The 129,737-nt window shown below is 36.5% G+C and overlaps 1 long non-coding RNA gene across 1 annotated transcript; it reads right to left on the bottom strand.

The window, feature by feature from the left end:
• Window positions 1–38,010: 38,010 nt before the first annotated feature.
• LOC129137841 (uncharacterized) lies at window positions 38,011–102,306 on the bottom strand. Its single transcript, XR_008540662.1, has 3 exons — window positions 102,165–102,306; window positions 49,083–49,159; window positions 38,011–38,331 (listed from the first exon to the last, which is right to left on the bottom strand). It is a non-coding gene; the product is annotated as an uncharacterized LOC129137841 (long non-coding RNA).
• Window positions 102,307–129,737: the final 27,431 nt, after the last annotated feature.

Here is a 129,737-nt window from a genome sequence, read left to right as displayed (position 1 = left end):
ATTTGTAGAGATGAGGTCTCACTGTGTTGCCCAGGCTGGTTTCAAACTCCTGTGCTCAAGCAATCCTCTGACCTCGGCCTCCCAAAGTGCTGAGTTTACAGGTGTGAGCCACTGTGCCCAGCCTATCTCAAGTTCTATCTCAAGTGTAGGCTGGTCGCGGTGGCTCATGCCTGCAATCCCAGCACTTTGGGAGGCTGAAGCAGGTGGATCATCTGAGGTCGAGACCAGCCTGGCCAACGTGGAGAAACCTTGTCTCTACTGAAAATACAAAAATTAGCCGGGCGTGGTGGTGGGCGCCTGTAATCCCAGCTACTCTGGACGCTGAGGCGGAAGAATCGCTTGAACCCGGGAGTCGGAAGTTGCGGTGAGTCAAGATGGCACCATTGCACTCCAGACTGGGAGAGAGAGTGAAAAAAAAAAAAAGGCTGGGCGCGGTGGCTCACGCCTGTAATCCCAGCACTTTGGAAGGCTGAGGCGGGCGGATCACGAGGTCAGGAGATCGAGAACATCCTGGCTAACATGGAGAAACCCTGTCTCTGCTAAAAATACAAAAAATTGGCCGGTCATGGTGGCGGGCGCCTGTAGTCCCAGCTACTCGGGAGGCTGAGGCAGGAGAATGGCGTGAACCCAGGAGGCGGATGCTGCAGCGAGCCGAGATCGCGCCACTGCACTCCAGCCTGGGCGACAGAGTGAGACTCAGTCTCAAAAAAAAAAAAAAAAAAAAAAAAAAGTCCAAAAACGAAGTGTAGTAATTCCATTACACTTACCAGTAATTGGTTTAAGGGTGAGCATATAACCCAAAAGGTAGCTGTGTTGAAGAGCTTCTGAAAAACAAGAAAAAAACAAATATATACATTAGATATTACTCACTCTGAAGAAAAGCGACAAGAAAGTTACTTCTACTTCTGCTACATGTTGGTTTGTTGCCATCAGATGTATGTAACTTCAGCAGTCCTTTCAAAGTGAGAGGGAGGTAGGGGTTTCACTTAGAGGAAAACCTGAAGGGCAAGCCCCCAGCCCTACATGGAAAGTGTCTGTCCTACTGGGGAATGAGCCTAAAGTGTGGGAAAACTCAGAGGAAGATAAAACTAACTCTCCCTTGGAGAGTTGTAAAATGTCTCGGAGAAAGTTAATTTTTCAAATGCAAATTAAATATTCGTTCATCAAGGACAAGTATGGCAGGAAAAAGTGAATCAAGTAGAAGGAATAGAATATGCAGAGGTGAAGAGGCTTAAAAGAGCATGTCAGAGTAGAGAAAATTTTTCAGTGGATTATTTAGGGGAGAATGAGTCAGAAATAAAGCTAGAAAAGTTGATCAAGACCAGATACTGGGCGTCATATTAGGAATGGCTTTAAAGGGTGTGAAATTCGAATGTAACTGTTGAGGAGCAGTTGAAAGTGCTTCAAGATTATACATATTCAGATTCACTGTTAGAAAATTTCTTGAAAGAATGAATAGGACAATGTAGACTTAGGAAGCAGGGAAAACCATGAGCAGGCAGTTAGAATAGTAAAATAGGAGAAAAGTGAGGGAACTAACAGAAGAAATTTGTTTCACTTAATTAACTCTTGCCTTTGAGAAAATTTTATGCCCTGCAGCTGATAAAATACCATGTAGATTTGAAACCTGGTTTCATTTCTGCCAATTTCTATGGCAAGTCTTTTTATAAAATGCTCACAAATATTTAATCTTTTCAACCTAGGATAACTAACAACTCTAATTTTTGATGTTCTTTCTCTCTTCTTAAAGAATAGCATCAATTGTCTTTATGTTGTTTTTCCTCTTTCCTAAATTACATTGAAAACTTCTGCCAAAGGCATAAAATCATCATTTGAAAAAAAAATTCAGTCAGCCCATCTGTTGCAGAAGTGCCACCTTCCCTGAAGACTGCTAACACAATTTTTTCCCTCTCTGGCAGTAAGTGTTCTTCTAAATTGCCCAGTAGAGTCTTTGAGAGAATCTCAAACTCTTCCCCCAAACTTTTGGTCTCACTCTCTGAAACATAGGTAAGACTTAGGCTAGGTAGATGGAAAATATTTTTTCATCACATAAATATTTCTTTCAAGTTGGGAATAACTCAGTCTTTTACACTCTCAAAATGTTCATTATATCTTCACTCTCCTGAGTCTTGCATGAACTTTGCTCTCTACATAGCCTATACTAGTAGGCTTTGATTAGTCATAGCACATTAGGCTCAGGCAAGAGGAGCCCTGGTCCTGGACCCTGACTTTAGAGAGCCCCTTTGCAACCCTCCTGTGGCATGGCAAGTGGTAGGTGTCCATGAGGCTGTACAGATGTGCTCAGTTGGAGCCTGTAGCCCTCATTTGGACAATGCTCCAGGTATCCGGGACCTTGAGATTTTTGGTCAAAACAATCCCAGCCTCATTTCCAAACTGTACAGATCTCTTCACTAAGTCTTGCTTCTGAGGAAATGGCCACTGTACTCACCCTTGGGGAAGGGATGACCATAGGGTAACTGTTTACAACAGACAGAGATTGAGTTTGATGTTCAGACTCTCAGTCTGATTTTCAGACTGCCATGCTCCTAGCACAGAAAACTGAAGAGTTAAGTAATTCTAAATTCAAATGTATTCTTCCAGGTTTTTATGAAGGAATATTCTTTAAAGTAGGAGGATCAAATATAATTTGATAGTTTATTATCTTGGTTTTTTAAAAAAGTAAATATTTAACATATGTTATGTAGGTATCCATTTGTACTATTGCTCCAGGAATCACATGTGGTAGGAAGTAGCAAATGACGAAGTATGATTTTGTGGGTTGTAGACAACTTTCTTGTTCTAAGATGTTCCTCTATAGCTAGTTGCTACAGCTAAAATCCTACCATCATTGTTCCTTGTTCAAACGTAAATTCACCTGAGGTTATCACTTCTGTGGGATTGGCATATCTAAATTCTTTCCAGATGGTAGTTTTAGAGAATATGTTTTAATATGTGGAAGATAGAAAAGCTATGAAAACAGAGATGGCTGTGTAGGTCTGAGAAAGACTCAGGGAAAACCACAGAGAAGAAGGAATGATAAAGGGAACCCACAGAGTAACTAAGAACAATGTGGTGGACTTGCAGAGATGATGGCTCCCAAAGGTGCGTCAAGTTCAGTTACATCAGATCATCATTTCTGACCTTCAGATCCCAAGTGCATTTTGCTTATGTCTTCTGTGGGTCTGGTCCAGGGCTAGTGTTTTTCTCAAATTCATAGCAAAGTGAAACAGATGGGACAGGACTACTGTACCCAATGCCATCTCTGGCACTGGCAGGTTTCACAGCCTTATGAAAACAACTCTCTGCCATGATTTTCTCCTCTCTAAGATAGACAGAATATTTCCTGACAAATCTTATTCTTGAGGCATTTTTTGTTGGTTTTACCTGTCTTTTTGTTTCTCCCTTTTCTTTAGTTTTTTATTTTTTATTCTTTTTTTAACTCAGATAATAATGACTTTGAAGGGGATCCTATAAAATAAAGTGTTTTGTACATAAATATATGAATAGGCTGCTAACGTTGTGTGTGTGGGTAGGAGGATGAGTTTGTGTTGGACTTCTAATCATGGTAAAGGCATTGTGCAACAGGAAACACCGCACCAACGGGTTGAGGTTGCTGTAACTGCTGTGGTTTAATACAAGAAGGGGGCCACCTCCACCATTTGTAAGAGAATAGTACACAGAAACAGAATTCAAATAGTTCACCAAAAGCCAAGTCCCTGAAAGTCCTCTGCCAACAAGCTGGAGGTTGGATAGAACTCTGAGGTAATGGATGGTTCCAGGACCACTGGAAAATCAGAGTAGACTTTTGGGGTGAAATTTTCTTTAGTGGTTAGATACAGAATGTTACCTAGAAAGTGCAAAAACACCTCAAAGTGTGTCTTATCAAATTCAAAATTATTCTAAAATCAGATATTAATTCAAATGATTATTATAATAAAAATTATGATTGAATGTTTGCTGTATACATAATGTGAGATGGCACATATTGAGGGCTTACCATATGCCAGGCTTGTATTACATAAAACATTACCTCTTTTTAGTTCCACAGCAATTCCCCAAGAGTTAGGTAAAATTTTTATTCTCGTGTATCAGTAAGGATCAGGCAGGAAAACAGATTCCATGACAGAGATCTTGAAATGCTTCGAGGAATTGGAGTTAGTGGTAGTGCCCGAATGAGTGATAAGTGGCTGGGAAGCTGTTTGGAAAGGTGCCAGCAAAGCAAACTGTTACAGGAAAGGATCCCGATCCAGACCCCTAGAGGGTTCTTGGATCTCATGCAAGAAATAATTCAGGGCAAGTCCATAGAGTAAAGTGAAACCAAGTTTATTAAGAAATAAAGGAATAAAAGAATGGCTACTCCATAGACAGAACAGCCCTGAGAGCTGCTGGGTGCCCATTTTTATGGTTATTTCTTGATTATATGCTAAACAAGGATAGATTATTTATGCTTTTCCTTTTTAGACCCTATAGGGTAACTACCTGGTGTTGCCGTGGCATTTATAAAATGTCATGGTGCTAATGGAAGGGTAGTAGTGAGGAGGGCCAGATGTCACTCTCGTCACCATCTTGGTTTTGGCGGGTTGTGGCCAGCTTCTTTACTGTAAACTGTTTTATCAGCAAGGTCTTTAGGACCTGTATTTTGTGCTTACTTTCTATTTCATCCTGTGACTTAGAATGCCTTAACCATCTGGGAATGCAGCCAAGTGAGTTTCAGCCTCATTTTACCCAGCTCCTATTCAAGATGGAGTTGCTCTGGTTCACATGCCTCTGACAATACTACCAAAGACAAAGTTTGTTGTTTCAGTTCCAACCATGAGTTATATATTCAGTGAAAATAAAAACAAAAACATTGAGCACCTTATATGTATCAGAGCCTCTACAGAAGGTCAGTGCGTTAGTCTGTTCTCATGCTACTAATAAAGACATACCCAAGACTGGGTAATTTATAAAGAAAAAGAGGTTTAATGGACTCACAGTTCCACATGGTTGGGAGGCCTCACAATCACTGCAGAAGGCAAAGGAGGAGCAAAATCATGCCTTACATGGTGGCAGACAAGACAAAGCTTGTGTAGGGGAACTCCCCTTTATAAAATCATCAGCTCTCATGAAACTTATTCACTACTATGAGAACAGTATGGGGGAGACCACCCCCATGATTCAATTATCTCCACCTGGTCCTGCCCTTGACAGGTGGGAATTATTACTTTTTAAGGTGAGATTTGGATGGGGTCACAACCAAACGATATCAGTCAAAATATGAATAAACACAATTCACATTTCTTATGAGAGAGGCAGATATTAAAATATAAATTCAAATTTGGTGTGATAGTTGTTCAATAGCAGCATGTGCAATATCAAGGGAAGGTCTAAGTAACTCAGCACATGGGGATAGGGAATAACTTTACTGCAGAGGCAACGATGTGTCTACATTTTAAGGGGCATAGGATAATAGCCACATATCTTAAAAGAAATTTAACAGAAATGATTGGCAGAGTAAGCCATACAAAACAACAAGCTTTTATAATTCCTAACTAAAACAGAAAAGAGTAACTTACATTAGGAAATGATTAGATACAAATTAAACTGTTGTACGTATCTAATTGGCAAACTAACTTTTTAGCAGAATAAGATATTATTTTTGAGTCTATCAGATACAATGTTTTATGAGCCAAACTATCTCAAACTTAAAAAGAAAAAAAATTAAGACTTAGATGCAAAGAAAGCTTGATTGCTTTCCTCCAACTACCCCTTGAATGTCCTTCTTCTTGTCTTCACAACCCACTTCTCTCATATTACACAACCCCAAGCAAGGTGATACAATTCCAAGACAAATACATTCTCCCAAGCACTGAATAATACTTAATATTTCTCCTCAGGTGATAGGGAAAAAATGGGGTGCTTCTTGTCACCATTCAGATCTTAATAGTCAGGGAAGCTATATATACTCTGAAAAGACAAATGAGTTCAAAATAACATCTGAAAATAGCCAGAAGTTAAGAAGTTCCATAATAGGAAGCTGTAAAGTGCTACCCAAACAGATGAACAAGAGAAATCAAGCAGAGAGAAGCAGAAAGGCTGCTGATTACTTTGCTCTAATATAAATCATTCTGTTTGGGGCTTTGTTGGTATTACAGTCCCTAGAGTGTGTGCTGTGCTGGGAACCTCTGGTAGCATCTGATTAGAAAGGTGCAGTTGTCAGTGCATTTCTACTCTTTGGAAATGTGAAGTGATGAAATATCAAAGTCAATATTTTTGCCAATCTTCCCTGCCCTTTGCAAATCTCGCATCTCTCCAGGGGCCTGAAATCTGCTGGTCCTGGAGCGGATCCATGTGTGACTGCCAACAAAGCCTCTCCAAGGAGAGGCTGAGTGTTTGATTCCACATTGGGCAGACAAACACACTCCCCTGTGTTCTCCCCAGTGAGTGGAGAAAACTCCAAAGGCAGACACAGTGATGGAGTAAAAGATTCTGCAGCAATGAACCAAAAGGCTCTGTTGTGATTTTATTTCCCTATTTTGTTTTTTTCTCTCTGTTTTTTAATAAAAATATTTAATATAAAATGGCTATGCTTTGAAGAAAATGATAAAAAATTAATATGGAGCTTGGAGCAATGTGGTAGAGGAAATTCTGCAAAATCCAGTGGAGTACAATTTGCTCCTGCTAATACCACTTTTAGTGGAGTCTTGTTCCTTTCATTTCTTTCTAAATAATTATGATAAAGCCTGGCTATCCTACCAGTACCTTTGACTAGATACACCCTCAGACAATATTGAGTTGTCTTTTACTGATTTATTTCTCTTTTTATTTTTCTACCATCACTATCTCTTCAATGTTTACTTGTTTCCTATATATTTTAAATATTAACCATTTGTAGAAATGTCAAGGTGATTACCATTTTCTGCACTATAAGGCTTCTCACATGACCTGGAAAGAGGTTGTACCTATGCTCTAGAAATCTAGCTGTCTAGAGTAGTTCAGATCTACTTTGAGTCCAGGCATGACAACGAGGAGTAAACTGCACGATTATCACTCAAGAATTTTGTCAAGTGTACATGTTCTCAGGACAAAGCCCTGGGATTCTGATTCTGTATGAGTGTTTTGGAGCTCAGGAATCTGATTTTTGACATGTACTCTTAAGTGATACTGATATAAGTGATCACTAGATCATAAATCAAGATGTTGGTCTAGAGTATCATGCCCAAATTCCTTAGTGAGTCATCCAAGCTTCCTCACCATTGGCTGTCGAATGCATGGTTAGTTCTCACAATTTCAAAGTACTCCAAAGGGTATTCAGAATCATTTTCCCACTCTCTCTTTCTTCCCTATGCCCTCTTTACTTTCCTCAATTTACATTATATTACATGGTATAGAGTTTAGAACTCAGCTTTATTATCAGGCATTCTTTAGAGTCAGAAAATCTTCCCTCTGCAGCTTCACAACCTTAGTTTCATAATCACATGCAAGCCAATTTACACTTCTGTTCTCAGTTTCTTCATTTACAAAATGGAGATCATTCAGGTTGTCATATGAATTTAGGGCTAACTTCATGGGTGTGCAAGCTGTGCAGTCACATAGAACCCCAAACTTACAAGGGCTGACACCTAATTTAATGGTTTACTCTTGGTGTCTTCAGGCTCACAGTAATTTTTAAGACAGGAATCTTGCATTTTAATTTTGCTCTGCTCCTTGCAAAAAAATGGATTTGGTCTTGTTTGTGTTAAAAAAAGATAATTCGGTAACACTGAATTTTCATGGATGCATAGATGTTATTCTTTTTATTATTCTTGCACATCTTCCTATTCTAACTTAAAACAGTTGGAGTCAGCTCTGCTTTGAAATGTTGGTTTATGAATGGTAGAGGAAATATTCAAACCAAGATCTCCAATATAACCAAGGGGCAGATTTAGCTTTTCTGAGGAGAGCATCCCCATTTATCTGTGGTTCAAGTCCTCAGGCCTAGAGGCAAGGTTTCTGACTAGTCCCTGCCTTCAGAATGAGTTTCTTATATCAGCCATTGAACTAATAATTATTTATATCTGCTTTGAAACTGTCAGTAAAATTTATTTCCATAACTTCTAAAATCAAAATAAATGTAAAGTCTTTAACCCAAATTAGCAAATACAGGATTATACAAATACAGAAACCAGACATTAAAAAAAATTTCCAACTTTCCCTTTTGAAAAATCAATTATCCACATTTATAGGAACACCTAGTATTATTGTCTAAAATGTTGAACCTGAATTCAATAAGTATTCCATGTATAACTGTTAGTTTACTGGAAACGTTTGGGATAGAGGAACAAATTCAACAAGAGAAAGGTTTTATAAAATAGATTTTAAAAATGTAACAACTCAATGTAATTACTGATCTAGGTTGGAGCTTGATAAGCAAACCATCAGGACATTGTGATTGACAGAATAGTATTCATATAGGGCTTAAAAAGGTAGACATATAGGCCAGGTGCGATGGCTCACACCTGTAATCCCAGCACTTTCGGAGGCCAAGGCAGGCAGATCATGAGGTCAGGAGACTGAGACCATCCTGGCTAACATGGTGAAATCCCGTCTCTACTAAAAATACAAAAAATTAGCTGGGCGTGGTGGCAGGCACCTGTAGTCCCAGCTACTCGGGAGGCTGAGGCAGGAGAATGGCGTGAACCCGGAGGCAGAGCTTGCAGTGAGCTGAGATTGTGCCACTGCACTCCAGCATGGGTGACAGAGTGAGATTCCATCTCAAAAAAAAAAAAAAGATGGACATACAGATCAACAAGAACCAAACTGGGAGTCCAGAAGTAGACCAACATATATATGGTAAGATGTATTTGTGACAGAACTGACAGAGTAATTCCGTAGGAAAATGATATATTTTTCAACAAATGGTGCTAGAACATTGGATATCAGTAAGAAAGAAAGTAAACCTTAACTCCTACCTCATATGGTATACAACTTCTCTTAAAATGTATAAAAGTTATAAAGGTAAAAGTTAAAGGTATAAAATTTATCAAATTAAACATAAGATAAAATTATATAACCATTTGAATAGGCAAAGATATCTTAGAAAACAAAACCAGGACCATTTAAAAAATGAATAAATTGGACTTCATTCAAATTAAATACTTCTGTTTTTTGAATAATTCAATTATTTAAAATGAAACAACAAGCTGTAGAATCAGTAACACTCTTGAACCTCAAAATCAGAAGACAAACCCATAAAAATTTGGGCAAAAGATGTGTGAACACATACTTTACAAGGGAAGATGTATGGATGGCAAATAAGCACTGATCTCATCATCATTAGTCATTAGAGAAGGGTGCAAATTAAAACAACCATGGGATGCCACTAGACAGCCACTAGAATTGCTAAAATTAAAAAGATTGGCTATAGGATGGCCAGAGTGTGGACCAAATAGATCTTCCGTATTTGTTGGTGGGAATGTAAAACAGCACAACCAATTAGAAAATTAAGCAATTTTCCAGAAAGTCAAATATACACACAGTATATGACCTAGAAATTTCCCTCTTAGGTATCTACCTAAAAGAAATTTTAAAAAATCTCCAAACAAAATTTGTTCTCAAATGTTTCTAACAATTTTTATTTATAATTAACTCCCAACACAAATGTTCTTCAACAGGTAAACAGATAAACAAAATGTTGTCATCCATATAATAGAATACTACACAACAAACCACTGATATATGAAACGGTATGGCTGTATTTTTAAAACATCAAACTGGCTGGACACGGTGGCTCATGCCTGTAATCCCAGCACTTTGGGAGGCTGAGGAGGGTGGATCATGAGGTCAGGTCACCAGCCTGACCAACATAGTGACACCCCGTCTCTACTAAAAATAAAAAAATACAAAAAATTAGCTGGTTGTGGTGGGGTGTGCCTATAATCAATCCCAGCTAATTAGGAGGCTGAGGCAGGAGAATCACTTGAACTGGGTGTGCAGAGGTTGCAGTGAGCCAAGATTGTACCATTGCACTCCAGCCTGGGCAACAGAGTGACTCTGTCTTAAAAAAAAAATCATACTGACTTAATGCAGATATAAAAATGTATGTACTATTTGATTATAGTATATAAAATTATAGAAAATGCAAACAGACTACAATTAGATCAGTATTTGCCTGATGCCAGGTGTCCAGGAAGAAAGATTGAATGAATTTTAAGGTGTGCAAGACAAATTTGGGGTTAATGGAAATGCTCTAAAATTTAATTGTGATGGTAGGTTGTGTACAGTTGTCAAAATTCACCAAAATGTACATTTAAAATGGGTGCATTTTATTGTATCTACATTTTGGTTTAATTAATTTAACATGGATTTCACGTAGTTGAGAAGTGTAATTCAAATTAACTGAATTAGCTGTCTATTACTACAAATCAAATTTTTAATGTAAAGCATATATTGTGCCAATTCAATATTTTACTCAGGCATGACTTTGTGATAGTGACATTAAGGGAAGTTTGAAGCCATTTATAAATATAATCAACAACAAGGATTTGGTAAGGTTTAAGGCTAGGACATTGTACAATAATTTTTTCTTTGGAAGTCAGAGGTGTGTGTGTTTGCATATCTGTGTGTGCATGTGTGTGTCTTTATACATGTTTTTGTGTGTATAGATTTCTCTACTAAGTGTTTTTAGAGTTGGGTAATGGAAGGCGGATGTGAGATTTACAAAATAGAACAGGCCTAGTGTTAAGAAATACAGTGACAAAAAATGCACATATGCTCCACCAATTGAAGATTAATTTGAATTAAGGAGCACAATTTGAAGATACCAATTGTACCCATCTGCAACCATTCAGACTGTATTATCAAATACAACTAATGGAATTAAAGCTTGGATGTTATATGACTTAGCAAATGAAAATTCCCATCAGGAAAGTGGTTAATTCTATAACCTTGGTTTTTGATGGGGAGTGCAGATATGAATAAAATGATACCAACTTTAAAACTGAGAATTTCTTGTTAGTGAAGGAGAAAAAGACCCATAGACAGTAGCAGAGGAAACTGGAGCATAAACTTGTGGGTGTTTAGCTTTGCTGATTAATAATTTCTCTTACATACTCATACCTTTCTATTTAATTGATCTCTAACTAATTTTTCTTAAAGTGTGCTTTGCACAGCACCTGCAGAGAATCACATGCATGTTAAAATTGGGATTTAAGAGATGCCTCCAAACACACCGAACTAAAATATTTGTGAGTTTTCTATTGGAGGGACAACAAACACCTAGGTTAATTAATCTGTGGGTACCCTGAAGTTTGAAAACTTCAGTTAAGTTTGCATCTATTTAAATACCGATTGGATTTTGTAAAGTTCTGTAGCCTACATTATAAAAGTAAGCTCCTAGTTTTGGTTATTTAATTCATCCCATTTTCTATAAAAGAAGTGTGAAAAAGAGCTGAAGGAACCCCGTGAAGAACACCTGAGGAGCCCATAGAGTTAGAGAATGATATTATAATTGTTTAATCTTGAGGCATGAAGTGGCCCCAGAAAAGCGGTCACAAGAAGAATTATGGTTCTTAAAACTGCAAAACAATATGAATGAGAAATGAGGTTTATAACATGCATATAACATATACATATATGTCTACATGTTCATTAAAATTTTTTTAAAGTGTCCAACTATTACTTACTGAACACTATTATTGGTTTATTGGTTAATTCATTCCTCGCTTCAGCAATTCCTCATATATTTACTGCCTACTCTGAGATTAGCATTCTGAGGGATTAAAAAATGCTATAGCCAATGGAGGTTATTTTCCACTGAATGAGAACAGACAAATATACATCTCTTAAAAACAATATAAGTTATACCTAAAACTCTATGGAACGCTATATAAATATTACACAAATAGAGAAGAGATGAGTGGAGGTCAAAATACTGGATAAGAAAGTTTCATAGGGATGATAAGAAGATAAGAGATGACCTGTTCTTTAAGTTGATTTAAGGTTGAATAGAATTCAAACCAGGCTGTTTGTCATGGCTGTCACTTGGGAAGGGATGATATGAGCAAGTCATAGACTGCAGGATAGGGTACTTCCTCAGTGAGCTTAGAGGGATGAAGGTGGCATATCTCAAAGAGTCAGCATATTGGGGTGAAAATAGGACATGAAGCTTAACTGCCAAACATTTGAATTTACTGGGGACATAGGTCATATACATCCCCAACATTGGTGAATAGTCAGTGGTCGTTTAAAGAAGGAAGAAAATCATGTTGGGGGATAATCCTGAAATTAACAAGAGTGGGACTGAGCCTAGAAGAATGAGTAACTTATGTGAGTGGGAGGGGGGTATCCTACCAAAAAACTAGTGGATTAAAAAAGAGATATTTAAATATTTAAATAAACCAATTATTGAAGATTAATACGTTAAATAAAACAATTCTTCAATATATTGGCAGGACCCCTACCATAAGGTATCCTGGTGGTCATATTGAGGAATTTTTATTGATCTGGAAAGCCTAAAGAATTCCTGAAGTTTTTTTATCAGAGAACAAATGCAACAGATTATGGGGAAAAAAAAATTCTTGCTGCATGGTGAGAAGCAAATCAAAGAAGCACAAGGGTGGGTAACTGGGCCAGTTACAAAACTAATGTGGCATCCTGATTCATTTCGGAAATGGCAGCGAATTCTCTAGAGTGGGAATGAATATGGGGTGGGGGCTGAGATGTAGGAATGCAGACAAGTAACAGGAAGCAGCAGCAGGAATGAGCAGCATTTGCTATCGGACCCTCACCACTCACCCATCCCCAGACTCACAGAATCCCCATTCCTTCCTTTCTCTTTTGATAGGGGAATACCAGAATATAAAAAAGCAAATATTCTCCTTTGTTTCTTAATTTGTTGTATTCTTAATTCCCTGGTGCCCATGTGTATGCTTAAGAGTGTGTGTGTGTGTGTGCATGCGTGTGTGTGTGTGTGTGTGGTGTGGGGTGTGTGTGTGTGTGTGTGCCTGTGACTCTGTGTCTATGAAAGAGAGAGAGAGAGAGAGGTGGGTTGGGGTATGGGATAAGGATGCTTGTTCCAAATACAGGGGCGTTTTCTTGGACCAGTGTAATATCTTGTTGGCTAAATGGAGATGCCTGTCATCCTTCATTAATAAAAATTAACTGTAAATCTCCCTGCTTCCCACAGGAGGGCCTTTTAAACATTCCATCAGGGGCCTGTGGAGGACGTCTGGCGGCGAGTCAATCAAGAAGCAGCATGAACTGGCAGTAGAATCTACGAGGAATTTTAAAATATACATTTATATATACATGCATATACTCTTTTATTTTCGATCTGCCATTCCTAGGCAGCCTTCCTCTGAATTAGCTTCCGTGGTCTCTCCACAGACAGTTGTTTTTCCCACTCTCCCACCCCAGCCCCTTATGCTTCCCTCACCACCCTAGCACCCCCACCCTCCACCGCCCCCCTAGTGCTGGAGACCTGTGCAATATCATTTTCCGCATAATGAAATCCGGAGTGACATTAATATAAGTGTAATTTTATAGAAGGGAATGGCCCTGGCTGATGGTTTCTACCTGCTGTGTTTTGATGATAGACATCGGGATGTCACCATCTGTGTAATGAAATTTCACCTCCGTAATGGTTCAGATTATCAACCGTTCTTCCAAGCTGGCTCTGGGAATCTATTTATTTATTTATTTACGTATTTATTTATCTGCAAACGGGTGCTGTAGGCCTGTTTATCATAGAAAGTATGGGTGAAGAGAGGATTAAGTGCATTAAGGAAAGTAAAGGAGAAGTGGATGTAAACATTGGCTATTGCCCCATAAATACATTGATCGTGAGGTGAAGTTACAATGCCCAGTCCTGCAAATGAGTTTTTTCTTCTACATTAACCTACATAGTTCTCTAATTGGGACAGATACTGATGAGTTAATTTCAGATGAGTGTAAAATTAAGGTAAGTAACATATATGGAAAGCCTATTATGTGAATGTGTAGAAATTATCTCATTTAACTTCCAAATAATCTTGTCAGGATGCAATGACTTAGCAGGTACAAATTTCCAGAAGACAAATACAAGACAAATATGTAATACTCAGCAAAAGGTAGGCACTCTTACTCACTTAAGCAAAAAGTGAGACTCAGAGAGGATAATTACCTCAGAGATGAAACACAATTTAACCCAGAACCGTCTTCCTCATAAATTCATGCTCTTTTCATTACCCCAAGCTGCCTCCTAGGCACTGAGGCCAAATTGGGGTTGGTGAATTGGATTCAGCAGAGAAAATTTCAGATATGTCCAAATGCCCAAATATGGCTGTATAATTTCAAGTTGCAATATCAACTATTTGTGTCTCCAGTTGCCAGCAATGACCTAGATTTTGTTTGTTTTCTATTTCTCTAATGCTTAGCTGTGACAATGGCATTAAAAAGATAAAGGAGACAGGAGAGAGGATAAATATTGATATGTAATTATTTCAGTTAGATTGCAAACTGCTTATTCCATTACATAACAAGTCCATTTGTTTATGAATAGTTAGAACTACACTTCATATGATATCCAGGAACAAAATACACGTTTTTGATAATTTTTGAATATTATGGCTGATTATATCTCCTACCCATTTTTTAAATAAAACTGCTAGTAGTATTATTTCATAACTATTCAGTGTTTTACTCTTTTCAATTCTGATTTTTTATTTTTAAACTAAAAAAAAAAACCTAGGTTTCAAATTTCTGTCTCAAATCTTTTCATTAGTGAGATTATTTAACTTTGAGGTATGCCACAAGTAATAGATAATAATAATAGCTATATCATCAAATTTTTAAATTATTTATCTTTGTTGTAAATATGTTTGAGCAGATTCAAGATTACAATGTAATTTTTGATAATTGGAAACTCTCATATGATTTCTTCATATCAGTAGAAAAGAAAGGAATAGAATTACTATTGTTTGCCACATAAAATTCGAAGTCTCTGTACTTGTATCACGGCTTGCAGAACCCACCTGAAATTTACATGAGTTCTCGGCCAAGTGTGATGGCTCACACCTGTATTCCTAGCACTTTGAGTGGCTGAGGCGGGAGGATCACTTGAGGTTAGGAGTTTGAAACCCATCTGGCCAACATGGCGAAACCCCGTCTCTACTAAAAATACAAACAAATTAGCTGGGTGTGGTGGCGCATGCCTGTAGTCCCAGCTACTTGGGAGGCTGAGGCAAGAGAATTGCTTGAACCCAGGAGGTGGAGGTTGCAGTGAGCCAAGATCGTGCCACTGCACTCCAGCCTAGGCAACAAAATGAGACTCTCTCAAAAAAACAAACAAAAAAAAAGAATGAAAAAGTAGAAGAAATTTACATGAGTCCTGACAAAAGCTTGAGAATTCAGGATCTACTTGGGTAAGTGTAGCTGGCATTCCAGCCTCTTCTGAATAATGTGTGATTTTCCCATCCTCTTTCTCTCACCCCTTCTGCGTAGTCACTCTTTGTGTTAACTTGGTTTATATCTCATTCTGTGTATTTGTCTCATATCTCCCAGTTCTATTAGAACCTCCCCAAAATGAGGAGCTAATTTTACTCATCTTTATTTCTTACAACACCTAGCATAATGCACTGAAATATTAGGGACTCAATTTACATGTGTTCAATCACCCTCCTTTAACCAGCATTAAAGCTTGAACATCATTCCTGGTTCTTCAGTTCTCCTGCATGGAGTCTTGAGCCTTTCTTCATCATCTCAGTCAGAAGACTCTGTGATTGGAGATTCCAAGAGATCATCCTCGATCACCACTTTATGTGGGCAGAGCAAAGAATAAAAATGCTTAATACCTGGACAGATGGCCCAAGAGTCATTGGAGTGTGAAGCTGGCAATGTTTCCTTCGTAGTGAGCACATGCTTATCTACTTTAGAATAAACAAACCCAGTGGTATAGGTTTGTTTATCAACAGGAGGTAAGGATAGAGGTTGGGGACAAGTTTATTTTCTTGACAACTTCCATCTGCATCTTGGGCAAAAACCCCTGCTAACTAAAGATTAGAATACTTCCCTTAGAAATGTGTTTACAGTGACCCGAAACCTTTGCATTGATGAGAGACCAGAGCTGGGGATACCTATCCCAGTTAATGCAGCCCCCTAATAATTTCACCTATATCTAGGAGCATCTGCAGCCTCTAAAATCCCACCTTACACTTTACCTTATTCCATGCAATCTCCTCTCCAATTAAACCGAACTTCACCCAGTTTGATCTAACCATTAAAACAGGGATGACAATCCTTTGCATTGAATGAGATGAGCTTATCCTAGTCAATGTTTGTTGAGAGAAGCCCAAATCTCACTCACCACCTTTTGTCTGTTTTCAATTTCTGCCAAACCCCTCACTTTTCCCTTTTGGGAAGATGCCATTATCTAAGACTCATTAAGAGAAATTATTCACCATAATGACTACAATTTTTACATGTACTGAGCTTCTAACCCTGAAAATTCAAGTTCAAACGTTCCTACATACACATACTGAAACACACACCACCCACACATACAAAATCTATTCTTTATTTCTGGTCACATTTTGTTGAATGCCCCTCCAGGGTATTAAAGCTTCTTCTGTTGCATTGACACTTACTCTCTCTTTCCAGATTAGAGGTGGAACATGAACAGTTCAAATGCAGTCCAATCTCCACACATTGGGTCTGGAGTAACATCAGCAAGATAATTCCATATAAAAGTTGAGCTTCAATTAATTGGGAGTTCTAGGCCTATAAACTAAGGTTTAGGAAATTTGCCTTTGCTAGAGCTTTTGAAGAGCAAGAGGAAGAAATCAAGGTAACTCAGGAAAACTTAGGAGAAGCAGGAAGAGCCAGTGGCCATAAACGGTATGAACAGATGGGCTTCTAAGGGGCAAGAGGTCTTGTGTTTCAGTGTAAGTGAGAGGCCAGTAATCAAGGTCCTATCCTACAACAGTGAAAGTGAGGAAAAGAGATCAGAGCTGGGATCTCATTAATTTTCTGTGAAGTTTGTAACAAGGGCATGTTGTCGCAGGTCTCAAATCTGTGATAGTTTTCCAGGTTTATGCAAACTGTGTTAGCTATAGGAATGATCTAGTCCCTTTTCCTACTGCTCTAAGTCTATAATTCAGGCAGAAGGATGCAGTCATGTGCAGCATGTTCTTCTGTTCTCATCGCTTTATTCTGTATGGAATCTGCTCAGTGGGCCCCTTTGGTGATGTTTCTTCTATTTTACAGAGGAAAGCCAGGAACCTAGTTATAACCTGACGGCATGACTTCTATATACCGGGACAGGGGTGGGGAGGGGAAGAAAAAATCTCACATTCAACTGTAAAATGAAATAAAAAGGTAATAGCACATATATTGTTGAAATTGCATCCTATATTTAAAATTTTGATTAAAAAACTTAAAGATTTAAAACTCTACTGTATCTAGCCTGTATTCAAGGGAAGTTGTCTGACATTAGCAAGGTTGTAGACAATGTAAGTGTCTCAATAGACGTTACTCAGATCTTCAAAATCATCCTTCCAAACTTTTAGAACTGCAGAGCTTCTCATGCTGAAATTGCCTAGGGATCTCAAAGGCCTTCTCTGGCAACCCAGAACACAGAAATAAATGGATGAGATTTAGAGGAGTTAGCAAATCATAGCCTGTAGGCCCAATCTAGCCCATCGCCTGCTTTTGTTAATGAAATATTACTGTTATGTATTGTCTATGGCTCTTTTTGTGCTATGTTTGCAGAGTTGAGGAGTTGTGATGTGGCCTGCAGTGCTTAAATTATTTGCTATTTGGCCCTCAACAAAAAAAAAAAGTTTGTTAACCCCCACATTAGAGAATATGAACATTAGAAAGTGTCATATAAGCATCCTTTAAGTGACTATACAAATAGGGACAAACAACTAACAAAACAAATAAAATGCCATGTATATTATTTTATAAGTAGCTGATAAAAATCTTAACTCATATGACAAATAACCTGACATTTATCCTGAAGAAGAGAGAAAGAAGGGGACACTAAAGTCTTATTTTCAAGATAGTCCATCATAATAGAATTTTTGATACCATTTGTCCCAGTTTATAGAAGTAAAAGAAAATGCAACTTAATTCAAAAACAGAAATTGGAGCTTTCTTTTAAAGGAATGAGTAAGTGTTAAAATAAAGACACGCCTCATTCCCTAGTTAGAAATTACTTCCAAATCAGGTAATTTTCTTTATGAGGCATCCCAAACCCATTCACTTTTCTCCATCCCCAATGCCCACCTTGGCTCCCAAATGAATTATTACTATCTCCCAAATGAATTATTAGATTCATAACTGGTTTTGTCTATTCACATCAATTCTCTACAATGCTGTCAGAGTGTTTCTTCTACAGACAGACTTGATTATGCTTAAAACTGTTAAAAGCCTTCATACTGCGGGGAGGACAGAGCTTAGACCTCTTACTCTGGCCTATAAGGATGTCTCTCATCTTTCCTTCTCCATTTCAAATCATTGGTCTCAACTCTTGACCTCTTGTGCTTCCCACCATAAAAGTAATTAATTGCTCTTTCATCAATGGCTAAACTCTCAACATCCTCCCAGCTTTTGCCTTTACCTGTTCCTCTTCCTAGACTGTCTTTCCCCACCCCTGTCCCAGTCTTCAAATAGCAAGACTGAGCTAGATAGGTATCTTCCCTTAAATCTTACCAATGGAAGCACACTCCATTTACTATCCTACTGTATTAATTGGTTACTTTTCTCTGTCCCCAAATAAGTAGAATCAGCTTCAGAACAGAGGTCATGGTTTCTTTATTTTTCTATCATTAGAGTTTAACATGCCTGGTACAATTTTGAAGCTCAATAAACTGTCTCCAATAACACAGTAAATGAATAAATAAATGGATGAAAAGAAGGATGACAGAAAAAGACGAAGAAAGAGAGAAAGAAAAAATTTATGCCCTCTTGCCCAAGAAGAATATAAAAATACAGTTGGTTTGGGGGGCATGAGGACGGGATCAGAGGCACATGCTACTGTAAGATGCAAGTGTATTTTCAGAGAAAATAAATTATAGTGTGTTTCTTGTATAGCAAACTGTAAACCTATCACCTCCTGCTATAAATCTGACCCTCCATGGAATAAATCTGTCCTGTAATCTCAGTGTTTTTCATAAAATAGCATTCCATTCTTTAAAAGAGTAAAATGATCTAATCTGCCGTTCCAAAACTTCACTTTTCAAAAAAAAAGAAAGGATTATTGAAATTTATAGATTTGGCCATGGCAAAATGGCATTTATATTTTTCAGAGTTAAAATGAAATAAAATATATAACTTGTTGGGTTTTGCTTTCATGACAAATAGGCACTGACAAATACATACCACATTACCATCCTTGATTGCTCTGATGGAACTCATTTTCATCTTGTGTTCCTCTAATTACATGAAAATTGCATACTTTTTATGCATGACACATTTTTCACAGCTTTAGCAAAAGGTTGTGAAGAAAAGGAGAAAAAAAAAAAAACATTTATCAGTTTTTCCCCTTTCACAGCAGCAATTGATCATCTTCCCAGCAATCAGTCTTGCTTTATGGGCCTACTTTTCTCCACTATTGTTGTAACCAAGTGGCAGCAGAAGGGCCTGTATACAAGAAAATATGGTGGGGGCTTTTAGATCCTTTTCTCTACTCTTAATAGATGAGATTTAGGATGCCCTTGCTTTCCGATGGTTGTTGCTGAGTTTTCTTTGCTTTCTACATCCCTGTCTGCCTGGATTTGAAGCTTTCACCTTAGAAAGACTGATAGGACTCCTGTATAAGAATCTCATCTCACCCCTTATTTCTCATTCATTCAAACTACTTTACATTTATAGCAAATATTTAAAATTGTAAAGCACTTTCCCACATTTTTTTTTTTTACATTTTAGCTCCACAATTAAATGTAATATATTTAGGGAAGGCAATTTTAATCTACCTTTTTAAAATGAAGAATGATTACATGACTTGTGGTTTACCTAAGTTGATGTGATTTATTTATTTTAAATCTTGAAGCTGACTCAGAAGTCCTGGCCTCCTGTTCCAGCTTTTCCCAGTGTTTGACTTCTCTTTACTGAAGACCTCAGAAAAGAGTTTTTCTGCTACCTATCCCTAAAATGCATACAAAGAATACATCAATAACAAATACCCGAGCAAATTACAGGCAATCACTTGGGTGTTTCTTTTCTCATTCTTTATTTCTATTCTTTCTGAGAAAGAAGGCATTGGCATTCAGAGGAAGCTCAGCGTCATTGTATTTAACTCGAAAGGGATTGTAGAAGGCACATCTCATTCCTTGAAAATAATGACAAATTATGCAATTTTTGTTTTACCCAACTAGATTGAAAATGCCTGGGGAATAGCCAAGCTGCCTGGCAAAGGGAGGCATTTGATGTTCAGGCTTTGGAGCTCAGGGAACGACATTGCTTTTTAAACAGGTGCGGGCTCCTAACGCTGCGCTTGCTTCCCTTTTTTGGACAGGCACAGCACCTGACCAACTTCGGGAGAACAAAGCCTCCATCTGGACCAAAGGGAAAGAGAGCTGGTCGCCTGTGGAGCAGCAAAGAACAAGGCTTTGCTTCCCTTTGAAGCGCTGGCGTTCTTGTTAATCACCTGGCAAAGTCTTAATTTAAAGAGGGACTCTTAGAGAAGGGGAGAATCCCAAGTATATTTGACTTTCATATCAAATCTACCTACCTTTCATCAGCTTTATTAAAATTGGTGATGTCTCATGTATTAATTGTGAACCCCATTTGTATCTGAATATGAAGTATTGCCTTGAGGTCCTCTGTCATTGCTCTCTGGTCCTGGGATGTACTCACATTGCTGCCTTCTCCGTGGAGTAATTATTTCTGGGGATAAATACTGTAGTGTCAGGCACACTGGATTACAACTGTTGCAGGGTAAACACAAGGGGACTTCAGGTTTTTAGAATGCCTAATTAGACGACAGTAAATGCACTGTGCAATGACTGAAAAATACAAGCCTGGGAAGTATTGCATTTTCACCATTGCAGGCTACATGCATTGACACATTTCATATATTTATTCTTACGAAATAAATATCATAAAGGAATTATCTTGTCCTGTTAGAAAGACATCTGAAATATTCACTTTGGATAAATATATGAATCCACAAAGCCATAGTCTTGGGAGGGGAGGTCAGCCCCATCTCATGTGTAGAATATGTCAATGATTCCTCTGTATGTATCTCACCCAGCTTCCACAGTGGAGTGCTATTTACAATCAGAGGGTAAGGGATTTCTTGATGTTATACTTGATACTTGGTGTTGGATGCAGCCAAATGCAGGAAATACAAAAAAACTAGGGTACTTCTGGCCATAAAAGGGTTTGTAATCTATGCGAGAAAAATAAAATCATCTGTGAACGTTATTGCAAAAAATAGAATTAATCATTAAAACAAAGTCAATGAGAAATAAGAGTAAGAGAGTTTTAGTCAAAGAAATAAGTAACAGGGTCCATGGAATGGCAGTTTAAGATAAACCTTACAGCTTGTATGGAGTTAGAAAAGGAAGGATACAGATGATGTGTTTTTAGTTTTGATTACTTCAAAGAGAAAAGACATATAGTATGCAAGAATAAACCAGCAGAAATTCTAGTGGGGATGTTCACCATGTGATAGTCGAGTTTTGAAATGATCCCTGGATAAATGGAGACTTGACTTTAGTCAGTTATCAGATTAGAAATTAAAGATGAAGTTTGGCTTTTGATGAGAGGAGTGTGTGTATGCGTACACACCCATGCACGCATGTGTGCATACATTCAGAAAACCCCGTGCTGTCTCCTTGTCTCATGCTACAGATTTCCATGAGGTGCCACACCCAGATACAACCCATTGACATGTGATCTATACTCCAAAATATCCCTCTCTTTCTTCATCATGGCAAGCTTTCACTTTCTAGCCTGTTTCTAGCTGTCAGGCTACGGGAGTGACCAACAAAATGATCTGACACCAAGTTGTATATGTGTGACTGCTGTAACACATGCTACTTCTTCCAAACTGCATATATTTGCAAAGGATATGCCTAACCCGAGGAGCCAGGGGAATACCTCTCCAAGGGGCAGATAACTGAGGAGTTTGAGAACAGGAGGACATCTGAGTGTCCCTCAGTTTCCTCCAGATAAGTTGCTGCCTACTCACTGAAATGTATCCTAGGACAGGAAAGGGCTTGCTCTGTAGGCCTGCAGACAGTCCCAGGCCTATAAACAATGGAGCTTGTCATATTGGGGGTTGGAAGTGAAAAGATAGAGAGGTGGTGCTAGCAAAATCCCATTTAGAGAATTATTTATTATTCTAGTTTGTAGTTTATGCTTACAGTATCTGTAATAAATAAACATGCTCCAGAAGAAGCACAACATAACAAGGAGTAGATGAGACTGAATGTGACAACTCCAGCCCTGTACAAGAGGCAGTGGCCCATTAAATGAATGTTCACAGCTACTTCTTAATGCTCTCCCTCAGTAATCAATTTCTGAAAATACCAAATAATTTTGAAACAGCCCTTTCTGACCTCATTCTCCAGTGATGCTGGACCAGCCCTTGCTGATTTGCCTACCTAGTTTTTAATCAATCAGATTTGACATTTGTGTTGTTGTGTTTCTCTCCTTTGCCTACCCCTACACCTTTTCTCTTTCCCTGGCAATATTAAATGGTAGCTGCCCTTTCTCAAGGTTAGGGTCCAAAATGTAGCTTAATATTTATAGATTTGGGCATCTTTGGAAATAGCAGCAGACGAATCTAAATGCCATTGCAAGGGGCTAGAACATTCTGATGCTGCACTAGGATTTGCTTTCTGTTCAGATAAAAAGACCCAAGATGCCCAGAGCCTGAACACAGATAGAACTTGAGAAAGAAATGCTGTCAGCCTGAAATATCTCCTATCAGACTTTTAAACAGGGTCTGATTCAGACAAAAGGGTTAAAAAAATCCAATTTGAGTCTTCTTTCTCTTTTTTGACTGATTAGATTATCCAGGTCATCCATTAAAAAAGTCTCCAATTTCCCAGTGTATAAGAGATAATATTTGTGAAAGGGTTTTTAGAGAATCGATTTTTTAAATATACACTGTATAAAATAACCCTCCTATTTATTTGTTCATTTTTTCTTTGAAATCTCAATTCCCTCTTCTTGTTTTTCCCCTCCTCTCGCATCCTTTTAGTTTCTTTCCTGCTCTTCCTTTCTCTTGTCATCATTCTTATTTTGAATATAATTATAGTTGTTAAGATGTATCTTAGTAAGGGTGGAATATTGGGGATGTGAGAAAGGGAGTCACCATAGAAGGTCATTGGAGTTCACGATTTTATATAGGGGGAAAGGACAAAGAAAGGTTAGGAAGATCAAATGAAGATTAGTGAGATTAGAAGCGAAGCTCCATTAAAAAAAATTAAAAAGCTTTAGATAAGAGAAGAAATTGCTTTGACAGATGAGAAGATCACAATCCATACAAAAAAAAGTTTAGATTCTCAGGAAGCAAGTTGATAGTTACTGAAAAATTAACTGTGATGATGGGGAATATACTCAAGAAGTAGATGGTTGTCAAACTATGGATCACACAAAAGTTTAAAATTTTAATTTTAAATTTTTTAGAAAAACATGGGCCAGGATCTTTGCCTATAAGATACACAATCTTAACAAGTTTTAGAGGTCAATAGTTTAACAAACTAATAGCAAAAGATATAGGTGTAAATCAGTGACCTGGAAGACTTTCTGGTAAGGGTATGTCTAAAATGACGGCTAGAATAAGACAATGCTATTAATATGAATTATGTCAAATAACAAATACGCTAGGCAGTTAGTAGAAGGGAAGAAATCAAATGTGGTCCATATAAAGAATTGACTTTATAAGGAACTAAAACTGTAACTATGCTGTAGCATAGATCAACAAGTATAGTCAATATGGGAAAAGTCCAGCTGCCTGTATGTTATTGCATAGTTCTTGAGCTAATTGTTTCAACATTTTTAAATGGTTACAAAATAATCAAAAGAAGAATACTATTCTATGACACTTATAATGTATATAAAATTCAAATTTCAGTGTCCATTAAAAAAGTTTAATTGGAACACAGCCAAGCTTACTTTTTTTGTCTGTAGCTGCTTTCATGCTATATAAAAGGGTTTAATTGTTGCAACAGAGACCATATGGCCTGTACAGCCTAAAATATTTACTATCTAGCTCTTTACAGAAAAGCTTTCAATTCTTGATCTGTAGGCTCTGATTTTGGGAAAATTGGGTTCTTGTCCATATATTTAATTCAATTAAACAGATATTAATGGAATGTCTACTACTTTCAGTGATGTGTTCTGTAATACGTGAAATTACATTGTAAATGTCTGTTCCTTTGGGATTTCTTTGATAAGCAAAATTGGTATGAGAATCTACCATAAGCCCGGTATAAAGATTGAAATAAAGAGGTCATTTTAGTCAATTAAGACTCTGTGTGAGTTTTTCTGGCTCAAAAAAATACTAATAAAAAGGAAAGGTTATTCTAAAAGGAGATCACACCATGAGTTTTGGACAACAGGTATCAGAAAACACATGTCCTAGAAACAAGTATCTGTTTAATATTCCCAGAACATGGCTGTGTGCAAGTAAGAAGTAGCAGAATCAAGGTTAAAAAGAAACATTAATTTGGCTGAATTATTAAGTCCCTTCCTGTGATGCTAAGAATTTAGATTTTTCCCCTGATAAGAGATCATGAATTTTTGACCTCAGATTGATTGTAAAGAAGAGTGAGTTTGAGATATATTTCAGATATAGAATCAGTGAACCAACTAAATATTGGAGTGAGGAGACAGAAATGGGGAGGTTTCTGGATGTGTTGCCTGCATGAACAAGGGCCTTCCTAAGGTGATGATGAAGGAGGTAGTAAGAGAATGGGGAGGCTGAGGTCTGAAAGTAGGTTTGAGTGGCCTGTGGGAAATTCATGGGCACAGATTTAAGCACAGGGAAAAGATATCTCCGAGTGGATAAGAAGAGTTCAAAACGATCATTATAAGCCAGGAGCCGAAGGCCTGGGATAAGTGGGATATCCAGGGAGGGCAAATCAAACAGAAAGCAAGGGGGACGGGGAGCATGATTAGAACGATAATACTCTTTAAGAGTTATCAAATGGATATAATATCAAATCCTCCTAAGCCTCCTTCAGACTTAAGACCTTATAGAACTGAGAGCTAGATTGCACACTGAGTGCATGAGGAAAAGGGAAAAGAGCTTATAAAGGGCTGCATGGATCTCAACAAACACGACTCCGATCACAGTCATGGTTTTTGAGAGAGTCCTCCCTGTGCCCTTGATTCCTAATTACGAGCCTAATTTCCTATGGTTAAAAAGGAAATAGAAATAATTTTTAAAACTTTCAAAAAGCAGGGTGACTTTGTGGCCCTCTGCTTCTGGGACAGCAACCTCTCCTCCATCCCCAATTAGTTACATTGTCATTTCTTGATTTCTCACCCTTTTCAGAGGCTGATCATATTTTGTTTTCTACCATCTCCCTTTATTTCTTCCTTTGCCAGTTGCTAAGCACTCCCTTGTTGCTAAGTGGGATATGAGCACTTAATTTACTCCATTCTTTTTTCTCATACCAGATTTTAGAAATTGCAGATCCTGTTTAATCAATGTGTAAATGCAATGCTTTTGATGTATTTTTCCTAAGAGCAATATTTTGATCATTCTTAATGATACTTAATGAAGTCACCGCATGATTTCTGATTGTACCTAATTGAAGCTTGTGACTTGCATTTAAATATTATCATCTTACAGCTTTAGGTCTATGAGATGAAAATTTTCCAGGGCCCAAAAATATTAGAAAACATAAAGAATTGATGTTTTACTTTAAATTAAAAATTATTCTAAAATATTTTTATTTGTATGCTAATGCACATATATGAAATTAAGTGAAAACTGAAGCAAATTTTCCAAAATGTGTTTTGTATGTTGATGATAATGGGAGAAACCTCTTTGATGAACTTATTTAACCACTAGTTTAATCTTACAATGGAATCTAAAAAGCCTTAATATTAATACTTTTATACAGATCCTACATTGAACTATATATGGTATCCAAGATGCAAACAAAGCCTGGCTCTTGGAGGAGGTAATACTTTGGAAATTTATTTTTTCTTGAATCCTCTTCTACAGACCTAATCTCAGTGATTTAATGCCTAAAAACCATAGTGCCAAAATTTTAACTGGATCCAAACTGTCTCATTCTTTTGATTTTGCTTCCCTTTCATCGAGATTTGTCCATCATGGGCCCCAATCCCCCAGGGTCCTTTTCTTTGCTACAAGACAGTGGGTAGTAATGATTTAATCAGAGACAATAACCCCTGCTAATATGTTAACTAGCTAATATATGAACCCTCCTAGGATAACACATTAGCCTTGACCCAGATCAGAAAGGAAAAGAGAAAAAAAAAAAAAAAAAAGAACTCCAGCTCCACTAGAAACCCTGAAGGAATAATGCCATTACAGAGACTTAACCCCATAGGAAGCCAGTGGGGGAACTACTTAAGGGAAGCTTTTAACGTTCTCCGGTATCATGTGGCAGTCTTTATGTTGAGTCAATGGTGGAAATAAATAGTAACTGTGATGCTGACAGAAATCAATTTCACTAGTTAATTTTAATACCTCTCTCAGGGATTTCCATGAAGAATCATAAAGCACACCCAAAGCATAGATTTTGCGTATCTTTATAAGAGGAAAGAAGGCACCAAAGTCAAGGGGGGGAATACTTTTATCATCCACATCACTTTCATTTCTTCTTAATGCTTTTTCTAAATATTAAGGGTTTATAAAGATATCTCTAATAAAATATTTGTTTTTGGAGTCACCTATATTGGTATTTCTTTCTATTTTATAAATAAGAAAGTCAAGACCCAGATGATTTAAATTAAATAAGGCGCAAAGTTTAGTAGACATGAAAGCTGAGACTCAAATCTAAGACTTTTAGTTCTAAGTCTGGGTCATCTCTCTATCTACCCAGGTATCTACCACCCTATTCCTCAGAGAGCTTGGGAACTGTCAGGTGTAACCAATACACACATGGAATCGTACTAGCAGGATGGACCTGACTTCTGGGTCACTGAGCCCTATCCTTACCTCCATCTAGCTTCTGACTTCCCAACTCCCTAGAGAAAAACATTAAATCTATTGAAGCAGAAGGAGTCCAAAAGATAACAGTAAATGTGTTTTCCAATAGACATATTATCCTAAAGGCTGTTACTTACTACAGTATGACTACTATAGTAGTACTGCTAGGAGTAGTACTAACCATGGTATAACCAGTGTAAGCTTGATCATTACTTGGACGTGCATTTGAGGATTAGGTTAAGATTCTACTGAAAAAGATGCATTCCAACTGCCATACTGTCTCAACTATAGACTTGAGACAAATAATCCATTTGTGGCTTGAAAAACACCAGTATAAGACAGCAACCTTTCATCAAGATTCTTAAAATATAAATATGGAAACAACATACAACAGAGTCTATTACGAACCAAAGCAAACTCTAATAGACATAGTAAGAATTCAGACAAGGAAGGGAACATTGCTACATATGAAGCATTGTGCTAAGTTATTTGCATGGATTATCTTGTTTAATCTTTTAACACAGCTAGGAAACAGAAAACATTATCATTCTCATTTTACAAGTGAAGAAACTGACATGGAATGGTAGGTAAATGGCTCAAGTCACACTGAGAGTAAGTAAGTGGTCAAGACAAGATTGAAATCCAGGCATCTACCTTTTGAACACAAACTGCATTCAGCCTCCTTGGCCTTGGTTCACACTCACACATATTAAGAGCTGGAATACAACTTGGAAGGCACAAAGTGGGACACTGTTTTAAAAAAAACTTACACTCTACTCTGGGGAAGTGATACAACATGGCTTAAATTACAGTAGAATTAGAAGTTCTCCTACTTCTTGAGCTGTCATATACAAAGAGTTTATTAACTGGTCATTACTAACTTTGAAGCAATTCTCTGATGTGCTATATTGGTTAATATTTTTCTCAACTCTGTGGATAATAAAAAGTGTCTCAAACTTTAATATGCATCATCTGGAGACTTTGTTAAATAGCATACATATTCATATTTGTTAAATAGTGTATGCACTCATACATACTTCTGAGTATCTACTCAGAAGTTCTGGGCTGAGGACCTAAGAGTATGCATTTCTTACAAGTTTCCTGGTGATTCTGACATTGCTGATCCACAAGCCACTTTTTAAGTATCTGGGATGTAGATTATATATTTATCTAACAGGCAAATGATAAAAAGCTGTTAGAAAATAAATACTTGAACCATTTCAATTATTAAACTTTGAATGGATTAACTAAAATTTGAGAACATTATGATTATTGGCAATAAAGTGCCTTAACTGGAAAGATTCCATTTAATTAAGAAGAATATATAAGGGAGCATTCAGTTGGTTAAAAAAACACAAATAAAAAAATTGATGCCAACCGATTAATTAGCTCTCTCAAAGCCTCTGAGCTGTGAATGGTCAAGCCAGAATATAAACGCATTTAGATCTGGCTCCAGTGTTAATTATACTGACTGTGCATACTGTCTCTGAAAGGATGCAGATTAGAGTATGTATACACGCTTCATTTTAGGACACAAAAGGTTATTTGAATGAGCTTACAGCCTGTGAGGGAAGAAAGGCAATACGATGCCCAGAAAAAAAAAAATATAAAATATTAATTCTGTTGAGTCCTTGCACTCATACTTATCAGGCTACACTTGCAGTTTTGTACTTACCAATGGGTCACACTTTAGGTATGATATTGACAACATAAAATATGTTCAAAAGAAATAAAGAGTCGTTTTTTAAAAGTCTTAGAAATATGTCAAGAGAGCTATTGAAAGAAGCAGTGATATTTAGAGTGAAGGAGAACATACCGAGGGATGATGTTGGTTAGTGAGAGATAGTAAAGAAGGAGTGGGATTGTTCTGTGCAAATTCTGAGAACACCATTAGAACTAATAAATGGAAGTTGTAGCAAAACAATTTGTCAGCTAAATATAAAATATCAGCATTGGTAACATTCAACTGGAGGCCCACTGAATATCTTCAAGTAATCATACAGTTGAGATTCCAGTCCTGTGTGAGAGGTAAGAGTGGATGGCTTATGAAGATCCATCTCTAAGTGTTTGTGTGTAAATACTGTGAACTTAGAAATCACGTGATAAAGTCTTTTTGCAATATAGTACTCAAGAAGCAGCTTAGCTAACAGAATAAATTAAAAGGGGATTTTATTATTTAGTTACAGGTTGAAGGATATTAAAGGAAATCTAATTTATGACTCACTGAAAAATTGTATAAATTGCTTCCTCCTCTCTCTATTTCTGTTTTATAGCTGTTTAAAATAACCCACATGCTCTAAACCATAGAAATTTCCGCTTCAGATTAGCTACATATGGCATTTGTTTTCTCTCTCTCCTTCTCCCTCCTTTAAGCAAGAAAGAGAAAAACAGGAAAGAGAATCTGTTTTTGAGAAAGTAAAAAAAAGATTTTAGCTAGATTGAAGGGAGAAGCAGGTAACAGTTTCTCACTCCTCACCCCTGAGTCCAGGGTTGGAAGATTCAGAAAGTCTTTGCTCTGGTTCACTCTGGTCAAAGTCCAGCTTGGACCTCAGCATGCATATATTTATAGGGAGGAATGTATTGTAGCAGATATTAGAAGAAGGAGTATCAGGGAAAGCTGGCTTACTTCCTCTCAGTTATGTAACAGAAATACAATTATCACTAAAGAAATGGAAGTGCCATTCCCTTCAATTCTACCAACTTACACACTGTTGGGAAAAAAGAATAGCAATCTAAAATCTTGTAACTGCCAAATTGCCTTCCTTTTTTTAAGGATCTAACTCACTTCCTTAAAGAAATTATCATCATTTGATGACCATGGAATTTCTCCCTGGCTATATATAAAATAGAATCTGCAGAGTTGGTAACAGTTTAAAAAAATCAATCAATACTTCAGTCAATTTGCTGAGCGCTGACTATGTACTCCGTCACTTATTTAGTGTTCTGAGAGGATATGAGAGAGAAAAGATCTGGCCTTCAGAGGGCTGTGTTTTGAGTTCAATACTAGCTAGCAGTCAAATTCTCTTTCTAAATTTTGAATGTGTTTACATTTCTGTGCATGTTTGTGTGTGCTTATATCTTATATGCTAGTGTGTTTATGTATGTGGAATGGTGTTAATCTGCCAAAAGCAGAACCATACGTAGGTTTGTTGTTATTAACAATTTGGGACAAGACATCAGTTAAAGAGCTTGCATTAGAGGCACTAATTCTGGGAATTTATTTGTCTGTTTATCAAGAAGTTTCTACTGTTTTCTGTAAGTATAATAATGCCTAGTAAGCTGTTGCAGATTTCCACATCATATGCAACTAGACGGTAATATACCAATGTGTAGCTCTCAGCAGAAGTTGGAGTAGTTAGTTAGTGTCTTTTGTAATGGCTCTATTGATAATGGCTAATACACTATCACCGAATCTTCGTAGAAACCGTGATAGATACACCTACTGTATACATAATGCTTATTGAATACTGCATACTGTTAGGAAAATGGCTCATAAAAATCCTCAATGTCTTTTTTGTCCTCTCCTCTTTTTCTGTTTCTCCTTCTGTGTTTGCTCAGTGTCACTGTGCTATGTAAATAACTGCACTGGGGTATGCGATGGATGAATGAGCATATGGATAGATATCCCTGTCATTTTTGTTGATAGTTCTAGAGACAATTCCCTTGAACAATGAAAAGTATAAGTTTAGATGGTCCAATGAACAAAAACTGTGTGCCAAATTTAAAAGAGAAATGAAGACAGTAGAAAATATATAATATTTCTAAGGCCTCAATTATTAGGCTCTGTGAGACAGCTTATGATGTAATAGAGGATACTGGTTTGGGGAGTTAGAACACCTGAGTTCTTGTCCTGACAGCTACTGACTACTGGTGTAACCTTGGGCAAGTCACTTATATTTTCTGAATTTTGAAATGTGCATGTGTGAGTGTGTGTGTGTTGTGGGTGGGGATTGTGGTTAGTGTCTAAATCCACTTCCGGTTTTCACATATTTTTGTTTTAGCACATTGATTCCATCAGAAAATTATTCAGCAAGCATTTATTTACTTTCTTTAAAAAAGTTGTGTCCACCTGTGAGGTGGCTCACATCTGTAATCCCAGCACTTTGGGAGGCCAAGCGGGGGGCAGATCACCTGAAGTCAGGAGTTCAAGACCAGCCTGACCAACATGGAGAAACCGCATTTCTACTAAAAATACAAAATTACCTGGGTGTGGTGGCACATGCCTGTAATCCCAGCTACCCAGGGGGATGGGGCAAGTGAATTTCTTGAACCAGGGAGGTGTAGGTTGTGGTGAGCTGAGATCATGCCATTGCACTCCAGTCTTGGCAACAAGAGTGAAACTCCATCTCAAAGAAAAAAAGTTGTGTCCTTTAATGTGTAGAGAATATGAAAAGGTAAAGGGCATTGTCCTTTCCTCACTTTAAATCTGATTCATCAGAAAAAAATATATAAATCTAGAAATCAGAAAATATATAACTAAAGGCTTGTTCATGAATTCAGATCATATAATGAGTAAACAAGAGGTTACAGAAAGCAATGGATGTGGTAGGATAATTTGTGAAAAGCAGTTGATGGGTATAATTCAGCTATGTAGTCTCACCTCTCCACAGAGTAATTCTCTGTCTTCCTTCCATACCATGTACTCTGCTCACCTGAACACCTGACCTGATACTAGTCATTTATGCTTTGTCATGGGGGATAGAAACCTAGTCTTATTTTAAAGTGTGAAAGTTTAGACATTAGCAAAGGATTACAATTGACATGGGAGCAACAAACACTGAAACTCTAAGAATCACACCATGGAATCAACAAGCTATCCTTTTTATCATCACAATTGTTGCTATTAGAAAATAACTTTCTTGGTTGCAAAATTATGGGTATAAAATTAGGTCCTGTCCAGATTTCAGTTCTCTCCCAGGTAGAATTGCTTATAAGCACAGACTTCTAACTTAGAGATTTTATCTGTCATGCGGCAGAGTTCCAGAAGGCTGGTCCTATTATACCAGCAACATTATGAGGCTTTCAACATAGCTTTAGTAGACAGATTTTGGTTCCCTTTTGGTCAGAGTCTGGTGGAAGCTCTCTCTCAGGACCTGCCAGAACGGTAGGCAACTGTGGAAGCAGCAGCAATTAGTTAATAAAACTGTATTGTTCCTGACAGCTTTTACACATCTATTTTCTTCTGCTGACTAAGAAGGTCACCAAAATTCTATCTTTTCCAGCATCTTATTTTTGGCTGGATCAAGAAAGAGCAGTGACAAACTCTACAGAGGTGCCACAGTGGAATTTTTAAGATTAATTAGAATCTTTGTTTTTGCTAGGGAATCTCATAAGCAGAAGAAAGAGGTTAAGTACAAGAAAGAATCTGACATTAATTCAAATTTAAGTCTTGGCTCCTACAGTGACTAGCTGTGTGATCTTGCAGAAGTTATTTATATTTTCTACATCTCAATTTATTTATTGGTAGTAATAATGAAACTTATCTAATAGGGTTGTTATGAGAATTTAAAAGGTCTATTTAAATAATTTATCACAGTGCCAAAATAGCAGTAAACATTTGTGGTTGTGGTGGTTGTAATCTTTCTTGAGACTAGAGAATGATGGATTAAAAACCAAGCTTCTGTGTACAGAAGGAAAGACACTACAAAGTAATTGTCTGGTGGCTACTCCTCAACCTTCTTTGTTTTTGTAAAAATCACAACATAATGGCCTTCCTGAGACATGGGCATCTTAAGAGAAACCAAGGAAAGGGAAACCCGAGAAAGCTAGGAAATCATTGCAAAAGGTCCAGGAATTCATATTTAGGATAAGCAGAGACTATAGGTTGAGCAAATTATAGATATAGATACAGATAGATAAACAGATGATAATGTACTAGATGTATTGCATGCATATAGTACTCAATGTAGTAAAGTATATGATTAATAAAATATAAATTTATTTTGCTAGTAACTGAATTATGCTAAACATGCTATAAATCAGGAGAGACAAACAAACACCCACTATTCTGTGGAGGCTCAGAAAAATACGGGACATGCAAAAAACATCCCTGCAATGGACTTTCTGGAAACTTCTGCTAAAGGCAAATAACCAAGTGGCCTTTATGAAGGTCCCCTACTGGACTGGGTTCTCCTTGTCATTGAAGAAGATTTTGGAGGGATGAAAAGATATGATTACAACTGAGATAAGCACCAAATATATAAAGTTGGCTCCATGAAGATCCTCACCATTATTAACCCAACACCTAAGCTACCTAATGTCTATGTTTGCCAGAGAATTAAAAACAAAGAAAATGAGAAGAAGCTGTTGTTGTGTTTTTTTGACTGTACAGATACTTTTTGCTTGTTCTGCTGACATACAGTATTAGTAAATAAAAAGAAGAATATGACTCCTTGATCTTCATTCCTACATAAATAGTGCAAAAAGGAAACTTGAAGGATATGACTAGACTAAAAGAAACAGCATACAATATTATGACCCTTTGCATAGAATCAAAATTTTGTGGCAAAATTTTACTGTCTAAAACCCTGAGGCAGAAGACTAGAGCTAACTCCAATAAATGGAACAATTAGAGGGGTAAATTATTTTTTCAATATAGGTTGCACTGGTCTGAATTAAGTGGTAAGTTTTCTGTTCTTGAAGGTATTAAAACTGCGATGTGCTGGGAATATTGGAAAAAAACATACCCTATTCTAAAAGAACCTTGGCTGGATGACCATTTAATTCTGGTTTTCACGTATTTTTGTTTCGGTGCATTGATTCCATCAGAAAGTTGGAAAAAAAGGATTGAAAAGGAGTCCTGAGGAAACACTTGATTTTTCCGTTCACCTTGGATTGATCTTAGTAGGAAATTTTATGATTAGTGTTCAGTGCAGGCAACATGAAGCATAGAGCTGGGGCAATAACCAAAAATATAATTCTGTTCTTAAGAAAAAATATCAGATCCAATTGCTTCCTTTTTGGCCTGACTTATTTAGATCAGTTGATCAGCTCGAATTTACCAAGTGTTAGTTTGAGATCCCCCTTGGGAGAATGTAGGCTTTTATAAACCCTTTTGTGGAAGAGTGTGAGCACTGAGCATGGTGAGACGTAGGGCTAGGGGTCTTGCAAATGTCCTTCATGCCATGTTGAATCTGCCTATCCTGCTTCTAGTTTCTCCAAGTCCCTGAAGCCCTGCTGTTTCTCACTGACCACAGAGGTCACAGCAAGGGCCCTACCCACATATAAATTACGGTAAATTATACTCCTATTAGATTGGTCCTTTCTCCCCAGAGCAATAATTTTCAATAGCAGCAGTATAGGGCATCTCTGAGAGCATTTTGGAAATTTGGCTTGTTGGGGTTAGGGGTTGCATTTGTGTTTGGAGGATGCTACTGAAATGTAATGGGTTGGAAACAAAGAAACCAATCTATTGCCATGAATGAAAAATCTCACATGAAAAAATTATCCCAAGCCCCATCCAACTTCTCAATGACTCACCAGTCTTTCACATATGTAAGCCTAGACTCTACATCTGTTTTGTACATAGAGTTAGTTGTAATATATGCTGGCTTTTCTGTAAATGCAACAGTCATGTATACCAAAGGAAGACCTTTTTTTTCAGAACTTTATCAAAATGTTTTGTTATTTCAGTAAATAATGTCACTGGTGAAAATATCACTCCTGGTATTTTGACTATCAATCTCACCTGCTATATTATTCTGATTTGTAGTTCATGGAGATTTCCTGTTTAGGTGAGAGCATCCAACTACTTCATCGTGTTTCCTGGTATAGCACTGCCTATGCATTTAGATATTGAAATGCGTGTTTTCCTATGATATATAATTTTTTATTTTTTTCTAAATCTTAAAGTTAAGATGTTATATTTCTTTTAAAAATCTGTATGTTTGGCCGGGCACGGTGGCTCATGCCTGTAATCCTAGCACTTTGGGAGGCCAAGGTGGGCGGATCACGAGGTCAGGAGTTCAAGAGAATCCTGACCAACATGGCGAAATCCCGTCTCTACTCAAAATACAAAAAATTAGCTGGGCATGGTGGCACGTGCCTGTAATCCCAGCTACTCAGGAGGCTGAGGCAGGGGAATTGCTTGAATCTGGGAGGCAGAAGTTGCAGTGAGCCGAAATTGCGGCACTCCAGCCTGGGCCACAGAGCAAGACCCCATCTCAAAAAAAAAAAAAAAATCTGTACGTTTATAAGTTATGTTATTCATTAATTTCATTTCAGGATACTACACTAGCAATACTAGTGTTGTACAGGAGGCATTTGTAGCTGTTAGCATTGAGAATAAATGCTCTAAATAATTTCCTGTTCCAGGGCAGGCACGGTGGCTCACGCCTGTAATCCCAGCACTTTGGGAGGCAGAGGCAGTTGGATCACAAGGTCAGGAGTTTGAGACCAGCCTGGCCAATGTGGTGAAACCCCATCTCTACTAAAAATACAAAAAAAAATTAGCCGGGTGTGGTGATGCGTGCCTGTAGTCCCAGCTACTCGGGAGGCTGAGGCAGGAGAATGGCATGAACCAGGGAGTCGGTGCTTGCAGTGAGCAGAGATCGTGCCACTGCACTCCAGCCTGGGCGACAGAGCAAGACTCAGTTTCAAAAAAAAAGAAAAAAAGAAAAAGAAAAAAGAATTTCCTGTTCCAGGTATAAGGCTTTCTCTAGTCTTCCAAACATCTAACTTCTAAACTTCTAGATCTATGATGACGAAATTTATGATCCTTATCCTTAGGAAACAAATCCATGGAACATCCGGTTATACTAATACCCTGCCAAAATGATTTTTCCAATTTGTTTATGTACTTCTTAGAAAATTATATGAGTTAATCATATGGGAAAACATATGATGTAGTCAGGCTGAAGTACATTCCTTACCTACCATCCCTTACGTATGAATCAATATACGCATTTGGTGTCATGTTATGCCTGAGTCCCAACTATTTTAAAGTGTCAGCTTCAGATGGATCAAATTTATTATTGGTGAATAGAAAACAACAATTCTGAAGTAAGAAAAAATGGTTCAGAACCGGAATTGAAGCACCAACTAAACTACTTCTTCCATAATTCTGGCAAGGTTCAATTTAGTGGTTAGTTAATTAATTGAAAAGGAAGAGACAGAGGAGGGAAAAAATGAAAAAAATAAAAGAAAACCTCCATCCATGTTGAAATGTAAATTGCACAAAAGTATTTGGTGCCCCCAGCAATGAAAAGCCTGTGGCAGGCCATGTATGTACGTACGCTCTCCTCTTTGAATTGTGCATGACGTGGCTGGCAAGAACATCTACTTTTAGTATCCGTTTCTCATGGCTAATGTTAAGAGAAGATTTTTTTTCTTTTATACCTTTAAAAATTGTTTTCCCTCCCACTTTTTAAGTCTTTGTCTCTGTTTTTGTCTTCCCCTCTCTTTCTTCACACACAGACACACCACAGATATGCACACATTTTTACTTTTCTTTTTTTTTTTTTTTTTGAGATGGAGATTTGTACCTTGTACTGTGCCCATGATGGAGTGCAATGGGATGATCGTGGCTCACTGCAACTTCCACCTCCTGGGTTCAAGCGATTCTCCTGCCTCAGCCTCCCGAGTAGCTAGGATTACAGACGCGTGCCACCACACCTGGCTAATTTTGTATTTTTAGGAGAGACGAGGTTTTACCATGTTGGTCAGGCTGGTCTCAAACACCTGACCTCAGGTGATCCACCCACCTCGACCTCCCAAAGTGCTGGGATTATAGGCATGAGCCACTGCGCCGGATACATTTTTACCTTTAATCAAGGCTCAATCGAGGCTTTTCCTTGAGAAGATTTTGGGACATCTTTCATATGCCTTGACTACTCTGTGTCTCTTCTAATTGTTCTTATGCATGCCATGAAGCCATATTCAATTTTCATCTCTCCTCTCTAGCATATTAACTCAACTTAACAATCAGTAGATATTAACTGAGCATCCAAGCTATAAAATATTCCACCATATGCTCTAGAACACTTCTTTGCTTAAAGACATTATATTTAATTTGGATAGACCAGAACACATATAAGTACAGTAAATCGATTTCCCTGTTTATCAGGAACTTTCACAGATTTTCCCTCCATAGAGCCTCAAAATTGTAAAGTAGGACATATTATCATTATCTTCACTTACAAGTTAATACAATGAAGCTCAGAAAGGTTAAATGAGGTTCCTGAGGGTGATGAATAATCAGCTCAATCTCTTGTCAGTTGATTCTTAGGTTTAAGTTAGTTCTGCTGTTGATGCTACTTCCTAGAAAATAATAAACAACAATAAAATCATTCCCCAAAGTATTATGTAATTACGGTCCCTCTAGGGAATCATCAGTGAATATCCTTAAGAGTTCATAGAGGAGAGACAACCACTATAAGTTTGATAGGTCAGGGGAAACCTGCTAAACCTAATGGAAATGAATAAAGCATCCATTTCAAATACACAGGGCAGAGGAAGTTTTCAAACGGAAGGGAGTATAATAAAAAAAATTGAGGCAAGAATACATGAGACTTACTTGAGGAAAAGAGAATATCTAATGTCAATTGAGTCCTTAGTATGCCTAGGCACTGTTCCAAACGCTTTACCTGAAATTATTTATTGACTCCTCCCAGTACAATCACATTTTCACAGATAATGATCTAAGAAACAATAACTTGTTCAATGCCTCACAGCAGAGGAAGGGTTTGAATTCCGAAGTCTGGCTTTAGAGCCTGTACACTTGTCAGGTTTGGCCATGCCACGTGGCATCTCCAACACTTTGGTGAGGTGGAATATGTCTATATCAATCTATCTATAACTAAATCTAATCTATATCATCTATAGCTATTGCTCTATCTATATCTCTAACCAGGTGAAAACAACCTCAGTTTTTATATTCTTCCCTTTACCTCCTGAGTTTATTTGCACATTTCAGTTATCTATACTTACATTGTTTTAGCTGTAGAGCATGGTTGGTCGGTTGGCTTTTTAAAGCATTTCCCCAGCACATACACAAATTATAATGCATTTCTTTCTTACTAGAATTCTCTGATACCAACACACCAGATATTATTTCTATTTCAGAGACAGAGAAAAATGCCCTATCTGAGGGTCATATGGTAACAACTTGGCTCTCTGCTTCTTCATTGTCTTTCATTCACAGCAAGTTAGCTGAATCAGAGCCTGCTGGGACATGTCACCATCTCAGATACCTTTCACTCTCTCTTCTCTCTCCATGTCTGGCTCCGATTTGGTCCTCCCAAACTGCTGCATGTCTGAAAAAGGATAGGAAATACATTCACCTTAATTCTAACCCTGAAAGTGGCAGAATAAGAGAAGAATTGGGGGGTGGGGGGGTGGGGGGCAGGGGGTGGGGCGGGGAAGGAAGCTCCAGAGTCCATCTTCCAGCAGCTGTTGGAGATGAATGATTTAGTGGCCCTAAAATTCTTAGAAGACCAAGATACCACATCCCATGAAAGCCATCACCCTAAGGAGGAGATGAACCCTGAGGGAGCCTTCAGGAATTACCAAAAAAAAAAAAAAAAAATCTATTATGCATGACCAAAATAAGCTTCACGCCTAAGCTTTTGATCTGTTATTGACTCAGTTGGCTATATCCTCTACAGAATTGTGTATTTCAATTAAAAACAGAAGATAAGAGAGAGAAAGGGGGGAAAGTGTGAAACTTTGGGATATTTTCAGCAATAATAGACTTTTACCCAATTAGCTGGCCTAACTTTCAGGAACTTTATCACCTCTACAATCTGTCAGGGCTGTTTTTCTTTGCTATCTTCTCTTCAAACAATTACAGGAAAGAAGTCTGAAAGGGTAACCAGGTCTGGCCTAGTTGCACCTGAAGGCTGAGGCTCCTTTTTCAGAGCAAGCTCTAGGCATTCGGCACTGGGCAAAGGTTTCCATCTTCACACTCATTATAGCATGGGCTTCTTTAAAGCAGAAATGCCTGCCAAGCCCCAAATACATGTCCCATAATGAAGACAAATGTCCCCTTGAAGTGAGTTCAAACTGTGGAATTCATTTTGCTATGGAACTTTATTGCCATCTAATTAGAATGACATTTGGTCTGTCTAGTTATATCTGGAATCAAACCACAGACTTGGAGGTAAAAGCCTCTGGGCCAGGCGTGATGGTTTGGCGAGGCGTGGTGGCTCACGCCTGTAATCCCAGCACTTTGGGAGGCTGAGGTGGGCAGATTACCTGAGGTCAGGAGTTTGAGACCAGCCCTAGCCAACATGGTGAAACCCCGTCTCTACAAAAATACAAAAATTAGCCGAGCATGATGGCGGGTGCCTGTGACCCCAGCTACTTGGGAGGCTGAGGCAGAAGAAACACTGGAACCCGGGTGGCGGAGGTTGCAGTGGGCAGAGATCATGCCATTGCACTACAGCCTGGGCGACAGAGCAAGACTCTGTCAAAAAAAAAAAAAAAAAAAAAAAGCCCCTCTCTGCACTGTCTCCCTTCCAGAACTAAGCTGATTCCTTGTGTAGGGTTGGATGGTCTTCCTTTTGAGAGTCCTGGTCCTCACAGCCTGATTATTATTGAGGTCATTACTAGTAAAAGATGCCAGAGCTGAAAGCACCTGAGATATTTTGATCTGTCTTTTAAAATATGGCGAGTCTTTACTCAGCTGTGTTCCATTTCTGGAGTAAAATTAGTGGTGAGAGCCAGGGTGGGCTCTTTTCTCACCCTATTCCCTGGAATAGTGAAGCTATAAGAACACAGATATGGCAGATGTGCAATGCTTAGTGCCCTTTCTTTGGAGAGCTGACTGGCAGGGGGCAAGAATCACAAGGCATTTAATTTGGGGGATTGTCATCCGGAAAAGTCAAATCCCAGCATTTAAGCTATATGGAAATGAATATATACAGCCTTCCCTTGGCATGTAGAATCGCTGTATTCTGTGATATTTCAAAGAGCATGGAGTCCAGGTGGTAGATCTTCACATAGACCTAAGTGAAGGAAAGGGAAGTAAACTACCAGAGGAGTGGGATGAGGTGTACGTTACAATTCCTTTGGCTGAAAGCCTGAGTTTCCTCCCATCATGGACCTCAGATAGCAGATGTCACATCTAGATCTGCCTTGCATTTAATAGAACAATTTTGTCAGGAGCCCTCATGCAGCCTGCCCTGCCTCAGGACCCTCACATTCTGGGATAATATTTGTCTTTGTTCAGCCTTAAATAGCTCTTCGCCTTCCCTATTCTCACACCTTCCTTTCCCTCCATAGTGAGTGAGATATTTTGATATCCAAAATCAATAAAAAATGCACAGTGCATAATATAATGGGAGGCAGGTTGCCTATTCAGTTTATAAATATCCAGATTACTGAGCAACATCTTCTTTCATAAATGCCCTTAGCATTATTAGTTATACTTATTTTAAATTCATAGAAAGGTAATACCAACATTTCTTCCATACCTGAATCTGGTTCTAGTGCTTGTTCTGTCTATTCAAACTGTGTTTTTTGCCTTTGAGTATGTCTCATAATTTTTTTTGGAAGCTGGACATCATATACTGGTAAAAGGAACTGCAAGAAATAGGTCTTTAGTGATGTAGTTACTAAGGTGTGAGGTATGGGGAAGCATCCTAGAGTCCTCTGACTAGGTGTTAGTCTTTTAGTGAGACTGTACCCCTGGGCTGTGAACTTTGTGAATGTTTCTCAGCTTTTTTGTTTGTTTGTGTGTTTGTTTGGGTTCTTTCCTTACCCCTAGGTGGGGCTGAATATCTAAAGGGGGTTGGAGTTGGATATTTCCCTTCTCCCAGGTGAGTTAGGCTCTGATAAAACTCCAACAGGTTAAGCTCTGGTAAATAATTTCTCTTGAGAACAGACCTTATTAAGAACAAAATGCTGTGACGTATTTCAAAATGATTACATTTGCCCTTCTGCAGAAAGAACAAGGGGCTTTTTCTCCAATCTTCTCTGTAAGAACTAGTAGAGCTTCCAGAGATAAAACTCACAAAAGTGGGCCTTCCTCACTAAGATTGCCCCCTTTCTTCCCATTTCTGGATCTGGACTTTTAAACTCTCACACTTGTCTACACCGAGCCTGCAGCAATTTGTCAATTACAGTTTAGATTTTTCTATGCTGGTACTGGTTCCTGTGAAGGGCTCTGATTTTGGGTTACTGCTTTCATAAGTTGTGATTCTCTGTATCTGTCTGTCTCTCCAATTTTGGGGGCAGCAGTTTGCTCTATGACCTCAATTCTCTGATAGATCTAAGAAGGTTGTTGGTTTTAACCTTGTTCGGCGTTTTACTTGTTTTTAGGAAAGAGTGAAAATTTCCAAGCTCTTTACATACTGGACCAGAAACTAGAAGTACAATATTTTCTTTCAATAATCATGGTGGTTTAGTACTACAAATCCTCCAGTATTCCTACATTACTTTGCCTAATATAATAATCATTACCATTATTGGAGCACTATTCCTATATGGGATTAGATTTTGATGGTTAACTCTGTTATAGAACAGAACTGGGGTCTACTTGCCCAGCACAGTAATACCAGATATACACACTGAGGTTTTTGCAGTGACAGAAAGGAAGGCATTAAGTTACAGGGTGCCAACCAAGAAGGACCAGGCAGCTATTGTTTAAACCCTGACCTCTGCTGGCCTGCAGGCAAAGGTTTTTAAAGGCAGAGGTAAAACTCAGGAGGGAAAATTGTAAATCAACACACAGCTGTTACACATTGGTTTTGGCATAAGGACTGGATATCTTGAAGCAGGTGCTTACGGGTTGTTGGTAGATTCAAAGATTTTCTGATTTGCAATTGGTTAAGGAAGAGAAGCTTTTCTTAAAAATGTGGATTCAGCAGAAAAAAAAATGTTGCCTGGCTCTGGGGTGTGATTCCCTCCAAGCCCCACAGGAAGAAATTTAGAACACAGAACAATGGTCAGAGTTCAGTCTGCAATTCCTCCTTATCTGAGGTCTGTGTAACAGCATATCTGGATATATTTGGTGGGGGTCCTTCGCGGGGAAATCCAGTTTCGGAAAGATAACTCAGAGACATATGTTAAGCTATTATCTTTAGTTTCAATAGGAAAACCAAACATCTCTGGACCTTACTCCTTGGCTATTGTTTTAGGCTATTACTTTCTTGCATAACAAGTTATTTATTTACTTCTCAGGGCTAGTTTCCCTTGAAGAAACTCAAAATTTTATTTTATTTCCATGCCTGGGAAAGTCGGGGGCATGCAGACCCCAAAAAGGGACTCTCTGCTCCATCTCATAAGGGTGTGTGGATTTTTATACGTGAGCCCAGCTATGGGAAACTTAAATGCCTACTGGATCAAGGCAGGTAATGAGCTAAACTGGCCAAGGCAGATCTGGGAGAATCCTGGCACTCATGTTCTTGTGTAAAGATGGCAGTGCTACTCAGCCCCAGAAGCTGTTGCTATGAAGAAAGGCAGGCCAACTCCTGCTAGATTGTCGGGCTTTTCAACAAAAGCTACAGCTATAGATATGTTTTTTTATGTTGAATTTCTAAATTAGCTAATGGTGTCAGCTACTTCAAAGACATTTTAATTGATCAAAACAAAACATGCCTGCAGGCTATAGTCATTCGGTGGGCTCCCTGTTGTGGAGCTTCTGCCTTATAGCAAAAAATGTAGGTGCTTTACCCAGTTTTGCAGTTACCTATGCTATGGGAGTAAATACTCTTTAGAGACTAATATATTACTCCATGTTGAAAATAGTTAAATCAGTCATCCTTTACTCTTAAGCACAGTACTTAAGAACAAGTCATGTTTATCTGTTCACCAACTCACACTGACAAAGAACCATGCCATTAGATCATTGCGCACTAACCAGTCACTCCTTCTGTGTAGATCTGCAAATACTTACTGGAAAAGTCTTACGAGGCAATAACTGTGCTACGTTCAACTGATTTAAGATGAGAAATAAAATACAGTCTTTTATTAAATACTTTATGTATATCCATATAGTGATATGCTATACAGCTGTAAAAAATAATGAGAACGTGCTCTATATCTTGATATGGAACAATCCCAAGATAAAATATCAAATAAAAAATAAAGTGCAGGACAGTATACTGAAATTTGCCTTAAAAGGGGATATATATGTGTCTCTGTGTTTGTGCATGTCTGTATGTTTTTGTGCTTATGGACATAAAATTTCTATTAAAGAACACATGGTAATTGATAAAACTAGTTGCTCTAGGAGGAGAATTAGGAGGAAAACAGACAGTATAGAAGGAAAATTTTTACTCCCAGGTTAAGTTTACTATATGCCAATTATGCTAATAAAATGGCAAACATAAAATATCCTTTAAGAAAATATCTATCAGTGGGTTCTTATAGCCATTGACTAAGTTAGACTTCATGGAGGCAGACACAGAAAGATATACTGGCATCACTTCCACCCCCAACCACCCAAACAAACTCATACATTTTTAAAAGTTAATAAATAAGTAGAAAATTAACACTATGCAAATATATTTCAGAAGCAAAGCTCTCCATGGCCCAGGCAGCTTTTGTTTGCAAGAAACCAGCATTGTAAACTGTGAAACAAATCCCAAATTGAATTTTCTTGGTCCCCAAAACATATTCTGGCTGCCCTGCTGATGAGAGACCCGGGGAGCCACAGCAGAAATCTCTTAGTTATTCATAAATTCTCTCTCTTAAAAAAAGTTGTTGTTGTTGTTGTTTTAAACACAAGAGTGGAGATGAACTCCAGAGCTCAGAAACCATTTTCATGCAAAAACAGGCGGCTCAGTATACAAATAAAGACCTAGCTGGAAACCCTGAACAGAGCAACATAAATACTCACATCTGGTATAAATAAATAACAAGATACATTGTTTTACGATTAATGCCCAGCTCATGAATAAGTACACACAATGGAGATAGAAATATTTAATTTTGGGTTGTAGAACATAATAAGAAATTATTAAACAAAGTCAGAACACAGAAGAGACTTCTCAAAATGCGCAGGCGCCGGGTACAGCCTGGGTGTGTTTGGAACCAGTTTTGTCCAATATCAGTTTGTTTCGTTTTTTAAAGACAAACAAGAAAAGCTGCAACCTTAGTGTTTCATTAAATAGTTCATGAGAGTCATTCACTCTCCCTTTTTTCCCACTTCCTTCTGGGAGTTTAATGCACTGTGATAAGATAAATATCTGCCTTTTAATGATGATCACACCCTATTAAAACGTCTCACCCTGTTACCGATAATGCATGAGATTATGAAAGATGGAAAAAAGTAAAAGTCTCATTTTCTCCTCCCTGCTGATGCCATTTGTTTACCTTTAGCATTACCCTAGCTTACACAATGAAAAAACAGCAGCTAATTTTACTACATTTCTGTTTATTCTACTTTGATTTCTCCCACAGATGAAATCCCTGCCAGTTTTATTATTTTCTTCTTAGATCAAGAGTCCTAATTTTGTTTCATTAAACTTAACTGGACTTATCATTACAGCTTGCTTTAATCAAATAGGATAGAATTAGGTAGAACAAGGACAAATTGCCAGTGTTCATTAAGATAGCAATGCCCAACTGGAAATGTGGAGAGGGCCTGCAGATCAAACCCACCATAGCTCCTAGACACATATAATTGCATGTGGCCACCATTATGCATGGACACCACGGTTCAAAGAATCAGGGGAGTGATTTTCTTCTGATTTTAATGTTTCAAGACTGTTCTGAATCAGAAGAGTGGGAAATTTATGCAGACTTTGTTTTTAAGTTTTAGGAGTAAATAAGTCAAGAACAAAGGCCAAAGAAGAACAAGTACAAAGAGTGTTATGATGCGATAAAACAGGACCCAAACGGTGTGATTCTTGGCTTTGTGTGGCATGTTACAGAAAGCAAAGGAAGGGCTTTTGTCCTCAGAGAGTATTGTCCTTTGCTCTGACTTTCTGTCTGAGTAACCTTTCTAGCTGATTTATCTCCTTCTTAGAGACCAAAATGGTAAAAATACTGAATCTCTTCTTTCTAGCCTTTTCCTCCATTCCCCTGCCAGCAACTTATTTGTTTTGAAAATTAGCCATTTAACAGGGCATTGCCTTTACCAGCTATTTGTTCTGCTGACCTATGGTGGAAGCTGGAATTGGTACTGCAAATGTGCTTCTCTAACAGGTCTGTTATTGCATTATTCCTTTATGGGGGCTTCGACGTAATTATACTAAATGTTATAAATCCCACCGGAAGCCACCTCTCCGCTGGCGTCTAGAGGACACTTTCAGTGTATATCTCCCTCATCTGCCATTAGCACGCCTCCATGTTCTTCCTAGTATGTTAGAGAGCACAGTGAACAGAAACAAGGACTACATGATCCAAACGGAGAGTTGAATGATTTGACAAGAAGCCAACCAGCACTTAGAGGAAAACTACCTACCATCAAAACACTTCCTTCACAACAAAGGTTGAATCATAACCTTATTCCCCTAGCATATGAATTAGAAGAACAATTGTCTGATTATGATTTAAAAAAGAGCATTACATTTTATGTTCCACCATAATTGGTATTTATGACAATTTATGTAAACAGTAATGAAGCCTATGTGATTTTTGCGGGGAAATTGCATTATGACACCAATGATCGTTACTGTTAATTTTCCTGAAGATGATGGCAATCAGCAGGCATAGTTTCATTGTAAATAGGTTAATTTAAAATTCAAACACTGCTGCTATTTCAAAATGAGTTCACATTTGATTTCTGAAAGCTTTGGCCCAGTCTTTTTCCATGTCAAGATAAAAATGCATAGATGACGTGTATCAATGTATAAAACCTTGTTCTTCTGGGTTATCTGGGAATAAGCATGTATGTGATATATATGCAAATGTGTGTCTTACATACTACATATCCTTTTAATTTTTTCTCTGTTTTTGTGCTATAGAAACAAGTTTCAAAAACATATTACTAATGTAATCACAAAATATACTTATCACAAACTAATTTGCTATGTATTAAATAGTATAAGTGAAGAGTGACATGTCAGCATTTTCTATTATTTCTATTGTGTACTGAAAATTGCCAAATCAAACTTTTAGCAAACAATTAAAACATAAAATGATCTTTCTTTATTGACCTTGGGCTTCTAGCTAGTTTTGAGTTAAATTGTTGTTCGACCAGTACATAGTTTGGACAAGCCAGTTAATTTTTTTTTTTTATTTTAAGATATATGCTTCTTACAGTGTAGATCAATTTCTGCCAATTTGTCCAAGCAAAGTGAAAGGGTCTAATTTTCACCTTTGGACATTTGAAGAAAAGGGAAATTAACATTCTTGAATACAGACACACATGTGTGTGTGAATATATATATATATATATATATATATATATATGCATGTGTGGATATATTTAAACAATGAATGTCATAACAATAAGATATTTGGAATTATAAGGAAAAAGAAGAAAAATTTTAAATGCTGACCAGTGTCTACTTACTTTAAGTAATATTTGAGTAATTATAACATATTTTCACATTTTTGTAACTATAATATATGAAAGTTGTACTAATATGTGCTATTAATTCTTCTTAAAAGTAAAATAGTATAGACTATGACTGTGAATCATTGCGATAAATTTTATTGACAACAGAAATTAACCATGCCTATAAATAGCTCTCTTTCTTTCTCACTCTCTTTCTGTCTTTTTCTCTTTGAAATCAGTTTCTCGGTGGCCAATCAACTGCTCAGAGTATGTTATTCTAATGAGAAAAAAATGTAAGTATAATTGTTCAAAATGTATCATAATTTTGACTACACTATTTCTACTAGTTTGATCCTGAAAATTTTATTATTTTTGAAGAACTTGTGTGACTATGCCTATCTGTATATGTGGTACTTTTAATTAAAATACCATTTTCAAAAAGACATGCCCAGATTGTTTTACCCTGGACCACTCATTTGAAGAAATAGGGATTAGAAAACAAGTGTTAGGTATCTAAACACCTGGAAAGCTGGAATAAATCTAATATGATTTCTAATACAAATATTATGAAATAGTATGAAATCTAATACACTTTCAAAAACTTGGATGTGTATACCCTGAAATCATATTGCTTTGTATTGATTATAATTTTTAAAAATCAATAATTCTATGTGAAAGTATATTTACTTGTGGAAAATATCCATATACCTATATATGAAGTAATACACTATATAATCTCAAGTAGGTACTTCTATTTCCCCCAAGAGAGGGAATACAAGATGTTGAAGAGGTTGTTCAAGTGCTTTCTACATTTTTCTTGCAATATTCATTTGTAACTTTTTTTTATTCAAATAACTATTGTTAGTGGACTAGTTCTAGCCAGCTGTAATGCTTTCAGGGGGAAATATGGAAGAAAATCTTAAAATTAAGAAAATCATGTATATTTACTAAATGTTCTGAGAATTAGCAGAAGGCTCCGTTTAATTGCCTCCTTTAGCACGTATTTCTTCCATAGGAGTTAACATTAGAATTACTGCTCTGAAATATAATCAGGGTGATATAGGTTTGCTACTTAATACTTTTTTTTTCTTTTTTACTATTTTTAATCGGCAATTCTCTGCTATGAATCTAAGTTTCTGTTTGGTTCCTGGGTAATCACATTTATTGTTTTTCCATTTCCCTACACACAGAATAATTCCTAAATCCAGACAGATTCCTTAGTCAGAGACAATGAATTGCTTAACACGAACCCTTTCTCATACTTTAAAAACAGAATCAATACAAGGAAACAAACTAAAACATATATTCCGTTACTGAGAATTCAGTACTGTTGAGTCTGTATTTTCATATGAAAAATGAGAGTCTCAATTATTTCTCTAGTTGCCTCTTCACAGGAACGTTTTACTATACAATCTCAGGATTCTTGGACTTTTCAAACCTTTAATAATGCCACATTCTGTATGGGTCAGATATTAATAAAACCTAATTATGCAACTAAGTTTGATTTAGTTAATGTAGTAAAACAATTGGCTAGTTACTAGTCAAAGAAAAGAAACGCAACCAAATTGATTCATTAAGTAAATACAATTTAACTTGAGGGTAGGGATATTTACCTCAATCATAAGAACAAATAAAAAGAAAAGAAAAGAGAAAGAAAAAAAAATCCCCTAAAGCAAAATGTCAAACTAATGTTAATGATGATTGTGTCAATTGACAGATCTTCTTTGTGCATTCCTGTGACTCATAAGTTGTTTTGGATATAGTATATCGTAAATGAGTTCTGAATCTTAGGTTTGATATCAGTGTGGGTTATTGTAATTAATTGTGTAGGCAATATATTTAGTTTTCACCAAAATGTATTTCTAAGCTTAAATACAACTTGTGCTCATAAAAATGGCCTCTAAACTAATCTGAAATCTCAGAAATGGCTATTGGTCGGCAAAAAAAGAAGTTGTGGCTCCATCAACCCATAGTCAATTAAAAAACAAAGCAAAGCAAAATAAAAAATGGAAAAAAAAAACCCCACTATCTCACTAGTTGTACTATATGATGAGATTGCTTGTTCAAGATAACACTTCCCATGCTCTTTGGAACCTGTGGGTATTTAACCAACATACAACAGGTGTAGAAATGGATTTGCGACCTGCATATTCTAAATCCATAGGGTCCTTCCTTACCTTATAGATTGGGCACTGTAGCATAATTGGTAGAATCAAAGAAGTATCTATAATGATTTCATTCATGCATGCATCTTCTCATGATCTGCCAATAATTTGAATTCAAAAATGTTACCTGAATATGATGGATGAATTACACAGGTGTTAAAGGTTTTGGCTTATGAGGGGCCTTTTAACATCCTTTATTTTGTTGGAAGAGGATAACATGACAGCAGTTTCCCATGTCTTCACCTTCTTGAAAGGGAGTACATAAATGCATTGATCATAGCATGTGGACAGTGTTACCAACATTTTCCACTGATCCACAGAACATGTCCACACTATAGCTGATCAGCTGGTGTTTCATACTCCTAATTGTATTGGGGTGGGAGCTTACTAGCAATTATGCAAACCTTATGCTCTGTCCTAATGGGGGAAAATGACTGACAAAGTAACTCACCTCTAGAGTTTCTGATCTGAGGATAGTCAGAGAGAGTCTAATTTCATTTGTTGGTATCTGTCTTTCATCACTCAAGGCTGATGAGAAAGAAAGAAAATCACAGTCAAAGAACATTCTATTTCCAAGAGGAAAAGGAATTTGACCACAAAGATGACAGTTACAATTCTTTACTTTTAAGGGGCAACCTTTGGAGGATGACTCTCTCACTCTAAAAATGCAGGCATTGCTTTTTTCTTTTGTACCCTATTAAGAATTGTGCATGAGACCACTCAGAGTAGATGGGGACTCTGGGTCAACAGAACAGTGAGAAAGGTGACAAATGGCAATTCATTTCAGTGTTTGTTTTCTTGATGATGGCTGCCTCTTTTTCCTGGTGTTCTCATGTTTCTGGGGTGCTACACAATGAGTTCTATGTCCTTTTAAATGGGGGCAGAGCTGCCACAGTGTAAACTAATAAATAGCAAAATTGAAGCCTTCTTGGTCATGAAATACAGCTGATTCCTCTCAGTTACTTTATTCATCCTCTCAATTCTCTTTTTTGAGGGAAAAAAGTTATTTTTTGACTTTATTCTGACATATGTGGATTAATTTTTTTAAACTAGTGCTGCTTTCCTGTACCTTTAATGTGGTACAGATTTAGACGAAACGTCTATTATGCTTGCTAAACTAGATTAAAACCTCTTATCCTAAGAAAATTTCTACAGTTTTTTATTTGGTAATTGGGCTATTTATGATGTATTAGCTTTATGTTTTACTTTTATTAGAAAAAGAATTTGGCAAATGAGTGAGAAAGAAATAGAGAATTTTCAAACTGAGCTTATTCTAGAGATGCGAATAGAATCAAACCAATCAGGATGCCACATCTACCGAAAAGATAAAAAAAATTCTACCGAATCAATACACTAATTTCAGTTGTCTTATAATTAATATCTATCAATCTATTCAAATAGATATTCAGTGGTCTATATTGATCTCTAAGACTTCCTGAAAACCACTAGGGAAAAACAACAGCATGCCAATATGTGTTAATTGCACTCATATTGACATTTTGTAAGTGCCAGAATTTCTATGATAGTGAGAAGTCAAATATTAGAATGCCAAATCCCAGAAAAGTGATATTATAATATTGATTTAATCAGATAACATTTTCTCCAAAAATTCGAATCATCTTTTCCTTTAATCAAAGTCTCATATATTTTCTATCTCAACAGCCCTAATATAACACCTGCTGATTTTAGGGACCAATGTAGTTCTCATATATTTTGGCTTAAAACCTCTTCCACTGTTTACATTACATTTTTTTAACCTAGCTTATTTTATATACTATCATTGCAATCACGTGATGCTCTCTCTTTCCATAATACCTTAGATTGGGTAATAGTTAAAAAGATTTGACACTCTCATAGGAGGATGAGTACATTTTCATTGATGTCGAGCTAAATTTTGTGATCTCTTTCAGTCAGTGAAATGGAAACTGAAGAGGCCTGTAGCACTTCTTAGTGGAAGCATAGTAAGATTAAAAAATAAAAATAAGAGGCCAGGCACAGTGGCTCACCCCTGTAATCCCAGCACTTCGGGAGGCCAAGGTGTGCGGATCACGAGGTCAGGAGATCGAGCCCATGCTGGCTAACACGATGAAACTCCATCTCTACTAAAAATACAAAAAATTAGCCAGGTGTGGTGGCGGGCGCCTGTAGTCCCAGCTACTTGGGAGGCTGAGGCAGGAGAATGTCCCGAACCCCGGGAGGCGGAGCTTGCAGTGAGCCGAGATCGCGCCACTGCACTCCAACCTGGGCGACAGAGCAAGACTCTGTCTCAAAATAAATAAATAAATAAATAATAAAAAAATAAAAATAAGAAAAATACCACAACAACTGCTTTGCATTGTACTCATTTTTTCCCTCAGTTGTGAACCTAGCAATGTCATACACAGAGATAGCTTTGCCAAATGAGTGAAGACCTTTTGAAACTCAGCCACCTCTGACCCACAGTGAGCATGTAAACAGAGCAAGAACTAAACTTTTGTTATTGTAGATTTCTGAGCATTTAGGAGCTGTTGACTATAGAGGCATAACTTAGCCCATGCTTACTGCTACATAAATTGATACCAGGAAAGGAATGTTCCTGTGTTGCAACACAGCCTAAAAAATATGGCATTGCTTTCAAGACAGAGTAATACAGGCATGGAAATGGAAACAATTACTGAAGACGTAGTTAGGAAACAGTAAAAGTTTTGATAGAATTCTCCCCTGCAACAACTTGGACGACAAGGTATGTACCAAATGGACTTGGATTTGAACTAAGTTAACTCTGGAAACTGGAATTTTATAAGCATGCTTTGGTTGCAATGGGCTATATTTGACAAATGACTAAAATATAGAGGTGATTTAACAAACACACAAACACATAAACAAAAATGATTGTGGGCTGGGCACTGTGGCTTATGCCTGTAATTCCAGTAAGAGAGGGCAAGGTGGGAGGACTGCTTGAACCCAGGAGTTGAAGACTAGCCTGGGTAACAAAGTAAGACCCTCATCTTTACAAAAATGAATAAATAAATAAATAAATAACTGAGTTCGGCGGCATATCCCTGTAGTCTCAGCTACTTGGGAGGCTGAGTCAGAAGGATCACTTGAGCCTAGGAGTTTGAGGCTGCAGTGCGCTAGAATCATGCCACTGGACTCCAGCCTGAGAAACAGAATCAGATTCCATCTAAAAAAACATGGCTGTGTGCAAATTGTAGAAAGGAGAGAAAAAATGACTGGAAAACATCCAGACTTCAGGATATTGTAATATTGAAAGCTGCTGCAGTGTGTCACCAAAACAAGAACAAGCTAAACAGGCCTTTGGAAAACAAAAGTACACACAATTAAGTGCAGAGAGAGAAAGGGATATCTCAAAAATAATGGTAGGAGTGACTGTTGGTAAATAGAATTGTCTAGAATCAAAAAGTGAAGAAACAAAACAAGTTTTTGAAAAGAGTCACTACTGAGAGACACCCTGAATACCTGAGGTTGAGAATGACCATGGGGCTTTCTGACTTTTTAAATGTAAGCCTCAAGGTAAGAGAGATTCTCAACCAACAATAACGAAACAGAATGAGTTTTTTAAAAGAGCCATCACTTAAAGGCATCCTAAATATTTGAGGTTGAAAATGACCCTTGGGCTCCTGACTTTTTAAATGCAAGCTGCAAGGTAAGAGTGGTTCTCAACCAACAATAAGGCATATCCCCAAAGAACTGTGGATTGGGCAGCTGTTTATCAGAGAGTAATATCAGCTGTTTAAGGATACCCCCAAAGCCCAGGGTAGAGTTTCCTCACAACTCTGCCCAGCATTACTATAGACCAGTGATAACAATGTGTTTTCCACTCCTCGCTTTCCAAATGACAATGTGTATTGCAGTTATCATGTCCTCTTCTCAACAATGCATTTGCTATCTGAAGAGACTGGATAATCTCACTTTGGAGACATAAATCTCTGGAGTCAAAAGATCCACATCTGAGTTTGATGTAGAAATCATCATAAGATCCTGGATTTGAACCTGTTGCTATGATTGGATAAAACTGTTGTGTTTTTTTTTCCCCCTTCAAGTTGGGTAAGTGAAGAGCTTTTATTGAAAGAGACGATTGGTTTTAAACACATGTTCTGCTATGCACTGTGGGTGTGTGTATATATACATCTCTGCATGTTGGCATGAAGTTGTTCTATTTGACTTATGGTGTTCCACCCTGTGACATTATATTTACCCTTATCTTTCTGCTTGATATCAGATTCAACAATGTTATATGTTTTGACAAACGACATGAGAATAGAAGTGAAGTGTTTTAAGAGCACATTTCACCACAGTGTCTTTTTACTTCTGTTACAAGACTGGACATAGCTTCAATGGAAAGCAGCTCCATTAGATTGGATATTAGAGTATCTAGTACCTGTTATTGTAAGCTACTGATTTATATACATCACCCTTTAAAAACCTTAGCTGTGAATGTATAAAATTATTGTCTTTATCCTTTCGATATTCCAATTTGTTGGTCTGTACTTGAGAAAGTAGACAACTATACAATTTGTCATCAATATAAAATTCATAAACACCAACCTAAACCCTGTGATCAACACTTTGGAGAAATCCTACTGTGGAATTCAAGTATGCTTGTTCTCTCACCATAACAACTGCTGCTTTGTGTATTTTTTTTTTCGTAGCTTTATTGAGGTATAATTGACATACACTAAACTATACATGGTTAGCAAATACCATTTGGTAAGTTTTGAACATATTATACATATTTCAAACCATCACCACAACCAAAACAATTAACACATTCAGCACCCTCAAACATTTTCTTGTAATAATTTGTAATTATTTCATTCTGCTCCTCCACTCTAAGAGAGTCACTGATTTGCATTTTTTCAGTTTAGATTAGTTTGCATTCTCTAGAATTTTATGGAATTTGCTTTAAGCAATATATATTATTTCTTGTCTGGTTTCTTTCACTTACAATTATTTTCAGATTGAATTCTGTCATAGTGTATATCAACAGTTACTTCTTTTTGTTACTGAATAGTATCCCATTGTACAGATATATTACAATTTATTTACCCATTCATCTGTTGGTAGACATTTGTTATTCTCATGCTGTGAGTAAACATTTTGTTGTCTTTGACCAAGGATTCTTGTGTCTTCTGCTAGCATTCATGGAACTAGAAGAGACTAACATGTTAGCTTCCAAGTAAGGTAAGCCTTCAGACCCTTCACAATGTTGACAGTACATATGCTCAATATTTGCCTGTAATATATTTCTCATATCTGATTAATTTCTTTGTTTTCTCATCCCCATAACTCTGTCTCTAAGTTTAATGGTAGCTTGCATCATCTGAAATAAAACACTTATTATGAAAATAAGACTTTTAACTCGATCTTTGATTCATAGTGAATAATTTATTTCAACTGAAAAGTTTTAATAGTCTAGGTTTACTTTCAGTCTTTCCTCTTTCTCTTTGGGGTCCAGAAGTAGTGGCTTTTCCCTTTAAGGACTGTAATCTCTGTATTTTCAGTATTTTTTTCCAATTCTGTTTGAAAAATCAATACATTTTTGCCTTAACTCATCTTTCTTATAACAACTTGCTAAAGGCAGCCAACAATAGCCATGCCACACTTGTTCTCTGAGCGCTCTTTTTAACCACTTGTCCTAGGGTTACAGATTCAATAGCTCTATCAAACACTGTGCAGAGGCACAGGAAGGAATTGTTTAAATTCTTTGTTTAATTAATTTAATTAATTGTTAAATAGAATTGTCTTTGCAACAACTTGGAAGGAAGACGCATTTTGTCTGCCACTGCACAGCATGGGTCTCCATCTTTCTAGCCTATGATACGTATCCTTTCACAGCCCACTACTCGACTGCTCAACAGCTGAGCCGTTGTCACCGTTTTTATCATCCTTATTCTTAAAGCCCCTCACTTTAAGAAATAAACATCTATATTTGCTAGGTAATAATAACTTTGAATCAAGCTAACTAAAAAATGTAGAGTAACACTTAATTTCTCCAGAATGTGAAGTATAAAGTAGATTTTCCTATCCACAGATGGTTTTTCTCCAGGCAATGATTCAAGGACCCAGGCTTGTTCCGTTTTGAAACCCTATTATTGATAACACATGCTATTCAAACTCACTATTCTCATCTGTACTAAGATGTTAAATATTAGAAGCTTGTCAAAAATCACCATGGTGATTACAGAGGCTGGGGATAAGGGAAATGGGGTAATAGGGAAAATGATTATCAAAGGGTACAAAATCTCACCTAAGAGGAATGGATGGATAGATAGATAGATAGATAGATAGACAGATAGATAGATAGATAGATAGATAGATAGATAGATAGACAGATAGACAGATAGATAATTTGAGTTATTTTCTACAGCATGGTGAATATAGTTAATAATTGAGTATTGCATATTTCAAAATTTAAAAATTGAGAGAATAAACTTCAAGTATTATGACCACAAAAAAGGTTAAATATTTGAGGGTATAGGTAAGTTAACTAACTTGTTTTAAGTAATCCACATTGTATTAATAAATTATAACATCACTTTGTATCCCATAAATTTATACAATTGCAATGTGTTAATTTATAATTTAAAAAGTCGTAATCATGCATGGAAGACTGTACTGAATAAGGCCTGGAAGTTTCATACATTGCTTTCTGTTATGTTTTGCTAGCCACCTAACTGCAAGGGAATATGGAAAACACAGTCTAGCTGTTGGCCCAGGAAGAATAGATAATTACTTGGCCAACAGTTTTTCAGTCTCTGCAATAGTATACATGTATATCTCCATCACTAGAAAATAAGCTCCACGAAGGAAAATTTTGTGTATACTTGTTTAGTAATTATACTAAGTGTTTAGTGTTCAATAAAATATTTGTTGGATAAATGAGTGAAAGTGAAGCAGCATCATTGTCTGGGGTAATGCCCAAGGTTCGTTGCCTCATGCCAAGGAAATCAAGGACACAGACACACACAAGGAGTGGGTTTAGGAGTGGAGGTTTAATAGGCAAAAAAAAGAGAAAGAAGACTAGCTCCCTCTCCTGAGAGAGAGAGGGGTGTTGGAGTGGGACTTCCGGCCAGCTGCGGAGTGCACCAAATTTTATGGACAGGCTTGAGGAGGCGGTGTCTAATTTACATAGGGCCCACAGATTGGTTGGACCAGGAGTGAGATTTAAATAGCCCACAAAGAAGCTGGCAACCCCACCCTAATTTCTTATTATGCAAATGAGCTTTCAACTTGGCCAGTGTCATGTTGTCTGTTCCTGACTGCACACGTGGTTAGAAAGGAAAAGGGAAGATGGAACCACGATTTTGAACAAGCCTAGTAGCCTTTTCCTATTGGCACAACTGCTGGCATTCACCCGTGCAAGCTTCCAGCTTGCTTGTCTATGTTTGCAGCTCGATTTTACAGGCTGCTCTTTGTTAGAAAAGAAAATGATTTTGAAGCTGCTTCTTAATAAAAAGAAAACCTTACTGAGAACTTCGTTACCCTCATTATCTGCCTAAATAATTTCTTTTTAACTCCTATATCAAAAGAATTAAGGAGATTTAATATGACCACACATCCTTGGAGATACGAATACTGGCACCACAGTATATTTTACTTTCCCATTTTACAAAGTTCTGAAGAGTAGAAGCAATATAAAAGTCAGCTCTGAAGACTATACTCATTCAATGTTCTAGATAATTTTTTATCAGTATTCTTCCAGAAATTTCAGTGGCTGAAATTATAAATATACTCAGATATGCATTGATCTTTAGAAATGTAGTAATATAAAAATAACATATTAAAAAATATTCACCAGTTCTATTTACAGAAGACTTAGTCTTAAACTTAGTTAAATCATGCCTCAGATTCAGCTTCCTCTAATATGTGTAAGTATGCTCTTTGTCCAGATGCTTGAATAACAAACATGAAAAGTTCGTATATACTTTGTTTCTTTTCCAGCTCTACCTAGCTCTTGTTCAGCTCAAATGTGATTACCATCTTTTTTTTTTTTTGTCATAAACCAAATCAGGCTAGGTTTATGTGAAATTTTGGAGTTTATTTGCCTTGTTAATACAATAATATAGTTTAAAGAGTTTTTCATAGCTGAAGAAAGTTTATGTTGCTCGTTGAAAAAAACACGTCTTCAAAGACAATGTCACCTCCCGGCCATTGCAGCGATGGTGGTTATATTGGTATGAAAACTTGCGTGTGCTTGAAATATTCTTATCATTGACTAAGAACAGTGATGTATTTCCACAATGGGAGAAGGATGATGAGAAAGTCTGGAAGATAGCTCTGACTGAAGATTGTGGAGCACCATCTACATTTCTTTCTGACAAGGTCGACGTCAAGGGCGACATTAACAACTTGTTCTCAGTCTAATGACACATTTAGATTAGAGTGTGCAATGTACACAGTCTCCATATTTTTCTTCTGTTCATTGCCAGATGAGATATTTGATAGGTATCTCCACAGTAACCTTTCAGAATTCATTTATTTAGATGAGTCAAAATAATGAAATGCCAAACAAATTAAGAATGATATTTTTATATCAACTGAAAACAATTTAAATAGTCCTTATGCATAAGCTCTGTGACATGAATGATCTTTTTATTTCATGGCTTAAAAAAGTGAAGAATTTGTTAGTTACTATTGCTGTGTTTTTGTGTACAGAAGGAGGAAGAAATGTCTGTAAACTGAGGATTCACAGCTACCCTTTTCCCTAGGAGTCTCATTAGACCTACCATAACCAATAAAAAGTTAATAATACATATTTGCAAGATCTATTTAAATTTCTAATGTTTAAAATCACAATTAAAGAAAGTTGTCTTTTCCTCTGTTTTCATTCCTTTTGAGGAACTTCAGCTTGTATTTCAGGAAGATGTAAAGTAAAACAAGGTCAATGGTTCTAATTATTGTATTTTTGTGATTTGCACCAAACTAAGGTCATTATTCGCTTTTCTTCCCCCTCTATTCTGTTCTTCTGCAGTTCTCTTTCCCTGATGAATCTTATCTGCCTAGGATAGAGAGTAACTCAGCAGCTGCCTGCCACTACATTTCTGGCAGAGTCATCCTCTCTGAATGCTCTGACAAACATATTCTGCATGTACCCCTTCTTGGTGAAGTCTCAGTGAATATATCATGGATTTCAGCACTTTGTATAGTCCTCAGATTGCTTCACATCTATGCGTCTTTAAAATCTCACATTGATTTTCTTAAGCAGGAACTATGTAATAGCTTTCTTTTAAATCTCTCATAGCAGTTAATATAATGTTACATGCATAACAAACATCCTGTAAAGAGATATTGAATTGGATCAGTTAAAGATAATTGTCATTTATGACCCTGGAATTGCCTGTTTTATTGACAAGAAGACACTAGTATGAATGAAGCCTGATATTTGTTGAAAGGTTGCTGAATGCCATTTTGTCTAACTTTCCATTTATTCAAGATGGCTCCCAGCATTCTTTCGTGTTCAGTGGATAACTAACGTGGGACTACAACAGAGAAGCATGGGCAGATGAAATGCCATACTCATTATCATGTGTAAATGTCAACAGAGTTCATGTTTAAAAAAAAAACACCTTTTAATGTGAGAATAGGCATTGGGCCATGCTTCCTCATGTACCATCTGTCACATCACCTTTGAAGTCCTACTGAATCCTCATCCTTTGAAGTCAGACACTCATCCTTCTACACAAAAGAAGCTGCTAACATGCAGCAGCAGCAAAGAGATGAAAGAGTGTGCCTCAGCTATGCTGAATATACTGTCGGTGTTTTAATTTAAAAAGCTAATATTCACCTTTGACATAGAAAATTGGCCTCTGGTTATAGTTCTTCTAGAAGTGTATTTGGAGCAGATGGGTGCAACCTTTACAGATATTTTCTGGCCAAGTAGTCATTTCAACTGTAAACTTTTCTCATAAATGTTCATTACAATATGATAGCAGCTATGATAAAAACAATTAAACAGAAGTAAAGATGACAAAGACTCTCTCCTTGAGCAAACTTTAGAGAGGTTCCTTTGAGCCTCTTTTGACCAGGTCTCACACATGGCCCCTGTTTTCAGCCTTCTGAGTCCAGTTTAAGCAAAACTCCTGTTAAGTCGGTTAAGGTATAATCCTTCCATTTTGATATCTGATTACCTCTGATATCTGATCAATTTCCTTTCCCTACATTGATATCTGATCACCCTGACCCGCCTTCAGCAGGAATCCAATTAAGTTAGTTTAAAAATAATTCTCCTATGCTGACGTCTCCCTTTTGTAATTGTCCATCTACCGACTCTTATCATTCTGCTTGTTGGATGTGAATTCCAACCAGTTCTTGCTGTACTCCTAATTAGGCTCAATTCTATACTGTGATCTCTTTTCCCCCGATTTAACAGTTTCTAAATTATATCTGTTTTTACTACTTTACCTACTATCTGGCTCTGGTTCTTTTTAATAAAGCAGATAATCTCCCTGTATAGATAATATGACTAAAGAAAGATATGGTACATAGGATTAGGAAACACATCCTATAGTTGTATCTGTGGTATTAAATTTGCTTCAAATTGTTAGGAAATAGATTAGGTTTTGGCAGGAAGAAATGTGTTTTGTGTATTTTATTTTTCTACCAGAAGAGGTATTTTCAATTAGGATATACTTACTGGGTGCCTGCTATGTATTGTATAATATGCTAAGCCCTTGCTCCAAGAAATTAAACACAAGGAAAACCACTCTTTTATTTACTTCACATAAGTATGTAAATATATATATATATATATATATACACACACACACACATAGATTTTAAATTTTTATTTTAGGTTTGGGGGTACATGTGAAGGCTTGTTACATAGACAAATGCATCATGAAGGTTTGTTGTACATATTTTTTTGTTTTTTGTTTTTTGTTTTTTGAGACAGAGTCTCACTCTGTCACCTAGGCTGGAGTGCAGTGGTGTGATCTCGGCTCACTGCAACCTCTGCTTCCTGGGTTCAAGTGATTCTCCTGCCCCAGCTTCCTGAGTAGCTGGGATTACAGGCGAGCATCACCATGCCTGGCTAATTTTTTTTTTTTTTTTTTTTTTTTTTTTGTATTTTTAGTAGAGACAAGGTTTCACCACCCTGGCCAGGCTGGTCTCAAACTCCTGACCTTGTGATCCACTCACCTCAGCCTCCCAAAGTGCTGGGATTACAGGCGTGAGCCACTGCGCCTGGCCTGTTGTACATATTATTACATTACCCGGGTATTAAGCTTGGAAGCCAATGGTTATTTTCTCTGCTCTTCTACCTCCTCCCGCTCTTCACCTTCAAGTAGATCCCAGTGTCTGTTGTTTCCTTTTTTGGGTTCGTAAGTTCTTATTATTTGGCTCCCACTTATAACTGAAAACATACAGTATTTGGTTTTCTTTTCCTGTGTTGGTTTGCTAAAGATGATAGCCTCTAGCTCCATTCATGTTCTGCAAAATACGTGATCTTGTTTTTTTTTTTTTTTTTAATGGCTGCATAATATCCTGTGGTGTATATGTACCACATTTTTTTTATCCAGTCTATCATTGATGGGCATTTAAGTTGATTCCTTGTCTTTGCTATTGTGAACAATGCTGCAATTATGATTCATGTGCCTATGTCTTTATGGTAGAATGCTTTATGTTCCTCTGGGTATATACCCAGTAATGGGATGGCTAGGCCAAATGGTAGTTCTGCTTTCAGCTCTTTGAGGCATCGCCATACTGCTTTCCACTATGGCTGAACTAATCTACTCTCCCTCCAACATTGTATAAGGGTTCCCTTTTCTCCACAACTTCACCAGCATCTGTTATTTTTTTACTTTGTAATAATAGCCATTCTGACTGGTGTGAGACGGTATCTCATTGTAGTTTTGATTTGCATTTATCTAATAATCAGTAATATTGAGGTGTTTTTCATATGCTTATTGGTTGCATGTATGTATTCTTTTGAGAAGTATCTGTTCATGTACTTTGCCCACTTTTAAATGGGATTATTTTTCTCTCGTAAATTTGTTAAAGTTCCTTACAGATGCTGGATGTGAGACCTTTGTCAGATGCATAGTTTGTAAAAATTTTCTCCCATTTTATAAGTTGTCTGTTTACTCTGTTGATAGTTTCTTTTGCTGTGGAGAAGCTCTTAAGTTTAATTAGATCCATTTGTCATTTTTCATTTTGTTGCAATTGCTTTAGGTGTCTCTGTCATGAAATCTTTGCCGTTCCTAGGTCCAGGATGGTTATTGCCTACCTTGTCTTCTGGAGGAACCCACTATTTCAATGAGTACTTGATCTGGTGTTGAACAAAATTAATAAACATAAATAAAATATACAATGAAGAGGTACGACAATAAGTTTCTATAGAAATTAATATTACTTTTAGTAAGGGCTTGAAAGAAAGCTTCCTGGAGGCGGTGGCATTTGAGCTCAAGTATGAGATAAGTATAAGTAACCACAAAAAAGTAGAATGGTAATGAATAAGAAAGAACAAAAGGGAAAAGAGAGGTGGAATTTAGGGCATTCAAAGCACAGTGCAGGAAGAGAGAAAAAAACAAGTGTGAGATAGATAGATTCAGGTAGTTCTCAAGATGTGATCTTTAGAGACACTTTGGATCAGAAATCACCTAAGATGATGGAAAAATGTACGTTTCCAAGTTGTTGAAACTACTGAATAATCCTCTTTAACGGGTACTAAAAAATCAGAGTTTTAAAGACACTTTCTACTTTATTTTATGTAAATAAAAATTTCAGTCTTTGGCTGAAGACACAGAATGTCTACTGTTGCCCTCAGTACAATTCAAAATATACAAGCCAACATTTTCCAGTCATTACTAATTTAGCACACAAATCACTCAACATCTTTCAAGGACCAGGTGATTAAGATTATTATTAAGGGAAGAGTGAGGTTCAGAAGCTTCTACTTTTTAGAAAGACAAATAAACCTGTATAAAATTATGGCACCAATATAGAGAACTAAGAACTTTGGAGGAACATGCTGGAAAAAAATCCTGCAAACATAACACTGAGAGAATTGCTGAGCTCACAAGAAAGCAAATGGAATCTCTAAGGAAAAATAAATACTTTTTTAAAAAATGAACTACATAAATAAATGATGGTGACTTGAAACAAGAAGGAATTGTAGACAAAAGAAATGATAACCCTAGGGTAAAATGGCACCAGTGCTGGGATCCACAGAAAAAATTGTATAGATTCTACTGTGTTAAAGAACTGTATTTGAGACAGAAAATTTAAGCTGGTGTGCTTAAATAAAATAAAAATAGTGTCAGATCAATGTCACACCCTACAGAACCAAGAGCAAAACTTCTCTGGAGTAAGGTACAGCGTTTCACTGAATAATTTCAATAAAATATACCTTTCAACCCCAAATCATCAGACAAGTAAACAAGTCACCAGTCTTAAGAGGTAAAATAATAATAAATACAGACTCCAAGGGCTTCATAAATTGATATTATTAGAATAAATTATGAATTAATTATTTATAAAATGTTCACAGATATAAAATTGAAAATAAAAAATCAACAAATATTATATATATTCAACATTGTCTTACAGTTATAATTCATAGACAAGAACATAGGCAAGTAAAATAATTACTATAAGAATTTAAAAGGAAAAAATCTGTCAAATCAAAAATAATATATCTACATAAAATACAACAAATGATCTATAAAATAAAATCATTAATAAAACAATTTAGCGAAGTGGCTAGATATAAGTTCAACTACAGAATGCATTGCATGTTAATATACTTGTAACAATGTAAACTAAAATATTAATATCATTTACAACATAAATTTAAAGAGTCTGAAATCTAGGAATGCATTTACCATAAGATGTAGATGACCTTTATAGAGGAATTCAAAAATTTGATAAAAATTCATTAGAGGAGACATAATACATACAGATATACCACAGTTATAAGAAAAGCAATACTGAAATATGTCTATATTTCTCAAATTGTGTTAACTGTTCCAAAATAGCAAAAGAAAAAAAAAAAGAGCTACAATATACTTGGCAAGCTATTTCTAATATATGTGTAAGAACAAAGTCCCACCAGTAGCCAAGATATTTCTGAAGGAAAGATATAGTAAGACATAGCGATTACAGCAACTTATTTGTGCTGTGATAGTCAAATTGATAAATGCACAAACTCACCAATGGAATGAAATAAAAGGACCAGAAACAAACCCATACAGAGATGTAAGATAATATTGTACATAACTGGCAAAAGAAAAAGTTTAACTCTGAAAAATTGGTGGATATAACATTTATAACACTTTGTTGTTGTTTTTGGAATTTAAAAAATCTTTACCTGGCAGGGCGCGGTGGCTCACGCCTGTAATCCCAGCACTTTGGGAGGCCGAGGCAGGTGTATCACGAGGTCAGGAGATCGAGACCATCCTGGCTAACACGGTGAAACCCCGTCTCTACTAAAAATACAAAAAATTAGCCGGGCACGGTGGCATGTGCCTGTAGTCCCAGCTACTCAGGAGGCTGAGGCAGGAGAATGGTGTGAACCCGGGAGGCGGAGCTTGCACTGAGCCAAGATTGCGCCATTGCACTCCAGCCTGGGCAACAAGAGCAAAACTCCATCTAAAAAAAAAAAAAAAAAACACCAAAAAAACTTTACCTTACACCATACTTATTTTTAGGTATATTAAAAACTTAAATGTAAACATCAAAAATCAGAGACTCTTGGTAGAAGATATAGAAATATAGCCTTATGACATCAGATTATGAAAAAGTTCTTGCTTTCGATACAAAATCCACAAAAAATAACAGAAACGGTATAATGAACCATATTAAAAATTAGCAAATTGTATTTATCAAAAGATCAACCGTAAAAAAGCAGAGGAAAGCCAAAACTGGCAGAAAACGGCTCCAGCTCACGTAACTTACAGGGAATTTGTGTCTATAATATAAAATAAATTTAAATTATTCTAGCCAAAGAAATGCACAGATATATTTTTAGAGAAGAGAAAAAATAAAAGTGGGCAATACACATACAGAAAGACACCATGTTTTAAACCAAAATATTGACAAAAATTTTATCTGAAACTATCACGAATGTATGAGTGTGGAGCAACAAGAATCCTTCACCACTACTGGATTCAGTAGTTAGAATATCAGTGGGAAACCATTTGACAGTCTTCTAGAAATCCATATATGGGTATAAATATTACTCATTAGTTCTTCTCTTATAAATATGATTCTCTAACCTATCACACAAGAGAGGCACACGAGACTATTCATTCTGTAATGTGGTAATGGCAACATAACAACAGAAAAACGTGAAAATGATTCAAGCAAGATAATAGATAAATATTGTATATTTAATCAATAAATGTTATAGAGCAGAAAAAGATGTACAAACTGAAATAACTCACAAATATAACAATAAATGTTAAAAACATAACATTTAATGGAAAAAAAACCCACAGATGGTATAAAATCAACAGGTTTAATCCCATTATATAAAGGTCTATTACTGGTGAGAGGCCTCCATAGTCTCTATTTAATTGAATTCAGAAAACAATTGTAAAGTATGGGCTCTGGGTAGAGCTTAACTCTTGTTTCTTAAGCACACTGGGTTTGATCCTCTGTCAGTGGTCTGCTGAGACCCGGTCAGCACAGATTTTCTGACAAATAATTTCCCTTAAAGATGAAGCCCAAAATAGCTTGTGTAGCATGGACAGGACTGAATGCTGCATTCTGATAATGATCTCCTACGGTTAGCGAAAATAAGTTTTGAGGTAAAGTGGACACATTTATTTTCAAGGCGGGAGACTATTTTTCAATCACATTGTCCAATTTCATTTTCATTAATGCTATTAGAACAAAACCATTTGTGACAAGAAATGAAAAGTAAATAAACCACATTAAGAAGATTCCAGTGTTATTGAACTCTTGGGCTTCTTCTGATTTAGGGTTTAAGTGTTCCTAGCTAATAAACATTCTATTTAGAAAAAATAAAATTAGAAAAGTCTATAGTAAGAAATTCTGCATTTAGATTTTTCATAAATTTATGTTTAGAGGCAGTCTTTCCCACAGACTTATTTCAGTAGATTTTAATGGCTCTGTGCTCCCACTGGCTAATCATGGCAAATTTTAACTCATGTCTATCTGGAGAAACAGAACTTACATTCCCATTGAGGAATTATGTAAACCATCCAAGGTGATAAGACAACCCAAAAATGCTTGTTTCAAACTCTGTTTTTGCTTTGCTGTCCTTCCTTTTGTTTTGTTTCAAATAGTGGGCAATTGCTTCAACTTTCCTGCATAGATATAGCCTTAGATAACAGGCTCCCAGAAATGCTGAGCAATTCTGAAATACAGATACAACAGAACAATGAGAAGTATATTTTTCCTCTGACACAGGTAGCTATTGTGCTGAAAGGCATTTTTTTTCTGATATCTATATCTTACTAATGTTTATCCATTGTTAGCAGAGTCTGTGGGATTTGGAAATTATTATTAAGGTTTCTAAAAGTCTAAATCAAAATGCCACAGTTCTCAATGGCTTATGGTGAAGCATCTGAAAGTGAAAACAAGAAATACTTTCCCAGCCTCTGAGAAGATTCCACATGACATCAGAGCCAATTTGAAAAGGTATAATTATCCAACTCTCACACTCCGTGTTTAATTATACAATTCTAAAGAAGATTTCATATTGAATCACTGTATTCTTAACTTATAAATTTCTTTCAGGTCTTTACATTCTTTCTGTGAATCTTTTAAAAAGTGATCCGGCCGGGCGCGGTGGCTCACGCGTGTAATCCCAGCACTTTGGGAGGCCCAGGCGGGTGGATCACAAGGTCAGGAGATCGAGACCATCCTGGCTAACAGGGTGAAACCCAGTCTCTACTGAAAATACAAAAAAAAATTAGCCGGGCGTGGTGGGGGGGCCCTGTAGTCCCAGCTGCTCCGGAGGCTGAGGCAGGAGAATGGCGTGAACCCGGGAGGCGGAGCTTGCAGTGAGCAGAGATCGCGCCACTGCACTCCAGCCTGGGCGACAGAGCAAGACTCCGTCGCAAAAAAAAAAAAAGGGGGGGGGTTTCATTTGGCTTTCAGTGGCACATGGAATCCTGCTAAGCTACAGTGCTTAAACTTACTTTGACATCCTCCTATCACTCTTATTCCTGCTTCTGATTCATACACCATTAGTCATGCTCTCCTCACAATCCTGACTGATGTCTTCATCTTTCAAATCAAATTTATCTTCAAAGTCAGATTGAGGTCCACCTTCTCCATGTTATCTCCCTTACTTTTCTGCCCTTGGCCCCTCTCTCTTCGCCAATGGTATTGACTTCACATTGTTGGGTCACTGCTTGATATGTTTGTACCTGATCTCTAATTAAAACAGAACCCCTCAAAAATAGGTATTAATTGAATACTTTGCTCTGTGGCCCATACAGACCTAATGTAGGTAGAATTCCATGTTGGAACATACCCATCTTAGGAAATGAATTGAATAAACATGAATGAAAAATAATAATTAGGAGCACCAGAACGATGCTCCTAATTCTTACATATGTAATAGTATTTTCTTACCAGTTGATATCTTGGGTGATTTTTGAATGGATTTTTTCACCCCAGGATCAAAGTCCCTAGAGAAATTCATTGCCAGTGAATAACAAAATAAGAAAAGATTTACACTGAATAGAAAATATCATTTAGCTCCAATGTCCGAACATTATATGAGATTTAGAAGACACTAGTTTGTCCCTTCATTTCTCTGATACTAACTTGATAGGACATTTTATTGGATGCCAGTTATTAGTGCCTTTCTGATGATCTCCATCTCCTCAATATGTAGCCTCTCATCTTTCAACCCTGAGTGCAGCTGAAAGCCAAAGCGAGGCTCAAGCTCTTGAAAGCTATCAGTAGTTGATTTCTAATATCATGATCATAGAGGGCTTACTCAGAGTCCCTTTCATCTTATGCTCTTTCAAATGCATTAGAAACCAATTACTAAACAGGACAGCCATCATGCATTACTTTCCAATCTTTTTTTCTTTCTTTCTCCTACCTCTCATCTTCTTGGTGCTCCTAATTATTATTTTTTTTCTTTCTCTGTATTACTTCCCTCTCATTATGTTGAAAATATGAAATAAAAATAATTGGAGAAAAAAGACTTGTAATTATATTAATGGACAATGATGAGTAGATGAACCATAAGTAATAGGGCCCCTGTTCTCTGGAATCATTATCTATGCAGCTCCTATATACAGTTAACTTACTCTATCAGTCTCAGGTTCTTCTGTAATAGTAATCAAATTTCATAATCTCTGCTGTCATATCTTCTCTAATGCACTATGAGTCTAAGTTACCTCTTTGTTCTAGGATAGGTCTTAAAGAAGGGTTTGCCCTTAAGAACACCTGAGAATTAGGTAAAATTTATTTTTAAAGACATCTCCCCTGGCTTTTGTTCTGAGATCATTGTCATAGAAACAATGCCTGCCTGCTATTTAATCCTGCCCAAGGATCAATCTGTTAGCACCAAAGCAGGACTTACTGTCTCTGAGCAGCTTCCATTTTTCCATCTTGAGTAGTTGTCAAATATTGCCATATTTTATTTATTGATATGAGGAAAGTTCTAAGAACTTGCTAACTTAAAAAATCTAATGTATAATAAAGGAATAAAATGCAAATTTCCATAAAAGAAGTTATAATAAAAATATTACCAATCAGGCAGAAATGAAGTCTGCAAATAACAAATATTTCCCTAAGAGCCTAGTCCCATCTGGTAAATTTTCAAATAGTACGTCAGATCAGTGGGGGAGATAGTGTTGCTTACAAGTTTCTTCCTCTTAGGTCACTGACCTCTTCCCCAAAAGATCAAATCACAAGGGAACATTTCTACTGTAGTCATTGCCTAAAGTGTGTTAGAATCTTTAATGCATGCAGGGAAGACAGTAGAACATGGGTGCCCTCAGAAGCCTGAGAACCTCTGAAAGGAGATGTTGGAGTCGACTTTCCCCAGTACAGAGATGTGTTTTATCAGAGATATTTGCACAGTAGTTAAGAGTATGAGCTTTGTAGATGGATCTGAGTACATAAAAAGGCAGCAATGGTTCAAGGGGTGGCTCAGGACTTTTTAAAATCCCCAAATCATTATCAGTTCTTTTCAGTTCCCAAATAAACATACACGCTAAGTAAAATTAGTATAATTGTGATTCAAATGCAGATTTAAGACACATGCTCAAGTACAGCAGTCTAACCGAATTATCTCTGTCCTATACAAAATCATGAAGTCACTATGAAACCTACATCTTTCTTAGCCCCAATGCCCCATCCACATCCTTGGAGTCTTGCCACTTCCGTGCCTGTAGGCTGATTGCCAGCTTCTAGAATCTATGGCATTTGCCTGAGGGCTTTCTCTGAAGCTTAGGGAAATTACTCCGGCTATGGGTTATGGGGAAATGCCACTCCTTTCCGTATTCTTCAATTAATGACTGAGCAGAATTGATGTATATATTGCAGTTCCCTCCACTTAGATTGGGATATGTTTGAGACATGTAGTCCACTGTTTCCAAGAATTTCCACTTAAGATAAAGCTCCAATAATCCATAGTCATTGCCTACTTAATGATGCACCTAATACTGGCCACTTTCTCTCAACTTCTCAGTTCCCTTCTTTCTACTGCTGCTTCCTGCACTTCCCAATCAACTACTTTTACTTAAATCTTTGACTAGGGTCTCTTTCTGTGGGAAGCCAAAGTAAGACATCCTGGATTTGCCATTTATTGAAAGTGAGCTCTAGGGATGATTAGTTATACTTTTTTTTTGCCTCCATTTCCTTATCTTTAAAATAGGAGTAACAATAATACCTGCCTCATGGATTTTTGATGAGGATTTAGTAAAATAGCACTTCTAAATCACTTAACACAATGAATGGCAAATACATGGTAAGAGCTTAGTGAATATCAGCTTGATAGTAATTATTATTGTATCTCTCTCATGATTAGAAATGGGGTACAGCAAATTTACTAAGAGCGTGCAGAAGTACATTTAAAATATATACATGCTAATATAAACCACCACTATCCTGTTTACAATAACAGGTTTTGTAGGGCTTAAATATTATACATACTCACAGTCCAACGGACTTCTTTGAGATAAGAATTTTTCTACATGCACCCAACTGCACTGCTTATGGTATCAGTGGGTAGTCTACTTCATCAAGGCTGCCTAGGAAGCAAGAAGTACTTTAATGTACCCTAAACTTTAAGATGCAAAATTCCGTATGCTTCTGGAGAAGAGTGGAATTGTCATTCCGGTATTGTCAAAAATGAACAAAAAGTACTGACAGGTCCATAAGCAACTTTGTGCATTTGGGGAGTTTACTGTCCCAGATTCATGAGTCAGAATATGTTCAAATTGATGACACTTTCTGGAATTCAGGAGAACAAAGGAAGAATCTCACTTCTGATAAGTTTATTTTGTCTCCCAGTCTACTGTAAAATCATGCTCAACCTAATGCAATAGAGCAGCAATGGAAACAATACTGCATTTTTTAATTTTGTAGAAACTGAGAACTTTGAGCCAGTGTGGATCATCCAAGATATGTGTGTATGTGTACACCTGTGAAAATTTCATAATTTACTTACAAAAATTAACCGGATCATTCAAACCTTCACTATAAACATACTTTTGCCTGAAATATTGTTTATTATTGTTGCGATTATTGTTATAATTTGTTTGAATTATCAAAATAATAGATAACATTTTACAGAACAGTCTTCTTGTGGAGATGTGCCTATTTAAAATGTCCAGTCAGAGAATATTTATATCTGCATGCAATTAAATTTATGTGTTGGTAGATGGCACATTCTCTTGAGGAAACTCGATGGTGGCAAATTATTTTTTTTGAATATAGATTTCCTTTAAAAAATCATGAACACTTATGAAAAAACAAGTTATTTAAGGCTGAAATAGGATATCATTTTGAATCAAATGTTAATGTAGTTGGTCAGTTTTCTTGTCAATATGATTTAAAGTTTTTTTAATGAAAGAAAATATTGCATGATGTGTATATTTATTTATGCATTTATGTATTATACAGATGGCATCTTTCTCTTTTGTTCAGGCTCGCCTCCAACTCCTGGCCTCAAGTGATCCTCCTGCCTCAGCCTCCCAAAGTGCTGGAATTACAGATGTGAGCCATTGCATCTTGTCTGAAATTTAAAGATTTGTAGTTAAAATTAAAAATTAAAGATTTTTAAAATATTACAAATGAAGATTTAAAACTTTCATTTGTTATAAATGAAAATTATTCTAAATTGTATTCTAGAGGGCAGCACTAATTCATATTGATATATCTGATGTTTTTACCATCACCACCTCATATTTCATTATCTTATTATTTTATTATGACTCATAGTTGAGAGTACTGGCCCGTTATGCTAAAATGTGAAATATTAGGGTACTGGTTCATACACAGAGACAAATGTAATTCCTGTGAAGCTTGATACAATATAAAGTGTGTGTGTGTGTGTGTGTGTGTGTATTGACAGAAATGGATAGAGAGAAATCAGATGATTTGGGTTTATGCCAATATGTATACACTTATACAAACAAAAATATTATAATTGAGTGATGATGATATGCTGCTGATAGCTCATCTATATAGGCATATGCAAAATCCAAGACAGAAATGAGGCCAGCTTCCAATCTGAAGTGCACTTTCACCTGATATAGTCAGGTCAATCGCTGGAAGCAAAGGGAGTGATCTCATTTGAAAAGTATAAATAATAGTGTGGATTCTCCTTATTACTACAAACAGGATCTCAACCATGGTGTGTGGGATTGATAGGAATTCATTGGAATTATATGTATAAAGCATGAATGTGAGCTGGATTTCTGTATGTCTGCAAAACAGCCTGTTCTTTTCATTTACATTGTCTTCACTATTGTGTTTTCATTTGCATGAGTTGGCTTATGCACATGTGTGTGTGTTTTATGGGGATGAGGGCAACAGAGTCGTTACAAAAGAAACACATGTGTTTGTGGGTGATTAGATGAATAATAGTTTTATTACTATCCGTTAGAGAGAGTTCTCTGCCTTGTCCCCGCAAGGTGTGAGTGGGAATTAAAGCGACTTGGCAATTACAAAGCTCCTGCTGCTGAATGTGAGAATAGGCACTGCAGTTATTGGCAGAGATATTCCCCCCCTTTCTTTCTTGAGGCTTAAGACTAGTTTGGAGGCCAGTCCTTTCTCCTCTGCACTCTACTGGCTGTTGCAGCCTGAAGCTAGCTTGTTATAACCTACTTAGGCGGTGGGGAACTGTCACTCACCACTTCAGAATCAATGGTTGCAGATGGAAGCTTGGATGCAGTGCCTTTTCCCCCTGCAGTAACAAGCAGTTAATAGATTTTATTATAATTATTTTAACTGCACAAGCTCAGAAGGAAACTTAGAGGAGGTATGCAGGTTTGCTAATCAAAATCACACACACTTGCACACAACAAAGGGCAGTGGAATCTTTTGAAGGCATCCTTCTCAGAGCTGAGTGTAATATTAATAATGATACAAATAATAAATTCATTCTATGGGGAATTTGTTTGCATGAATCTGAAATGTTGGTTCATCAGAATTTTGCTAAAGGAAAGAAATAGTCACTGATTTGTCATCAAGGGAGTGGTGTTTTGTTGGTATACACACAAACACACACACACACACGACTATGTCTCTATGGATATGTGCATATATATATGAACATATAGCTGAACTTTATATTTTTCTCAGGAAAATAGAATGCTTAAATATTTTCAAAAACTGAGGGTCACATCTCAATTCAATGGAAGAAAATTCATTTATTCTGTTTCTTTTGTTAAACTTATCAGTTATACTTCCTGACCTGGAATTTGCCTTAATCCAGAGACTGTTTGATTAGGGAAGGCAAGGGTGCACTTTTGCCATCATCTCAAGTCTGTATTTACCTATGACTTCCTGCTGCAGTTTAGTAATCACACTGCATCTCTGGCTTTTCAATTTTTATAGTAGAGATTAAGGAAAGCTCTGAGAACAATTCATGAAAATAAGTAATGGAAATGAAAGGGTTCATAGAAGGACTAATCTAATACACACTTTTAGGGTTACTAGAAAGTCCTCTGTATTTAAAAAAATTCTTCTCAGTCGTATAACTTTAAATCCTACCAGTAATTACTTCATTTTTATAAGTTAATGCCTTTTGTTTAAGAAATGTGACATTATTCTACTAAGAGCCACTGTTGTAAATACTATTCCCTTTGTCTCTTCTTTTCCTTCTCAATGTCTGCCTCCCCAGAGGGAGACTGAAAATGCCAGAGAATGACATTCCCAGCATATCTTTCCATAGTGGTGGCCATTTGACCCAATTACAGTCAATAAGACATGGAGGCAAGTCTGTTGAAAGCTTCTGAGGAAGTTTATCTCCCTTATAAAACATAAGAAGAGAGCCCTTGCCCCACGCTTCTCTCTTCAGACTTTTTGACATGGCTACCACAGAGTTGCTGTAGAATCTGTCTAGCTGCTAAGCTTAATGACCAAGAGAAGGCATCACTCACTCATTTATTATGACAAAATGAAAACAGGAACAAGCACTTGGTAAAAATATTGGTAAGCCAGTGAAGACACTCTGGAACCATCTGTATGCCATATAATTTTTATGAAAAAACCTTTCAGAAAGCCTTTCCAGACTTTCTCAAAATTAAATGAGTTAGAAGAATAATAGAGCTATATATTTTTTTTAATTTTATTGAGATATAAATATTAAAATATAATTCACCCACTTAAAGTGTACAATCCAATACTTTTTAGTTTTCTCAGAGTTGTGCAATCATCATCACAATTAATTTTGGAATATTTTCATCACCCCAAAAAGAAGCTCTAGAACCAGCAATACTCATTCCCCATTTCTTTCCCCTCTCCACCCCCTAGACCCAAGCAATCATTTATATACATTCTGTCTCTATTCTTGACATTTTAAAACAATTTCCCCTATCTAACTATAATTATATATTCTTTGACCAACCTCTCCCTATGTTCCTCTCCCCTAGCCACCCAAGCCTCTGGTAAGCACCATTCTACACTCTACTTCTATGAGATTAACTTCTTTAGAATCCACATACAAGTGAGATCATGTGATATTTTTCTTTCTGTACCTGGCTCCTTTTACTTAAAATGTCTTTCTGGTTGATTGATGTTGTCACAAATGACAAGAGAATTGGAGGAAATATTTGCAAATGTTATATCTAAAAAGACATTAATTTCCCAAATATATGTGGAACACTGACAACTCAAGAAAACAAATCACCCTATTAAAAAATAGGCAAAAGACCTGAATAGGCATTTCTCAAAAGACATACAAAGGACCAATAAGTATATGAAAAAAATGCTCTGCATCACTATCCATCAGGGAAATCACATGAAAACCACAATGAGATCACACCTTACACTTGTTAGAATGACTATTATCAAAAAGACAAAAGAGAGTGTTGACAAGCAAGTAGAGAAAAGGGAGCTCTTAAATACTGTTGGTGGGAACACAAATTAGGACAGCCATTATAGAAAGTAGTATGGAGCTTCTTCAAAATACTAAAAAATAGAACTACCATATTATCCAGCAATCCCACTACTGCGTATATGACCAAAGGAAGTGAAATCAGTATGTCAAAGAGATATCTGTACTTCCATTTATTTTTGCAGCACTATTCACAATAGCCAAGAGTTGGAATCAACCTCAATGTCAATTGCCAAATGATAAAGAAAATGTGGTACATACAAAAAAGAACTATAAGTTTCAATAGATATCAGGCAAAAATATAATAGTACAAATGCAATAACAATGTTATTCAGTTCAAAAATTTAATTTATACAAAGTAAATTACCCTGTATATTAAATAAAAGTTTTGTTGGGCTTTTCTTTTTAAAAAATAATATGCCATTCTCTCACTTTTACTTTTCCTGGACCAAATGTGATGCAAGCTATTTCATAATTAACGTGTGTGAAAAATACTGGGAAAGATAAATTAAATTGGGTAACAGCAAACTTAGCATTTATTATCATCAGTTTATTGTACATTAACTCTATCATGTGGTTCGCAAGCCCCTGCATTCCTTTTGTGTTTGAGAAAGAGAAAACAGTGTTGACTGAAGGACCCAACTATGATTTGGTTGAGGAATATAAGGTGACTCTTTTCCCTTTCCTTACCCAACCTGACAACTCAATTACTTTATTTCTGCCAGTGAAAAAAGAGCCAGGTTGTGGAAAGATCAAGATACTAATATGATTGGGAGGTAAATTTTCTCTTAGTAACATTTATTTTTGTTTTTTTTTGAGAAAATATAGTCATTATAATAAAAATCAAAGGTATTACTTTTCAAATCCCAATAGATATGTTTTACTAGAAGCATGAATTTGATTTTGAAAATGTAGTTCTGACTCTATAATAAATTACATTAAATAATACATTTAACTTTTATAATATATTACTAAAAGAAGTTTTACAGAATTTCTTTCTTGACAACAGAGCCCTGCAAAAATGTGATAGGATTTGAGCCTTGGACTGTATTTGATGAGATCTTTGGGTTTTGTTTTTTTGTTTTCTTTGAGACGGCGTCTTGCTCCGTGGCCCAGGCTGGAGTGTGATGGCACAATCTCGGCTCACTGCAACCTCCACCTCCCAGATTCAAGTTATTCTCCCACCTCAGCCTCCTGAGTAGCTAGGATTACAGGTGCCCGCCACGCCTGTAATTTTTGTATTTTTAATAGAGATGGGATTTCACCATGTTGGCCAGGCTGGTCTCGAGCTCCTGACTTCAGGTGGTCCGCCTAGCTCAGCCTCCCAAAGTGCTGGGATTACAGGCATGAGCCACTGCACACGGCCTGTATTTGATGAGATCTCAAATCCACCTTTGAGAGGTTTCAGATCAGACTTCCTCTCACGCAGCTGACAGAGTGGAATGAGAGGTAAAAGTGGGAGAAGGAGCACAGTCATCTGCTCTCTGATTTATCCCCAATAGCAGAAGGCTCTTATGCTAATAGCTCCAGATTTCATACAGTTATTCGCATCTTACCTACCCCCAAATATAGACTACAAAGTTTAGTCAATGGAAAATGTTTCTTCTATTTCCTGAGATGCCAGTAAGTTTATTTGTTTCTTGAGACCTTGATAAGTTCCAAGATAATTTGTCCCTCACATGCAAGCTTACTCACTCACTTTCTCATTTATTAATTCACTAAATTATTCATTTGACAGATATTTATTGATGACCTACTGTGAGTGTCATAATCTGAAGTAGACAATTATGATTCAGACACAGTCCTTGTCAAAAATTTATCAATGTCTTTATTGTCAAAGAGCTTATCAATGTTATTGTCATCAAAGAGAAAAAGGAAAAGCTGACATCTGAAAATATGATAATAACCTGAGAGTTCTATAGCTTAAGGGACAAGTAAAAAGGACCTGGAGAATTATACCGGACCAGGTTTTGCTAGTTTTCTTTGTAGTCATTTTCTTGCAGATTTAGACAATTCTCCCAAGGTAAAGCTGAAGAGCTCTGGATCACATAAAAAATAAGAGTACAGAAAGCTACTAATGGATTTCTTTACATCAGTGTTTATCAAACATTAGTGTGCATCAGAATCTCCAGTTTATGCACAGACTGTGATACTATCCAATCTTTCTCATCCCCATAATTTCTGATCCAGTAGGTACAGGATGGGGCCCAAGAATTGAATTTATTTAAAAAAAAAATCCCCATATGCTGCTGGTGCTGGTGTAGGGACTGCCTTTTGAAATGCATGCTATCACTTGCTGTGGTTCTTCTGATGATTGGGGTATTACAGACACACGGGTATACGTGCAGGGGAATGGGGCCTGTAGAAAAGACTTCTTTTCAGGCTACTCTATCCAGGATGGGCTTTTACACTCCTCTTGTTCCTAGTAAACTTTCCAGAAGCTAGGTTGGGTTCCTAGTGACCCAGCAAGAGAGCGAAATGGGGAAGAAAATTGTTAAAGAGATTAATTGGCTGCTGGTTCCCCTAAAAAGACGGCCATCCAAATATATCAAAAATATGTATACTTCAGAAGTGGTGTCATTAACACACACTGAACTATCAAAAGTCTCATATTACTATGCCCTCAGATGGGTGCATATTCGTACTTAAGCTACTTCGTTGCAATGTAGAAGAAACAGAAAATGGATTATATGTTTCCATCACTTCAGTATCTTCACCTCTCCAATGCACTGCTCTTCTATAAAACCTGTCCCATTTCATGTGAATTCCTTATTACCCGCATAAAGACAGGATTGTTTTTTAGTTGTTAATTAATCCATTTGTTTTCAGTTTCTTTATCTGTAAGGTGGGGATAAAAATAGAATCCACCCCAAAGAATCCTTCTGAAGACTAGAAATCCTTACACGTGTAAAGCATTTAGAATAAAAGGTACATAATAATCTCTGAATAAATGCTAGTTATAGTCATATATTTAGCTTTTTTTAAAAAATGTAAAACTTTAAACATAAAGTTGAAGTAATTTTACAGCAAATCCCTTATATCAACTATCTAGATTCTTGATGTATTTCAAAGCAAATTTCATACATCACTAGAATTCCCTAAATATTTCACTATGTTAATGATTAAGTATAGCTCAATATTTTTATGGATTTTTCCTTTTGAGTTAAAATTTACATTTAAAGAAACTTAAGTGTACAGTAATTGAATTTTGATGAATGTATATATCTCTGTAACCCAAGCCTCTATCAAAACATAGAAAATCACTTGAAACCCAGAAAGTTTCCCCATGCCTGTTCCTGTCAGTCCCTGCCTTTATTCCCATCCCAATCATCACCCCCATGAGTTATGACTATTCCACATCTTTGCCAACATTTGCTGCTATTTCTTTAATGTTGGCACATAGGTACTGGTGTCTTGGTATGGTTTTAATTTTAGTTTCCCTGATAACTAATTATATTGTGCTTATTTCCAATTCATATATCTTCTTTAGTGAAGGTTCTCTTTAAGTAATTTGCCATTTAACAAATTAGTTTGTTTGTTTTTTATTTTTAGTTGTAGAAATTTTTACCTATTATTCCCGATATCATTAGCATGTCAGATGTCTGACTCGTGTGTATTTTACTACCAATTGTAGCTTTCTGATTTATATTCTTAACAGTGTCTTTAGAGGAGCAGAACATTTAAATTTTAATGAATTTGAACCTATTGCTGAGTTTTCTACTATGGTTCTTTTATCTAATTGCCAGTTCTTCTACAATACCACCCTGTCTTGATTTGATGCTGCGGCTTTACATAAAGTCTGGGAAGCAGGCAATGTAAATTCTCCTACTTTTTTGTTTTTCAAGATTGCTTTGGAAATTCTAGGTTTCTTGCATTTCCATGTCAATTTTAGAATAACTTGCCAACTTCTAAGAGCTATTTAATTGGAATTGTGTTAAGATTGGGATAACTCCATTTAATTTTGGATAGAATTGACATTTGAGAAATATTGAATCTTCTAATCCTTGAACACAGTGTATCTCTCCATTTATTCAAGGCTTCTTTAATTTGTTTTAGCAATATACTATGTTTATCAGTATAGAGGCCTTGTACATCTTTTGTTAAATTTAAACATGTTTGATGTATTTTAATGTTCTTATAAATCAGATCACTTTGCAAGTTTATTTTTTATGTTTTTGTTGCCAAGATAAATATCTTCATCTTTATTTTTGCATATTAAGCTTATTTCCTATAACCATGGTACATTTATAGGTTAGTTGTAATGATTCTTTTATACATCTCTTTGAATTGCCTGTATCAATAACCATGTCATTAATAAATAGTTTTAATTCTTCCTTTCAAAACTTTGTGTCTTTTTTATATTTTTCTTGTAATGTAATGCTTAATACTTTCAGTGCAATAAAGACTAGAGGTAGTAAGAAACCTCTCCTCATCCTTGCCTTATTCCAGATCTTAGGAGAAAAGCATTTACTATTCCACCATTAGTATGATATTGCTATAGATTTTTCTTAGATAATTTCATCAGGTAGAGGAAGTTACATTTCACTCCTAGTTCACTTAGAGTTTTTATCATGACATGGTGTTAAATTTTATCAAATTTTGATAATTAAATGCAATCTTTAAATTGATTTACATATGCAAATTTATTTCATCTTGAATTGACTTTCATCATTTTTTGAGAAATATTTCTGTTTATCAAAGTTGTTGGTTTTCTTAGTGGAAAGTTGTTCTTGATGATTCCTTATTATCTTTCGTGACCTGTAGTTTACATACATATGCTCTTGCTCTCATTACTGATATTGGCAATTTGTGTTCTTTCTCTTTTTTATTATTGAATTTTATTAATATTTTTAAAGAATCAACTGTTGCTTTATTAAGTGACCGTATATTTGGGGCTTTTTTATTTCATGGACTTCTTATATATTTATTATTTTCTTCCATTTGCTCAATTAAGGATTGCTTAGCTCTTTGTTTTCTAGCTTCTTAAATTGAAACTTTAGGGTGTTGAATGTTGACATGTTTTTATTTTGCTAATCTAAGCATTTAAAGCTAAGCCCTAGATAACCTGAAACCCACACATGTTGCTATTTTGTGTTTTTTTATAATTCAGTTGGAAATATTGTCACCATTTTCTTTTTTTATTTTTATTTATATATGTATTTATTTATTTTTTTAGACAGTCTTGCTCTGTCCCCCAGGCTGGAGTGCAGTGGCTCAATCTCGGCTCACTGCAAGCTCTGCCGCCTGAGTTCACACCATTCTCCTGCCTCAGCCTCCCAAGTAGCTGGGACTACAGGCTCCCACCACCACACCTGGCTAATTTTTTGTATTTTTAGTAGAGACAGGGTTTCACCCTGTTAGCCAGAATGGTCTTGATCTCCTGACCTCGTGATCCCCCCGCCTCAGCCTCTCAAAGTGCTGGGATTACAGGCGTGAGCCACTGCACCCAGTTCTTTTTTTTAAACTTATGGATTATTTAGTAGTTTATTTTTAATTTTTTAATACATACCATTTTTATAGATACAGTAAACACTTACTTTTTTATTTAACTTCATTCAGGTCAGAAAATATATCCTGTAGGAAATATATATATTAAATTTAGTGAAATGTTTGGAGTTTTTTTGTCTAGCATATGGCCTTTGTTGGTATATATATCATCTGCCCTAAACTTATCGTTACAAATTACGTCAGGAGTTTGATAGTATTGTTCAGGTCATCTAGTTGTTTACCGATTTTTTGGTTTTGTTGTTTCATCAGTTCCTAAGAGAGAGTTGCTACAAAACTGATTATTTCTCTCCAGAATTCCATCCATTTTTGCTTCATGAATTTTGAAGCTCTATTATTGTTCATATCTATTTATGATTATAATTTCTTTTCTATGAATTGACACTTTTATTATTACAGTTGAATTTAAATTGAAAACTATCTTTTGGGTGGCATTCAAACCTCAATTCCATGCTTTTATGTTTAACAAGAAGAGACATGGAGTCAGATTAACATATGTGTGGTTCAGAGGTAAGATAGAGATTCAGGAATGGTTCATTTATAGAATTTAGATCTCTCCCGCTCTGACTATCTCCTTTCTCATACTCCCTACTTTCTCTTTCCAGTGGCTGTAGTTGCCACAAACTCTATCTTCTGGTTCTTCAGGCCAGTAAAATTGTGAGTGTGCTATCAGAGTTTTAGCTTTACTACACAGTGCAGACTGGGGCAGTCCCCAGGATAGAATTCTGGAAAAATGAGACTCTTACCCAGTATACTTTCAAATGTATTTTTTTTCAGTCTTGACTTCCTTCTAGCATCTGCTGGTTTTTCATCTCCATTCAGTGTCTTCAAATAAATATTTCTTTGCCTCCAGAATTTATAGCTATCACCTGTGGAAAGGCTGTTCTGATAGGTGCTTATTTATGTATTCCTGAAAATGAAACTCTTAGTTTGGTTTTAAAATAATAATCATTTTCAGAAATTATTTCCCCACCCTCCCCCCACAGCCTTCTTCTCTCCCCCTCCTTCTCTTCCTTCTTCCATTTTTAGTCTTCTTCCTTCTTCCATTTCTCAGTCTTGCCAAAGACTGAGATTTTATACCTTTCTGCCTTGCCCTTTGTACTCACAGATTTTAAGAAATGTAGTTCCTGGCGGGGTGCGGTGGCACACACCTGTAATCCCAGCACTTTGGGAGGCCGAGGTGGGTGGATCACCTGAGGTCAGGAGTTCAAGACCAGCCTGGCCAACATAAAGAAACCCCGTCTCTACTAAAAATATGAAAAATTAGCTAGGCATGGTGGCAGATGCCTGTAATCCCAGCTACTCAGGAGGCTAAGGCAGGAAAATCACTTGAACCTGGGAGGTGGAGGTTGCAGTGAGCCAAGATTGTGCCACTGCACTTCAGCCTGGGCAACAAGAGCAAAACTCCATCTCAAAACAACAACAACAACAAAAAGAAAAAGAAAAAAAGAAAAGAAAAGAAAGAAATGTAGTTTCCACTCTTTTTCCTATTAAAGATAGCTGTCAAGCTTGCAGTTCTTATTAAAAGAGCTAGGGGAAAAGAGGATCACCATGATAATCTAGAGTTCCTTAGTTCATGAAGGAAGTAATTCATACTCATAGAAGAAAATAACACAAGGGACAATATTTAAATAAATAGGTAAAATTAGAGTTCTGGGTAATAAGTCTATGTTTAAATTAAGACAAGAGGAAGACCTGTAGGAAGCCAACTCAGATGTCTGGAAGTGAATCAAGTTCACTGTGTTTCAATACAAGGCAGAAACTCCAGTGGAAATCTTTGAGGTATGTAGGAAATAGGGGCAGGAGCCAGTGTAGCAAAAGCTACAGAAACCAAGAATAACCCAGTGTTCCAGATCAAAGCAGATTCCAGGTTTTAGGAAGCAGGACTAATCCAGTTCACACATTATTTGTTATCATGTTTTCTAACATCCCCTCTGAAAACTTCAGGTCTGTTACAAGGCAGGGAAGCCTGAGCCTCCTGTAATGTACATCAAAAACTACACACTAGCAGGGACAGGGAGTCAAAGACTTGCATGGAAAAAGCAGAAATCTTCTGCTTAAAACTACTGTATAGAACAACCATATAAACCAACTTTTTAATTTCACCAAATATCGCTGTTCTTCATATAGTCATTGAAGGAGTAAATGAAAAATTGAAAGATCAAGCCAAGGCTAACCATAAACCACAAATGGAACAGGGCAAGTTTATTTTTCTGTTTGATGAGCCAATGAACTATTATAACTTATCTTAATATTCCACATCCAAATTCAGTACCCTTAGAATGGCAGACACTTGAATATCTCCACTAAATCATATTTTCAGAAGAATGGAAACTTGAATTTCATAGTCACTTCCACAGAAATCATTCTTGATGTCATTAGACATCTCTTTGGAAGTCAGAAAACTTAAATGGCAGAAAAGTCATTAAACAACAATAAAATAACCAAAGTCTATGTTGTTAAAAATTTTTTTCAAGAAATATATTTACTGTAATTTATATTTAGATGAAGTTTACAGCAGCAGATGGCAAGAATTTCAGGCAATTTGTAAGACGTGTCAGACATTTTAGCCAATGAGATAATAAAATGCAATAGCACCTGTCTTTTTCCTTATATTTCTTGATAACCATATAAAAATAAAAATGTAAACCCAAGATTTCCCATATTTAAAAAAAAGAAAAGCAATTCTTGCATTCTGATGGAAAAAGTCCAAAAGATTTCCAAAGAGAACATTTAAGCAGATAGGATTCAACTCTCTAAGGAAACAGTTAACAACTAGGTAGAATAATTGTCATTTCACCTATATCTTTTTTTCTAAAATTATAACTTATAATTATGAAAATGCATGTGATATTGAACATGGATACCTACCTATCTTTGAGTTTATCTCCATAACTGATTGTCTATAATGTCTTCTAAGATTCAGTTACTTTTCATAAAATAACAAAAAAAATTGTCTACATATTGTTAAAAAATTAAACTCAATATGTGTGAAAATTTATGTGAGATATATATGAGAATTTCACAGTAATTTATGTCTTTGTTATTATAATGAATTATAAAAATTATATCATAGGACCTAAGGGAACATTAATAAATATTTTCAGAATTTTAATAATTTTTTAAAAATCATTAGAATGATTAGAGTACTGAACATTCCAAAAATAAAGAAAGAAAATAAGAAATAACCAGAGTATACTAACAAATTTATCTAAACTAGTGTTCTTTTATTCATATAATTACCAAGCTGTTGATAAAGTGACTGTCTCAGCCTTAGAAAATCTTGGTTTTAGTAAAGATTTGTCACAATTTCTCAAGATATTTTATGCATAAGATTTTAGAAATACTGACATATATAATTTTTTAATTTAAAAATGGCTAATAATTATTTATAGCAGCATTGATTATATAATGGGGGAAATACTAGAATATGAAATACAGTAAGAGGTCACAGCATATATACCAGAAGTATATATGCAAAGAAACAAATATGAGCCAGGAAATGGGTAAATTATTGACAATCCATTCCTATAAATGTGTTGCATCCACATCCTTACTGTCAGTTTGCCATTATAACTTCATGACCTGCAAGGCTTTCGGAGGTACAGGGGTTCTACATGTGGCATAAACATCCTATGATCCAATTTCTTGGTTCCACTTACAGAAATTCTGTTTTCATAGATCTGATTAGAAGGACAGAACCCCTTGATCTGAACAGTTTGGGAGGTGATTTTGATATGCAGTTATGTCTGAGAACTAGTAAAATAGTGTATTTCTTTATTTTGTATTTTCAGAGAAGTAAAATGAGTTATCAATGGTTAAAATATAAATATAAACTAACCTAGGACTCAAACTGTCTTTTGTTTGCTGTTCAAGAAATTCTAGCAAATTATAAACTTGTTACTGATCCTCTGTTACTGGATAAAAAACATATGGATAGTCAAATTTTATCAGGTCTGATTTAAGGGTATCTAAAAAGGGTCTCCAATCTTACCATCAATGACAGGCACTTTTAAAAATATGTTTTCACCTAGAAACCTCTATAATATGAAGGCTTTTGTGACATGAAGAATTCAGTATTCCAAATCAAAATAAATGGGCAGTGTGTGGGACACATATTCCTCAATAGGTATTTGTTATACAGTAGCAGCTTTGTTATCAGCAGAGATGTGCTGGCAAATGTTTAACCTCTGGTTTGTCTCCTTCTACGCCAAAAACCCTCAATTGTGTGTGTGTGTATGCATGTGTATATACACATATACTTACATATTTGTGTTGTAAGTTTTAAAGTTAAAAAATATAACACAATTTTAAAATAATAACAAAACATACAATACACATTGAAAATTTCATATAGCCAATTGATATGCTTTGTTGATTTTTGCTGATCTCTTATGGCCAAAGCTAATCTATGATTGTAATTGACTACTGAGTATAGTTTAAGCATAAATGTTAGGTTGCTATACTTGTGTGTGTTTACAAGTAACAAGAAACTAAAGCAATGAAGGCATGCCCATACTTTATTCACTTAAAGTGACATTATTTGCTGAATTGGATAATACTTTTCAAATACTAGAAAAATATTTGCTCAGTTTTTGTGGTATTCACAGTATAACGGCCACTGAGGTAAACATTTTTAAGTTTAATCTGCATTAATAACACATTGTCTATCAGTTTCTTAAGTCAAGACAATCAACAAAACAATAAATCAAGGCTTTATTTGTAGTGTTTTCTAGTTTCCATGGATTTCAAGGGACTACATTAAACAACTGAATATGGGGTTGGGAATAGATGTGCAGTAGACATCATGATGCCATATTTCCACGCTGCAGACAGAATAAACAAAAGTATCCTCAAAAGCAAAGATAATAGTCAATATAGTAAAATATACAGGAGGACATGTGTTATCCATTTTTTTGGGTTTTTTAATATAATGCATTTAATAAGTACATGGAATTTTATTTTTAATAATAGCTTTGTTTAATAACTGGCTTTCAAAATTCCTGACAATTTAAAAAATGGGGCTCTTAAGCCAGTACACCCAGCACACCACTGGTTCAGTTAATAGTTTGCCTGAAAAGATAAAGAAAGAGGAGAACACTAATATGAAAGGTGAATGCATTAGGGGAGGAAAACTTCAATTAAAAGTTGCATACTTTAAGATAGTGCAGTGGAAGTAAATTTTTTTCAAGAGAATTTCTCTTTTAGTCCTTTTCTCTTCATATTTGGTGTTAAACTGAGATTATCACCTAATTTTAGAAAATCACATTTTCTTTCTGGAAGAGTAATTTCACAGGAATTCATGGAGTCAGAAAAAAAATGATTTCTAAGGAAGTCAGAGATAAACCTGACACAAATAATGCCTGGGAACAATGATAGGCTTGACAAATTGGCCCCCATCACCACAGCCCCTGAATTATTCTGTTTTTGAGATCATTTTCTGGCTTGAAGGTAATATATTTTTTGAAGTTTAATTACAGATGAAATTTACCAATGCCTGCCACACCCATGCTTTTTCTTCTGGGTAAAATTTGGACAAAAGTGAGCATAGCTTATGAGATAGCTTTTACTATGAGTGTTATAAAATTTCAAAATATTTTCTGTGAGTTTATAGCCTGTAAATAGAACATTAAAAAGAAGTAAATATAAAGGAAAAATATATTTCTAATGTTTCCAGTCAATACCTTGTCTATGTCAGAAAATTATTTTAACCAATAATATTCATTGAGCAACCATATACATGGTTCAAGAAAATTCTCAGTGAATTTTAAATTTTCAGTTGATTAACTTCTAAATATTTAATCATGTTTAAAAGATAAGTTCCTCAAACATAGATGAACTTTGCATATAATAGCTGTGAAAAAGTTAATGACAATTTTTGTTTTTGTTTTCTGCATGAGCCATAGTTATCAAAACATTAAACCCTTCTTAATTCAAAGTTTCATAAAAAACAACCTAGGAGGTTTTCTTCAGAGATGGCTTGAAGGTGTTGGAAAATGAACTTCAGAAAACTTTTAATCAGCTCTTATTCTGGGACTAGTCCTTTGACTTTAATTGAGTCACTTCAGTTCTTTCTGAGTTCAGTTTCCTCACCTATAAGATAAAGACTGGGTCCTGGGAGTGTTTCAAGGGTCAAAGGAAACCACCTGTGACAATTCTGGAAAAAATATGACATTGGGTAACAGCTCTTGTCATTTCCGTGGCATTGCAATATTTAGTAATATTTTCATGTTATGAGCTGAACTGTTGACATGCTCTAATTATAGAACTATAATAAAAGTATTTATGTATTTATTCAGTATTATAATTTATAGGGATGGGGGCAGAGAAATTCTAGGCAGAAAAGGGCAGGTCTCTGATGAAACCCAACCCTCAAGCTGAAAAGCGTGAAACCACAGCCTGAAGTAAGAACTGATATCCCTGTTTTCCTGCTCAAATGCTGCTTTTTCCTAAACCACCCATGACCCCGCCCCATCCCATCCTGTGCCTATGAAAACCCCAGACTCAGCCAGAAGATGGAACGACTACATCTGAACGTTGGAGAGAAGTGGCTTGACTTCAGAGGGACATCTTGATGGCATAACTTTGGAGAGGAATCTGCTGGATATGGCCAGAATTCAGGGGAAGATTATCTACCCACCCCATCCCCTTTTCAGCTCCCCTTCCCACTGAGAGCCACCTTCATCAGCAATAAAATCCCCCGCATTTACCATCCTTCAATTTGTTTGTGCGACCTCATTTTTCTTGAGTGCTGGACAAGAGCTTGGGAGCCACAAGTGTGGATACAAAAAGCTGTCACACTGGCCTTCTGCTCTTGCTGGCAAAAAGCAGCCACCTCACGTGAAAAAGCAGAGGGCCAACTGAGGTGCTAACACTTAAGCTCTCTGCAGATGGCAGAGCTAAAAGAGCACTGTAATATTCCCTCTGGGGCTTCGGAGGTCACAGGCACCCCCACCTAGACACTGCCACGGGGCTCACAAATTCACTTCTGCTGGCGCCCAAAAGTGCTTGCAACAGTCCCTGCACCTGTTCACCGGCGTTCTCCCTCCCGCGAGGGGTGGAACACAGAGGGTCTGAATGGGTGGAGTTGAATCCTGCAGGCACACTGAAACAGCCAGCCAGTTCCAATGCTCATGCACTCCAGTTCCCACCTTATTCTCTCATGCACTCCCTCACACAAGGAGTTGAGAGCAGCAGGCTGAGTAAACAAGGTAGCCCTGTTGCGAGTCCTAAGGAGGGGTTAGGGAAATATCCTGCTTCATAATTCATACCTGTGAAGCCCTGGCTACACCAGCAACTGGAACACTGAAGTAACTTCCATCTTCCAGTGTTTCTCTTGACCATACCTGCCTGCTTCCACAACCCAAAACAAAGAGGAAATGGAAATTTTTATATATTTGTATTCTATGCATATGTAAAATGTATATGTTATATAAACAAATAAATATATGTAAAATACATATAAGTATGTTTTCTATGTCAGCCATAATTATCAGGAGTTTGAGCTGCATGTTGTCAGAAATTCTAAAGCTTTTCAGTAGATATTCCTGGGAGATGACAGAAAAGAAAAGGACATCAAATTTCCTGCACAGAAAAGCTAATCATCCACTTAGTGAAATCAACTTATTCACAAGAAACTGCTAGAAGTATTTTAGGACAAGAAATTACCATACCTTAAATTAAGTGATAGAAATTATATGATATGAATTATATGACTTGAAATATAGGAGTGCTATGAACCTTTACAAACAGAGAAAAAGCGTATATGTGAGTGACTAAATGCATATATACAGGGAGGAAGTGCATTTTCATATTTATTAAGTATTTTAATTTTGTATAATACTGGTAACAACTTACTGGGGGGAATTTAAATGTATGTCCTTCACTCTATGAAATTTTAGCAGTGGATTGGAGAAAAATAAATAAATAAAGCAGAATATAGACAGAAATTCATTAAGCAGAGATAGAAACTTGATATACTTAGTTTTTATACAGTGAGGCAGTGCTCACCGTGTATCTTATGAAGGGAGGTCATCTTTGGCTGAAACTGACTGAGAAGTCCTAGCAGAAAAGTAAGGACTCATTTGAAGTTTGTGGCTGATAAATGTTTCTCTGCTGAATAGGAAAACAGAATTCTGGGAAGGAAGAACAAGGGAGTTGGAAAATTGGAAACTGAAATAAAAGTAGGCTGTCTAAATAGTAGTCATGATTAACTGAAATGACAGATCGATTGTAGATTTAAGAATTAATACTAAGTGAACAGCAGAGGGATAATGGATTTTGGAAGTTAGGCTAAGGAGTTGGCACTGAATTCTCATGGGCAATGAGAGACCAAGGGAAATAGTAATTTCTCACAGAGAGATTCAGGGTTAACAATGGTATAGAGTCAATGTTTCTTTCTGAATGTCCAAGCGTGATTCCTCTAAACTAACTTAGATATCCCATGCATTGGGTAGTTCTCTTCATCTATTCTTCTCCAGCAGTACCTGGCTGGCTAAAACCTTTACTATGGTACCATCGTATAATACTTGCCCAGTCTGAGAACTAAAGTGATGCCAGTGAAGCATTCACCTCAAGAACAAAACTTAAGGGACAGGAAAAAACTCAGTAAACAATATGAATATTTTAATGCAATATTTCTAAAAATAAAAATCAAGACAAAATTCCAAATGAGCAAAATACCAAAAAATTATATACAGTATCAGTATTCACCGTGTGCATATCCTGTCTCATTTGATCCTAGCAATCACCATGTGAAGACCACAAGACAATCACTGTTCCTCTCATTTAATTACCAAGGACAATGAAACTCAGAGAAGTTCACTCACTTGCTTGAAATGGGGAACCAGAACGCAAACCTAGATATTCCTATTCAAAAGTAGTATATTTTCTGCTCCAGGAGACTAGCAGGTCCTTTTATGGATGTTCTCTGAATAGATTCAGGGAAGAGGCAATTCGGAAAGCTCAGAACATTCATAGTTCTCACTGATTTAAATCTAGGAGGTTTGCTGTGTAGGATGCTGATTCTGTGATATATTTTTCTCTCTGAGTATTTCTGTTAAGATTTCAGTGGAATAAAGGAAAAAACTTTGAGAAGAGATAAATAGGATCATCCTGAAAGAAAAAAAATATAGAAATTTACTTGAAAAGAGACTGAGAATAGACTGCAGAGTCTAGGTAGAAGAGAGTAAATTGCATGCTAATCGCATGCAAATAATGCATGGACCTACTGTTTCATATACCTGCATATGACCCTCAGGGATAAAAACCAGCTGAATCCACTGCATCTCAGCATAGTCCCTGAATTAAATTTACTAGTAAAACCAACTCAGATGAATTTTTATTTATTATTTAGCCAATGAGAATGTTTCCAAGGTCACTAATTAGCAGTTTTAATCTCTTTAAACCCCCATCTTATTTGGATTCATGGCTCTGATCTACATCTTGTGTTCCCATCTGCATTTACTTTGATTTGCCACTTGGACATTCATACTGACCCCATCTGCACAATGGTGTCTGCCAGCCCAGAAGCTGGTCAGTTGCATTAGGGGTCTGGATGCTGGGCCTGGAGATGGCAATGAGGACAGCAGGCAGCAGTGACAGTTATCATAGGCCAAGACCCAAAGCCAAAGCAGATATTCAGTTGATTGGGCCTAGGAGTTGGGACTAAAGCGCAAGGTGCACGGCAGGTGGACTGATGAGATTGCAGAGCAGCAGCAGCTTGGAGTTGGCGAGGTTTTGCTCACAGTTTGAGTGCAGCAGCGTTATTAGCAGGGTTGAAGCAGTGGTTTCATCCACTGAAGTTTCCTGACAAAAACATTGTCCCACTTTCAAAACTCAAATAAAATCTCAACAGGAAAGAAAACCTCCTGCGTGTGGAAAGGTATTGCTCTTTGACCAAGCACTTTGCTTCTGGTGGGAGAGAGAAGGGAAGAGAGGGTATCTACCTGCCCACCAGGTTAGCAATAAACCTCTGTTTATCTCAGTTATCCAACCCATAAAATGGAAATAGTAACTGCCTTATCTATCGCACAGATACATTATGAAAATTATGTCAAATAATGTGCGTAACAGAGCTTTAAAAAGAACAAAGCCTCATATTTTAAAAGTTGTCTTTTATGAAAAATTAGCATTGGTTTTGAATATACTAATATGTATCCTTTTGATTTCTTCTGAGAAGGAATTTAGAATCATCTGAGCTATTGTTAATCTTGCATTATTTCTTTTTTGTCCCCAAATTCCAGCTAAGGTGAACTTTGTATATTACCTAATCATAATCTTTTGGATATTTTCCTGTCTCCATGCTGAAACTCATACTATTTTTTTTTCTACCCGGAAAATGTTTGCTTTCTGTTTGTCTAAGTCACAACTTTATCATTTCTTCAAATCCCACCTTAAATATCATTTTCCCCATGAAAAGTTTCTGTCTCCTTACTACTTTAAACTTCTAATATAATCTTTTGAGTTTTATTATGCTACAACTTGCCTTATCCTTACAACAAAGTCATTTGTGTCCTTGAATTATTCCTTCTCACAGATTTTAATCTTCTCTCGAGCAAGAAGACCTATAAGGCCTAGAGAAGGGCTCCACCCATATAATTCTTCAACAGATATTTGTCAATAAGAACCAGACTCACTCTGGAATCTTCCTCTACAAATTTCCTTCGGTAAAGTATATTTGAACAAATTGGAATGTCTTCACTGTTCTGAAATGGGAGGACTGAAATACAGCAGGAATTTCATTTTTTGCTTTTTTTTTTTTGTAAGTGAAGATGCATATATTAGAGGAGTATTTCTTAAACAGCAATCTTAATAAATCTTTCTCCCACCATTGGAAACCTGGCAGAAAGTGTCTGGCAGAAGGCTTCCTGTGTATCCTTAGGACCCATAGTAAAGCAAGCAGCCTGTAAGATACAAAACAAATTTGTCTGACTCACCTGGAAGAGAAATTATTAAAATCTTAATACACAATAAGTCACAGTAATATATGTAATATTCCCTAGCATATTTCTGTACCCAACAGGTGTTCAGTATATGCTAAACTAAAGACAAAATAAGCAAGAATAGCAAACATGTTTTGCAGACACCAGAGTGCAAAATAGAGCAACCAGGATAACTATTGATGAAAAACCACCTGAAATGGTCATTCCTCCCTGAATCAGATGCAGGACACAACCTCTGCACCCAGGGAGTTTGTGAGATGAGTACATATGTGCAGAAGGTCATCATGCCTCTCATTGACAAGTTGGCCAAATCAAAGTGGATCATGTCAGCCCTGTTTGGTTTGCCCAAGGGGAAAGCATGCTGTCAGAATCCTTTACCATCTCAAGTCCAGTGAGAAGTTAGGAGAATGCAGTTGCAACATTAATTCCATTTTTCTTAGGTCAGTGGTTTGATGTGACTTGTCTTCAGACCTTGGGCAAAATGATCAATGCATATTTCAGACTGAAAGACCACGAGCTAGTTAACTCATGTGTTACAATGTATTCTTAACGAGACACTAGGAAACCTGGTTTCTGATGTTGTGTAGCGCTTTCAATGAAGAGCCCAAACTACTTAATGCAATCTTTAAGACTAGGATAACCATTTACCCTTCGTTGCCTGTCATAGTTCTGCTAATACCTGTTATATCTACCTAATTATTAGTAGTATGCTTTTTCATTTCCAAGAGTACATATGTTTGGACAATAAATTATATGGTCATTCTACTTATCAATAGAGGATGGGGCAGATGACCTTTAAGATATTTTTCTGTTTTGTATTTCTGGAATTTTAACTAATTGAAAGACACGTATAAAATGGAATCTAGTTAAATATATATACATATGTGTGTGTATATATATATATAATTGTATAATTATATATAACATATATATAATTTGAGTGTCATATTGTACCTATGTTTTTATATTCTGTACACAATAAATTCACATTACCAAAAATACCTTTGCAGAGTTAGACTCAAGCCATAGAGCTTATTGATATCCTCAATCCTCTACCAGGACTCTTTGATAGAGAGATGAGAATAGACAGAGTAACTTCACAGACTGATGTAAAACCTTTTCTTATTGATTTTTATTTTTATCTGTTCTCATCTTTGCTAGTCTATAAAGGAAGGGAGTGCTTTACCTTCTGAAAGTCTTGTCTTTGGGAGTTTACTGGGCTTCAGTCTTCTTGATGGAATGTTTCTCCACACACAAAAATATAAAATTTATAACAGCAAGAAATGTAAATTTAGTTTGTGGGTAAGAGTGAGAACATTAAAATAAGAAGGGCTGCCATGGATAGAGGCAGGTTGACAAATGCTTCTGAATGAAGGAGAGATAAATGTGAAAATATGAGAAAAATGAGAAAGTGCATTCAGACTTGCTAGGTCATATCCTTGGCTGTGAATATTTGTCAGATGTTGTGACAGCTGTGCCTCATAGTATGACTTTTGGAAATAGGCTATTGTATTTGTTTAAAGAGGAATTCACATGCTTAGTCAATATCCTGGAGCCAGAAATATCAAGGAACATTTAAGACAAAATGAGAAAAATCTCAGGAAATGATAAGGCCAAGGTTTGAGTACAAAGTTTCCCCCAAAACACGCATAAACTTTGGACATGCATATGAATGGGTAAAGGGTGACAGTTTTAAGTAAGTTGAAAAGAAAAGTAATAGCAAAGACAATGATGTATAGTGTCTTTAAAATTGCTTTGACTTTAGCCTGTGTCTTTGTCTCTTAGATTGCTCTGTTTAATGATGTTAAATAATCTCAAGTACCCTTTGAAGTTGGGTAACCCACAAAGCTCTTCAGAGTAGCTTTGAAGTTAGATTCTGTAAAGCCTCAAATGAAGTATAATTTAGGAATCCTGGATGTGGTATACATCTTCAGTCACTGATTTGAAAGTAGGCAGACAGAGACTGCATCTGAAAAGCATATAGTCCCATTATGTGCTTTTATGTCCCTTTATGGGAAGTTGAAAAGTTTGCCTGCTGAGATAATCCTATCTGATATGCCAAATCAATATTTTTTTTACATTTTCTTTACTATTGAAATTTTGGCTATTATTAATATATTGAAAATTTTTGTTAATATTATTTCAAATATTTGAGAGTTATTAATGTAAATTACATCATGCCTTCATTTTGGCCAGAATGAAACAAAACTTGAAGGTAGAAAAATAAATGAAGAAGTGATAAAACGGTGAGGGTTTAAATCGATGTGACTATCTCTTCAAGATTTCAAGTTCCTAAAAGAAGGAATTAGGTAATGTGTATTTATCATTGTTTCGTGCCCAGCAAAGCACCGTATAAACTTTAAATCTTCCTATAGGCTTTCCAATTGAGAAGACACAGGAAGTCATAGAAGCCATTCATCTTATGGAGGAAACTCCTGCTGGCAAAACACTTTTCTGGATACTATTTGAGAGAATCCAAAGAAATGAAAAAGAGTTCCCAGTCTTTTGTAACTCTAACTGAATGCACTAAGATATAGCACTAGGCCTAAAAACGACATGGCACTCCCACTAAAATAAATATATATGAAGAAACACATATAATCATTAAATATAAGAAGAGATGCTCAAAGTCTTTAGTGATATTGAATTAAGTGAATAAAACCCAAAGTAAGGTTATATTTAATGCAATGTGATTGGCAAAAATTAACAAGTCTATAATACCAAATGTTGAAATACAAATAGGCTCTTTTAAACTCTGGTGTTGAGTGTAAACTGGTACAACCACTTTGGAAAGCAGTTTGATATGATCATCTAAGAGTGAATATTCATATAACCTATTATCACAATGATTTGACTCCTTGGTAAATACCTAGAAGAAAATCCTTACACATGTTCACCAAAGGTATACAACAAAATTTATAGCAACACCATTTGTAATAGCAACAATCTACGGAAGATTAAAACAACAAAAAAATTCATCAAAATGAGAATAGTCGTATAGTGTGTGGTATATTCACACAATAGAATAGTATACATGTGTGAAAATAAACTCAAGTCAAATGCTACAATTTTGATGAACTTACTTAAGAATATTCAGTAAAAAAGTAATTTATTGGAACTAGAAGTTAAAACAACAGCTAATACTAACTTAATATAACTGAGGAATGTTTAGCTTTAGCTGTTTGTGTGTGTGTGTGTGTGTGTGTGATATATAAACACACATATATATTTATACATATGTTTGTTAATTTATATTACAAATACATTTCACATATGCATAGTATACAAATAGGTATAAATTCCCAGTTCTTAGTTTTTCTGGGTTGTGGAAGCAGGCAGGTGTGCTCAAGAGGAACACTGGAAGATAGAAGTTACTTTTAATGTGCTAGTTGCTGGGTTGGCCAGGGCTTCACAGGTATTCATTGTATTATTGAATAAATACATAGTTATTTTTATAAATTAGTGCTGTAATCAGAGTATTTCAACAGTTCAGTTTCTTACACAGAAATATTGCTAAAAATAACAATGCCATGGAAATGGAAAAAGCTGTTACACCACGTCCTATATTTTTCTTAGAATTTTCACATATGTTCTTTCCTTTGAGCTTTAAAACACTCCCACGACCCAGTGTTTATCTGATAGATAAGGAAACTGAGACTCAAAAGGACCGAAGTGATTCGGTCAAAATCAAGGGTCTAGTCCCAGAATAAGAGCTGATTAAAAGTTTTCTGAACTTAAGTTGTCTATTTTCCTACATTCTAAGCCACATACTTTGAAAATGTCCTCTGATATATTTTTTACAAAATTTTGAAATGAGAGGGATTTAATATTTTAATAGTAAGATGATGCTAAGTTAATGGAAATCTCTCTCCTCCCTGTATACTACCTTGGCAACTAAGAGCAAAGTAAAAAGCTTTATTAGAATAAGATATAATATGTCTTTTCAGGCCTACACAAATGAGATTTCAGCTCTCTGAACATTGGCTAGTCATCCTATAAGGAGGCCAAAATGGGGAAGGAAATTCTTTTTAAAATATTTATTCATTCTTTGACTTATCAAGAAATAGAGAAGAATTGTCCTTCACCTTCACAAAAGAGTTTGTGCCTTTATTTGATCTAATATGAAAGAGAAGTAGAAAGGTTTTCCTGATCCCAATAGAAAATGAAATGTTTCTATATTCCCCAGTGGTGTCACTGAAGAAGTCAATACTGAAATAGGCGTAGCATAGACTTTTATTAATTATTTCAATCTTTGTGAAGTAGACATCCTTCTCCCCCCATTCTTTACAGATGTCTAGATAAAGGTGATGTCATCATCTCAAAGAAGATCAGAAACACTGGGACAAAACTTTTGATGTCTTTCAATATTGTAAATGAGTAGAGAAACTCAAGCCTCATACTTAGAGACTCATCTTTTTCTGAATAGCCTATCTAGGAATTATTTCTCTCCATGGACTCCATTGATTAATTTAGTAAACATTAAATACCTTGCAAAGACCACCTCAATAAATATGCACATGGCTAGATGCTAAATGTGGCTGTAGACATTTAGAGGCAAGTAGGCCTCAATAAAAGCTGGAGTGGCCAGGGAACATTTTCAGAGAAGGAGAAACAATCCAGGAGACAGAGTATCACACTGAGTCAACAGGATCTTTGTAGATTTGGGAAAGATGAGAGACATTTTAATCAAAGGAAGACACACCTTTCTTATAAATATTCCCTGGACAAAGGGTTATCGCTCAGGCCCTGAATCCTGTGAATGCACATCAGCCACAGGAGAACCATAAGATAAATGGTTTGCTTCCCTAAACGTGGCAACAATCTATTAGGGGACAGGCCTATGAGCTTAAGGGCAGAGCCTCCCTGCATTAAAAATTAGTTTGGGTAGGATTCTATATAATTGGCTGATGCAAAGTTTGATAATAGAAACTTTCTTCCTATTATAACTCTCCTATGACCTGCCCTGATATCTGGTATTTCATGAAAATAATATCATCTTTGTGTATCTTATAGAAGCTTCAACCTCCAGGAGGCATTGCTTATGTGCACATGCCCCTGGGATAAAGGACATCCAACACCTTCCAAAGAAAGTGGTATTAAGATATGCTCAAAGAAAGGATTGTGTGGTTGAAATAAAACCAGCAAGTAAAATTATCATTTAGTGGGGTATTCCAGCCTCAGAACATTGGGATAGGGCTTGTTAAAAGAAAGTTGGAAAGCCATCAGAGTCGACCATTTTTTCCGTTTTTATTCCCCTCAAAACCTCACTGAAACATGGCTTGAAAGGAGTGAATTTGGATATACTTCAACAGTTCAATCTCTCCCCACCAGGGTGAGCCAGGTCATTTCCCTATTTTGGTGCTTAACCTAATTTGGAATCCTCTTTTGCAAAATGCCTTTACCACCTGCCTGAGGTGAAAGGAAGAAAGCTCATGCCAACTGACAGGAATGTTTTCTGCAAGGCTGAGTTAACAGGGCAACCTTACATTATCTTTTGCTGAATAAGGAGATTTTTTTCCAAAGGTGAAGGCTGAGAACGTTCTTTTTTTATTATTAATCTTTTAAATGAAACTCAGGTTAAGTGGAGAGCAGCCACAACAGTGGATGTCACACACTGAGGGTGACGGTGGTTTTCCCATGTCCTGAGGAATGAAGGGGCTCACGGGGAAGGAAAATGTTCTTCTCTATAGACCATTGCTAGAAAAGCAACATAAATCCCACAGTGGAATATTCTCTATGGAGCACCCTTGTCCTAAGCAAGAGTTTTCATCTGATGGCCGTCATGTTATGATTTCCCATTACTCATTAAGAAACAAGCCCTCAAAATTTGCCTGGCCCATTGCAACAATCTTTAAACTCCCATCCCTAAAACACAACCTTCACTCTGTCACCAAGGCCACTTTCTCCCAATATCCTCTATACCATATCTTTCTGGGGCCCAGAGATTTTAGGGCCTCCCCAGCACCATTAGAATGGTGCTTGAATTTAATTTGACATTGAAAGTCTTACATGCAGGTCCTGGCTCACTTTTATAAATCAAAGCCCCTCATTCTATTTTAAAATGCTCTTCTATGGCCAGATCTCTGTGGCCAGTCAATTCTATGGACAGCTGCTTCTTACCCCGTTTTACTGATTTATTTTGTAGTTCTCTCAACTAGATACAACATATGTTCTTTCATAAAATCCTATCTACCCTTTACGTCTTCTTTCTCCTCCTTAAAATCTTTCTAACTTCAGTGCATACTGCATTGCCTCTGTCCACATCTTTCGCAGTATTTATGGCTAAAGAAGCCCCACGCTGTCCACTGTGTCATAATACAGCTTGACATGTTGTGTGCATCAAGTGTGTTCATCTCATTCATTTAATCAGCTAGAGTCAAAAAATCATTATTTTTGCAAGTTCAGTGCTGGATCTTAGGTTGGTTTCTCTCTTCCCACCAAAAACCAGCACAAAGATCATATTCATGATGACATTTTAAAATAATTTTGCCTTAATTTAAACCATCACAATAATAGTAAAATGAAAGCCATCCCCATTAAATGAGCTACAAATTTTGAATTGACTGCAAGAAAAAACACTTAGGGTACAGTTCTTTCTTAAAAAAATTGATGTTTTCTGCTTCAGGACAAGTCATAAAGGATGCTGTAGTAGGTTTAACAGTATTGCCCAAAATTTTATGTCTACCAGAAACCTCAGAATGTGACCTTATTTGGAAACTGGGTCTTTGAAGTTGTAACTAGTTAAGTTAGGATGAGTTCAAACTGGATTAGATTTGGCCCTAAATCCAATGGCTGATGACCTTAAACAAAGAGGACACACTGAAAGACACACAGGGAAGAACCATGTGACAATGGAGTCAGAGCTTGGAGAGCTATGGTTGCAAGCCAAGGAAGCCAAGAATTGCCAGGAGCCATCAGAAACTACAAAGAGGTGAGGGAGGATGACACCTCTTAGAGCTTTCAAAAGGAACATGGCCCTACTGAAATCTTGATTTTAGACTTCTAGCCTCTAGAACTGTGAGAGAATAAATTTCTGTACAGTTTGTAATTATTTGTTACAGCAGCCCAAGGAAATGAATACAGATGTTGAGTGACGCATTTAGTGTTCTGAATGTAAGTGAGGCGTTTCACTCAAAATAGAAAGTTTGATACTAGCTGAAAAACAGTTCTGACCAGGGAAAATCTTCTTCTACAGATGGCCTTAAAAATAGAATAGCTTCTTTTTTTTTTTTTTTTTTCACTATGGTTTTGGTGTGATCCTCCTTGAAAAGAGGTGAATAAACCAAGTGACCTTTCAAGATCTTCCTCAATCCTTTGATACTGGGGTTTTATGAACTCTGCTCACTTGATAATCTAGGCCAGCTTTACTTATGCGTGTATACTTCCAGAACAGTTTTCTATCTCAAAACTTCTACTGCAGGCAAGTAAATTCCCTCATGGCCCCTACCTCTCTCTTTCTATACATATACATTAAGGTGCAGCCGTATCTGTGTTTATACTGATATATTTGTTTTTACTAATCTCCTTAGAAAGAAGCCCCTACAGTATGTCTTATAGGCTGCTTTCGTTCCCTATTTTTGGTAGCCTTGTTTGATATGGTCTTATTTTTATTTTTAACCAATGGGATTTAAAGTGTTTTATTAAACTAGTTAGTGACATTTCTATAAACTTCTGGATTAATCATAATTGTATAAGTTGCAATAATAAATAATCCATAACTGCAGAGGCTTTAAATAAAACAATTTCCCCCTTACCTACCCAAGTTGTACATCCTGGATCAGTGAGAGGCTTTGTCCTATACCCTACTCGTTAGAGAAGGCACACTAATTGAGTTCTGGCATCTGGGATAGCTCAGAATCTGGAAGGGAACGTGGGAATGGGGCACTGGTCCATAAAGGCTTCTACTTCCACATGACGGATATTATTTACTATCACATTTCACTGGCCAGAGCAATAATATATCCCTGCCTAACTTCTAAAGAGGAGAGAAGTGCAATCCTACCATGTCTTTAGAAGGAAGAGTATGAATATTGGTTATTAGTATAAATAATGACCAGCATTCCAGGCTACAAATCAGAGTATTTGTTACTTTACTTCATACAAAACTTAATGGGTTCTCAATGACTGAGTCCTCCTAGTCTTAAAGGAATTTATATTCTAGATGAGAAAATAATTCTCCTTGGGGGAGAAACCACAGACATGGAGTCGACCCTCTAAACACAGAATATGAGTCGACCCTCTAAAGCAAAAGCAGTAATCTAAAGTCTTGGCTGGGCGCAGTGGCTCACGCCTGTAATCCCAGCACTTTGGGAGGCCAAGGCGGGCGGATTACCTGAGGTAAGGAGTTCGAGACCAGCCTGACCAACATGGTGAAAGCCCGTCTCTAATAAAAAATACAAAAATTAGCCATACATGGTGGTGTGCACCTGTAATCCCAGCTACTCAGGAGGTTGAGGCAGGAGAATCATTTGAACTTGGGAGGCGGGGGTTGCAGTGAGCCAAGATCGTGCCACTGCACTTCAGCCTGAGCAACAGAGTGAGACTGTCTCAAAACAAAACAAAACAAAACAAAAAAAGCAACAAAGCCAGAGAGCATATTTTTTTTAAGTTTTTTTCCTTTAAAGCATAAACTAGACCAAAAGAAATCTCTCCAGAACTACTGCAAATCCATAGATCAATTTCTCAAGTGTTGGTTATTCTCCGTTGGCCCTCCCACCCACTGCACACTTCTCTATACTTGTCTGTTCTGCCCTGTGTTCCTACAGCAAGCCCTTTCTTCCATATTTCCAGTTGCCAGTGGGCTCTACTGGGACTATTGCCTCCCTGAAATCCTTTGGCCCTGAGGATAGTAGAGGCTTCTCACTGTTGCTAGTATCTGAACACCTCACTCTTTTTTCCCCCTAAACCTATCCACACCTCTATTAAAATGTCTTCATTAGTTTCATCTGAACCTGGGGTGAATTCTGTTTTCTTCTGAGACTCTGACTGATAACACCTTACTTAATCCCAAGAATTGATGAAATGGTATGTTTTCCATAGGTGAAATGTAGGAGAAACAACAGATTCCTGTTGCATGTATCTATCATGACTCATGTAAACCTTTGCCTGAGGCGAGTTTGCAGGTCGATCACATTTGTATCATCTATTATTATGATGTTCTCCTTATTTCAATTTAATGAAAAGGCCTGTCTTTCACCCTTTAACATAGCACACAAAACTCATGATTTAAAATAATAATAAAATATCAAAAGCTCATACTTTCCTCAACACAATCCTGAAGTTTCTCCTGAGAGGAATAAAAGCTGTTTTTCTGGCAATAAAAACCCACCAAAAAGTTTATAAAGAAAACAAACTCCCCTCGGGCAGTAATCAGTGGTCAGACAGTATCTGACAAGCATAGCAGAATTTTAGCTATTGCTCTAGGGCTGTTCTTAGTTCTGGTCAATTCCTTTGCTAACTGGGATATGAAAGGAACCCAAGTGAAAATAGTCCAGAGGGGGGAAAAGTAAGAAAGATAATGTAAAACAAACTCATTGTATCTGGAATATTAAGATTTTTTTCTTAGAAGATTTTCTCTTTTTGCCCTAGAGCACTTGAAAGTTCTGAAGATACATTTTATGTAAAATCTAAATAATATTTTACATAACACTTACTTTAAGTTTAAAGGCTTGCTACAGTGAAACTGGTACTAAGTGGACTTAAAGCAGCAAAATAAACTGAAGAGGCCTCATAAAAATATATAGGCAGTAGTCAACTGATGCAAGGAAATAAGCTTCATGGCATGAGACCTCGGATTTGCGTTAACACCTAAATTTCCCCTGCCTCATTCTGGAGTTCTCATGCAGTAGTAGTGTTTCCTCCTATACATTTTTTTTTTCTCAACAAGGAATAGTAGTCCTATTTCCTGACTAATTAGAATGGTTTATAATTAGGTTTTGGCCTGTAGGAAGGGATTAATCACTGTAAGAGGTGTGGGAAATTCAGCAGCTTCTGTTAGCAAGGGTATTCATGCCAACTTTGTATTTATTTATTTACTTCTATTTTGAGTTTCATTTAATGGGAAGTTTTATTTTTTACAGATTTAATTTTGATGTCAGGGTTAAAGTTTCAAACTCACTCTCCTTTGTTCGCACAAATTTTAAAGTAAATGTTCAAATTCACTCTCTTCCATACCCTAACCTCCAGGTTTAAAGTACTCATTGCATGCCTCAAGATTAAGAATCTGCCAATTTTCACATCTTCTTCAAAGACATGTAATTTGGCTACATCTGGTATTCCCCACCACCACCCATCAGTTTTACAAATGCGCTGGGCTCCAGATACTCAGCTAGATGCTGTGTGACCTGAAAATACAAGGACAAAGTCTTTATAGGAGTTTAGAGGATAGCTGAAAACTATACCTTGTCAATAACAGTACCAGCTAAAAATGGACATCAGGGTCATTGTGCCAGGAATGCAGGATTAGATGTCATATGAGCTCTCTATATAGTAAAAAATATATTTTTAGAAACGATTGTTCCAATTACGTCCCTGCCACCAATGAAAGCTATGATTTGGGGAAGTCTTTTTCCTGGTTAATATAATAAGTAACATTATCTCTGCGGTTTCCTCCTGGTTTAAAAACTTGTATTATTATTTTATACAGATTTTTTTATACCAGATATCTTGGGCATGGGGAAGGCTCTATAATTTTTACTTGGTAACATGACCACACTCTTAATAAAGATGTTGAAATAGGTGAGAATGACTTTTAGTGTAAAGAACCCACTCTAAATGGAGTCGCTACTCCTCTCCCACATTATAGAGTTGATAAAGTACCTGAAAATACTCTTTTTGTATAAGAACATTTTCTCATTTTGTATTTGGAATATATGCAATTAAAAGTTTTATTAAATAAGTCATACATTATTGAAGTTGTGTGGGGTAGAAGTAAAAGTTGTAGTGTCTCAGTTTTTCATATTCCAATTCCTCTGGAATCAGTTTCTTCACTCAGGATGATGAGAGATAGGGCACACACTCTCCTACCCACCTCACATTCTTAGCATATAGCAGTATAGATCATTTTCATGAGTCAGACTTTCATTCTGCTGCTGTGACTAGACTTAAGAGTCAGAATCAAAGTGAGATGGAGACATGAAATGGAGATAACGGAATGGATGGACAGATTTCAAAACAATGAACCCAGATATTCTTCTCATTTTATCCCTCAAATTGACTGGTGGTCTTGTCTCCCTCCTACTGTGCCAGTTCAAATCTCAACATACCTTATTCATCCTTAAAAGTCCAGCATAAATTTTTCCTTCTCAAAGCCATTTGTGGAGGACCCAGTTCACAGGGACCTAATACTCTGGGCTCCTAAAGCAGGCATTGTCTCTTCCTGGTGTAAAGTGGCTAGAGCATATGCTCTTCAACCAAATCTCTTGCCCTTACACCCTAGAAAGCCTATTCACTACTTATGTGACCTAGGACATTTTTCAGTAACTGCTTGTTTCTCAGATTCTCCATCTGTAAAATGAGGATGATAATACGACTTACCAAAGAGTTGTGGTGAGAATCTCCCATAAAGTAGAACTTGGCACAGAGTAAACATTAAATATCCAATGATGTTAGCTAACCTTATTTTATACCTCACAATATTCCAAGGTGTATGTCCTTTTACATAACTTGGCTATAAACTCCCTGAAATCAGTTTAAATATTCATACTTCTGGGTCTCGCTCCCAGTGCCCCAGCAGAGTACAGTGAACAGATCAGACACTAAGTCAGCATTGGTCAACTGATACTTAGCAGTGGTTTCTGGTTTCTTTAAGACAGGAAATAAATTACAGGTGATTACATAGTGGAATAGGTTTTGGAAATGTAGCTCAGGGACAGGCTAACTGCCAGATATGCAGACTACATTAGGCCAGAACTGAGTACACCTACATCTGAGTTTCTCCCTTGAAAGTTATATTCTGTGCATTTGTGACAACTGTCTTCCCCAGCTCATTCTAGTTGTGCCCCATTTGGGAGAGAAGACAAAAATAACTCAAATTTAACTCTTGTCACAAATGTATAAGTTAAAACAAGTACTTCTTGGTTTCTACATATTCTCTTCCTAATAAATATACCAGCATGAGCATAATCTCTTTTACTCACATTTTTGCCAGTGAACCCACAGAAACACTACAATATGTCAGCATTTCTTATGCTCTTAAAACATTTGTTTTTTTCTGAGAAGAACAGAAAACACGACAGCAACTTTTTTGAAAGTCCACAGTCCAAATGAAAGTTCATGAAGTTCCTCTGATGGCCCCAAAATTTAAAAGTGGCTTCTGTTAAAGTGGCCAGAGAGGCCCAGTGATGGTCAAAAGCTGAAAAGCATATTTAAGAGGAATGAAGCAATAGAAATGAGGATAACTTAAACTTCACTATACAAGATAGTAAGAATAAAATGCTCTATTTTGTAGAAAAGGACTCCTTCTAGACACACACAGATACAGACATAAGCACACACCTTCAAAAATGACTAAAGCATAGAGAGAGTTGTTTCCAACAATAATAATTGCAACTACTTTATAAGTTCTAATTAGGTATGAGATACTTACATGATTAATCTGCAATTCTTAAAGCAATCTTCTAGGAAGCTGCTGTTATCTTATCATTTAAAGTTGACAATAAAGCTCAGAGAGCCTGCTCAAGCCGTGATTCTGGCACATGGCTGAGCTTGGTGCAGCTTAGGCAGCTCCTGTTCCATGCAGCACATAGATCTGCATTCCACTTGGCACCTTCACACTGAATCATCCTTTTACTTCCATTGTATGTGATTTACAGATCCACCCACATGATAGTTTAAAAAATAAATGGCTAAATTTAGTCAATGTTTCGATTATTCTAACTAAAACCTATTCAAATGCCCCAGGGACCATCAAACTATCCTAGACTACTTCACAAAAGCTCTATACTATATATATGCACACACACACATATATATTTACATCCATATCTGTATCTCTATATCTGTCTGTATCATCTGTATTAGTCAATTTTCACACTGTTGATAAAGACATACACGAGACTGGAAAGAAAAAAAAAGGTTTAATTGGACTTACAGTTCCACATGGCTGTGGAGGCCTCAGAATCATGGAAGGAGGCAAAAGGCACTTCTTATATGGTGGCAGCAAGAGAAAAATGAGAAGGATGCAAAAGCAGAAATCCCTGATAAAACCGTCAGATCTCATGAGACTTATTTACTACCACGAGAACAGTGTGGGGGAAACTGCTCCCACGTCTCAAATTATCTCCCTCCAGGTAGGTCCCTCCCACAACACATGGGAATTATGGGAGTACTAGTCAAGATGAGATTTGGGTGGGGACACAGAGCCAAACCATATCATTCCACCCCTGGCTCCTCCAAATCTCATGTCCTCACATTTCAAAACAATTCATGCCTTCCCAATAGTTCCCCAAAGTCTTATCTCATTTCGGCATTAACCCAAAAGTCCACGTTCTAAAGTCTCATCTGAGACAAGGCAAGCCCTTTCTGCCTATGAGCCTGAAAAATCAAAAGCAAGCTAGTTACTTCCTAGATACAATAGGAGTACAGGTATTCGATAAATACAGCCATTTAGAAGGGGAGAAATTGGCCAGAACAAAGGGGCTACAGGGCCCACGCAAGTCCGAAATCCAGCAGAGCAGTCAAATTTTAAAGTTCCAAAATGTTCTCCTTTGACTTTAGGTCTCACATCCAGGTCACGCTGATGCAAGAGGTGGATTCCCATGGTCTTGGGCAGCTCCACCCCTGAGGCTTTGCAGGGTATAGCCCCGCTCCTGGCTGTTTTGACGGGCTGGCATTGAGTGTGTGCGGCTTTCCCAGGTGCATGGTGCAAGCTGTCAGTGGATCCACCATTCTGGAGTCTGGAGGACAGTGGCCCTCTTCTCACAGCTCCACTAGACAGTGCCCCAGTGTGGACTCTGTGTGGGGGCTCTGACCCCACATTTCCCTTCTGCACTGCCCTAGCAGAGGTTCTCCATGAGGGCGTCGCCCCTGAAGCAAACTTTTGCCTGGGTATCCAGGCATTTCCATACATCTTCTGAAATCTGGGCGGAGGTTCCCAAACCTCAATTCTTGACTTCTGTACACTCACAAGCTCAACAACATAGAAAAGCTGCCAAGGCTTGGGGCTTCCACCCTCTGAAGCAACAGTCCGAGCTGTATTTTGGCCTCTTTTAGTCATGGCTGGAATGGCTGGGATGCAGGGCACCAAGTCCCTAGACTTCACACAGCACGGGGACCCTGGGTCGGCCGGCGTAACCATTTTTTCTTAGGCCTCCAGGCCTGTGATGCGAGAGGCTGCCATGAAGACCTCTGACGTGGCCTGGAGACATTTTCCCCATTGTCTTGGAGATGAACGTTTGGTTCTTCATCACTTGTGCAAATTTCTACAGCAGGCTTGAATTTCTCTCAGAAAATAGATTTTTCTTTTCTATAACATTGTCAGGCTTCAGATTTTTCAAACTTTTATGCTCTGCTTACTTTATAAAACTGAATACCTTTAACAACACCAAAGTCACTTCATGAATGCTTTGCTGTTTAGAAATTTCTTCTGCCAGATACCCTAAATCCTCTTTCTCAAGTTCAAAGTTCCACAAATCTCTAGGTGGGGGAAAAATGCAGTCAGTCTCTTTGCCAAAACATAACAAGAATCACCTTTGCTTCAGTTCCCAACAAATTCCTCATCTCTATCTGAGACCACCTCAGCCTGGACCTTATTGTCTATATTGCTAAGAGCATTTTGGCCAAAGCCATTCAACAAGTCTCTAGGAGGTTCCAAACTTTCCCAAATTTTCCTGTCTTCTACTGAGCCCTCCAAACTGTTCCAACCTCTGCCTGTTACCCAGTTCCAAAGTCGCTTCCACATTTTGGGTGTCTTTTCAGCAATACTCCACTCTACTACTAACAACTTACTCTATTAGTCCGTTTTCATGCTGCTGATAAAGACATTCCCAAGACTGGGAGGAAAAAGAGGTTTAATTGGGCTTACCGTTCCATATGGCTGGGGAGGCCTCAGAATCACGGCAGGAGGTAAAATGCACTTCTTACCTGGTGGCAACAAGAGAAAAATAAGAAAGATGCAAAAGTGGAAATCTCTGATAAAACCATCAGATCTCATGAGACTTATTCACTACCATGAGAAGTGTATGGGGGAACCACCCCCATGATTCAAATTATCTCCCACCAGTTCCCTCCCACAACATGTGGGAGTTATGGGAGTGCAATTCAAGATGAGATTTGGGTGGGGACACAGAGCCAAACCATATCATCGTCTATATCTACTTAACTCTCTGAGGTTGTTTATTCCTTGCCCTGACTATTATAATCTATCTCTACCAAAACTATAAACTATTTCCATCCGTCTTTCACATGGTATTTGACAACAACTGACAGATGAGCTATCTATCTATCTATCTATCTATCTATCAATAGATAGATCTTTAATCTTGTTTCCAAAACCTAATGTGTATTAAATAGTAACACTATAAACACACACATACACATATATACACATATGTGTGTGTGTATATATATATATAGAGAGAGAGAGAGAGAGAGAGTTGAAATAATGACAGCATCCCCCTCTATATTTTAGGGATGCTTACTTTTCCATGAGCAATCTTGAGGTGTTTGTATAGTACTGTTAAACATAATATTCAGAAGAAGATAAAATCAGAACCGTCATACAAATGTAAAATCTAAACACATTAAACTTTATGGCTTTTCTTATATGAGGGAACAAGGAAGATGCTATCACCAGTTCAGGAAAAGTAATTATATATACATACATACACACACACACACACACACACACACATACACACACAAAGGAAAAGAATTACAAATGAGTACAAAACTGTTTTTTTTTAAATATAGAAGCAGAGAAAATCAATGGACACTCTTTGAAAAAGATAGAGTTTGCCTATCTATGTGTTCCTTACAATTAATAAATAGGTGTGAAATGCAGGCATACCTCATTTTATTGTGCTTTACTTTATTGCACTTCACAGATATTGTGTTTTTTACAAATTGAAGGTTTTGGGCATCCCTGCATCCAACAAGTCTACCAGCATAATTTTTCCAACACTGCGTGCTTACTGCCTACTTTATATCTCTATGTCAGCACTTTTTAACAATAAATTAATTTTAATTAAGCTATATACATTATTGTTTTAGACATAATGCACACTTAATAGACTACAGTATTGTGTAAATATAATGTTTATAGGCACTGGGAAACAAAAAAATTATGTGGCTCACTTTTTTGCATATTGATTTTATTGCAATGGTCTAGAAACAAACCCACAATGTCTTCGACAAATGCATATAATTGAATATAATGAATAGCATTCGAATCAGACAGTTCATAAGGTTGTTCTAAAGACAATGCTTAGTTTTCCATTGCAGTGCTTTTTTTCCCACAGTCTCTTCTCTTTTGATCAAAAATAATCTCAAATATTTTTCTCAATCACAACGTAAGTCTGGTCTCATTAGTCTTAGCTTTATCATTGACATAGAAACAGCAACAGTGTTAATTTACTACATAGGTCTTTTCATGTTTACTTTGCTGAAAATTTTCATTAGGAATCAGATTGGATTTTTCATAGCCTCTTTACACTAGGAAGCCAAGCCAAGAAACTCTCTCTACCAGATTTCACCTATAATACCTACACATTGAGTGATTTCTTTTCTTTTTAAGGTCTCTGAAATATTCTGAGGTTCTTGGGCCTGTCTGAAAATGATTTCTCCTACCCACTTTTAAGGCTGAGAATCCTAAAAGCCAGTTATAAGGCCAGTTTTACCAAGAGTGCTTCCTAAGCATTGATTCCATAAAGTCAAATGTGGTTACTCAACAGTGGCTGGTAATACATGATTAAATAATCATCATTCTCAAACATGACATTCCAGATAAACTTGGCTATCAGCCAATGTTTTCAATTATGTCTTGGAAAAAGATGGCAAATTCTTAATGAACCTAGGCAAATAACTAAACTGCCATAAAAACAAGAATACTCAATAATAGAGTTTGAAGTCTGTAAGAATCAGGCATGGAAACAAAGAATAAGACGCCATTGTTGCCTAATATTATAAGGCAAAGCAACACCAGAACTCTGATAAATAGAAACATATTTCGGAGAACTCAGGCACTGACCCATCTCCAGAAACAGTCTATGGAGCATATAATTTTTCTTATTTAAATAACGGTATATCCCTGGAAATTTAATGTGGGGAAACAGCATCTCTTCAGATTTGAAAAACTCTTTCTATAAAATTAATCAATATTAACTTGTCAAATAAACTTACTTATTTCTGGTCCCTGTTTTTTATAAGGTAGAACAAATCTTTGTGATTTTTAAAGGAGACTTTTGAAAAAAATCTCAAAGATACGTTAGGTGCAAAAAATATCATGTGAGTTTATCTTAATTTTATTTTATTTTACATTCAAAATTCATTTCTAGGAAGAAGGAAAAAAAGCAGTTGTCAGGAGATTTGACCTCTCAAGGTAGAAATAATACTGGTCTACCTATTTAAAAGTGACAATAAAATATTTAAAAATAAACATAGAAAGTAACATGATTATAAAGAACCGCGGTTCTTTCGTAAGTGAGGAGTTTTTGTTTTCTTAAATAATCAAGGACATAATAAAATAAGCATAAAGCCCAGAAAATTATCTTGCTAAAACACAAAATCTGTGCAGATTACACAGAATTACATATCATGGCTTAAGGCAATAAACAAAGAAAAAAAGCAAGCCCATTAAAACTGAACAGACTTTGTTAAGATTTTAGCATATTTCATAGTTTTTTTCACTAAACATTTGCACACACTTTATAGGCATGTCTCGTTTTACTGTGTTTTACTTTATTATGCTTCACAGAAAATAGTTTTTTCCAAAATTGAAGGTTGTGGTAACCATGTGTCAAGCAAGTCTACTGGCACCATTTTTCCAATAGCATGGGTTCACTTTGTGTCTCTGTGTCACATTGTAATTCTTGTACTATTTCAAACATTTTCATTATAATTATATCTTTTACGATGATCTGTAATCAGTGATCTTTGATGTTACTATTTTAATTATTCGGGGACATCATGAACCATACCTATATAAGACAGCTAACTTAATCGACTCGACAAATGCTGTGTGTGCCCTGACTACTTCACCGACCTGTTGTTTCCTTGCCTCTTTCCCTCTCTTCAGAACTCCCTATTTTTTGAAACACAACAGAATTGAGATTAGACCAATAAATAACCCTACAATTGCCTCTAGGTGTTCAAGTGAAAAAGTCGTGCATGTTTCATTTTAAATCAAAAGCTACACCTTGGGAGGCCAAGGTGAGAAGATTGCTTGAGGCCAGGCGTTCAAGTCCAGCCTGGGTAGTAGGGATAGGCCCTCATCTTTACACAACTAAAAAAAAAATCAGCTGGGCATAGTTGGGCCCACCTGTATTCCCAGCTACTTACAAGGCTGAGATGAGCATATAGCTTGAGCACAAGAGTTCAAGGCTATAGTGAGCAATGGTTGTACCACTGCACTCCAGACTGGGTAACAGAGTGAGATTTTTGTCTCTCAAAAAATTAAATATAAATAAATAAAAAGCTAGAAATGGTTAAACTTAGTGAGGAAGGTCTCCTGAAAGCTGAGATAGGCCAGAAGTTCAGATTCTTGCACCAAACAGCCAAGTTGCGAATGCAAAGGACAAGTTCTTGCAGGAAATTGAAAGAGCTACTCCAGTGAACATGCAAATGATTTGAAGGCAAAACAGTCTCATTGCTGATGTGGAGAAAGTTTTAGTGGTCTGGATGAAGATCAAACTGGCCACGACAGCTGGTCTAATTAAGCCAAAGTCTAATTCAGAGCAAGACAGGTCCTAACTCTATTCAGTTCTATGAAAACTGAGAGAGAAGAGGAAATTGCAGAAAAAAAAACATTTGAACCTAACAGAGATTGATTCATGAGTTTAAAGAAAGAAGCCATCTCTGTAACATAGAAGTGCAAAGTGAAGCAGCAGGTGCTGATTATAGAAGCTGCAGCAAATTATCTAGAAGATCTAGCGAAGAAAATTGAAGAAGGTGGCCACAGTAAACAATAGATTTTCAATGTTAACAAAACAGCCTTCTGTTGGAAGAAAATGCCATCTAGGACTCTCATAGCTTGGGCGGAGAAGTCAATGCCTGGTTTCAAAACGTCAAAGACAGGCTGACTCTCTTGTTAGTAACTAATGCAGCTAATGACTTTAAGTTGAAGCCAAAGTTCATTTTTTCATTCCCCAAGTCCTAGGGCCCTTAAGAATGAAGCTTAATCTACTCTGCTTGTTTTCTATAAATGGAATAACAAAGCCTGGATAACAGCACACCTGTTTAAATAATGGTTTACTAGATATTTTAAGCCCACTGTTTATATCTACTGCTCAGGAAAAAAAAGATTATTTTCAAAATATTGCTGCTAGTTGATTATGTACCTAGACACCTAAGAGCTCTGGTGGAGATGTACGAGGAGATTAATGCTGTTTTCACACCTGCCCACCATGGATCAAGAAGTCATTTCAACTTTCAAGTCTTATTATTTAAGAAATACATTTCATAATGCGATAGGTGCCATGGCTAGTTATTCCTCTGATGGATCTGGGCAAAGTAAATTGAACACCTTCTGGAAAGGATTCACAATTCCAGATGCCATTAACAACATTCATAAATCACGGGACGAGGTGAAAATATCAACATTAACACGGGTTTGGAGGAAGCTGATTCCAACCCTCATAGGTGACTTTGAGGAGTTCAAGATGTAAAAGGAGGAAATAACTGCTGATGTGATGGAAGTAGAAAACTAGAATTAGAAGGGATGCCTAAAGATGTGACTGAATTGCTATAATCTCATGATAAAACTTGAGCAGATGAAGAGTTGCTTCTTATGGATGAGCAAAGAAAGTGGTTTCTTGAGATGGAATCTACTTCTGTGAAGATGGCTACGAACATTATTGAAAAGACAACAAAGGATTTAGAATATTACTTAAACAGAGTGGATAAAGCAGTTGGCAAGGTTTGAGAGGGATGACTTCAATTTCGAAAGAAGTGGGTAAAGTGCTATAAACAGCCTCACATGCGACAGAGAAATCTTTCGTGAGAGGAAGAGTCAATTGATGTGGAAAACTTCATTGTTATCTTATTTTGAGAAATTGCCACAGCCACCTTAACTTTCAGCAACTACCACCCCTGATTAGTCAGCAGCCACCAACATCAAATCAAGACACTCCAGTAGCAAAATGATTATGACTCACTGAAGGCTCAGATGATTGGTAGCAATTTTTAGCAATGAAGTATTTTAATTAAGGTATGTACACTGTTTTTTAGGCCTAATGCTATTGCACACTTAATGGACTATAGTGTAAACATAAATTTTGTATGGACTAGGAAACCAAAAAATAATTGCGTGACTTGCTTGATTGCAAAATTCACTTTATGGCAGTGGTTTTGGAACTGAACCTGCAATATCTCTGAGGTATGCTTGTAATTGAAAGCAAATACAATTTTCTTTCCATGGCCTTTCTATAGCTTTTTATATCTATTCAGGTTTTTCCTTCACTACCCTCTTTCTTTTTCTAAAACAACCAGTCACTTTAGACTGAAATTATTATCTTTCCCCTTACTGAACAGAAGCAGATTACATCACTTCACCTACCAGGTGATAGTTCACTGCCACTGTTGTTCCTAGTGCATGTTCATTCACTTAAGTAACTGTAACTTTTTACTAAAGTAACTTCTATTTCACAGAGAAAAAGAGGAGGTGGATAATAAATGCATGCATGTATTATATTTAACACTGATAGCTGTTTTCATTAAACCAAAAATATTAAGCTGGTCTCATTTGCCAAAGACTTATCTATATTCTGTTCCCTTGATTTCTTAAAGTATTTTTAAGCTGGCTTATATAAAGATACCATTTTTTATAATACATTTAAAGTACTAAAGTTCAATTTTCTGGAAATTTTAGGAATATTCAATTGATATGTGTTTATCTGCCAACTAGAATGAGTTTGTTTAGGAGGCTTTTTAGGCTAATCTATCAGTCTCATCTGGAGATTGGAAAACACTACACATTCATACGGTCTGTGGAAAAGGTGGTAAAGCCTTCTCTGAGTGATAGACACAGGATATACATACAGTTAAAAATAGAGAGCTTCAGCTGGGCATGGTGGCTCACGCCTGTAATCCCAGCACTTTGGGAGGCCGAGGCGGGTGGATCATAAGGTCAAGAGACCGAGACCATCCTGGCCAACATGATGAAACCCCGTCTCTACTAAAAATACAAAAATTAGCTGGGCGTGGTGGTACATGCCTGTAGTCCCAGCTATTTGGGAGGCTGAGGCAGGAGAATTGCTTGAACCCAGGAGACGGAGGTTGCAGTGAGCCAAGATGGCACCACTGCACTCCAGCCTGGGGACAGAGCAAGGCTCCATCTCAAAAATAATAATAATAATAAAAATAAAAATAGAGAGCTTCACTTCTAAAGTTGAGCCAAGGATTCAGAGCAAATAAACAACCACAGAACCTTACTGGCCTATCAAAATCCTGATCTCCTTCTCACTGGAAAAATTCTTCATTGTCTAGAGCTAAAAATAGATAATTGAAAAAGACTAACAAACTAGATTCTCTATCATCTGTTATTTAACAGAGAGTAAAAATTACCAAGTGGTCAGACCATGAAATACAACTCTTAGTCAATAAAATTAATAAACCAGAGTATCTGTTGTCTCTTATGCAACAGGGAATAGATCTCTGTAAACAATTAATCCTCATACAGATATTATCAAATAATCAGTCAATAAAACCAAATATCCAAACATTGCTGCTAGCAATCGGGAATAATTTATTGGCTGAAAATAAACCAAAACCAAAGACAAAACACAAAATTAGTAGAAAGTAAAATTAAAATTGAATAAACAGAGAGTCATTAAAGCTCTTTTAGCTCTTTGAAGTCACCTCTGGGGGCAAAGAAAGGATGTACTTTTTCCCAAGGTGCTCACCTCTGGTGAGGAAGGTTACCTGGCCCTGGTAGGAGAATCCACTGGGCATATTGGTGGAAGATCTCCAAACTGTTAAAAGATAAATTTCAAAAAGATGAGATAATGACTCTCTTATAGATGGAAAAATGAACATGTGTTAAATATTTGATGTTTCTCATATGAGAGAATCAGTCAGATGCTATAACTTGTTCAAAGAAAAAGTCAAAGAAAGTGTAGATTTATACTAAATTACACATGGATGCAAAACTGTTTTTTCTAGGGCAGGAAAGAAGTCAATGAAAACTCTGTTGGAAAAGACAGTTTGCCAATTTATCAGTTACCTACAATTTACAAGAGGTACAAAATAGCCCAAAGATAATTAGCAGGGCTACAACTAGAGAGTTTATGAATGTGTGCTATGGGCACTGAAGCACAGCTCATATGTATCATTGTATAAAACTCACTTAGCTACTCAGTGTGGTGTAAGACTGTCACTGTTATCCCCATTTTATAGATAACAAAGTAAATAAGGTAAGAGCTCAGGGTAACAATTTACATTCAGGTGTTCAACCACAATGATTGATGTTTTTGTCCATTTTTACCAGGCATAAACCTGTACTATAATACCCTGTGGAGGATATAAAATAAGTAAAACTCTGGACTGATGAACTTTGCAAGTTTAAATAATGCAAATCATACGAACTTGCAAGAGAAAATATGTGAATCTAGTGACAATGTTTAAGAGCTCAAAGAGAGGTATGATCACTTAAAATCCAAATGCACCTTTTATCTAAGCATGAGAGTTCAGGATAAAAAGTCTTCAATTTATTTAATAAATTTGCTTTCATAACAGAAATAAAAACCAACACAATTTTTTCATATGCATACCGTCTTACTCTGCTATCAACATTACCTTGATTTTTGTTTTTGGCCCAGGCATTTATCCAGTCAAAGAAAAGGACATTTGACTGCAACTAGCCAGAAATGTGGGGGCAGTCATGGCTGCATATTCGGTTATTTCAGAAAACAGCAGTTGCCTCCTGTGTCAGACTGAAACACCTTCAGTTGAACATCTTCAGTCTGACCTTAAGTCAACTCCTCCTATATCAGGTCATGCAGTAATAGGGGCTGTTTGACTAAGAGGTCATTGAAACTGGCATCAACCAGGAAACCATCCTTGAAGAAGAACAAACAGTAATCTGGAGAAAGACTTTGAAATGGAGATTGTGCTAGATGTTAAGGTAAACTTGAATTGTCAATGAGCTGGCCTCTCAGTGGCTGTCTTTCTCTAAAAACAAAAACTGCATCTCTGTGTTCTCTACACAAGACTGTTTTCAGTGCTTCTTATAGATTTTTGTATTCAGATATTCTGGGGTTATCATCACAAAAAATGGAAACAAGGAAGTAAACTGAGACCGAATTGCAAATTACATTTTTAAAAGGCTTACAGTAAAAGAATGCAATAAATGGAAACTGTGATGAAAGTGAGAAGGTAGACCAGCAAAAATGAAGGCAAACATATCCAAGACCAACTGAGCCCTCCAACAGTGAGAATGGTACTTAGTTTCCCTCTTCACATTACTCATTTCCAATTCCTCTTCTTCCATCTTCTGTGGGCTTTCTCTTTGTAGTTTCAATATGGCTGTCAATAGCTCCCAGGCATAGGTGCTTTCTTGTATCTAGTTCAGGAAAAGTTGTGAAGTTTACTCTGTATGGAGCAGTTTGATCATGAGCATCCTCTGCATCACTTATTGTGACCATTGTGTTGGGATATGTTGATACATTAATCCAGTAACAACCAACTCTGGAGTTGGTAGTTAAGTGAAAGTGCCATCTAAACTTAGAGCACAATGATAAGATAAAGATGACTTTCCATAACAAGTATGGGGTCCTGTTTTCTTGGTGGAGAAACACTGGATTCTGGACAGATAAGAGCCCCATCCACCATCTTCTAACTTGATTTTGGAGAGCCATGCTGAGTGCAATCCTCACTTTCTTGGCATGAGGAGCCAGGAGCACCATTTCTGCTGTGACTGCACATGAGCCTATGTGAAATCAGTCAGTGCTTCTTTCTCTTTATCTGTCAAATGAAGGTAATGTTTACCTCATATGGTGAGAAAATACATAATCTGAAAATTTTTTTAAATAAAATTTCTATTTCCACACAAATGACTTTTTCGGGTTAAGATGTGGTTGCTTTCTTTCTTCTGCTCTCTTCTCTCAGTTCAAGTAAGGAGACAATGACTTGTATCAGTGTTACCACATTTAGCAAAGAAAAATAAAATAAATATTTTACCTGTCAACTCTATGCTGCCTCTTAATATATGTCAGAGAAGATCTGAGTGGGCTTGAAATGGCCCTGCCACCTGAGATAGAGCATCTCTGGCCTCACAGGCTCTTCTGTCAATGAAATCCTGATGGTACTCTTGGAAGTGTCTCAGACATTCAGCAAAACTAAAGATTCAGGCTTTGATCATGGTGATCACTTATTGAAATTACATTCTTACAATTTGGTAGCACTTTTTGTCTACAGAACACTTAGTGAGTACTTAAAATATGGAATTAGACACATTTATAGTTTGCCACTATGCGTACTCTCTTTTGGTTTGCCTGTGCATTCTTTTCTCTGAGTGTCCTGATAATACTTAATGTGTCACCAAATGAGTTTGATTGCTGACACAAAGCCTCAGAACTGACTACTGGCTTACCCTGCAGTTGTGCAGTGATGGCACATTAGGGGGAGAAGAGTGATTCTGTCCTTTTCAAAGCTACTTCCTTCACTGTGGGGGAGAAATGAGCTGTAATGCATCAGTTGGAAACTATGCTGATTATGGCTTATTTACAAGCAATGGACCTCCTAAAGCCAATATGGGTGACTCACACTATTAGGAAGAGAACATTGTGTAATGTACTGAAGATGCATCATGGAAAATATTAGAAACATCTATGCAAAGATAAGCTCTGATAGGTCAGAAAAGGAGTTGCCAAGGCCAGCAATGAAGAGAGCCAAAAATAGGTTGAGAGAATCCTCTAACCTTTCAGCTTTCTGATGCTTACACCTGCCCTGCCAGGAAGCCCTGGTTCTGAGAGGATGACTCAGCCCTAAAAAATCTTGGGGAGTGCCAGTGTCACATATTTTACCTTCTCAGAACCAGAGGACAGCAAAATTAAAAAAAAAAAAGATCAGCTTCAATTAAAGACTTTTGGACAACAGTTTCTGTATAAAGGATAAATTTTTCTATCATTCAAACCCCAGATTATATAAATTGCTGGGTTTTTTTCTTTAAAAAAAAATCTGAAAATCCAGCCAGAAATATGATATGGAGGGCCGTGTCTACATAGAAATAGTTCATCATTCGGCCACAACTTGTCATTACAGCACAGAAATATGGAACTGATCAGAATTCCAAAAAATCTAGTTCAATTCTTTTTGTTTTTAGGTGAGGAAACTCAGGCCTGGAGAGAAAAAATGGTTTTAGAAAGTCACACAAACTTTAAATATAGTTTCTTTATATTTTAATACAGTTTGTTGAGTTGCTTCCAAATTGGATTATTTTACATGAGAACTTCTTTAACATTTTGACCTACAAACGAAAACACTTGGATAAAATATATATTGCTAAAACATGTATTATGCACATGTCCATTCCTTCAAAAAGTAGTCAAGCCAGTTGTTTAACTTAAGTAACTTATTTAATACTTTAAAAACGATAAATCAACTAAAATTCAGCCAGAAAGGAAAAACACAGTATATAATATTTTTTAATGTACCTAGCATATTTTTTTGACATTGTAATAAAAAGTGGGTTAAATGCCATTTCCTATTTAGGTGTAGATACAATCTTAATATCAGGTGCCTGTGGTTCTAAATCTTCACCATTCATCAGAATTACCTTGAAAACTTGTTAAAACACATAAGTTGGACCAATTCGAGGAGTTTCTGATTTGGTAGTTCCGGAGTGGGACCAGAATTTTCATTTCTAACAAGTTTCCTGGTGACGCTGATGCTACTCCTTTGAATATCACACTTTGAACACTACTTGTGTTTGTGATATAAAATATAAAATTCTAACCCAGGAGTTAAAAAAAATGGATTCTAGGTTTAGCTCAGATAATATCTTGCCATGTGACTTTAAAAAAATGAACTGGATTTTTCTGATCAGTATTTTTTCAACTGAGAGGGGAGAAATTTAAATTGAGTCCAGTCTAATATACTGGAGTTGGCATTTTGCAGTAACGAGGGTATTAAGATACTTCAAACTTCACCCGTGACTAGATTTAAATTCTTTGCTAAAAATCAACTCTTACCTCTTTTTTAAAAATCAATTTATGTAGTTGAAATCCCTGCTGATCCAAGATTTTTGCCATGGACTCAACCTACACTGATGTAGCTGTTGGTGCACACCCATATCTTAGCAGTCACCTCTACCCACAGAAGGCAGAGCACTAGGCAGCCCTGACAATCTCCGTCTGTGGGGCTGCTTTCTGGCCACAAGAGCATGTTCACACCAAGCACAGGGCAAGCTGGAAATGATGAAGAGTAAGTGCCTTGGAAATCTGATCTCAAACAATGACTAAGGCAAGTAAAAGGATAACTACACTGCTGCCTTGCACCTGGGTTGGGATATTTCAGAGTCACATTCTACGCTGGTCCCCCGAGTCCCCCAGTAGGATGGAGCTCCACTTGGCACAGTTGTAACTGGCTTGATTGTGCATGTATATTGGCTTCTATTCTTTCTTTCCTCCCTGTTCCTTCCTGAAATCACCTCAAAAAATTAACTACTTTCACTTAAGTCCTTCTTATAGGATCAGATGCTTGTGAACACAAACCAGGGAATTGTTTGTTTGTATATTACCATGAATAACAATTCATTTTTATTCTTACTCTTGCTCAGTGTTAATTTAATACATACAGATTTGTTGATGTTAAAAAATTCTAGTAGTTTTGTGTTTCTAATCTACCCGATCTATGGCATTTCAAGTTGTAAGATTCTTGAAAAAAGGTAATTTTAGTGTCTCCTTTTTGGGCTTCATATTTAATGATCAACAAGCTTTATATCAGACAGTGATAGAATCACTAAGAAAAAGCTAATTTATTAAAAATTATTAGTTAATACATGTTTTAATCATAAAATGTTTATATACAATGCACACTTTTGGTGGTTTAAGTTTGGATTGCTTTATCTCACATTTAAACTCCAACCATAGTAAGCATACATTTATAATTATAGCTGGAATGGACCCTAGATTCATTTTTAAAACAGTCATCTCTCGATATATGAGGAAACCACATTCTATGGATTGAATGAGCTTCTGGGCAGGGAATTTGTGATGTAACTAGGAAGATAATTTGTAACGTAACTAGAATTTGTGACGTTACTAGCGAATTTGTGACATGAATACGAAAAGTGTGATGTCCTAACTTCTAGGACATTTTTCTCACTGAGTTTCTAGAGAGTACACCTGGGTTGGGATATTTCAGAGTCACATTCTACGCTGGCTCCCCGAGTCCCCCAGTGGGATGGAGCTCCACTTGGCACGGTTATAACTGGTTTGATTGTGCATGTCTATTGGCTTCTATTCTTTCTTTCCTCCCTGTTCCTTCCTGAAATCACCTCAAAAAATTAACTACTTTCACTTAAGTCCTTCTTACAGGATCACATCCTTGAGAACACAAACCAGGGAACTGTTTGTTTGTATATTACCATGAATAACAATTCATTTTTATTCTTACTGTTGCTCAGTGCTAATTTAATACCTACAGATTTGTTAATGTTAAAAAATTCTAGTAGTTTTATATTTCTAATGTACCTGATCTATGGCATTTCAAGTTGTAAGATTCTTGAAAAAAGATAATTTTAGTGTTAAAATTGGGCTTAAAGGATAAAGACCATTTCATTCCATTCTCCCTAATAACCAGAACTTTTTGAATGAAAAAGAAATCTCCTATACAGTATATCATTAACATCTAGAATGTCTGAAGGTTAAAAAATATATAAGGACTTATATCCCAAATATAGCTACTTGAGTAAAAGGTGGTAGTGTTATGCCTTCTGGGCTAAACTCACAGAAAATTGAGGGAAGAATAGACTAAAACACTAAAGCAGTTGATCAAAATATTAAGAAGAGAAAACGTATTTACGGATAATATTAGGAGAGAGACTCTTATGGTGAAGATGGGAGGAGATATTAAAAAAAAAAAAAAAAAAGCACGCGGCTGGGCGCGGTGGCTCATGCCTGTATTCCCAGCATTTTGGGAGGCCGAGGCAGGCGGATCATGAAGTCAGATCGAGACTATCCTGGCCAACATGGTGAAACCCCATCTTTACCAAAAATACAAAAATTAGCTGGGCGTTATGACAGGTGCCTGTAATCCCAGCTACTCGGGAGGCTGAGGCAGGAGAATCACTTGAACCTGGGAGGCAGAGGTTGCAGTGAGTTGAGATCATGCCACTGCACTCCAGCCTGGTGACAGAGCAAGACTCAGTCTCAAAAAAAAAAAAAAAAAAAAAGCATGCAAGCCACATTTAATATTTACGAGAACCTTGGATCCATCTGGATACATCTGAATAGTTTAAGGATGGTTAGGTGGTTTTGAATCTGTGTCCTAAAGAGTTTAAGCAATCAAATACCAAATTCTTGGGCTTAAAGGATAGCAAATAAGAAATGAAACAATTTGCTGTAAAATTGAAACTGAAACTGTTCCTCAAAGAGTAAGAAACTAATGACTAACATATTTTTGAGCTTGCAGGATAATCGATAAAGGAGACAACACTGAAACTCCCTCCACTTGTGAGATCAAGATAAAACTGGCTGAAATAGGTTGAAACCAATATGGCTGACTGGAGCCTGTGCAAAGTGAGCTTACTAACATCACAATCTGAACTGCCACAGCATGCTTTATGCTAACTCCCCCTGAATTTGCACATGCAATCCATGAGGTAGCATAAAGAGACAACAGAGCATGCTCAAGGACTCTCCAGACCTCTCCTTTCCTTCCACAAATCACCTGCTAATCTCAGAATCCACCTCAGAAAATTTTCTAATAAAAAATATTGCCTTGAAGCCAGCACAGGCAGAAAGATTTGAGCTTGATTCCTATCTCTTTGTGAGTCAACTTGCAATAAAGAGCTGTTTTTTTTTTTTTTTCGCCTCAAAATCTAGTGTCATAGTATTGGCTTCCAGTGCATTGGGCAGCAAGCCTCTTTTGCTAGGTGAGTTTCATGGTTTCTGTTCCACTTCATGATTAAAACATTAATATTACTCTTGTGTTTCAGAGTAAACCCAACTAATTTTTTAATTCAAAACTTTTGTGAAATATACCTGATAAAAGTTTATATTCTCTTCAATAGAAAAGCCCACAGCAGTATCACCCCCTAAAACGTTGAAAACAAAAAGCATTACACATGCAGAGAAAAAAGGGAGAAATCTTTCAAACCATCAATTAACCAAAGAGTGAAGAAAAAATGTAGATGGCAGAAGCTCTAATAATTCTTCCAATATAGGTTCCAATGTAAGCCAATTGCAGGTAGAAAAACAACTATGGATATTAATTTTTGTTAGGATGTAATTTGCACACAGTGAATGTCAGATTTCAAGCATAATGTCTAACAAATACCTGTAAAGGCATATCACATTTTTTGAAACCCAGAATCCTTCTAAGTCAACCTCCTCACCCTAGAAACAGCCGCTGACCTGATTTCTATCACCTAGATTAGTTTTGTTATTCTACAATCTCACTCAAATGGAATTGTACAATATTGACTCTTTTGTGTCCAGTTTCTCAACATAACACGTTTGTGTGCCTGTTGTTGAATATATCAGTAGTCTTTCCTTTTTTGCTATTGAGTAGTATGCCATTATATCAATATACCAGGAATTTTTCATCCATTTTTCTATCGACAGACATTTGTTTTCTATTTTTGTTTTTTTAATGAAACTGCTATGAATGCTGTTATACAAAGATCATTATAACCTTATGTTTTAATTTCTATTAAATGAATATCTAAATAAAATTACTGGGAAATAAATTATAGATATTAATTTAACTGACAAATCTCATGTATCCTAGAAAACAGTCTATGAGAAAGTATATCTGAGTTTTCTGAGTTTGGGACAGTCAATATCTCACGTTATTTTAATGTCTTCACTGATATCAACATGATTTCTTCTGGCATATATTAAATATATGCATTTAATTATTGACATATAGGCCAATAATATTAACCAACTTAAACTGAGTACCTCTGAGATACTTAAATAGTCTAATAATTGAAAAACTTTGATAGATAGTTAATTAGATTCTGTAAATTGGTAGCATGGTATAAAAGGTGCTCACATATTCTTTGAGATTGAACTTAATGTCAAAATCCATGTAGCTCAGGATTCTGACAGAGTCACCAAGGAACGGTTTGAGCTCACTAATTTACTAACGTTCTATAAAAATTCTACCCCTCCCTATTAATAATATATTAGGTATCTTATGAATTAAATACAAATACCTCCAGCTAGATTCCATGGCCTGCCCAGCTGTCTTTCTATTGCTCACTCTGAATGTCTTCAGCATGTATTTTGTGCTGTGAACTTGGCTGTCCCTTCATTGAGATTTCCTGCTACTCAAGGTGTTTCTACATCCTCAATTTTGCCCATTTTCTTTCCCACCTTGGGATATCCTTTCATCCATCTTTTTACCCAATTGTCAATCAAAACTGCTCTGGTTCCATCTTTTGGTGAGGCTGATGTTAGCTGTATGAATAAGCTTTTCAAAATTACAGTAGCTCTGAAAAAATTATCTCATGGGAATTGACAATCATTTAGAACTTTTTCACGTTTAAAATTTTTGTTTAATTTTGCTTCGGGTTATTTTATCTTATTTTATTTTTAGTTTAGCCTCACCATTCTATTGTAAGTCTGTGAGCATGTATTAATTATACAAGTAATGATAGCGCTAAGTGCATTGTATTATCAAACCTCTATGGCTGATTGATGGATTCTTATACATGAATGTCCTTTACTACTCATTAAAGTGGTAGGTGTAGTAGTCTCTAGGTAAAGTAATGGTTGCCTCCAATTAAGTAATTTCATATTTTAAAAGTACTTTCATGCACATCATTTTATAATGAAGTAGAAAAATAAAATTTCCTTTCTGTTCTACTTATATATTTTCCATTTTTAATCTGACCTGTTAGCTTTTGCCTTCATGTACACAATTTTAGTGTATCTTAAACAAATTATCCTTTAGTAGGTGTGTCCCACAGTCAGACTCCAATTTTGGGTCTCAGTTTTTGACTCGTTATCAGTGTCGCTGCTTGGGGACTTAGATTCTTTACCTATAGGTTAAAATGTTTCCACTTGTTAATTTCTAAAATTATTTCAAATTCTATAGTTTTCTATTACAAATATGGATAATATGTTAAATGATTTTAGAAAATGTGGTAATCAATGTAAAATTGAATATAGGATTTTCCTGTTTATAATAAACATATTATAAAAGATGGTATTTATTTAGATTATAAAAGACAAATTTGAACTTTACTTTGCTTTAATGACATATATTGAACAGCATTTAAAAGAAAGTCTAGGTGTTTATTTTTTATTTTAAATAGCTTTAGTTTCCTGTAAGACAAATAGTTCTTTAGACATGGGCTTTGTGACAAATAGCATAGTGTTAAAATGAGGGCTCCTCAGCAAAGCTATGCTTGGGAAGGCCCCATGAAAAGGTAAACCCCGGTTTGTCTTGACATATTTTTCATGAGATATGGTGGTCAGAAAGATATGGACAATCAAATTCTTTATCAAGGAGCTAATTTGTATATATTAACATATTTATTTCTTCAAATTTTCTGTGGAATCATATGCAAATACAGTTGTGGTGAAAAGAGTTTCAGACATCAATTCATATAATTTGCTTTGAGGATTATATGTGCATTCACCCAGACATCTACCTGGCATTTGGAGGACGTGAAAATTACAAGCAATAAATAAGTAAATATGTTTTCCCTTGTCTTTCGCATTGCCTGTGCCAAAAAACAGTCAAATGAATTGTTCAGCATAATCAATATAATAGAAAAGAACACTTCCCCACAGATTGTTTGATAAAACACAAACAAATAATTAACAAAATTTCCACTGTTTTGCTGGCAGTGGTGCCGTCTCCTTTACCTAATCAGAAGTTATTGCTCCCCTCTATTATCAGTGGCAAATCTCATGACTGGGAGCCACACTCTTTCTTCACATTGTGTCGATGGGTCATTCAGGAGGAAAATAAATGTGAGAACCTATGACCTGCTTTTTCTACTGACACTTTTTGTACTTTCAATTCTAGGTTTTACTATGAATCTGACTGTTCAAGTTTCTTAGAATGGCTCTCACTTGGTTGCATGCAGAAACTATAAAGAGCTGAGTCAGGAGACCAAAAAAAAAGGAGAGAGAGAGAGAGAGAATAGTCCAACCAAAGACAAAACCCTGGGTTTTGTAAAGCTTGGCCTGATATGAACCCTCACCAAAATGAGAGAGAGAGAGAGAGAGAGAAACATAGAGACACTAAAAGAAAAAAAAATAAATCCAACAAGAAATTATGAGTCTCATTAAAATGAATCTAGGTTGATTTACTACAGTTGTAATCAAAGGTTGCATGACCTTATAAGCTTTGCTACTCCATTTATAATAAATCTAGGCAGTTAAAAATAGATGAGCTTTAAGACAGATAATAAATGGAACACTTTGAAAAAGTACATGATTATAATGAAAGGTCTGCCCTACCATCATTGGACAACCCTGCTTAATAATTAGGCCTGTGGGCTTATTGGTTCAGCAGGTGCTTTGGCCATGTTAAGGAATAGAATTGTCTACATTTTCATTTTTTTAATGCTGGCTCTAAATGCTGGGGATGCAGAGCGGCCCAACTTAGCAGCCTTTGGCTCCTGGCCAACCGTCACTATTATAATTGGAACTGAGTCCATCTACCAGTATGAAGCAACACATCTAGATTTAGATCATAAATATAAATGTCATCCACCATTATGAATAGGGAAATTATCAGGTCATCTAAAGCTATGCATTTTAAGAAATTATATCAACATTTATATGTGAGAGGAAAAGAAACAGTTTCTCTAAGTTCTTGCTTGGGAAACAGAGACAATACATGGTCTAGTTGCCTCCTTCTCTTTAAACAAAGTTTGGCAGGAGAGAAAGGAGAGACCTTGTGTGTATTAGAGAGGAGTGAAGTTAGTTTGTACCAATTAAGGGAAAATGTAATTTTATTATAGATTATTCTATATAGTTAATAAACACGTGGTACATCTTCTCATATGTCTATTATATTTCCCTGTCCCATCAATGTGAAGAATGGCATGTAACTTGTTTCGGCAAGTTGAATGTGAGAGAAGTGATTATGCCACTTTGAGAAAAATGTTTAAAGAGCTCCATGTTCTTCTACCATCTTCTGTTTCTCTTCACCAGAAGGCCAGCCATGTTGCAGCTACGGGCTGCTCCTTTAACCTGGATTCTATAATCAAGATTTATCTGAGCTAGGTATGTAGCATGAAAAAGAAATAAATTTTTGTTTTACAAGAACTCGGAGTTGGGGTTTTTGTTGTGTGTCAATATGTAGTTTATCCTGAGAAAGGGTGCACTCTGCCTGTTTATTGCGTATTCAAGGGCAGATTAAGAGGTTGATAGAAAATTTGCATGGAAAGGGAATTAAGGGTATTTAGTAGCTCCAAATGTAGGCCTGGCTAGTTTGAGGTAGAAGATAAAAGTAATACCAGTAAAAAGAAACAAATTTTTGACTTTTCAGGTGAAGGCTAAGATAGAGGAGGTCAGAGGATGAGGAATCCCAAATTCAGAGAAAAGAATACAGAAGACATTGATAGAAAATAATAAGAGGCCAGTACAAGTTGCTGACCAAGAACTAAGGAGGACCTGAAGACCTGAACCGATGATAAAGTTCCCATGGTGAATAATGAATGACACATTTCTGAGGCAGTGATGCCAGATACAGAATGTGAAATTATTTTTTACTCAAAGATATAATTATACCCACTATCCACAAAAGCTCTGTAAATATCTATCTCACATGTCAGAGTTCGTATTGATCCTTGGGATAAATTAGGATGAAACTATGACGGCCATGAAGCAGTGGTAGACATAATGCAGAAAGCAAAATAAAAGGGAAGGCAGAAGAAATCTGCAGTAAGAGCTGACAAGAGAATCATAACTCAACCACATGTAGTTGCAGAAACTTGGCGGAATATGGGATTTGAGTTTTAACTGTTTGTTTGAGTGTTACAGTGCTTTTGCCTATGGGAACGTCAGTGTTACGCAAGAAAAAGTCACATATGGAGGGTGGAGGCTGCTAAAATCATGTCCTGAAGGCTGACCCAGTTCGGTGTGTTGAGGATTAGAGTCTTTCTGCTGACATCAACAAGTATGATCTGAGCATTTATAAGGAAATGCTCTTATATGGGGCAAAATGGAACCGTGATGCTTGGGGTAAAGTTTATCAGCATCACCATATCATCAATGTCATCACACTAAAGTTTGTATTTACCGTACAATATTATAATTAATTTGCATAAATTTTCATATTGGATTGTTGTATGGACTCCTTGAGATGGGATAAACAGGTAGTAGACTATTTTTAAAATGAAAGAAAAAAATTATCAAGCTGATAAGTGGCTGAAGAAATATTTAGTACATATTAGAGCTGGGAATTTGGCTGAGGCTTTTTGATTTAGTAATACTTTTTTTCTGTCAGTGATTTTCTAAGAGGATAAACAAGAAATCAGAACAACCCTGGGCCCTAATCCATATCTACCTGGATGCAGGGATGTTAAGAAGGAAAGAAATCCCATGTTCCCTAACTCAAAGGAGATAAGAGTGTCTGCCATGGGGAACAACTGTTGCTGAGCAGGTGTGTTTTATTCCTTGGAGTAGAAAACAAGATCAAAATTCCTCAAACATATGAAAACAACATAAGCAAAATCTTCTCACATTAAAAATTATGGAAATTTATTCATATTTATTTTAAATAGTCATTATTAGCATTTAAGGACTTAAACATATATACACACACACACACGCATGTATTAGTCAAGGTTCTCCAGAGAAACATAATATATCTACATATATGTAGATATATTTACTAAGAGATTCATTATAAACAATTTTCTCACAGAATTATGGAGGCTGAGAAGTCCCACAATCTGCTGTTTGCTAGCTAGAGACCCAGGAAAGCTGGTGGTATTTCAAAGGCCTACAAGCCAGGGAATCAAGGGTGTGGATTCCAGTCTAGGTCTGAAAGCCTAAGAACCAGGAGTTCCAAGGGCAGGAGAAGATCCAAGTTCAGCTCAAGTAGATAGGCAGAGTTTAGTCAACCTTTCCCCAACTTTTTGTGCTATTTCTGCCCTCAGTAGATTAGATGGTGCCCAGCAACATTGAGGTGGGTCATTTGCTTCACTCAGTCCACAGATTCAAATACTAATCTCTCCCAGATATATCCTCTCAGCAACATCCAGAAATAACATTTAACTTACAGCTATCTAGGCATCCCCTGGCTCAGTTTAGTTGACACGTAAAATTTGTCAACACAAATCTACCCTTTGTCAACTTGATACTCATAAACATCTCCTTAAAGCATATTTAATCTCCAAATAAACATAGCAACAAGGTCATAATTCGCCTAACATGATACAGCTATTCTGCACACCACCTAAAATGCACTGTCTGTGAGTGATGTTTACTCTTCTCTTTGATATCTTATAACTTAAATACTTATATGGTTTGGATTTGTGTCCCCGCCCAAATCTCATGTCAAATTGTAATCCCCAGAGCCTGGTGGGAGGTGACTGGACTGTGGGAATGGATATCTCCCTTGTCATTCTCATGATAGTGAATAAGTTATCACGAGATCTGGTTGTTTAAAAGTGTGTAGCATCTCCCTTTTCAATCTCTTCCTCCTTCTCCAGCCTTGTAAGATGTACCTCCTTCCTCTTGGCCTTCCAGAATGATTGTACATTTCCTGTGGCACCCACAGCCATGCTTCCTGTACAGCCTGTGAAACTGTGAGCCAATTAAACTTCTTTTCTTTATAAATTGCCTCAGTCTCAGGCAGTTTTTTATAGCAACACAATAACAGACTAATACAAATACTATGATGTAAAATTAATAATAATTAAACACTATAAAATTAAGTCAATACATATTATGTTATATGATAAGGAAATAAAAGAGGAAAGAAAACAAAGATATGTATACACACACAAACATATTCATAACAAATTAAGGAGAAAATACTCAAGACAATTACAGTACTTGTTTTTGTAACTACTCACTTGGTCATAGTTGGTATTTATAATTACCTTCTTCTCCTACCCTGTCTAGTTACTTTTGGTTTCAGAAAGCACCTCAATTGGTTGTAGTTCTTTATCTGGCAAAGTGATCCAAATCTTTATTCCTGAAAGGTCTGGGCCATAAGTAGTCCTGCCTGGATTGCGTTATTGTAGTTTTCCATTGACCTTAATCACAGGGTACAGAAATACTTAGAGACACCCTAAAGGATCTCCTTTAATCCAAACATACTCTTTTTTTTAACTTCTGTCGTACAATAGTGGTTTGATATTCTCTTGGTAGTCAGAATCAATCACCCCAGTCAACAGAGTAACTCCCTTCTTTGCCTATTGATCCAGATGCATGAGAAGTCTAAAGTCACCCTACTTACATTGAACTTCCAGTTCAATGGAATAAATTCCGTTTCTCTTGGTAGAAATCTTTTATCTCTGGAACTAAGATTTTTATATCAGCAGAGCATAAAGTCATAAGAACATAAAGCAATTACAGAAAGCATTAGTTTTCAATGGACACCTCAAGGTACATGGTAAATTGGTGGTTCATGGTGAAATATTCAGTATCTACTAAAACTCTATAGCAGTCTAAGAACTATTTCTCAAAAGAAGAGCAGTTGTCTTTGAAAGGTGATAGGGCTTTGCTCTAAAACTGTAAGAGCAATTTACCTATAGGAATTGCTTTGACAACAGTATCCTTACCTGCCACTGACACTATAAGTACCACTGGATCTGCTGAATCATATGGCCTATGTGGCAAAGCAACTGAACCTGCTGCAGAGCCTTCACCCATTTTGAGCCCCACTCAAAACTAGCTGCTTTTCAGACCATTTGGTAAATGCTAAATGAAACAACAAATTGGTTTCTAATTTTAATGCTGATTTTAATTGGCACACAACAATTTTTATATTTGGGGATACAATGTAATGTTTTAATACACTACATTATGTAATGATCATTATGTAATGATCAAGCACAGGTATTTAGCATATTTATCACCTCATTAATTCCTCATTTATTTGTGGTAGGAACGTCTAAAATTCTTTCTTCTAGCTATTTTGATATATACAATACAACATCATTAACCACAGTCACTCTACTGTACAATAGAATACCAGATCTTATTCTTATCTGACTTTGTACCTGTTGAACATTCTCTCTTCATCACTTCTGCTTATCTCTCTAGCCTCTGATAACCACTATTCTCCTTTTTATTTCTATGAAATTAACTTTTTAAGATTCAAAATATGAGTGAGATCATGTGTTGTCTTTCTCTACCTGGCTTACTTCACATAACATAATGCCCTCCAGGTTCATCCATGTTGCCACAAATTACAGCATTCTATTTTTTATAGCTAAGTAATATTCCATTGTATATATGCACAATATTTTCTTTATCCATCATCCATTGATGAACACTTAAGTTGATTCCATATATTGGTTATTGTGAATAGTGCTGCAGTAAAATGAGATAGTAGATATCTCTTCAACACACCAATTTTATTTCCTTTGGAGATACACCCAAGTAGTAGAATTGTTGTACCATATGGTAGCTCTATTTTTAATTTTTTGAAAAATCTCCATTCTGTTTTCCATAATGGCTATACTAATTTACATTCCCTCCAACTGTGTATTAGAGTTACTCTTTCTCCACAGCCGCAGCAGCATTTGATAATAGCTATTCTAATCAGGGTGAGGTGTTATCTCACTGTATTTTTTATTTGCATTTCCCTGATGATTAGTGATGTTGAACATTTTCTCATATACTTATTGACCATCTGAATGTATTTTTTTTTTTTTTTTTTGAGGAACGTCTAGTCAGGTCTTTTGCCCATTTTTTAACTGGAATATTAGGGGTTTTTTTTTCTTTTGCTATTGGGTTGAGTTCCTTATATATTATGGATATTAATCCTTTGTCAGATGCATAGTTTGCAAACATTTTGTCCCATTCTGTAGGTTGTCTTTTCACTCTGTTTATTGTTGTGCAGAAGTTTCTTAGTTTGATGTGATCCCATTTGTCTATTTTTGCCTTTATTGCCTGTGTTTTGAGTTTTTATTCAGAAAACCTTGCTTAGACCATTGTCATAAAACATTCATCTTGCTTGCTTCTAGTATTTTAAAATTTCAGATCTTACATTTAAGTTTTTAATCCTTTTGATTTAATTTTTTGTATGGTGAGAGATATGGGTCTAGTATTTCTTTTCGGCATGTGTATATCTAATTTACCCAAAACTATTTATTGAAGAGGCTGTTCTTTTCCCAATAAGTGTTCTTGGCACCTTTGTTAAAAATCAGTTGCCTGTAAGTGTGCGGACTTATTTCTGTGTTCTCTATTCTGTCCCATTGGTCTATGTGTCTATTTTTATATCAATACCTTGCTGTTTTGGTTACCCATGGCTTTGTAGTATATTTTGCCATCAAGTAGTGTGATGCCTTCAGTGTTCTTCTTTTTGCTCAAGATTGCTTTGGCTATTCGGAGTCCTTTCTGATTCCACACACATTGTAGGATTTTTTTTTTCTATTTCTGTGAACAATGCTATTGGCATTTTGATAGAGATTACATTGAGTCTATAGATCACTTTGGGTAGTATGGACATTTTAACAATATTAGTTCTTTCAAGGCATAACCATGAGATATCTCCGCACTTAACTGTGTCTTCAATTTTTTAAAAATCAGTGTTTTATAGCTTTATTGTTTTTTATTTGTTTGTTTGTGTTTGTTTTGAGACGGAGTCTCACTCTGTTGCTGTGTCACCCAGGCTGGAGTGCAGTGGTGCGATCTCAGCTCACTGCAACATCTGCCTCCTGGGTTCAAGCGATTCTCCTGCCTCAGCCTCTCGAATAGCTGGGACTACAGGCATGTGCAACCATGCCCAGCTAATTTTTGTATTTTTAGTAGAGACGGGGTTTCACCATGTTGGCCAGGCTGGTCCTGAACCCCTGACCTCAGGTGATCTGCCCACCTCGGCCTCCCAAAGTGCTGGGATTAGAGGCATGAGCCACCACGCCCAGCCCTATAGTTTTCATTGCAGAGATCTTTTACCACCTTAAATTTATTTCTAGCAACATTTTTTGTAGCTATTGTAAATGGGATTGCTTTCTTGATTTCTTTTTCAGAGTTTGCTATTGGTATATAATGGTACTAGTTTTTGTATGCTTATTTTGAATCCTGCAACTTTACTAAATTTTTTAGTTCTAACTTTTATTTGTGGCATCTTTAGGGTATTATATATATAAAATTATTTTGCCTGCAAACAGGAATAACTTGATTTTATCCTTTCCAATTTGGATGCCCTCTATTTCATTCTCTTGCCTAATTGCTCTGGTTAGGACTTTTGGTACTATGTTGAATAAAAGTAGTAAAGTGAGCATGCTTATCTTATTCCAGATTAAACACATTTTTATATGATATTGGCTATTTGGATTTCTCTTTAGGGAAATATCTATATGAATTATTTTTCGTATTAGGTGCCTCTCTTTTTTCTTATTGATTAGCATTAGTCTACACATTATAGATTATAAGCCTTTGTTAGCCTTTTCAGAGTCTGCTGTGTTTCTTACTACTGTTATTTCTTTTGCTGAAGAAAACATTCTAGATTTTTGAATGGTCAAATTTATCAAATATCCATATTCCTGGGGCTGCTTCTAAACTACTTTGTTTTATTGGTTTCTTTGTCTATTATTTTCCAATTCACAGTGGCTTATTAGTAAAGATATATATATATAAAATCTCTATATTTGATAGTGAATGTTCTTTCATTTTGTCCTTTTTGTTAAAAGTGA

This window comes from Pan troglodytes, chromosome 17, assembly GCF_028858775.2.
Source record: "Pan troglodytes isolate AG18354 chromosome 17, NHGRI_mPanTro3-v2.0_pri, whole genome shotgun sequence".
NCBI classification, from domain to species: Eukaryota; Metazoa; Chordata; class Mammalia; order Primates; family Hominidae; genus Pan; species Pan troglodytes.
The sequence above is the reverse complement of the archived record's forward strand: the minus strand, read 5'-3'. Positions and strand labels throughout refer to the sequence as shown.